General features: G+C 51.7%; 2 protein-coding genes across 2 annotated transcripts; one reads left to right on the top strand and one right to left on the bottom strand.

Moving 5' to 3' along the window:
• Window positions 1–5716: 5716 nt before the first annotated feature.
• LOC133105154 (cytochrome c oxidase subunit 5B, mitochondrial) lies at window positions 5717–7541 on the bottom strand. Its single transcript, XM_061211096.1, has 4 exons — window positions 7397–7541; window positions 6754–6827; window positions 6486–6585; window positions 5717–5914 (listed from the first exon to the last, which is right to left on the bottom strand). Exons 1-4 carry the CDS (start codon window positions 7497–7499, stop codon window positions 5802–5804), a joined length of 390 nt encoding a protein of 129 aa, XP_061067079.1. The 5' UTR covers window positions 7500–7541; the 3' UTR covers window positions 5717–5801.
• Window positions 7542–15897: 8356 nt separating this feature from the next.
• On the top strand, window positions 15898–113326 carry FAM178B (family with sequence similarity 178 member B). Its single transcript, XM_061210911.1, is given in 18 exon segments — window positions 15898–16167; window positions 16263–16364; window positions 29672–29741; window positions 29941–30359; window positions 31381–31442; window positions 34122–34226; window positions 38970–39122; window positions 45350–45455; window positions 49016–49100; window positions 68595–68713; window positions 73589–73678; window positions 73957–74133; window positions 74376–74473; window positions 89433–89520; window positions 97287–97412; window positions 111033–111110; window positions 111431–111583; window positions 112933–113326. Coding segments are annotated over 18 exon segments (2334 nt in total). The 3' UTR covers window positions 112966–113326.
• The last annotated feature ends 1864 nt before the right edge of the window (window positions 113327–115190 follow it).

Here is a 115190-nt window from a genome sequence, read left to right as displayed (position 1 = left end):
AAGTGACAGATTATAAAGACAAAGACTGAGGAACTGTCACAGGTTTGAGGAGACCAAGGAGGTATGACAATGAAATGCAACATGAGATTCTGATCAGAAAAGGACCTTACTGAAAAAGCCGGCAAAATCAGTTAATAGTACTGTATCAATGTGAATTTCCTGGTTTCAGTCACTGTACTATGTGTTAATGTCATAGGTTAATGTTAGCAGAAACTGGTGAAAGGTAAACAGGAACTCTGTACTATTTTTGCAACTTTTCTGTAGGTCTAAAATTATTTCAAAATAAAAAGTTAGAGGGGAAAAGCTCAGGCTTGAGCTAAATGGTCTGGATTCACAATCCTGCCACCACAACTAACTAGCTGTGTAATCTGGAGCTGTTCCTAGGTTTCCGCATCTCTAATATGGGGGTGATAATAATAGCACCTACCTCACGGGTTTAACAGCCTGCAACATTTTGTGCCAGAGTATAAAAGAAGTGATACAAGAATGATAGGGACATGTCAAAAGGCCACAGGAGCCTGCTTGAAGAAGCTTCCACTGGTCAAATTTGGAACAAATTAAACATCAAAAAATAATGACAGTTATGAATTATAATTCACTGAATACAATGTGAAAGCATAAGTCTATACTGATATAAATTAATAAGTTGAAAGTTCGATGAGGAACAGGGTATTGACATCTCAAAGTATTGCCCTGTAAGATACTTATTAATAATTAAGGGGTGGTGGGGACTTCCCTGGTGGCGCAGTGGTTAAGAATCCGCCTGCCAATGCAGGAGACACGGGCTCGAGCCCTGGTCCAGGAAGATCCCACATGCCGCGAAGCAACTAAGCCCATGTGCCATAGCTACTGAGCCCTCACGCCTAGAGCCCGTGCTCCCAAGAGAAGCCACCGCAATGAGAAGCCCGCGCACCGCAACAAAGAGTAGCCCCCGCTCGCCGCAACTAGAGAAAGCCCGTGTGCAGCGACGAAGACCCAACGCAGACAAAAATAAATAAATAAATAATTTTTTTAAAAAAATTAAGAGGTGGGAATTCCCTGGTGGTCCAGTAGTTAGGACTCTGCGCTTTCACTGCTGAGGGCGAGGGTTCAATCCCTGGTCAGGGAACTAAGATCCTGCAAGCTGCATGGCACAGCCAAAAAACTAAAATTAAATTTAAAATAATAATAATTAAGGGGCAACTATACAGTGAAGAAACCTGGCAGACGTTACTTTAATCAAGTGACCAAAGTGAACACCTCATCAGCAATGGGATAAATCGACGTCATGTGCCCACTGAGAAGCGTCCAGCATCACCTCTGTTACTCCTGCCCAAGATGCATAACCTGAATCCAATCATGAGGAAACATCAGACAAACCTAAGTTCTTGTTGTAATTTTCAAAGGTGTCAATGTCACAGGAATCAAGGAAAGGCTGAAGAACTGTTCCAGAATGGAGAAGGCTAAAGGGACATAACAACTAAAGGTAACAGGAACTGGATTCTTTGCTATAAAGGACGTTATTGGAACATTTAGCAAAACTTGAATAGGGTCTGAGGAGTAAATGGTAGAAATGTACAAGTTGTAATTTCCTGATTTTGATAGTCATATTGCAGGTATAGGAGAGAATGTCTTTATAGGAAATGCACACTAACCTGTGATGGGGCATCAGATAGCAACTTACTCAAGTGGTTCCAGAAAAAAAGATCTTTGTACTTTCAGGTTGTTTAATAAATAACATTAGAGAGATACCTGTATTCTTGCCTAGTGAGGAGAGACAGGATCCAATTTCTAAGCTGCTAAATGGCTAGATGGAGCCCATTTCTACCCACAAGCAAAGGTTTGGTGCTCCTAGTGAAGGGTGTTACATTTCCTCTTTGCCCCTAGGGCTCCCAGTTACCAACAGGCAAGAAAAAGAGCTCTTCATGCTTTTGTGCTTTTGTGGTTAGCCTGAGGTAGAGGTTCTCTGCCTTGGCGGCATGTTGAAAGCACCTGGGGAACTTTGAAGTAATAATGCCTGGGTCTCACCCCCAGAGACTCTGCTTCAGTGGTCTGGGTGTGAGCCGGGTATGGGGAACAAAAATATACCCAGGTGATTCTAATGTGCAGCGAAATTTGAGACCCACTAACCCAGGAGACAGGACTTGAATTTACTGATCTATTGATGCCATTAAAGCATTACAGTTCTATAGAAGTCTGACATGGGTCTCACTGCACTGAAATCTGAAATCAATGTGGTAGGAGGGCTGTGTTTCTTTCTGGAGACTGGGGGAGAATCATTTCCTTGCTTTTCCCAGCTTCTAGAGGTTAATTGCATTCCTTGGCCTGTGATCCCCTTTTTCCATCTTTAAACCAGTAACATTGCATCTCTCTGACCATTCTTCCACAGTCACATCCCCCTGACTCTCATTCTTCTGCCGCCCTTGTGATTATTGGGCCTACCTGGATAATCCAGGCTACTCTCCCTATTTTAAGGTCAGCTGATTAGCAACCTTAATTCTGTCTGCAATCTTAATAACCTTTTACTGTTCGACCTAACATATTCACAGGTTCTGGGATTAGGACATGGGACATCTTTGGGGGACCATTATTCTGCCACCACAGTCTGGAAATATATGGAGATTTTTCTTTCTTAGGGGAAAACTGGTTAAAATTTTTAAAAGAGAAAAGAAGCAAGGGGGTATCTAAGGCAATCTACAGATTCAATGCAATCCCTATCAAAATACCAGTGGCATTTTCCACAGAACTAGAAGAAATAATTCCAGAGTTTGTATGGAACCACAAAAGACCCTGATAGCCAAAGCAATCTTGAGAAAGAACAAAGATGGACGTATCATGCTCCCTGATTTTAATCTATACTTCAAAGCTACAGCAATCAATACAGTATGGTACTGGCACAAAAACAGACACATAGGTCAATGAAACAGATTTGTATCAAAAAAACAAAAAGTCTGCCTACTGAATGGGAGAAGATATTTACAAATAATATATCCAATAAGGGTTAATATCCAAAATATATGAAGAACTCATACAACTCAACATCAAAAAAACAAACAACTTAATTTAAAAATGGGCAGAGGACCTGAATATTTTCCCAAACACGTATAGATGGCCAACAGACTCATGAAAAGATACTCAACATCACTAATCATCAGGGAAGTGCAAATCAAAACCACATTGAGATAACATCTCACACCTATCAGAATGGCTATCAGCAAAAAGGCAACAAATAACTAATTTGGCAAGGATGTGGAGAAAAGGAAACCCTTGTGCACTATTGGTGAGAATGTATATTGGTGCAGCCACTATGGAAAACAGTATGGAATTTTCTCATAAAATTAAAAATAGAACTGCTATATGATCCAGGAATTTCACTTCTGGGTATTTACCCAAAGAAAAAAACTAATTCAAAAAGATATGTGCATACCAATGTTCATTTCAGCATTATTTATAATAGCTAAGATATAGAAGCAACCTAAGTGTCCAGCAATAGATGAATGAATATATACATGCAATGGAATATTACTCCACCATAAAGAATGAAATATTGCCATTTGTGACAACATGGGTGGACCCAGAGGGTATTATGCTCAGTGAAATAAGTCAAACAGAGAAAAACAAAAACTGTATGATCTCACTTACATGTGGAATCTAAAAAACAAAATGAAAATAGACTCATAGATACAGAGAACAGGGGAGGGGGGTAGGAGCAAAATACGTGAAGGGAATTAAGAGGTACAAACCTCCAGTTGTAAAATAAATAAGCCATGCGGATGTAATATATAGCATAAAGAATACGGTCAATAGTAGTTTAATAACTTTGTATGGGGACAGATGGCTACTAGACTTATCATGGTGATCATTTCATAATGTAGTACAACTGAAACATAATATTGTAATATATTTCAATTTTAAAAGTTAAAAAATAATAAAGATGCAAGGTGGGCTTGGAGATGAGGGAGGAAGCAGACAGAATAATGATGTGAGGAGTCAAAAGTCCACTCTAAGTAGAGTTTTGACTGGAAAGGGAGACGGTGAAAAAGGAAAGAGGATGCAGGAGGTGGGCCAGACAAGAGGGCTTGAGGGTAGCACTAAAGCAGTCTTCCTGACTGGGAAACTCTTCTTTATAACAGCATTTAAGGTGGGAGTGGTAGGTGGCTATTTAGGTGTCCCCTTCCCAGAGAATGGCCCTGAATGGCAGATAAATGCTTGGACATTTCCTGGAAATGAGATGAGTGACAGCCAGGAAAGGAAGCAGTAGCTTTGTACCTTTAAGAGGAGGTAAGGCAAGATGAAGGAAAGAGGCTTCCCTGGTGGCACAGTGGTTGAAAATCCACCTGCCAATGCAGGGGACACAGGTTCGAGCCCTGGCCCAGGAAGATCCCACATGCCGCGGGGCTACTAAGCCCATGCGCCACTGCTGAGCCTGTGCTCTAGAAACCGCGAGCCACAACTACTGAGCCTGCGTGCCTAGAGCCCGTGTTCCACAAGAGAAGTCACTGTAGTGAGAAGCCCGCGCACCGCAACGAAGAGTAGCCCCCACTCGCCACAACTAGAGAAAGCCCATGCGCAGTTAACGAAGACCCAATGCAGCCAAAAGTAAATAAATAAATAATTTTAAATTAAAAAAAAAAGATGAAGGAAAGGGCTTTTCTCTCCCATCATCAATTCAACTTACAGATCTAGTTTGGATCAATTTTGTGGCAAAAGTACCCAAAGCCACCTCTATGGTAAATCCCAAAACAAAATATGTACTATTTCCATTTTACAGATAAAATAGCTTTTGAGAAATTAATTGTCCAAGGTGTCACAGGTATAAAGGGACTGAATCAGTCTTCTGTTTCTCTCAACTTTTCTTTTTTTTTTTTGGTTTATTATTATGATAAAGTTCAAACATACACAAAAGTAGAAAAACGACAACCCCTCTTGTACCTGGCTACAATGGATCAGTCATACCCCAAACTACTCTCTTTCTTCTTCTCACTGTTTTAAAGCTAATCTCAGACATATTTCACCCCTAAGTACCTCAGTATATATCGCTAAAGCATAAAAAAAAAAACTAATTCCTTTAACATGTCTAAAATTTAGTAAGTCCCTAAATACCAAATATCCCTATTTGATTTTTTTCTTTACAGTTGATATTTTCAACTCAAGATCCAAACAAGGTCCACGCACTGCTCTTGGTTGGTATCATCCTCATGTTTCACTTGATAAGTACTCATACCTGTTTTTTTTCTCCTTGCAATTTATTTGAAGAAACTGGCTGCTGGTTTCTGGAACTGTCCCATATTCTATATTTTGCTGATGGCATCCCCATGAACTATGCTTTGAACCTGGTTCCCTTAAGACTTCAAAGCCAAAACTCTCCCCACAAGGCCACTCTGTCTTTACAATAATGTGAGGACTTACTATCTGCCAGGCTCTTTTTATATATTGTTATTCCTAACACCTCACAAGGTATTTATTTGTTTATTTATATTTAAGATGTAACCCACCCTCAGAGAGCAGGCCCCCAGTGACAAAGCTAGATGATGGAGCCAGTATTACAAGTCCAGTCAGCCTGACTCCACAGCCCATTTTCCCCATGCCAGGTGGTAGCTATCACTGCATTAGGGAACTGGCAATCTCGGTGTACAAAAGCAAGTGGATGGCAAGCTAGTATTAACAGATAGATATTCCCGACATAATCATCCATTCCTTCTGAAAAAACAACAGGAAAGAAATTAGACCAGCCAACTATGGGAGGAGGAGCCAATGTAATGGCTAGTCTTTATTGAAAGAAGAAACTTTACATCACATTTTCAGTGAGTTAGTGCAGGGGATCAGTGGGCCAGCTGGTGGGGCACCAGCTTGTAATGGGTTCCACAGCTAGGGCATCGCTGGGCCTCGCCTTTGTGCAGCCAGAACCAGATGACAGCACTGTTGTCTTCTTCACCTGAAATAAAAAAGGTGGCTGAAGGCCATCCAGCCTAGAAGAGGGGACTTTCAACGTTAACCTCTTTTCCTCAGACACCTCTGAGACACAGAGTTATGGCTGACACCTTAAGGGATCAGTTCAAGCTCTCTCCCCATTTTTCAGATGAAGCAACTGAGGCCAAGTTTACCTGTGAGTAAGCTGATCTCTTATCAGAGTCACCATAGGTTCTCACAGTTCCCTGCCTACGTAGAACCCCAAAGCTGGGTCCATCCTGGTATGTACCCCTAGTGCCTAACATGGTGTGTGGCAAAGAGAAAGTACAATAAATATTTTCTAGATGAATACTCCTTCATGCTGCCTCTCCAATGAGCCAGTATTACTGATGTTCCAGGCCTCTTTACGGTTAAGGATGACCTACTCGGGCAGAGAGGCCTGATGGCCAAGACCCTTAGAACAACTTATTTACACACACATCTTCTTTATACACCTACACTCACACACAACAACAGATGTGAAGCAACTGATAGACATCCTGTATATTAAACAAATATTAAACAAATGGGTAAGAAAATAGTGGTGAGGTACTTACAGATGCAGCCCACTATCCGCTTATTGGTGATGGAAGGGACTAAATTAGGGTCTTCCTTGGTACCTGAGGCTGCCTTTGGGGCGAGCATATTGTACGGGTCCTGAAAAACAAATGAAGGGTCCATTATGCCAAATGACCCCTACCCTCTAGGGGCTAGCAGTACTGTTCCCACAAGCCAGGTTTCCTGGTTGGAAAGCTCCCAGAGAGGAGGCCGCTCTGACTCCACCCAAGGCCATGAGCTCCCGAGAAGACACAAGATTCTCCTCACCAGTCCCTTGCGTGCAGCCAGCATGACCTCCCTCTCCAGCCCAGTGGCCTGCTCATCATCAGTAGGAACACCGCCTAAAGGAAAATACGTGAATTACGATGTCGCCTGAAATGATCAAGAAGGAAAATGCACATATGGGCATCTTTGCATACTTTTAGTGGGTCCACAGGCTCCTAGAGGCTACCCATACCCACTGTCCCCTAAGGACCAGAGTCACGATACCCAAAAGTGGTACACGGGGTGATCCTTTCTTCCTTCGACCATGGAAGCCCATTTTTCGGCACATTTTTTCTAAAACCAGATCAACCAGAGTCCCAGTGGAGTGCATCGGCCTTGAGGCGGGCGCGGGCCTCAAGGGCGGCTTAGCCCCTCCACGTCCCGGATGCAACCCCTGCCCACCAAGGTCACCCGGCGTCTCCGTTTAGGATTTTTTCGCAGAAGGGTCAGTATGGTGGTCAGTAGCAGCAGCGGCGGCCGAGAACAACGGGGAGACGCCCGCGGAGTCTGAGGTTCTCAGGTCCGTTGGGGCGGTCACTGGGGCCCGGAGGAGCTGAACGGCCTCAACCCCCCGCTCCTTGCTGCCTTAACACCACCCCGGGAGGGCAACGGCGCGGGTTCCCGGCGCTCCCGGCAGGCCAAGTACCTCCAGACGCCATAGAGCGCACCACGGAGACTCCACTGGGACCGCGGGCCCTCAGGGCCTGCGCAGCCAGGGCTCCAGCTCCGCGGAGTAACCTTGAAGCCATCACGCCAGCTACAAACACCAGCACTTCCGGGAGCAGGCTCCGGAGGCAGAAGGGACTTCCGGGGGAGGGCTTCTTTCCCCTCCGGGTCCACCTTCCACTTCCTTCCGGCCTGGAGCCCGCCCCACTCACCTGACTCTGCCGGGGGGGCGGGGCCGCGGGAAAGGCTGCGCATGCGTAGTTCTGCTTCATTGCGTCCACCGTGCAGCCGGGGAGGCGTGGAGGCGGTCAGGGTCTCGACTGTAGGCTTCTGGCGGCCCTGCCGTTTACTAACGCTGGGATTGGGTGCAACTCGTTTTGCGTCTGTGGGTCTCAGGGTCCTCGTCCGTGGAACGGGTCAACCACACTGGAGTTCCTGTGCTTCTTGCATGATAGTTGTGCTCAGGCAGCGTTGAGGCAGCTGATGGAAGACGTGAAGCCAGTGCCTGTCAGGATACTTGCTGCACACCAAACTGTCCAGATTTACGAGTGGACTCCCAAAGGCCACCGTGTTGATTGTGATGCATGCTGTTCTCCTTGCAGTGTGTGAGCCACTGCAAACTTGTGGCCCAGCTTACAAGAACTTGGGCAGGACCTGCCTGCAGTCCTAGCATCAGTTTCCTGTTACAGTGGCTTTGAGGTGATGAGGTCCAGACCTGAGGCGAGGCTGGGGAGGGGGAGGAAGGTAGGGCCAGATTGTGGGCCCCTCCCAGGACCAAAGACCTTGGTGATGTGGTAAAGGGGTGGCTACTGGGAGGCTGTTAACTCAGAAGAGGTGAAGGGAGGGGAAGCAGGAAGCGGAGTTGATAATGGAAAATGGAGTTCCAGAACGTACTGGGACCGGAGTTCTGCGTTTAAAACTGAAAACATCTTCCGTAGCTCCCCCATTGCTCACAAGCTAAGATGTGCAAATTTCTTAGAGTGGGCTTTGTAAACACTGCCTGCCATGGGCTCCTAGGCCCTAGTTCCCATTGTCAGTATAGCCCTGTCACAGTCTGGCTGCATGCAGTATCGGTTTCCCTACCGGATAGAAAACCCATTCAGAGCAGGAATTATGCTCTATTCACCTTTGAATTCTCAGTGCCTTGCAGAGGCCCGGCATATAATAGGATAAAGTAAATTTTAGTAAATTTATTTTTTGGAGAGAGTATACAGAATCAGTTTTGTAGGGCTTCTCCTGGCCCAGTGAGGTCAATTTGAGGTCAATTGGGGAGGGTTGAAGTCCCAGGTGTTCCCACCTGTCCCGTGGGGGTTATATTTTCAAAAAGACCTGGTGGAGCATTTCTTCACATGAGCACAGCTGGTCTTCGTGGGTGCCCCTCCATCAAGAAAAAAAAAAAAATCATCTCTAAGGCCAAAGATGTCTTTATCCTCTTTAAAGGTGTGTTTTGCTTTGAATGGCTTCCGCTGTTATTCCCTTCTTCCTTACCTCCACTGCACCCCTTCCAAATTAAATTGGAAAAAGGTTCCCTTAAGTCCTAGAAATGTTCCCCAAGAATCTATAGTTGATTTGTACCTATGGTTAGATGTTTAATGCTGGGGGGAAAAAAAGCATTGGTCTGGAAAATAGGTGTTCTGGGATGGAACCCCACCAGCCAACTCAGCAAGTCACTTTTTGTTTTGGCCACCATTTCCTCATCAGTAAAACTATGATTAGACTAGATTAGTATCTCCCAAAGTATATCGCATGGACTCCTGGTCTCCGGTTATGCTCTCAGTAAAAACGACTTGGTCAAGATAGGGAAGTTCTGCATTTGATAACCACCCTTTTGGAGATGAAGACGCTAGCATGTTAAAGACTGATGAGGACTGCAGCAGAGAATGCTGTTTAATTTTCCCATCATAATTGAGCACTGTTTGCCAAGAAACACCTGCTAACCCAACTCTCAGCGGACCAGGGAGAAATTCTGTTCTGATGTGTTATGGTTGCCTGCTGCCTGACCATTAGATGGTTTATTCCAGGCTATAAAATGGAAATAGAGTTGAGGCTTGTTTCTCCCTCTCACAGTAGGCTTGCCTAATCATAGGATGTTTTTTGCAGGTCTTTGTTCAGCTCACAAAAGCCCTAGGATTATTCAGTCCAAGCTGGTGAGCTCCAATGTCGGGGCCAGGCTCCAGGGCATCCCCACAGGTCCCGTCCCTGGCTTCCTCGAGCTCTCACCACCCTCCGCTTACACCCCTGCCCTCAGATGTCTCCTTGAGAAACAGATTGGCTTGGGGAACGGCCTCCCACTCCTTCCTACTCCATCGTCTTTGCCAAAACAATAAACTTTTATTGAGTATTATTTTTTACTTTTATAGGATAATTCCTATAGTGGTCAAAATAAACACTCATTGTAATAAGTCAAACAACATGTATGTTTAAAGAAAAAGTTGATTGTTGACAGTTTCATGTTTATCCTTTTTTTTCCTTTTTTCTATGCCGGGGTTTCTCAAGTTTAGTGCTATTGACATTTTGGACTGGAAAATTACTTGCAGGGTGTTGGGGGGGGAGGTGCTTTCCTGTGTGCATTGTAGGATGTTCAGCATCTGTGCCATTAGCACTCCCCAGTGGTGACAACCAAAAATGTCTTCAGCCATTACCATATGTCCCCTGGAGGGCAAAATTGCCCCTGATTGAGGATCACTACTCCATTCTCCTACAGTCATATTCAAACAAATACACATATTGTGATGTTTCTTAAAAATATACAGAAATGTAAATGAATAGAAAATAGAAAAATATATCACTATTATACAAATCATGAGTAAATTTCTTTTTTCACTTAAAAATATGTTGTGGGCATCACAAATCGATACATAGAGATCTGACTCATTTTATGTAATTGCTGCATAATATTCCCTACTATGAAAGTACTACCTATGAATTTACCCAACCATTTTCCTCTTGATGAATATTCAGATGGTTTCTAGTTTTTTGCCTCTCAATGCTGCGATGCACATCTGCAGTACATATAGCCTTATATTCTGGAGTCTTCATTTATGAGGAATAGGGTCAAAGGATGCGTACATCAAATATAACAATAAATTCTGCCCAAAAAAACAAAAAAAATTTTTATTGCAATATATAATATAAAAATTAGTGCAAAAATTTCTGTACAGGATAAGAACAAATCTATGAGCCTTCCAACCGGGTCAAGAGAGCTTTTTTTTTTTTCGTGGCCACACCGTGTGGTATGTGGTGCGCCCCCTGCAATGGAAGAGTGGAGTCTTAACCACTGGACTGCCAGGGAAGTCCCCAAGAGTCAAGAGAGTTTTGATAGTGTCTGTAAAGCTTTTTTTATTTTAAAGAAAGCTCTGAAGAAAATACGGCAAAATATTAATAATTTAAAAATCTACATCGTCATTAAAAAAAAAAATTCTGCCAGACTGTTTTCCCAAAAGTTTGAAGCAGTTCATTCTCCCACCAGCAGGGCACATGAGTGCCGGTTCCCACCTCCACATGTGAGTGTTACCCACCTTTTGCCAAGTCTGCCCACTGATGGATGGAAAATGAGATGCTGTTGGAGTCTGTATTTAAGTTCCCTGAACTCTAAGGCAGCTGAACTTCATTTCATAAGTTTATTGATTATTTGCATTTCCTCGGCTGTGAACTGCTGGACTCAGTTTCATTTCTTTAAAATGGGCATACCACCTACCTCTGGAGCTGTTTTGAGAACTAAACGAGTTAACACGAAGTTCTCAGAACCATGCCTAACACATTGTAAGCGCTCAGTTAATGCTGCCTTCAAAACTATCTATTCAAAACTACCATATGACCCAGCAATTCCACTCCTGGGTATATATCAGAAAACAACAAAAACACTAATTTGAAAAGATACATGCACCGCAATGTTCATAGCAGCATTATTTATAATTGCCAAAATATGGAAGCAGCCTAAGTGTCCATCAACAGATGAATGGATAGAGAAGATGTGATATATATATAGATAGATAGATAGATAGATAGATACACACACACATACATACAACGGAATATGACTCAGCCATAAAAATGAAGGAAATTTTGCCACTTGCAGCAACATGGATGGACTTGGAGGGCATTATGCTAAGTGAAACAAGTCAGACAGACTGTATGATATCACTTACATGTGGAATCTAAAAAATACAACAAACTAGTGAATATAACAAAAAAGAAGCAGACTCACAGATATAGAGAACAAACTAGTGCTTACCAGTGGGGTGGGGGAAGGAGGGAGGGGCAAGATAGGGGGAGGGGATTAAGAGGTACAAACTATTATGTTTTTATATAATAACATGTAAGGATATATTGTACAACATGGGGACTATAGCCAATATTTTATAATAACTATAAATGGAGTATAACCTTTAAAAATTGTGAATCACTATATTCTACACCTGTAACATAAAATATTGTACAGCAACTATACTTAATAAAAAAAATTTAAATCATTAATATCATTAATGAATTTTTTTTTAAAACTGTCTATTCAGTACATTCATAGTTGCTTGTATTTACCTAAAGGAACTCTGGAAGGATACACAGGAAACCAGTACAAGTAGTTACCTCTGTGTCCATGTTGGGTGGGGGAGGGAACTGGGCCCCTGAGGACGGGGTGGAGAGAGACTGTTCCCTGCAGGCCTCTTATACCATTTGGGGGTCTTGTTTTAACTGTGTGAATGTATTATCTATTCAGAAATGAAATAAACATTTTTAAAATTGGCTATTCATATTATTTTGGGAGATTGTTTAATTGATTTGCAGAGACTCAATGTTACGGAAGTTATATCAATTCCTTTCCATGGGCCAAGGCTGGTCACTATTCAAGAGTGAATCAAATGTGGCTTCTGCCTTGAATCTATCATGAGAAATTGGAAGGGGGGAGGTTGTTCTTCACTTGGGCCAAGTTCACACAAGCTTGAAGGAATGGGGTCAAAAAAAGGACTTAATCTGCATTTTTGTTGCCAGAAAGAGCAGCTCTGACTGGATCACAGAGGCCCCACCTCTTACAAAAGCAGATGTAGGACCAGTTTTTAATTATAACAAGGGGTGAGGGAGACAGTTGCCGCGTGAGGCCTGGCCCCACCCGGCAGCATTCAGGGACAGCTCGGAGCCCCGGCGCCCCCTAGTGGGGGCTGAGGATCATGTGACACAGGGGCTGAACCTCTGGCAGGCTGCTGGGGGCCAGGACCCTTCTGGTGGAAAAGCCAGGTCAGAACAAACTGAATGTTTTTGTGCAGATGCTGCAAATCCAAAATGGGTCACCTGATGCCGTGTCAGCATGGGGCCTGGCCGGGGCTGGGGCTCAGAGGGATCCGAGGGTGCTTCTTATTTACAGTGTGTGTGTGTGTGTGTGTGTGTGTGTGTGAAATGAAAGCAGTCTGGTGAACCAGGGGGCAGTACAGGACGCCTCACACGGGAGAAAGGTGAATTGCCGCCCTTCCTCCTCCTCCCAGGACCTGTCTCTCGCCCACTGATCCCCCTGCCCAGCCCCGTAGAGCTCTGTTTATTCTTTCAGGGAGGAACCTGAGCCCCACCTGGGAAGTCCTAGTATTCCTCTCTTCCTCTACATCCACCTCTTCTTGCCTCTCCTTCCCCCTCCTTCCCCCTCCCTCTGGGCCAAGATCTGTTGTTCCCAAGTCAGTTGGGGCCCCACTGCACTGCATGAAAGAGGTTAGAAGAGGACTGTTTGCAGAGGGTGCACAGGGTTTAGGGAGCCCCAGGGGATGGTGAGGACCAGGGACGGCCATGGTGGGATGCTCTGACCACCTGGGCCAGGTGGTGTTGGCACTTGGTGACCACTGTAGCAGCAGGAGGCGCTGTGCCGGGGCCAGAGCCTGGCAGGGGCGGGGAGGGCCCCTGCTTCCCCAACCTCTCTCTCCTCCCACCCTCCTCTCTGCCTGGCTGGCAACCAGAGGGCAAGGGAGTCCCTGGATGTGGGCCATGGAGGTTAGTGCCCCCCAAGCAGAGAAAGCGGGGAGAGGGGTGGAGGGTGGACCTGGGGGACCAGGCAGGGAGTGACCAGCATGATTCTCCGCCTGGGACAATCCCTGCTCAGATGGCTCAACCACACTGTCACCGACATTTTCAGCTCCTTGCTCCCTTGCCCACTGATCTCAACACTAAGTTTACCCAACCATGTTTTTTCTGCTTTCCTGCTTCCAAGGTGGCTAGCACTGCTGGAGACCGTCACACACTATGACAGGCTCGTGACTGTTGCCCTTGGCTGAGCCATTGTTATTGGGAGCTTGGCAGTTCTTTTGCTCACTGTTCTTTCTTTCTTTCTTTTTATTTATTTATTTTTGGCTGTGTTGGGTCTTTGTTGCTGCGCACGGGCTTTCTCTAGTTGCGGCGCGCAGGCTTCTCATTGCCATGGCTTCTTTTGCCGTGGAGCACGGTGCTCTAGGCACGCGGGCTTCAGTAGTTGTGGCATGTGCGCTCAGTAGTTGTGGCTCGCAGGCTCTAGAGGGCAGGCTCAGTAGTTGTGGCGCACAGGCTTAGTTGCTCCGTGGCATGTGGGATCTTCCCGGACTGGGGCTCGAACCCGTGTCCCCTGCATTGGCAGGCGGATTCTTAACCACTGCACCACCAGGGAAGCCCTTGCTCACTGTTCCTAAGCCCTAGCCCTACCCACTTGTATTTTACTCAGCCTCCCTTCCCTCCTCTTCCTCTTTGACCCTCCTCTTCCCCTCCCTTCCTTCCTTCTCTCTGGTCTTGGAGGAACTGGGTCGCCCCTCCCCAGGGCTGCTCCTTCACCTGCCGGGCTCTTCCTCCTCTCCCTGCATCAGGCACCTTCTCTTGGCCTTCAAGCATGCTGAGACATGAGTCTTTCCTCCGCACAGCACCTCTCTGTCCTCAATCTGTCTTCTCGTTCCAGACTTCTTGCAAGAGTTGCTCCCTCCCTGAGTCTACATCTTCAGCAACCACTTACACGTGGTCTCACCCAGCCGGCCTTCTGACCACACTGTGCCCTGAAATTCTGTCCTCCTATTTGCCAATCCCCAGACTCCTTTTACAACCTCGTTTTCTTAGATACCTTCCCAATGTTAACCGCCTCCTCCTTGCCTCCCCCAAACTAAACTTCATCGACCTTGCCTTTCAGCCTCTCTTCTTGGGTCTTCTCCCTCTGCTGGAGGCTGGATCTCAGCTGCCATTTCCTTCACTCAAGCCCCACCAGAGCCCTCTTCCCACTCCCAGCCCACTCTCTCCAACTAAGCTGCCCAACCCCGTCTGCACCTCGTGGTTCTTTAGGGACTGCAGAATCAAGTTATCCAAACTCACCATCTTTCCCCTCCAAGCGTCCTCCACCTCTTTCCTGCTTACAAACCTTCTGTGACTCCCCCTCTCCTAGAGAATGAAGGCCAAATACACTGACAAGTCTTTAAATCCTGCCTCTGCTGCCCTTGCCCTTGGCTTTCCAACCACAACTTATTCTTTGCTGTTTTACCAAAGGCCTCTCTGCTTTTTCCCTTTAGGGATTTTAGGACCAGTCCTGACACCTGCCTCCCAGGGTGGAGAGTTCTTTGTTCCCCCATTGTGTTTTCTCATAGCATTTTAGACAAATCTAAGGAGCTGGGTTTGAATCCAGTGTCTTCTTTATTAGCTCTGTGACCTTGGCCAAGTAGCTTAATCTCTCTGAACCTCTGTAAAATGGTAACCTGTAACCTCAGTCCAGAAATAACCCTACACATTAATGGTCAATTGATTTTCAACAAGGGTGCAAGGACAATGGGGGAAAGAATAGTTTTTTCCACAAATAGGAAATGTCCAGAATAGGCAAATTCATAGAGACAGAAAGTAGATTAGTGGTTGCCAGGAGCTGGGGGAAAAGGGGAATGGGAGTGATTGCTAATGGGTACTGATTTTTCTTTTGAGAATGTTCTGGAATTAGTGATAATGATTGCCAAACCTAGTGCATATACTAGAAACCACTGAATTGTACACTTTAAAAGGATGACTTATACCTCAATTTTTAGAAATCAAGCACAAAAAAAAAAGAAAGAAAGGTCCACTTCACAGGGTAGTTGTGAGGGTCAAATGAGGCAACATATGGGAAATGGCTGTGTTGCCTTTGATGCTGAGAGAGTGGCTGTGTATCCACCTTTCTCTCCCACTAGAGTATGAGCTCCCCCGGGGCAGGACCTGCTGGACCACATTCATCTTGTTCCTCTCCTTATCCAAGTACCTAGCATGGAGTCCAGCATGTAGTAAGTATTCAACAAAACCCAGTTGTCTCCATAAAAGACAGCTATACTGTTTTGTTTTTTAAATTTTTAAATTTTATTTATTTATTTATTTTGCGGGGTGTTGTGGTGTGCGGCTTGCGGGATTTTAATTCCCTGACCAGGTCTGGAATCGAATCTTGACACTGCCCCCTTCTGTCCGTGTGCCTTTGGCAAGTGGCCCTTTCCCCCGGGGCCTTGGTGTCCTCATCTGTAAAATGGACACCATCGTGCCCAGATGAGGATTCAGCGATTTACTGAATTTACTGAGGGTCAGCGTGGGGACGCAAACCGTTGCTGGCTGCAGCCAGGGCTGGGGCGGGGAGCGCGCCTGCAAGGCCGCCTGCACCCTCGCGGGGGCGCGCACGTGGTGCGCACGTGGACGGAGCTGCGCATGCGGCCCGGAGGCTGGGCGGGCAGGGAGCAGCGGTCCCGGAAGCTGTTACTAGAGGTCAGTGGCCTGCTGAGGTCGACCATGAGGCGCGGACGGGCCCCCGCGGTCCAGGAGGTAGGGACCCGCGCCTGTCCCCGGCCGGCCCGCCAGTCCCCCGTCCTCCACCCCCACCATCCTGGAGGCCTGTGCCCGCTCCCTTTCCCCGCTAGCCGGCCCTGTCCCCTGCCACCTTCCCGGGCCTCCTGAGCCCTGCCCTGTCCGCCCTTAGTGGCGAGGGCTGCCTGTGCCGGCCTCCTCCCGAAACTCAGGGGGTAGGCTGGCCAGCTCCGTTTTACAGGTGAGGAAACTGAGGCTGAAGATCCTCGAGAGGCGCATGGTGGCCACACAGTAACTTCCCCCCTGGGACTCTGGTCGGTCCCAAGCCCCGTGTCGGTCAGCTCTCCTCCCGTCTTGCACTTTTCATGGATTTCTTTGTTCCACGTGTGCATTTGCGTTTGACTCTGATCTGAGCACAGGGATGGCCCCGAAGAAGACCGGCCAGGCCCTCCTCTCCCCGGGTGGCACAGTCACCAAGGCATGGTTCGCTTTGTTGGAGTGGAGATTTCTTCAAGCTAATTTGGAATTGGTTTGTGTTTTGATTGATTTGGTGGTTTGTTGTTGTTGTTTGCGCGTTTGTTTTTCATGTTCCCCAGGGCACAAAGGGTCGCTGTCGTTTTCCTTTCCAGAAAGGCTGTCTGTTCCCAGCCCCTGCCCAGTCTGATGGATGTGTGGTTTATGATACTGGAGACTGTTTGGCTTTTCTTTGTGGATAAAACTCATCTCATTTCATCTTCCAAATTGTGAGCTGAGTCCTTGCTGACCAGAGCCTCTGCCCTCACTAACATTCCTAAGCTATTAAATATTTGTTTAAAGGGACAGACATAAAGCATGGTGTTAGGAATAAGGCATCTTGAAGAAATGGTCTTCATAAAAGCACAATAGTTGTAATATTCTGAGTTAATCTTGGATCTTAATGTACCAAGGCTCAAAGCACTATGGAGTCCATAATTATTTGGCCTGGTGGTCACACTTTAAGACAGATTATTTTATTTTTCTTGTAGCCTGGAAAGTAGAAAAACAAAAAAGTGAAGTGATGTGTTGAAATCAAATGTGAGACTGTGATGAAGAATGGGAGAGGCTGGGGACGGAGGCTGAACATTAAAGGCTTTGGACTTGGGTTTGCAGGACTTGGGGTCCTGCAGTGGGGTACGTTTGACGGATGGAGCCCCAGTCCCTGGGCTGCACTGGGGAGGTGGGAACATGGCTGGACCAGGGAGCCGTGCTCTAAGATGGTCTCCTTAATGTGGAAAGAACTGAGTGAGATTGAGGAGGAACAGGCCCTGGATGGTTGGGTGTTGCGGGCTTGCGGGGGAGACAGCGGAAGGAGAAGTAAAGTTTAGACAATAAATGTGTCTCCCCATTTGACTGCAGCAGGGCCTTGACATCATCGCTTTTGTCCCCTCCTGTGTTCCCGTCTCGACACCTAGCACACAGTGCTCGGAGCCTGTCAGACTAACCAGAATTATCGTTTTTAATTGATTCTAGGATGCATCTTTGTTCACATTTTAACAGCTCGATGTTGAGCTGGGTCCCACAGTGGATGGTGTCTTCCTTTGTGCCGTCGTTCATTCGGCAGCTTTTTGTCTTAGTTGCACAGAAAGTCACAGTGCTCTTAAAATCTTAGCTCTGATGAATTGCAGGTTTCAGAGTTGGAGACTCAGGCAGAAAAGATGACCTGTTATCAGACTGTGTTCTTCTACTGTGGTTCATTTCTTCTTCTTTGAAAATGCTAATGTTTTCAAGGAATTCGAGGGAGAGGGTGGGTAAAAGCCAAGAACAACAGGTACAAGTAAGAAAAATGTATTACTTTGTGGGTTGGAGAGGGAAGAAACAGCTGGTGGATGTGTCTCCTTTGCAGGGAAAATTGGACTGCTGTATAACCACTGGCAGAGCAATACCTTTGAGGGACACGTGCTTTACGGCAGCCCTAGCCCATAAGCCTGCTCATGACCAGCCGATCTGAACACACCTTTTGGTACAGTGGGGCCCAGGCTCCATCATCCACTGGAGTCTTGGTGACCCCGGGTCTGTCTCTTAGCAGACACCTCCCACTGCTGCAAGTTCAAGGGCAGAGGCCCTATCTTCCCCTTCCTTGGTATCCCAGGGCTCAGCACAAGGCCTGACACATCAGAGATGCTAAATTGGGTTTTGCTGAGCAGAACTGTACTGGACAAGTTGGGGCAAGTTGTCTTCCTGGTGCCTAGGTCAGTCTTCATCTCGTAGGAATCGTGTTCTGGGTCAAGGTTCCGTTCACGGCCCTCAATCCTCCCTGCAACTGCTTCGTGAGTTACTGGTTTTGTGAGCTAACCTGGAGACTTTCTCTCTAGCCCCCATCTCTCTTATTTCTAACTCTTGGCTTTCAGAATGAGCTTTTGGGACTTAGTCCTCTTATAAATTAGAACGTGTTTCTGTGTCAGCTCACTTGGTGACATTGCTCCCAGGGAGCCTGACTGGTTAAGCTGCAACATAGCAGGATCCCAGCTGGTGCAGCAGGTTGTCTGTGCTGGGTTTGGTGTTTAAACAGGTGAGCAGGTCGCAGCCTGGGGAGAGCTACAGAGGTGAGAATCTCCTAGAAACGCAGTCTGAAGTTAGCCTTCTGCTTTGTCTCCAGAGAAGACATGAGCTGGACCCTGGGGACCTCAGGATCAGCCAGCCTTGACGCCTGCTCCCCATCCCTGCCCTGGCTGACCTTATATGCTCCTTCTAGAATGAGATGCTTTGAGCATGCAAAACGTCTTTTCTCAGCCTGCATCAAGATTGTCTGCGGGTGGTTTGTACAGAATCGGAGACTTTTAGGAGAGTTGTTCTCTCTCTTCTTTGGCTGCCTCTCAGGCCTTCAGGGGAGGGTTACACTTTGCCTGAGAACGCAGCCACTGCCGGTGCCACCACCAGTTTGCCAGCTTTATTCTTTTAATCTTTGAAGGTGACTCTGGGGATGTTTTTGTGGTAAAAGTCTAATGATCTTCCAGGCTTCCATTTGATTTGTGAGAAGTACTGGTTATTACTGTAAGATTTTTGCAAAATTTGAAGTTATTAAAAACAAAAACTAGTTTTCAACCATTCCCATAAAAATTGTTTCAGGCAAGAATCATCAGTGGATGCTAAAACTAGGAAATGAAAGTATGATGAGAAACAGGATGTTTACATGGTCTCAAAGCATCTTCCCATAAGATGTTAATTAATTACAAAGGGAAAATTGTAGTATTATGGTGGAGAAACCTGGCAGATACCACCTTCGCCAAGTGATGAAAGTTAGCAACGTCAGTAATGGGACAAATTGACATCTGTGCCTTCGAATATGAGGCTCTGAGAAGGACTCAGCATCACATCTGTATGTTCCTGCCCAAAACATATAACCTGAACCCAATTGTGAGGAAACATCACACAAACCCAAATGTATAGAATCTACCAAGTAACTAGCCAATACTCTTCAACAGTGTCAAGATCACATATTTACACACACACACACACACACATGCACATACATATTAGAGAGAGGTAATGATAAAGCAAGTATAATGAAATGTTAACATTTGAGAAATTTGGATGAAGGGCATGTGGAATTCTTTGTGTTATTTTTGTAATGTTTGGTAAGTCTGAAATTATTTCAAAATAAAAAATAGAGAAGACTGGTTTTCACAGTTCTTTCCAAAAAGAATTATAGATGTGGGAACTATAGATGTATTATAGATAAAATATGCTGTATGTTTTTGGCAGGGAGAGCTTGACAAATCTAAATGTTTTTCATAGTGTGGTAGCATCAAAGTGTTTATGTCCTTCAAAAGCATGTACAAGAATATTCATAGCAACTTTATTATTCATAATACCTTGAAATAAGAAACAACCCAATCATCTATCAAAAGGAGAGTGGGTAAAGAAGTTGTGATGGGGACTTCCCTGATGGTCCAGTGGGTAAGACTCTGCACTCCCAATGCAGGGGGGCGCAGGTTTGATCCCTGGTCAGGGAACTAGATCCCGCATGCATGCTGCAACTAAGAGTCTGCCTGCCGCAACTAAGAAGCCCACATGCCACAACGAAGATCCCATGTGCCGCAACTAACACCCGGTGCCGCCAAGATAAATAATAAATAAATAAATAAATATTAAAAAAAGAAGTTGTGATGTATTTATATGATGGAATACTATACAATAATGAAAATGAATGAACAGCTGCAACATGCAACAACATGGATGAATCTCAATGTTAATCAACATTAATGTTGAGCAAAATATAATCAGACGCAGAAGAGTACAAAATGTATGATTCTGTGTATCTAAAGTTCCAAAACAGGCAAAATAATTGATGGTGATAGAGGCATAGAGGCAACGTATTGTTATCTTTGGGGTTATTGACTGAAGGAGGTATGAGAGATCCTTCTAGGGTGTGAGAAATGTTCAATATTTTGATCTGGGTGGTAGTTACATATATGTATATAAATTCATCAAGCTCAATACTTAAGATTTGTGCACCTTATCTAAGTTATACACCAATAACAATTTAAATGTATCTTGTGTGGATTATAGATCCAAATATGAATTGTAAATACCAGAAATTCTACAAGTTGACATATGAGGATATGTTTGTGACTTTGAGATAGGGGAAAACTTCTTAAGCAGGATGCAGAATGTGCTAATTATAGAAGACACTGTTGATAAATTAGTCTACATTAAACTTACAAACTTCTTTTAAACACACCATTAAGAGAGTGAAAAGACAAGCCATCTAGTGGGAGAAAATATTTGCAGCACATACAACTGACAGAGGGTTCGCCTTGAGAATATATGAAGAATGCCTCCAGATGAAGAAATTTTGAAAAGGACAACTCAGTAGAAAAATGGACAACAGGCACTTTATAAAAGAAGATATCTGGAGGACAATGCAATAGGAAAATTTGCTCAATCTCATTATAATTGGGGAAGTACAAATTGAACAACGCAATGAGAAACTAGTACATACCTCCTAGGATGGTAAACGTTGAAAAGACTGACATTCTCAAGTGTTAGCAAGGGTAGAATGAGGGGAACTGATAAATGGCTGATAGGAGGGTAAATTCATTCTACCACTTTGAAATCGTTTGGCCTTTGCTACCACAAATGGACATAACTATTTCGTGACTCACCAATTCGACCCCTAGGTGCGTTCCCAACAGAAATGCATGTGACTGGGTGTGTGGGTACGTGGCTGTGTGTGTACAAAAGGCAAGTATAACAATGTTCATGGAAGCATTATTCATAGTCAGAAACTGGAAGCAACAAAGATATCCATCAATAGTAGAAGAGCTGAGCCTGTATTCGTACAAGAGAACACTACAGAGCAATGAAAGTGAACATGCACAAACATGACACTGAACAAAGAAGCCAGACACAGAAGAATCCGCACTGTGTGATTCATTTACGCATTATTCAAAAAACAGGTGAAACGAATCTATGGTATTAAGTCTTACCTTTTGAGCAGAGGGTAGGGGTCCTGACTGGGAAGGAGTGTGAGGAGGGCTCTGGGGTGCTGGTATATGCTATTTTTTGGACTTAGGTCATGGTTGCCTGGGTGTGTTCACTTGGTGAAAATTCATCAAGCTGTATTCTTACCCTGGTCCCCTTTTCTGCATGTATATTGTCCTTTAAAGTTGATTAATTTGATTTGTACCTGGTGTAGTGATGTTTGGTATATTGCACGTCACAATGGTCTGAACTGTGTCTCCCCCACAGATTCTTGCGTTGAATCCCTTACCCTCAATGTGATGGTATTTGGAGATGGGGCCTTGGGAGGTAATTAAGGTTAGGTTAGGTCGTGAGGGTGGGGCCCATGCCGGGATTAACATCCTTAGAAGAGGAAGAGACCAGAGCGCACACACAGGCTTGCTTTCTACCCACCCCCATCCTGTGAGTGCACAAAAGAAAGATCGAGAGAGATGGCAGCCTCCCGTGAGGCACAAGAAAAGGCCTCAGAATATAACCTACCAGCCAGCACCTGGATCTGGGACTTCCAGCCTTCAGAGCTGTGAGAAACAAACCTGTGGTTTAAGCACCCCCCAGCCTATGGTATTTTGTTAAGGCAGCCCAAGCCGACATGTAAGTGTACAATAGCATCGACTAGTTTTCGGAGCTTCCTTCTGGGCTAGGCCCTGGGGTAGGGAGATAAGACTCCGTCTGTGCACTCAGGTGACGCAGGGAGAGCTGGGACTCCCCAGTGTGGTGATGAGGGTGCAGAGGAGGGGCTGAGAGACTGTGCAGCTTCCTCACTCAGCAAGGACAGCCACCCCTCTAGCCCGCCTCACCATGCTCCCGCCCTGCGCCCTGCGCTCCATCTGAGCCCTGAACTGCTGAGCTGTCAGGGACCAGAGCGTGCCGCTTGTCGTGATCTTGAAATTGGAACAGCAAAAGCCATCGACTCTGGACTGGAACAAAGGCTGTGCTGTTTTTCCTAAACGTAGTGGGCTCCGCATTGTTAGGAAGACACAGAAAGCACTTGTGCTCAGAAAAGAAACCGATTTAAAAAGGAGAACATAGCCTCTCCTCCCACCCCCTCACCCCTCCCACCCCGTTGCACGCAGCTTTTTCTGCATGGATTTGGTCTCATTATATCAGCGGTTTCTGATTCTTTTTATATTTTATCATCTCCGTGGACTTCTGCTCACCAAAGCATTTGCTTGGTTTAGGCAAATGTTCTAGACTCAGCTTTGCACTAAGAACCTCAAATAAAAGTGTTTTTAAAAAGAGTAGCTGTAATCGCCCCCAAAATTCCCAGAAGGCGTTGTCATTCACATAGAATATTTCTTGAAGATTTTAGTGATACTTTTTATTCTTTGGTTTTCTTTTCCTTCTTGCTTCTTGATCAGCATCTACAGTGTGAACAGCTTTGACCTTGTTTCCCAGCTTCCTGTTACTGAAGTCCTCTGCCCTCTCAGAATCTTCAACTTCATCGACAGCGGTGACCTTTAGTTTTACTCTCCTTGTACTTACTTTCTTTTTAAAAGAGGTTTTATTGAGATAAAATTCACATACCACACAACTCACCCATTTAAAGAGTATAGTTCATAGAGCTGTGCAGCCATCGCCAAAGTCAATTTTAGAAGCTTTCATCACCCCAAAAGAAACCCAGCATCCCTGAGCTCTCACCCCGACTTCCCTCCTCTCTCTCAGCCCTAAGCAACTATGAATCTGCTTTGTGTCTCTATGGCTTGGCTATTCTGGACACTTCATATAAATGGAACCCGCAATATGTGCTCTTATGAGTCTGGCTTCTTTGCTTGGTATAATGTTTTTGAGGTTCATCCATGTCATAGCACATCTCAGTACTTCATTCCTTTTTATGGCTAACAATATCCATGATATGGATATTGCACGTTTTGTTTATCCACTCAATGACTGATGGACACTTTGGTTGTTTCCACTTTTTGGCTGTTGTGAATAATGCTGCTGTGGACATTCGTGTGCAAGATGTTGTGTGGACAAATGTTTTCATTTCTCTCGTGTACATACCTAGGGTTGCTTTTTTTGGGTCATATGGTACCTCTGTGTTTAATCATTTGGGGAACTTCCAGGCTCTTTTCCAAAGCCCTTTTCTGTGTATTACCAGTAAGCAAAGGGAATATTTTATTGCTCTTTGACTTTTGCAGAATTTTGAAATTTTACTCCTGACCAACTTTGCAGTTTGTCTGTTAAAATGCTTCCATGAAAAAGCTGGAGGTGTCATCAGCATGCTTAGACCTTCGCTCCACATATGTCTCATCCTCTGCGAGCACTGCTGGGGGGATCTGGGTCTTAGTCCCCAGTTTTCTCAGGAATGGAGACATTTTCCACCAGATGCATTGTTATTTGTGGACCAAACAGCTTTTCAGATATTCTGGCTATAAGAGGTTTTTTTTTTTTTTTTGCTGGTGTTTACCTGTCATCTCACATATTAAACCATTGAGAGTTCAGATAGAAGATTGCTCACAATTTTTGTTTGCCTGAGCTGATGTCTGGGTTGTCCACTGTGATCATGCTGATGTCATGGCCATATTGGCAGTAAAATGACGTCCGAATCAAGAACGTGGGAAAGACCTGGGACTTTCGGTATCATCCTTTCTGATACACATCAAGAATTTTCAGCATTTTTAGAGGCCTCTACTACCAGCTTCCACCTTCCACAGAGCTCAAATGCACATAATAATGTGCTGCCAAATGCACATAATAATGGGCTAAATTGTGATGCCCTAAAATTCATATGTTGAAGTCCTAACCCCCAGCACCTCACAATGTAACTGTATTTGGAGATAAGGTCTTTAAAGAGGTCATTAAGGTTAAATGAGGTCATTGAGAGTGGGCCCTAATCCAATATGACTGGGGTTCTTAGAAGAAGAGGAGCTTAGGACACAGGCATACAGAGGAGAAACCATGTGGATGACACAGGGAGGAGAGAGCCATGTGCAAGCCAAGGAGACAGGTTAAGAAGAAACCAACCCTGCTGACACCTTGATCTTTGACAGAATTGTGAAATAAATGTCTTTTATTTGAGGCCCCCAGTCTGTGATACTTGTCACAGTAGCCCAAGCTGACTAATACATGCACCTTGATGCTCCTTCACCCTGACACCCTGTCTGCTCTCCTGTCCTGCGGGCCTGATGGACAACTGCTCTCCTACCTCCCAGACTGTATCCTCTGCTTGGCTCATCCTGGAGCCTCCATTCTGGCTCCCTTTCCACTGGGCCCCACCCTGGTCCTTCTTGTTTCCCCAGGGCCAACGGGGCCTGCTAGGTAGAAGGCACAGCATGGCCCAAGTACCACCCCACAGCGGGAGGAAAAAATGCCACCGGGGGGCTCCTATCAAGACTTGAACCCCCGCTGCTCCCACTTCTCCTTTACAAGGGGAAGTTCAGTGATTTCTTAGCACTTGCCAGGGTCCCCATTGAGGGCAGAACTGGGAAGGCCAACAGTGGACACTTTATATACAGAGATGGCTTAGATTATCCCAGAAGCATTTTCATTTCATTTAACAGAATTTGTATGTTGTGTTTTCCTCCAGATGATTTCTAATGTGGAAATAATTTTATACGTTGAAAAGTTTCAATATTTGCTAAGTGGAAGCTGGTGTTATTTGTTAAGTTAGGTTTATGGAGGTATAATTTACATCCAGTAAAATTTACCCTTTCTAGATGTGCAGGTCAGTGAGCTTTGACAATGGTATGTAGTTTTTGAGGAACCACCACCACCACCGCAGTCAAGAGAGAGAATATTTTCATCACCTAAAGATGCCTCACGTGTGTGCCTTTGCCCAGCAATGGCTTCTGAGCAGAGGAGGTTACACGATTGAGTTGATGCTTAGGAAGGTTGAATCAGAAGCAATTTTCAGGAAGGACTGGAAGGAAGAGTGATTATTTTTTAAGGCAGAAAAACTAGAAAAAAATCCCACTGGCAAGTGGGAGGATGGGCAATCCTGGGCAACACCTCCTGAAGGCCCAAAGGAGGGCAGGATGTCAGAACCAGGACAGGATGATTTTTAGTGCCATCCTATCTCACTGGTCCCCTAAAGGCTTCTGATGCTGCCCTCCAGTGCTTAGATAGGCACAAATTTAGAACATTTTATTATTTAAACAATTTTGCAAAAATTACAACCATAACTCCTTCACTTAATATGGTTATTTCATATTTCTTTTTTTTATAAGTATTTTTTTTTTTAATTTATTTTTAGCTGCATTGGGTCTTCATTGCTGCGCGCGGGCTTTCTCTGGTTGCAGCGAGTGGGGGCTACTCTTCTTTGTGGTGCGCAGGCTTCTCATTGCGGTGGCTTCTCTTGTTGCAGAGCACGGGCTCTAGGCTCACGGGCTTCAGTAGTTGTGGCACGTGGGGTCAGTAGTTGTGGCTCGCGGGCTCTAGAGTGCAGGCTCAGTAGTTGTGGTGCACGGGCTTAGTTGCTCCGTGGCATGTGGGATCTTCCCGCATGTGGGAATCTTCCCAGACCAGGGCTCGAACCTGTGTCCCCTGCATTGGCAGGGGGATTCTTAACCACTGTGCCACCAGGGAAGTTCTATTTTTTTTCTTTTTAATTCATGATTTCTACCAAGTTGTGTTGACCTCTACTTACTTGACATTATTTTGCATACACTTTTCCCCCATGTATAATTTATATATTTATTTATCTTTTATTGTGGTAAAATATACATAAGACTTACAGCATTTTAAAGTGTATAATACAGTGGCATTTGGTACATTCACGGTGTTGTGCAAGCGTTAGCGCTGTCTAGTTCTAGAGCATTTTCATCATCCAAAGAGGAAAGCTTACGCATTAAGCAGTCACTCCTCATTCCTCCTCCCCTCCCCCCACCTCCCACAGCACCTGGCAACCACTAGTCTACTTTCTGTCTCTGTGGATTTGCCTACTCTGGGCATTTCATATATAGAGAACTATATATATGATTCTTTTGTGTCTGGTTTCTTTCACTTAGCATAACGTTTTTGAGGTTTATCCATTGTTATAGCGTGTATCAGTGCTTCATTCCTTGTTGTGGCTCAATAATATTCCATTGTGTGGATATACCACATTTTGTTTATCCATTCAGTAGTTGATAAACATTTGCATTATTTCCACCTTTTGGCTATGTGAGGAGTGCTACTGGGAACATTCATGTGCAAGGATTTGTCTGAGAACCTATTTTCACTTCTTTCGAGTATATACTTAGGAGTGGAATTCCTGCGTCATTTGGTAATTCATATGGTAATTCTATCGTTAACTAACTGAGGAACTGCCAACCCGTCTTCCACAGTGGCTGTATCATTTTACGTTCACAACAGCAATGTATGAGGGTTCCAATTTCTCCAGTCCTCACCAACACTAGTTATTTTTTGTTGTTGTTTTTGTTTTTGATGATAGACATCCTGGTGGGTGTGAAGTAGCATTTCATTGTGGTTGTGATTCGCACTTCCCTAATAAAGTGACTGTTAACATTGAGCATCTTCTCATGTGCTGGTTGGCCCTTTGTGTATCCTCTTTTGAAAATGCCTATTCAAGTCTTTTGCTTATTTTTTAATTGGATTTTTTACCTTTTTGTTGCTAAGTTGTAAGAGTTCTTGGTATATTCTGGATCCTAGACCCTAATCAAATAAATGATTTGCAAATATTTTGTCACATTCTGTAGGTTGTCCTTTTATTTTCTTGACAATATCCTTTGAAGTGCAAAATTTTAAATTTTGATGAAATCCTGTTTATCTATTTTTTCTTTCTTTGCCTGTGCTGTTGGTGTCATATCTTAAGAAACCATTGCCAAATCTGAAGCCATGAAGATTTACCCCTATGTTTTCCTCTGAGTCATACGGTTTTAGTGCTTCTGTTTAGGTTTTTCATCTATTTTGAATTAATTATTGTGTATAGTGTCTGGTGAGACAAGGGTCCAGTGTCATTCTTTTGCATGTGGATGTCCAGTTGCCTAGCACCATTTGTTGAAAAGACTCTTCTTTCTCCATTGAATGTTCTTGGCATCTTTATTGAAAATCAGTTGACCATAGATGTATGTGTTTATTTCTGGAACTCAGTTTTATTCCTTTGGTAAATATATATATATATATAGTTTAAGAGTTTGTTTTATTTCTATGTATTTGTGAAATTCCTTCTGTCATTTATTTCTAGTTTCTATTGTGATAGGGAAAGATACTTTATATGAATTCAGTATTTTAAAATTTATTGAGACTTGTTTTCTGGCCTAACATATAATTTATCCTGAAGAAATTCTACGTGTATTTGCAAAGAATGCATATTGTGCTGTTGCAGGGTGAAGGGTTCTGTGTATGTCTGGTTATGTTTAGTTGGTTTATAGTGTTGCTCAAGTCCTCTATTTTCTTTTGATCTTCCATATAATTTCATTGTTGAAAGTAGGATATTGAAGCCTTCAGCTATTATTTTATAATTATTTCTCCCTTCGGCTCTGTCATTTTGCGTCACATAGTTTGGAGCTCTGTTTTTAGGTGCATATATGTTTATAATTGTTATATATTCTTGATGACTGACCCTTATATCAATGTATAATGGCTTGCTTTGTCTCATAGTAATTTTTGACTTAACATCTATTTTTTCTGATGCTAATATAGCTACTCCAGGTCTCTTTGGGTTTCTATTTACATGGAGTATCTTTTTCATCCTTTCACTTTCAATCTATTTGTATCTTTAGATGTAAAGTGAATCTCTTGTAGACGGCATATAGTTGGATCATGTTTTTTTAGTCCATTTTGCCAGTTATCTCCCTTTTGATTTGAGAATTAACTCCATTTATGTTTAAACTAATTACTGATAAGAAAGAATTTCTGCCATTTTACTATTTGTTTCTTATGTATCTTACATCTTTTTTTGTTTCTCAGTTCGTCCATTACTGCCTTCTTTTTTGTTTAACTGATTTTTTGTAGTGTGTGATTTTGATCCCCTCCTCATTTCCTTTTCTGTATATTTTGAAGTTATTTTGTTAGTAGTGACACTGGAGATTATAATTTATGTCTTAAATTTATTACAAACTTGTTTGAATTAATTTTGTGTTTAACTGATTTTTTTTAATGTGTGATTTTGATTCCCTCCTCATTTCCTTTTCTGTATATTTTAAAGTTATTTTGTTAGTAGTGACACTGGAGATTATAATTTATATCTTAAATTTATTACAGACTTGTTTGAATTAATACCAGCCTAGCTTCAATAGTATACAAAAACTCTGCTCCTATACAACTCCATCCCTTCTCTTTATTTTTATTTTTATTTTTTTTTTTTAAGATTTGGAGTTTTCCATACTCTAGTCCTTTTTATTTATTTATTTATTTATTTATTTATGGCTGTGTTGGATCTTCGTTTCTGTGCAAGGGCTTTCTCTAGTTGCGGCAAGTGGGGGCCACTCTTCATTGCGGTGCGTGGGCCTCTCACTATCGCAGCCTCTCTTGTTGTGGAGCACAGGCTGCAGACGCGCAGGCTCAGTAGTTGTGGCTCACGGGCCTAGTTGCTCCGCGGCATGTGGGATCTTCCCAGACCAGGGCTCGAACCCGTGTCCCCTGCATTGGCAGGCAGATTCTCAACCACTGCGCCACCAGGGAAGCCCCTCTTTATGTTTTTATTGGCACAAATTACATGTTTAAACATTGTGTGTTCATTAACATATATGTATGATATTTCTTTTTTCTTTTTTAAATGTTTTTCTTTTTTTACAATTGTATTAATATATAATTGATATATACCATTTTATAAGTCTAAAGTGTACAGAATAATGATTTGACTTACATACATCATGAAATGATTACCACAATAGGTTTGTATAATATTGTTTTATGCAGTATTTCGTACAGGTTTAAAAAATGTTGATGTCTTTACACTTGCCCATCATGTCCTTGAAATGAGAGGTCAGATCAAGCCTCCTTCACCTCAGCAACTTGATCTTTGTGGTACATGTGCTGAGTCCTTGGGGTGGAGCTGGAGGGAGAGTTCCTTCCTGGGCACCCAGGGGCCCAGGACCTCCTCTAGAGCACTTAGCTCTCTTCTGGAGGCTTGCCTCACCTGACAGGTGGTTCCTTCCAGGATAAAATGCCCAGTGGTGTGCAGATGGCCAGGCCCGAGAAGGCTGTGCTAGCCCGTCCTTGGAGAGAAGGTAGGTGTAGCTCCCCTGTGCAGGTAGAGCCTTTCTGAGGTTTGGGGCCACGAGGGAGTGGAAAACCCACAGTTGAGGGACTCCCTTTGCATGCTGCCCACAGCAATCCCAAGCCACCCCTCTCCTCAGCCAGTGTGGCGCCGTGGCTGGGATGGTGGCAGGCAGGTGGGGACACTGCAGGAATCTGTCCCGTCCACAGGGGTTCAGGCAGCCGCCGCCAGGCCCATCCTCTTGCCCAACCTGAAGGGCAGCTGCCTCGACCACCCCCTGCACCAGGGGCTCCTGCACCCCTCGCGGCGCCTTTGCAGCCCCTCCTCTGCTCCAGCTCCCAAGTCGAAGAAGCCCAAGATGCAGGCCGCCGGAGACATGTTCCCCAGCGACTGGAGCCCGCCGCCCGTGGAGTTCCTGAAGCGGAGGGCCGTGCCGGCTGACAGCGGGGCCCCAGCCCAGAGGCTGGCAGGCACGGCAGGGCCTCGGGGCCTGAGGAGACTGGCCCACCAGTTGCCCGAGGAGTCAAAGCAGGAGCCCCAGGACCCAGACCCCGTGGGGGGTCTGGCCTCACTGGAGGAGCCGTTCTGGAGCACGGCAGGCACCAGCCCAAAGGTTGCAGCGCCATGGGTGGACGCCCGCACCTCGGTAAGCCAGGAACTGCCGCTTGGCCTCCTCTCCTTGCCGCCCCTCTTCAGCCACCTCTCCTTAGTCACCCCCAAGCCACCCCTTTTTGGCCACTCCTCCTCAGCCACACCCCAACTGCCCTCCTTCGGCCACTTCGCCTTGACTGTCCCTCCTTGGCCACACACACCCCGCCACCTCTCCCCAGACCCTGGGCCCTCGTGGCTGGGAGTTTGGGCCCCCAAGGCTGGGCTGCATCTCTCCCTTTATTTCTGCTCCTAACTCCTGCTAATAAAAATGCTTGGGGTGGTGCCGTATTTGATGCCGCCCCTGTGTGGGCCCTTCAAGGCTTTTGCAGCTGTGGTTGGGATTATGGGTCTGGGCGAGGTCAGGCACAAAGCCTCAGGCTAACTGTGGTCCAGCGACCTGGGATTCCTAAGTGGAAACTTCAGTGATGAACTTTAAGCCAGGAATAAACTGGTTGCTGGGAAGACTGTGGGGACATTTGAGCCCATAGATCTGGGAAATTTATTCTAAGAATAGGATTTATTTATTTGTAATAGCTCAAGATTGCCAATAACCAAAATGCCAATCACTAGGGAACTAATAAATTATGTTCTAATCATAAATCAGAATACCATGGAAGTGGTTTTTTTAAAAAAAGAAACTATCTCTTCAGTATTGATATGGAATGACCCTGAAGACATATTGTTAACTGAAAATCAGCAAAGTGCAGAATAGGGGGTGTAGCGTGCTACCACCTGTGTTGAAGGAGAGAGTCTATGATGTATTACTGTTTGCTTGTCTGTGCGTACAGTATCTCGGAAAGCACGGCCAGCAGTAAACACCTGTGGTCACCTGTGGGGAGGGACCTGGGCGGCTGGGGATGGAGGTGAGCGAGTGAATGTATTGCCTATTCAGAAAAGTAAACAAAATAAGTAAAGGGCTTAACATAGCTTCAGTTTTATTCTTTTTCCCTCCGTCTTTGTCTTTCTCTTTCTTGCCCATTCCCGTGTGGCTTCTCCAGCTCGCCTCTGGGGACTCCGAGTGCTATGTTAACAGCTTGGATTACTTACTGCAGGAGAAGAGGTGAGTGGGGAGGGTCCATCATGGGGCTCTTCATTTCTGTGGGGTTGGCAGTAATTTCATGGGTTTGTCCTCAGAGACTCAGAGCAAATTCCTCTCAGGATAAAGCAGCCTACCCCCGCCATCAGCATGCCTCCTGAGTGCCCTGTGTGCCCTGGTGAATAAGGAGTGTGCAGAACAGTAGCGGGTCAAAGGGCAGCATCTCTGAGGCAGAGAGCCCCGGACCCTCACCATGCACAGAGCCCTCGTTCCGGTTCTCTCTCCACCTCGGTGCTGTTCTGCCCAGTTCATGCCAGTTTAGGGCTTGCTCAGCTCCCACTGAGCGAAGCGGAAGAAGCACACTGCTTTGATACTGAGGCGCACAGCCTGACGATCGACTCGACGGTGACGGAGGTGGAGTGGGAGGGGTGGGGGCTAAGGTGCCAGCTTTTCCTGCGCCCTGCCCCACACCACCACCTGAGCACGCTTTGCTCGTTATTCCGTAGCGCTTGGTCTAGTTCACCTGCCCTCCCCCCGGGATTACGGTGAGCGTGTCTCACGTGGAAGTTGGTTTCTAAAGGCAAAAGTCACATCCCGTCAGAACTGGAAATCCCTTAGGGAGGCGGAGGTGGGGATGGAAACCAACCCCCGTGCTCTTTCTTTACTGGAAAGCAGGTGCCATGGTTGGCTTGCACTGAGGGCCCATTTAGTGGTGAAGACACCATTCTAGTGATGAAGACACTAGAATCCTGCTCCTCCACTGCCCGCGAGGACTGGGGCGGCTGGGGTGCGGTGGACTTCACCCCTGGGCTTGCGCTTTGACACACGGGAGCACGTTGCCCACGGACTTATTCTGTGTTCTCATCCCTTCTCTGGTGTTGTTTGCTCAGTGTGTGCACACTCTCTTTGCGGAAGTTAAGAGGCGGGGCTGTTGTCTGATACTTGGGTTCTTGTCGGAATGACATCTCACTGGTCTCTGTTTTTCCCAATTCCCAGCCCATGTTCTTGCCCGCAGGAGGGGGTTAAACACACGTGTGGGATGAATGATTGTTTTCTCTCCTGTGTCTATTCCTGACCCCACCCCAGAGTCATCTCCCTCCTCTGGGCTCTTAATAGCCCATGACTTTTGTTGTTTAACTCCTTTACCTGAGTATATTTTTTCCTAACCAGAGGGTAAGTTAGGGAAGGGGCTGTGTCTATATGTTTGTACGGTATCCAGCTGTAAATATATTAGATACTCAGAAGTGTCAGCAGGAAAGTAAACACGCGTGGGGAACTACCCACTCCTCAGTGCCTGGCATGGGAAGGTTCCTGCTCTGCGCTGCACCCTGTGCCAGGCACCGGATATACAGATATGATGGTGAGCCCCACTCACCTGGAATTGAACGCAGTGATTCTACTATTTCCCGTGCTGTAAAGCTGCTATGGAGGGGCCTGGAATAATGGCATCTAACTTAGCCTGGGAGTTAGGACAGGCTCCCCAGGAGGGGGATCCTTGTCCTTGGACCTTGGAGGATAAGAGTTGGGAGGGCAGCAGGAGTGACCTCACATATAAAGGCAGGAAGGACAGACCGTGCCTCTCCTGGCTGGCTAGGACTGGTATTCTCGGTGCCAGAGTGTGGGGAGTGGACAGAGCAGAAGATGCAGCCGAGATGTGAACGGGAGCCTCATGAACACAGGGTCGAGTCGTGGGCAAATTTTAAGCAGGTCCTGATGTGTTTTGCCACGTGTTTAAGAGAGAGCGCTCAGGCTGCGTTACGGAGAATGGTTGGGAAGCGTGAGGGGGAAATAGGGTGAATGGTGATGAGACGGGGCCTCGGGGAGCTCCCGTGGGACCTGCTGCCCTGGGTGGCTGGGGCCTGTGTAGGGAAGAGTAATTGAGAATTGGGTGTGCAATGTCGGGAGGACCGGCCGCATTTGGCTGGAAATCATCCATCTAGTGGCTGGCTCAAAGGATCTGAACCCAAGACAGGCTGGGCTGGAGGCGAAGCCTTTGAGAACCGAGGACCAGTGGGCAAAGCCAGGGTGAGCACCCGGAGGGCAGGGTGAGGGCCGGGGGGCTCCCAGGGCTCCCTCAACAGCCGGAGGGAACAAGGATGCAGAAGGCCAAGCGGGGACCGGTGCCCCCTTGGGGTTTGTGCGTGGTCAGGGCAGGAGGTGAGGGAGCCGGGCTCCGGCAAGATGATGGTTGGCACGCAGGGCCTCTGGTGGGGCCGATTGAAAAAGGAAGTGAGGCGCTCAGGCCTGGAGGGAGAAAACGGACTCAGGGGCAGGGCAGGCGCCGTAGGGAAGGAGCAGGCCCTGGGGGGCTGCCACTTGGGGCCGGAGAGGCAGGCCTGGGGGAGCCATGGCCACAGGGGCTGCTCCTGGTCAGTGTGGCTGGACCCGGGAGGAGCAGAAGGGCTAGGCCCTGTCCCTGGTGTGTTAAAAAGCGAGCAAATGCCAGAACAAAGTACACAAAGGTGCGTTTGAAGTTGTGTAGAGTAAATTGTCTTCTTTCAGGCAGCACAGCTGATGCAGTGCAGTCCCTCCCCCGCCCCAGGAATCTAAGTTTGAGAGCTTTGTGCAGGGAGACAGGGCCCCGGGCTCCCTGGTCCCCATGCCGAGGCCTTGCTGTGCCCTGGGAGGCCCCTGCGGCCCAGTGACGGGGCTGGATGAGCAGGCACTGCACTGACCCTGTTGTCATCTCTCACCTTCTGGCAGGGAACAGGCCCTGGAGCAGGAGCGAGAGAAGCTGCTTCTGCAGGACTGTCTTGACCTCAATTCCTTGGATCCTGATGAAGAGGTGCCGCTCACACCAGAGCACAGGTGCGGGGAGTGGGCACAGGTGGGAGGGGAGGCGTGTGCCCACTCAGGGCCAAGTCCCTGCACCCACCTCTCCAGGCAGAGGGTTTAAGTGCTCACCTGCCCTTGGTTTTGGACGGTTTCAACCGTGATTTGTGTGCTGTTGATGAGTTCTCAAGCTGCATCCTTCTCTTAATTCCACATCTGTTCATTGATTCGAGAAGGATTTATTCACTTACTGTGTGTCAGGGTCTAGTGTGGGCCTTTGAAGACAGAGAGGTATAAAATACGGCCTGCTCTTCCCCAGTTGTCTGCCCAATCGTGTGGAACCAGGTCTCAAACTACAGTCTGAATGAACACTGACTTTAAATGGGAAAATACAGCCACGGGACATTTTCTGTCTTCCCCTGTGTGGGGAAGGAAGGCGGCTTCTGTCAGAGCTGTCGTCTGGGCTGGAGTCTGCTGGCCCATTGTCTGGAGGGAGGGCTGGAGTCATCTGTACCATGGAGTCTCAGAGATACCTGAGGACCACAGTTGAATTCATCTTCAGGGTACCCTGTTATCCATCCATCCATTTGTCCGTCCGTCTGTCCATCCGTCTGTCCACCCATCCGTTAAACATCTGTTATGTGCCAACTTTGTGCTGGGCTCTGTGCATATTCTGGGGATACAGCAGGAAGAGAACCAGACAGAGGTCTCTGCCCCCGTGTTGCTCGCCGTCAGGGCGGGGATACCACCAGTGCACACGGTGAATGAAGGAAGCTGTGTGACAAGTGCTCCTGAGAAAGGAGAGAGTGGGGAGGGGGTGTCAGCAGTGCTGGGAGGGCTGGAAGGTTAGGAGGAGGGGTCAGGGAAGGCCTCTGTGAGTGGCTGACTTTTCAGCAGAGCCCTGAAGATGGTGAGAGGCGGCCCTGGGAGGGCCTCGCGGCGGCGGCAGCAGTGAGGGGAGAGGAGGTTAGGGAGGCTGCAGGAAGCTGGCTGCCGCTCATCTGAACAGGGTGGAGGGTAGACTGGGGGGCGCGGGGGGGAGGTGGGGGCGGAGGGCGCCGTGGTAGTAATCCGGGAGAAGTCAGGGCCGGGTGGTGAGGAGGAGGCAAACTCTGGGTACGTTTTCAGGGTAGAACCGACAGGGTTTGCTGACGAGCTGGAAGGAGGCTCTGGGAGAAAGAGAGGAATCGGAGGGACCCCGGAGTTTTTGGCCTGAGCAGCTGGGAGGTCGGAGTTGTCTTCATTTAATGGAGGAGGGCTGAGTGACGTACGCTGGGGGCTGGCAGGCACGGGAACAAGAGTTCACTTGGGGGACCCCCGGGGTGAGACCAAGACAAGGACCCCCTTGTCTAGAGAGGCCAGCTTGGGAATCACCATGTATAGGTGACATTTAGAGCTGCAAAACCAGATGAGATCAGCTGGGAGCCGGCATAGAGAGAAGAGCAGGGGCCGGAGGGCACAGCGTAGAGGTCACAGTGACCTTGACAGGAGCAGCCCTGGGGGGCGACTGGGGGCGAGCCTGCCTGGAATAGGTTCAGAGGAGAACGAGAGGAGATGGCAAAAGAGAAGACTGGGCAGCAGCCGAGGGGGAAAATGGAGCCAGGACAGATCTGTCTGTCTGTCTGTCTGCCTTCCTTTCCTTTCTCCCCTCCCTCCCTCAGGCCCCACGTGCCCCCATGTGACTGAGGGCAGGCTGGTCCACACACCCTGGATCGCCTGCCTGTCCGGGCTTTGCTTTTTCTGTGCGTCCGGGTGACGTTATTCAGGTCCCAGCCATGATGGTCTGGTTTGGGTGCTGATGCCGAGTCAGCATTCTGCATCCACTCACCGAGGGACGTGAGCGATGACACGCAGACACCTGGGGGCCCCCACTCTCAGGACCCCCAAATGGTTCCCACCGTCACTGATGCCCAGAGAGGATCCCAAGCAACACCTTGGCTGCCCGTGTGCTTTTTTTCTCAGGTCTTTCTGCTAATTGTCTTTGGACTTGATCGGGGATCAGCAGACTTTCTGTAAAGCCTGTGAATAGTAAATATTTCAGGCTTTGAGGACCACACAGCCTGTCGGCGGCTGCGTGGCTGTGCTGCCGTGGCGGGAAAGCACCCGTCAACCATGTCAGCCATCCGTAACCGGCGAGCCTCCTTGTGTTGCACTGAGACCTCGTTTGCAGAAACAGGCAGGCGAGAGGAGGCCACAGCCTGTGTGCAGTTGCTGGCCCCTGGCCCGGATTAGGGGACGCCTGTCTCTTAACTGGTCCCCGTTTCCACACACTGCCCAGGGGCAGGGAGAGGGTGCCTTGCGGTCTCACGATGGCTCCCTGCAGAGCATGAGGACTGAATGGAATCAGTGGGTTTGGGCCAAAGGCCTTGGTGGCATCATGAGTGATGAAGCAGTTTTCTATGTCGGGGGCCGTGGATTCGCTTTCCAGGTTCCCCGCTCACTGGATGGATAGCCTTGGAAGTAAACATTTTGAGACATCTCTGTAGCCAGAATAATCTTTCTAGCTCTTTGCCTTTCTCCTGAGTGCATCCAGGATTCTGGAAATCATTGCCTGGATGTTTTGAAAATTCCCCACAGAAAGGGAGTTATCTGGGCATACAGTGTTCCAGGCTATGAAATTGCTGATAATTTTCTGGGCACGTGACATTTTCAAGTAGTACTTTGAGAAAGTCTTTTTTGACAGCAGCCACTGAGGTGGTTGTTTTGATGTGGGATCATTTTGATGGGACAGTTCAGTTCTCTGCTTCAAAGAAAATTACTCACTGATGTACAAAGCCAGCAGCCTCTTCCATCCCTGAATGGGGCCGGGGGTGGGATGGGGGGTGCCAAGGGGTGTGGGTCTGGAACGGGTGAGGCCGAGGCTGGGGGCTGGCTACCATCTGGCGGGCAGGTCGCCTGTGACCAGGAGTCACGTGACCACCACAATTACGCATCATAGAAAGACCCCCAATCATCCTGAGCAGATCATCTGCTCCTACTCCGAGGATTGCTTGCGTCTTGAATAGACAATGTCCTATATTCTCTGTTCCTTAAAGTTAAAAGACCTTATGTGTGTGCTGGGGCAGGGGAGGGGAGGATATTTATACCACAGCATCATCCTTTATCCTCAGTTCTGGGCTGCACAGGAAATCCTCAATTAGATGCGAGAGAGTCATCTCAGAGTTCTTAATAATGCACATACATTATATTTAACATCACAAAAGTCCCTTTGAACGATGGTGTGGGGGACAGGAGCTGAGACCTTTTTACAGATGAGCCTCGTTCTTACAGACTTCTAATAACTTGTACCTTTCTTAAAATTATAAAAACAACATAGGGAACCGTAGATAGCCAAAAACTCAAAGAGCAAAGAAATTAACAGAACAGAAAATTGTTTCACCATTTGTGTGGTGGTTTGTCAAGGCTACTTCCAAAGGCTGCGGGATCAGAATCTCCCCAGTTTTCCGACGTCATTCCCATTCATTGTGCCATTTCATCCTTAGGATGACCCTCCTTACCTTGGGTCACTTGGCCAGAGAGTGACAGGTTTCCTCTGGCCAGCTGGTGGGCCACCAGCTCTGCACCTCCACTTCCAGTGCCGGCCACTCGGTCCCAGATCCTCACGGGAGTCCCTGGCAGCGTCCCCTCCGAGTTCACTGCCTCAGGTCTGGCTGAGGACCTGGGTATGGGCCTTCCTTTAGTGGGAGGAGGGGGTGCAGTGCCTGTGGCTCGTTTTATTTTGTTATTTTTATTGTTAAGTGTATGTTACGTTACTGCAAAATCAAGCAGAACACAGTTGCGTGAAATAAACAGGAAATGTCTCTTCTTCCTTCCCCTCCCCCATCCCGTTCCCTAGGGACGACCCCAGACCTTGGTTGGGCACATCAGATGTGTGTGGGTGTTGCGTGTGTCTAAGAACGTGCGTGTGCATGTCTGTGTGTTGACCTGCACGTGCGCGCACACACACACACACACACACACACACACACATGCACTTCCTATTCTGCAACTTGCTATTTTCACCCACTGCGTACTGTGCTCAGGGGATCGTTCCATCCTGTGTGGTGCAGAGATCTGCCTCATTCTTAGGAATCCTCTTCACCGCCTCCCTTAGATGCGTGCCCATCGAGTCGGAACGTATCCCCTCTCTTTCTCCCTGTTTCTAACCTGTCCGTGGGGCCCAGCTCTGATCCACTACATGAGCCTCTCGGGGCAGCGTGGGCCTGGGTGTCTGCATTTAGCAGGCTCCCTGGAGAGTCCTGCTCACGGGAGCTTGAGGACGCTGCTCAGAGGGAGAGTCCGAGCAGGGACCCTCCCCGACCTGCTGCGCCCGCCCAGCGCTTCTCTCCTCTGCCCCTCGAGGCACCGTGTGGCAGCTCTGAGGCTGGTCCCCTTGCTGGAGGGCATTGCCGTGATCCCGTCACACTTTTCCTGGCCGTGCAAGGGCAACCCACGCCTGACTCATCCTTCAGCGCCTGACACCCGCAGTCGTGGGCACTCAGTGAAAGTTTGAACAGAGCCCATGGGTGGGGCAGGATTTGGGACCAGGATTCTGGCTCCTGGACTAAGGCCCTGAGGGAGGGGTTGGGGTCTGACAGAGAGTGGGAGGGGGAAGGGCTCCTCAGTCTGCATCTCTCGGGCTCCCCCTCCGTCAGCAGGTGGCGCCGTGTCCCTGGTCTGGTCTCCACCAGGCGGGGGCTGCAGGGCGGGGGCAGCCATCTGGTCCTCCCTGGCCTCCCTCCAGGCTGCAGACCAGGTGTGCCTGCTGACGCCCGGCTCTCCTGCCCCTTCCTTTGCCAGGAAGCTGGTGGAGAGGTTCTCCGTGTCACTGCAGGTCATCCCAGCAGTACATCCAGGCGAGACTGTGTTTCTACCCCGGCATCACCCTCTGCCCTGCATCCTGGACTGTTCACACCTGAAGCCACGGAGCCGCCTGGAAGAGCTGTTCCTCAGGTAAACACCGGCGTGGCATTACCAGGCCCCTCCCTCAGGGAACTCCGTGGTAAGGACCACCCCAAATGAGGCAATCCAAAGCTGTGTTTTGCCAACTTGGATATGTCAGCTTTTAGGGAAACAGATGAAATAGCACACATCTACTTATAATATTTCATTTACTAATTTAGATGTACACACTTTAAAAAATCTTACATTACAGCAGATATTAGGCATCTGTTCTGTGATTGTGTTGCCTCTTCCTCCCCCATGCCCCAGTTTCATGGAACGGCTCTGGTCACACCCATCATACATGCCTTTGGGGTTATGTCTCCATCAACACTGGAGCCACTTTCCCGGCCATCCAGCAGTTCTCCAGAGCCTGTCATGGCCACTTCCTCCTCCTCCTTGGGTCTGTGTGTGATGCTGACCCTGAAAAGTTTGTCCCCAGCCCCAGGTACACTCTGTATAACGTTGGGACAGCCACCCTGGTCCTCCTCTCGTTAGAAGGTGTTCATGGTCATTATCACATAGCCCCTGACTATGTTGATTTTTTAGGGGATTTTTGAAAACTTTACCACAATACCATGCAATGCTTGCAACTGTGAGTTCACATGTCTAAGAATAAGAGAGAGAAAGCGCGCAGGATACAGTGCAGCGGCCCTCCAGGGGGCTGGTGCCCTGCTGGGCCTTGGCAGCGAGGGGATGGAGGAGAGGCCGCCAGCCCCCCCCCAACCCCTGCCGCAGCCTGTAAGGCACGTGGAGGTTGGGGCCACATTAGCACTGGAATGCAGGAATCTTGTTCTGTTTTCCCGCTAGTCCATCTTATTTTATAATAGAAAGATAACAATGTTTTGATGTGTTTCCTTTAAAACTCTTTATCATGGGAAGTTTCAAACATACATGTACCTCCATGTACCCATCACTCAACATCAGTTACCAACTCAAAGCCAATCTTGGTTCATCTCTACCCCTGCCCACTAATGTTGTCCCCTCGGGATTATTTTTAAGCAAATCCCAGACACATACAATTTAATTCTGTAAGTACTTCAGTCTGTGTCTCTAAAAGACTCTATCTTTAGACAAAACTTCAATACATTATTACACCTAAAAAATATAGGAATTTCTTAATAGCATTAATATCAGTCAGCATTCAGATTTCCTTGATTGTCTTTTAAGTGTTTTTTTAATATGTTGTTGAAATCAGGATCCAAACAAGGCCCAAATGTTGCAATTAGACAAAGAAATATTAATGGTGAAACTATATCCCATGGCATTGATGCCCGAACATATTTAACCATTTTCCTCATTTTTCTCAACATACAGGTTGTTTCCAATTATTCCCCCCATTGTAAACAATGTGGTAGAGAGTATCCTTATACAGAAATATTTTGCCTGCAGTTCTGGAATAGATCCCTGGATGTGATGTGAGGTGATTGGGTATGAGGGTATGAATATTGGTAGAAGTTCCCATTGCCAAATTGAAAATATTTCTAATAAAGAGATGATGAAAAGGGGGGGGAAAGGAATGAAGGGAAAGAAGAAAGATAGTGGAGCTGGAGGAAGGAGAGGGACAGAGCACGGCTCCACGGCAGTGGAAGAGATAAGAGGGGAAAGGCAGGCGGCTTCCTGAGCTGCTGCTCCTCGGGCTTTGTGCCAACAGCAGGTTTTCTGTCCCAGGCTGGACGGCCAGCAGGAAGTGTTTGACAGATGAGATGGCCCGTGGTGCGGTGGCCTGGGATCCGAGCGGCCATGCCAAATGGGGCCAGGTGGCCAGCCAGCTTCCCTGGAGCGGGGAATCCAGACCCTGCGCCCTCAGGTTTGCTCACGAAGCAGAGCAGAGATGGGGCTGCAGGACCTGGCTCGCAGGGCTTCCTGGAGGAATGCCCGCGCCCTGCCCGTGGCCAGGTCAGGGGGCGCCTGCCATGCGCTGGGGAAGGGCCACTTCCTGAAGGTCACCCTTTAGCCTGGGGAGGGGGGTGGGTCATCCTTTATTTCCTGTTTGTGCCAAGGACTTCAAGCCCAGACACAAGAGTGAGGATTACTTGCTAGCCGTTCAATAATTATCCCGTTGTGCGCAGCCGGAAGCATGAAGATGGAGGAAGAAGAAAATGTTACTTGATCTCTCAAAGAACAGTATGGTTCAATTTCTCACTGGAGAAAAAGTGAACACTTTGTGAGATTGCAGGTGACTTTTATTCTCCTCATTAGACTCCTCTGTATTTTCCACACTTTCTGTGATAAACATGTATCGTTTTTATCATTAGAGGTTTGGGGGGAGAAGTGAAGGAGATTTTTAAAAATCACTTCTTGAAGTAGATTCGCTTCTTCTTGCTGTTCGGTGAAGAGGGATATTGTCTTTCTTTCCACTGCACAAAGTGGGAAATCTTGGCACAGATTAAGCCAGCAGTTTGTCTCAGATTGCGGAGCGAGCGAGGGTGCAGGGCCTGGTCCTCCCGGCTCGGACCTACACAGGTTTACATGCAAGAAATCTCCTCCCAGAACCCACAGCTGTGGGACTGGAGGTGGCCCGGGCCATCCTCTCTCGTTTGTCACCTGGCTGGACGTGTGACCTCAGGTCGGTTCCTGGGACCAAAGTCACATGCTGTGACAGACGCTGGTACCAGGGGCTGAACTTTTTCCTCCTCCTCTAATCCCCCCCCAGCCCCGAGTGGAAAAGCTGTAGGACCCGCGCCCACAGGCAGCTCCAAGGCAGGAGCCAGTGCCATGGGGGCCGGCGGGGGGTGCATGGAGATTGCCCGCTGAAGTACCCTGGGCCCCCACCTCGGGCCCCCGCAGTGTGTGCGGGAGCGTCAGGACCCATGTCTGTCATCTGGGTGCACCGGCTGCTCTCCCCGTGAGGTGTTTGCAGTTTGTTCTCGGGGTACCTGATAAGCCAGCAGGGACCTCCCTCCGCGATGGCTTCAGTGGGCAGGGAAGGGGGTGGGTCGGAGCTTCACGGTGTGAATGATGCACATGCACTGGACCTCCCCGAGGCCCAGGCCCCAGCTCCTGTTTTGCCAGGGGGAAGCCCGGGTGAAATAAATCCAGCAGTTACAGAGTGTGGATGGGGCTGAGCTGCCCAACTGGCTGCGCCTGCCCCCAAAATCCAGAGCCAGCAGAAGTGGCCAGCCGGGTTGTTGCTGGGATCCCTGGGCTGCTAACCAGCGTGGCGCTCACTGATGTTTAAACAAAGGAAGGAAAACGAAGAGGAGCAGGGATGAGCGCTTGGACCGCTATCTGTTGCTGTTCTTTTCCTCGGCATTTCACTTAAGCTAACATTTGAGTAGCCTGGCAAAGGCGCGGAAACTGATACTGTATAAATAACGGCACTCGCTGTTTAGCCTTCTGCCATCACTTGGGATTCCCGAGGCATTTAGAGACTTCGCCCTCTGGGACGGCTGCCCATAAAATAAACGAGAGATGGGGGCTGGAGGGGTCCTGACGTGGGCCTTATCAGGAACCCACAGTCCAAGCAGAAGGTCGGAGCTCCGCCAGGAGCCCAACCTGCTGACCCAGGCTAGGGCCTTTGTGTGATTCCCCTTTTGGGCTGATCACCCCCACCCCCCGCGACCTTCCTTCCTTCTGTTCCTGTGGCCCCGTGTCCTTGCCGCGGTGGCTGGGGATTAGCGCATTCTGACTGTGGCCGCTCCTTGTCCGGGTGGGGACCTCCCCCCGCCGGGATCCTCAGGGTGGCAGCTGGGGCTTCGCGCTCAGCTGGGCCTGCCTGGCATCTGCTGCCCAACAGGAGGCTCTGCTCCTCCCCTTCTTGCTCCACGACATGCTGACATTCTCAGGATAACTTCTGACCTTGGCCTTGGCTTTGCCACAAGCAGAGGCACTCAGCTGGACCCGGTGTCAGCATTCTTGGCTTGTGGACACGCCGTGGATTTGTGTAAATCTGACAACAGTTGATTCTGTAACCTGCGGTGTTTGAGTTTGCAGCGCACACACCTGCCACCCGCTTCCCTGCTCCTCCAGGCCTCCCCACGTGCTGCTGTTCAGACTCTCCTCCTGCCTCAGATCAGGGCAGTGTCTGCACGCCAGGCCCATCCCCACCCTTCCACCAAGCAGGAGGTTACTTCTGCCGCCGGCCTGTCCTTCCACTGAGTGGTGACGGGACTCGTGGTGCAGCGAGGCAAGGCAGCACTGCCCTCGCACCGAGCTCACTCGGGAGATTGCTCGCGTCTCATCTGGCTGTCGGCACAGAATTCCTTGAAAGCCATTTGCTTTGAGGCACAGCCGGACCGTGCCGTTTCGGCGTATCTCCAGCTCCTGGTCTTACAGACTAAGCCTAGCTCAACAGCAGTGAACTCCGAGGCAGACTGATCATTTCTCTGGCAGAAACTGCACTGCAGAGTGGTGTAGCAGAAGGGAGACATTGTCGCCCAAGGGGTATCTCTCCCTCTGAGCAGCAGTCGGAAATGTGTTTATCTGAGCCTACAGGGGCTTGTACGATCAATTCCCCTACTGAGAAGCTGGCGGGTGCCCCCCGAGCAGAATGCCAGAGCCAGAGTCTCCTAGAGTCCCCGGAGCGCCAGCCTCCTTACCACATGGCCCCTGGCCAGGTCCTGCCAATTTGTGAGGCCCTCCAGGCACGGTGTGCTTGGGTATTGTCCGTGTTCGGGGTGCTGTGCTTGAACCACGCATGCATCGCGGGGGTCAGTCCATGGAAGTATCCGCGTGACTGAGCACGAGGAGCGGAGTGGTGTGTGCCAGCGGCCCTGGAGTGCACACGTGTCTGTATGTACAAATAAAGGGCTGTTTTAGAACGGCCAGCTTCACAAGCACAGGAACAAAGCTGCTTTCTCCTCTGAACCTAAATGATTTGAAAAAAAAAAAGACATATACAATTTGTACATTGCCTGGATATACTCAAGCAGACAGCAGCTTGGCTCTGGGGAGAATCTTTGTTTTGAAGCATTCTGTTCCTGGCAGATTAAGGAGGAGGTTGGGCCGACCGAGGAAATTTCTCTCTAGAGTCATGACTTTAAATGCTGTCTGAAATGTTCTTTGCCTGGATTTGGCCATTAAAAAAGAAGAACAAACATGAAGTTACTTTTTCATTTTCTGGAATCCTTATTAATTGCCTTTAGGACGTTATCTAGAAAGAGAGCAAAGAGGCATTCACCAAACACGGACCGAGTAGGAGAATCCTACCCCACACCCAGCCTCCACGGGATGCCCAGGACTACAAGAGGGTGATGAAGTCTAGCCAGCCCCTCTGAAATGAAGCACCTTCCACCAGAGGCCCTAAAACCACACAAAATATATCAACTCCTCGTTGTACAGGGACCTGGGATCCTGTGGGTCCAGATGATCTGTCGGGGCAACAGTGTACTCAAAGCAGGGCTCCTCTCCATGCCAGCAGCTCCTGGCGGGAGGGAAAGGCCCCACTGGATCCAGTCGGGAATGGAATCACAGGTTAGGGCCCCAGGAGCATAGAGAGTCTGAGCGCCCTTCCCCCTTGACCCTGGGACCGTCGCTGCTCACGTGGTTTCCAAAGAATCCCACGTGGCACCCTTGGTGGTTATTTCCTTCCCAAAACTTCCCTGTCTTGGGCCCCTTTCTGTTACTTTCCCATCTTCTCAGGTGTCCCCTTTGTTTCGGAAAAACACAAGACAGGGCAGACACACTCTGTGTAACCAGACCCCGGATGCTGGCTCCACGTGGGCCCCACGGGTAATTCTGTCCGCCCGCTGCAGCCTGGAGCCCTTGGCTAAGAGGTGCGGCTCCCAGGCCCTCTCCTCATTGCAACGTAAGTCCTTTTCACAACCCTGGTAAATACCTCAGTTTCCTCCCACCCCCGTCAAACGGGAAGGACAAACTGTATTCCTCAGTCGTGTGTTTAAAACACTGTGAAGGGAGTTCCCTGGCAGTCCAGTGGTTGGGACTTAGTACTTTCACTTCCGTGGCCCGGGTTCGATCCCTGGTCGGGGAACTAATATCCCGCATGCCGCACGGCATGGCCAAAGAAAAACCAAAACCAACCAAAGAAAAAAAAACCCCACTGTGACGTGTTTGTGGACAGCAGATGATTCTCATGGTGCCGTGGGTTGTTTTACCTTCCAGCGGATGCTTGCACCAGGGCTCCACCAGCAGTTTTGTGCAGAGCAGTGACTGACGCGCTTCTAGCATCCTGGTGAAGCGGAAATCTGAACCATCCCCCCCAACCCAGCCTCGCGGAGACAGGCGTGTTGAGAAGGCTACCTCCCTGACCTCGCCCCTCTGTCCCTTCGCTCCCACAGCTCCCCGCTGGCCCAGCAGCTCTCCTTCCTGCGCAGCGGCCTCCTGAGCAGCCTCTACCTGCCCTCGGGCCACCACCCCGTGCCACTGCTCCAGTGGCTGTTCCAGGTGAGGACCGCGGCCTGCCGCCAGGTGGCGGGAGCGTGCCGGCACAACAGCCTGGGCAGGGCTGCTGGCAGGAGGGGCTGGGCACCCACCCTCTTCTGGCCTTGGGTGCTGCTGGGTTTGTCCCAGCTGAGGCTGGAGGAGGGAGGGAGGCTTGTGATGACGGAGTCAGGGAGGTGCAGGGACCGGCCTGTGGTCTCACTCCGGTCCCCCCAGAGCGTGTGCCTCACAGGGTGTTGCTTTGCCCCCAGAGGCCCTCTGTGTGATTCGGCCGGGCCACTCAGCAGGTGCTCGCATTGTGTCCAGGCTCATCTCCAAGTCACAGGTCCTGGCCCTTGTCCCACGGGCAGCGGGAGCACAGCCCTGCAGCAGCCTTGCAGGCGTGAGGGCCCTGGTGAATTTTGAGCTGGGGTGCTCGGGTGTTTGCCTCCCGCTGTGGAGTTGTAGGTCGGCTGGAAAAGCCTAGAACAGCTGCTCTGTCTTCCCCTCCCTTCCCTTCTGGTTGCTGCCAGGGGGACATGCATTCTGCCTGGGGCTCAGAACCTTTGCACTGAGAAAGACAGTGAGAAGCCAGCAGGGAAAGCCCGGGAACCAGCTGCTGGGATCTGAATGCAGGGCACGGGGATGCAGCCTTGGCCCCCACCCAGGACCTTCCCTTGCCCGGGGACCGGCAGGTCCCAAGTTCCTGCTGGTCCCATTCCTGCCAGTCGGAGCCTGGACCCCAGCCGTAAATTAGAGCCACCATGCGGGGTGGATTGTTCTCGGAACTCCTCGGCCTCGGCAGACTGGCTGCCTTCCAGAAGGAGCCCTCTGGCTCTCTCTTCTTCCCTCTGGGGTCCTTCCCATCCACCCTTCGCTGCCCCTCCCCCAGGCCCAGGCCACACAGGGAACAGAGCGGCCATTATTCTCTGTCCACAGTCAGTGCAGCTTCTTTCTCCTTGCACAGTGCTCGACAGACGCAAAGTCGGGCGTCGGAGGCACAAAGAGCCGGTCTGAGATGTCGCCCACAGAGGGTCCTTGTGTGACCCTGACACGGCGTGGAGGCGTGAGCGAGCCCCGCCCTGTCTCTTCCCCCACCTCTGTCACCTGGCGGGGGGGTCGCCTAGAGCAGAGGACCCCTGCTCCTCCACATACTACTGTGTGACTTGGGGAGTTATTTAACATCAGCTCCATGCCTCAGTTTCTACTCTGTAAACTGGGGCTGGTAGTCCCACGTGAAGGCTGAGTAAGGAAATCCTGTGACCTGCCTTGTCCTTAGAGTCCCCCGAGGTTCTGCCCAGGGTCTGGGCATCATCTGGAAGAAATGAAGTTAGCACAGAGGTCAGGTTCTCCATCTTCAGCAAGGAGAAACAAAGCTCCTCCTCTCCCTGCCCACGGCTGAAGTCAGATCAGTGAAAGGGGTGCACTTGGCCTTGGGGGCCTCTTCTGGGGGAGACCCTGCCCAACATCTTTGTCTCCGGAGGGGAAGGAGGAGCAGGGCAGCTGCTGTCTGCCACTCACATGATCACACTACAGGCTTTAGGATGGGTTCTGATGTTTCACTTCCGAGGTTTTGGTTTTCTTGTCACTTGGAACATTTTCCCACAGCAACAGTAGCATTGGTTCCTTTGCAGACCTTGGTTCAGGACAGGCTACATGCTGAGCTCTAGGGACAGAAAGGTTCTGGAAATGGTGTCCCAGCTAGATGCGTAGAACGTGGCCGTGGGGCTTCGCGTACTTCAGAACCGCACGCTGTTAGTGAGAGGCACAAATCCACGGGGGCTGCCTGAAGCTGCTGGGGTGGGTGGCGCTCCGATGAAGGTGCAGGGGTGGTTCGTGGGATCCAAGGACAGGGATACAGCTGGGCCTCAGGACAAGCTGGAACCAAGTTGGACAAGGGTCGGGATGCTAGGACAGGCTTTCGGCTTCTCTCTGTACCCCAGGCTCCATGGTTAAGTAAATTCCCAGGAAAGAGAGTCTGATTGGCCTAAGAGGGGTTCAGTGACCACCCCCAATCAAAGGCAGCTAGGGGAGCAGGCTCACAGGGCTGCTGGGGTCCCACATGCATACCCGGGGTTGATTCTGAGAGCTAGGGGGTGGGGGAGTTGGGCAGACCGCTCCAACCCTGCTCCTTCAACTGTCTCTTTGGAAAGGCCATCCTGCGTCCCCATGGGGACTAGTTCCTGCTGCCCGCCTCCCTCCCTGAAGCCAGGGGCTTCAGTGGGGTGAACAGTGGGCGCTGGGTGAGTAGGCTTCAGCCTTAGTGCTCATGAATTATGTGAGCTCGTCACTGGAGCCCTAGTGTATGCTTCCCAGGTGAGCCTTGCTGGGGAGGGTGGACAAAAGCAGGAAGCTTATGCTGTCAGTGAATTTATATTCTTGTTGGGGAACGATCACGTGTTCAACTATGAAAAAGTTAGGAAAGGAAGAGGGAGGCAGGGTTCTGGTGTCTTAGGTCAGATCCTTGGGAAGCAGGAAGCCACCCCTGTGAGGGAGGGAGGGCAGCAGGGCCGGGGCAGAAGGAGAAGCTGAGTAGCAAAGCAAATGCAAGACAGGCCACGGCCAGTCCTGGGGGACTCTGGAACTGGGATTACCCTTTAGAGTTGTCCCATTTGAGGCAAGGGGTCCTGGCCTTTGGACCCCAGCATCGGCTAGTTATCAGACGAAGGCTGCACTTGGAGAGGGGGTTGTGACCTTGGGTGAGGGACTCCCTCTGTCCGAGGTCAATGCCCAGAGCAGCACTCAGCTCAGGGCCCTCGGCCAGCAGCAGTGCCAAGCCCGTGGGGGTGGGAGCCTCAGTCCTGAAGGGGCAGTGCCCGGAGCACCCACTGCAGCGGGCTTTTCTCAGCACTCTCCAGAGGGAGGATGGTGTGCTGCACGGCGTGGCCTGGCCTCGCCTGTGTGTCCCCAGACTGGATGGCGCTGGTGGGGAGGGTGCACGTCTCCATGTCACACTCTGTTCACATTCCAAATCCCCAGCTATGACCACAGACTCAAGGAGTGTTCGAATAAGAATCCCAGTGAGTTTGAGTCAGGTGGGTGCCCTGCCCACCCTCCCCCCACCAGCTTGTTGAGGATCCGCACTCAGTACCAAGGACCTCCCAGAGCCAGTGGTCTCCCGAGGCTCAGATGTTCGGAGCTAAGGCACTGACCTGGAAGTGATGTGAGGGTCACGAAGAGGGGCCGCACTTTACCTTGTACAGCTGACGGTAGTCAGTGCTTCTGAGCTCTTTCTCTTCCCTACACCGGTTCCTGCCCTGGAGGGGCATGGCTGTGACCACAGGGAGTGAGGGGCAGAAGGACCAAGACTCCCACACAGGGAGGTGGACAGAGTAGGAGATTTCAAGTCACATAGACCTGGGATTGAATCCTGGCTTTTCTGCTTCGTTGCTGTGTGATCCTAGGGAAGTTGCTTGACCTCTCTGAGCTTGGTTTCCTCGTCTGTAAAGTAGCAATAATGACAATATCCTTCTACCGTGTGGATTTGTGAGGATTAAATGGGACTTATTTAATATGGCGTAATAAAGGTTTCTGCTATTACTCCATAGGAATGACCCAGCTAACCTGTTTTTTTCTCCTCCTAGCTGCTGACATGGCCTCCAGAAACTTCTCTGGGAGCCTTTGTTCTCCTGTGGGACCTCAGCATGGATGGGCTCTTCCGTCAGTCTGGTCAGTACCTCGGGTGCAGGGTGGCAGCTTGCATGCTGGGTACCCAAGCTCGAGAGCCTACGTAGTACTCAGCTCTCAGCCCCGCACCGCCCCAGCCCAGTGTGTGGGCGAGGTGCTAGTGGGGATGTTGCATCACCGGGACACGGAGACATCAGGCCATCTTTGGTTCTGGCTCCTGCATTAGTAAAAAGCTGAGCCAACAGGCTCCCCAGCACCTTATCTGGCCTCAGATCCATGTCACCAGGGCCAAGTCCAGGCTGACTTCACAGACTTAGGATCCCGGAACAGTCTGGAAGGTGGGTTCTCTGGATTTACGAGGACAGCTTGCCTCCAACTTCTTCCTGAGAGCCCCAGTTTGCTTGGGTGGGTTCCAGGAACATCTGCATCAAATCAGGGAAGCTCTTTGGGTTGGAGTCACCAAGGGGGAGGGCCCTGAAGCTGTGCCCCTACCCGCAGCCCTCCTCAGCTCCTAGGGCATCAGAGGAGCCCCTAAGTTTGGACTGGGCTGGAGTGAGAGCCTTGAGTCTGTACCTTGGTCCTGACGTGTAAGGGATACACTTAAGTTATTTTTATTTGTTTTATTTTTTTAGTTTATTTACTTATTTTTGGCCGCATTGGGTCTTCGGTGCTGCACGCGGGCTTTCTCTAGTTGCGGCGAGCGGGAGCTACTTTTCGTTGCGGTGCACGGGCTTCTCATTGCGGTGGCTTCTCTTGTTGCGGAGCACGGGCTCTAGGCGCGTGGGCTTCAGTAGTTGTGGCACGTGGGCTCAGTAGTTGTGGCTCGCGGGCTCTAGAGCGCAGGCTCAGTAGTTGTGGCGCATGGGCTTAGTTGCTCCGAGGCATGTGGGATCTTCCCGGACCAGGGCTCGAACCCGTGTCCCCTGCATTGGCAGGCAGATTCTTAACCACTGCGCCACCAGTACCTGAGTCATTTTTATCCTTTCAGATGTTCAGAGTTCCACAGAAGCAATTAGTTTCCCCTTTTGTGGCTGCACCCTTCCTGGGCTGTCATCATTTGATGCCTGAACCTAGACACTTTGGCACCAAAAAATATCATGTAACCTATTGAAAGCTGCTTAGGGCAGACAGTGAGAGGGATCCACAGGTGTCCAGACCGCACCCTTGCCCACCAGCTGCAGTCTGCCCACTCTCCCGCTAAAACACAGAAGCACGTAGCTCTGAAGGCCAAGGTTATAGACCCATGATGCACCATTAACGCCCCCCCCACCACCGGCAACCAGCCCTTTGAATTTCTGCTTTTGTGCCTCCCCTCCTTCAGGCGTTGGCTGAGCTGGGGGCCATCTGTCACATTAGAGCATTCCAGACTCCTCCAGCTCCCCCCTCCCCGGCCCCTGCCCCTACGCCTGGGACCCTCTAACTGAGGTCCCCTGAATAGCGCCAGTCTCGGCCTCCTCTCCCTTTGCATAACCTCTGCCCCTGCAGCCTGGGCTGCCCTTTCGCGCCCCTGTGGCCGCCTCTGCGGCAGGCCTGCCCTTTGGGGAACAGAGGCTCCCTTGTCCCACTCTTGTCCTGCGCGAGGTGGTCTGTGTCTCCTCCCGCAGAGGCAGAGGGGACGTCCCACTCTTCTTTGCTTCTTGCCACATTGTCCCTGATTCGCCCTCCACTAGGAGGGGGTGGGGCCGGGAACGGGCCCCTGAGTTCAGCTCTGGTAGCTCATTCCACTGCAGAGCGGTTCTCCGGCATCATGGGGGGGCAGGGCGGGGGAGGATGTCTCTTCCCTCCCGTTGGAATAGAGACTGGGCCACAGAATGCCGTGCCCAAGGTCAGGATCGTGATTGGTTTGGGCAAAGGCAAAGGCCTGGTTCGCAAAAGAAGGGAAAGCAGGGACTATTTGTACCCCCCGTGTTCACAGCAGCGTTACTCACAGCAGCCAAATGGCGGAAGGGACCCAAATCCCAATCGTCCACTGACGCCTGAATGGATAAGCAAAATGTGGTCTATACAGGCAGTGGAGTATTATTCAGCCTTAAAAAGGAAGGAAATTCTGGGACTTCCCTGGTGGTCCAGTGATTAAGACTTCGCCTTCCAATGCAGGGCGTGTGGGTTCCATCCCTGGTCAGGGAGCCAGGATCCCACATGCTTCGCAGACAAAAAACCAAAACATAAAACAGAAGCAACATTGTAACAAATTCAATGAAACATTTAAAAATGGTCCACATCAAAAAAATCTTTAAAAAAAAAAAGGAAGGAAATTCTGTCACATGCTACAACGTGGATGAACCTTGAGGACGTTATGCTAAGTGAAAAAAGCCAGCCACAAAAGGACAAATACTGTAGGATTTCTCTTATGTGAAGTACCTAGAGTAGTCAAATTCATAGAGACAGAAAGTAGAATGGTGGTTGCCAGGGGCTGGGGGAGGGGGAATGGGAGGTTAGTTGTTCATGGGTACAGAGTTTCAGTTTGGGATGATGAAAAAGTTCTGGAAATGGGTAGTGGTGATGGTGAACAATGTGAATGTACTTAACACTGCTGAACTGTACACTTAAAAATGGTTAAGATGAAAAAAAATGGTTAAGATGGCAACTTTTACGTTATGTGTTTTTTACATAATTTTAAAAAAGTAAAGGCCAAGTCCAGAGTCAAGAGCCAGGTGCCAGGAGAGAATCTACCAAAAGCTGGAACTGGAAATCAACTGCCAGTTCAGGGAGCATTTGTATGGTTAAATTAGATCCAGGATTGATGCAAAAGGAAGTCATGTTTCTCAGATTTGTCAACGACTTGAGGTGCTCTGAGTGTCCTTGTCCTCTGTGGGGCACTGCCCTCTGGGGCAGAACTGTGGGGCTTTGGATCTGAGATTGGTATGTGAGTTTTCTAGTTGCCTGGCCTTTCTCTTTTGTAAAATGGGGGAGACTTGCAGGTGTGTAAATTTCCATCTTTTTCTGGAATATGTAGCTGACCAGAAGTTCTTCCCAGATTATCCCGGGAAAGGTCTTACACAATCGCCTTCATCACAGCATGCTTCCTGAGTAAGGGGAGAGCCCTGGTGGGTCCGGGTCTCTGGCAGGGCCTGGGATCCAGGCTTCAGAGTTGACCGTCATGGGTGTGCTCCGGGTGACTGGGGCTAAGGTCTGAGAGCCCAGCGTTCGCTGGAGGATTGGAGTAAGGTGGGAATTGTTTTCCTGGTTTAAGAAGCAACACACGTCACCTGTTAAAAGCTCCTTGATGAGCTTGGAGAATGGGATATTCTGGAACACCGACATTCTTTATTGTAAGAGTATTTACTCATGTATTCAGCAAACAGACATTGAGTGCCTCCTGTGTTCATGTACCTCACTAGATGGCAGAGGGAGATACAGGGATGAATAAGGCATGGTTCCTGCCCTCAGGGGGCTGATGGTCAGGTGGGAGGGGATTAAGTGTCCAATTACAATAGGAGATAGAGAGGAGGCAGAGGCAGAACTGCAGGGAAACTACTTCTAGTTAGATGGGGGAGGCAGGAATCGGGGAAGTGCTTTGTAGAAGAGGGAGCGGTTGATTCATCTCTCAAAAGATGTGTAGGGCAGGGATTGCAAACTCGGTTGCAGTGGGGACCTAGTGAGATAAGTGACTAGAGAGCTCCTGGCCTGTCTAAAGAGGCTGGCTGGTTCCGTGTTGCCAGATCTGTCCATTTTCAAGAGATGCTGTGTTTTAGTTGGGATGTACTTGGACTCTAAGTAACAGATGTCCAATTAAGAACAGTTTATCATCTCACATGGCAAGAAATCCAGAAGCAGGTTGTTCCATGGTATGTTCAACAGATTTGCATCACCAGGGCTCTGGCTTAGCTTGTGTCTCCCTTTCCACTACTCCCCCTCAAGGCTGCAAAATGGCTGCTGTAGCTCCAAGCATCATCATGTTCTCACAAGACAGCAGTGTTCAAGGCAGAAAGGATATGGGTGAGGGATAAGAGATCATTGCTTCTTATATTTTTTTCTCTCTTTTTATCAGGACATTCTTTCCATTTTGTTTCATTAGACAGAACTGGATCACAGGCTCTAGAAGACCCCTTCTAACTGCGGGTACCCTTTGAACACTGTGGCTTTGTCTAAAGAATTTTCAGCCTCATGAATCCTATACCTCCAGGGTAGAATCCAGGAGACTCTTTTTTTTCCATCCTCCTTTCAAATATTTGAATTTTTAGTTTTGGAATTTCCATTTAGTCCTTTATTGTTCTTTTATAGTTTCTGTTTCTCTATTGGGATTTCTTATTTGTTCATTCAATATGAGCAAATTTTCATTTACCGTCTTGAGCATAGTCATAATAGCTGCTTTAAATCTTTGTAATTCTAACATCTGGAGCATCTAATTCACTACATGGAAAATTAAGTATGAAAGTGAACATTTACTGAGAATGAGTCAAGAAATCATAACAAGTAAATACCAGGGCTCTTTGTCCTAGATCTCTTTAGGATATTTTCCAGAACTGTTCATGTAGAATTGCCTGCTGATTGCAGCCTGGCTTCCCTACCTAACCTAGAACACTCGCAGGGCCGTGCAGGTGAGGTGTCCTGGAGCTTAAGCTTCATGAACTTTAAGGTCAACTGGTTTTTGACGTATAATAAAACTGTTTTCTGCTCAAACAGCCAGAGCCTGTTTCTGTTGCTGTGGCTCACCACCATGGGATGACGTCGTTCCTCCACTGGGGTGGACCCACTTTCCCTGAGCAGAACCAGGACGAAACCAGCGTTCCCTTCCTAGGGAAGAAGGGGAGCATGGCTCTTGGATAGGCAGCCAGCAGAATCTCTTGTAGCCAGAATACGGATGTTTATGTGAAATCTCCTGTTGGTAACTAATTCTGTTAAAAAACAAAACCCAAAAAACCCCCACTGTGAACCCATCTGCAGACTATTTGACTGTAGATAGAATATAGTTCTACTGGTTTGCAGCCCTGGGCATAGCCCTGGCTGTGGAGAGATTCCGGGGAAGCCAGGAGCAGCGAGAGTGGGGCTTCCTTTAAGGGGCTGAGTAGGAGATAAGACTGGACGTTTCGGGCCAGATCTTGGAGGACAATGGGGGCCATTACAGGTGTAGTGAAGCTTCATTAATATTTGGCAAGACCAGGACAGATTGTTGTTGTCGTTGTTATTTAGATATAATTCATGTACCATATAATTCACCCTTTTAAAGTGTATGATTCAGTATGATTCACAGAGCTGTTCAACCATCACCACTATCTAATTCTGGAACATTTTCATCACCCCCCAAAAGAAACCTCAGACCTCAGCAGTCACTGCCCACTCCCCACTCCTCCCAGCCCCTGGCAACCTCTAATCTACCTTCTGTCTCAGTGGACTTGCTTATTCTGGACATTTCATGTAAATGAAATGAGACAATATGTGACCTTTTGTGCCTGCTTCTTTTACTTAGCATAATGTTTTCAAGGTTCATGCATGTTGTAGCATTCCTTTTTACGGCCGAATAATATTGCATTTTATGGCTGTACCACATTATATCCATTCATCAGTTGATGGACACTTGGGTCGTTTCCACTTTCTGGCCCTTGTGAGTAACACTCCTGTGAACATTCGCACACAAGTGTTCATGGGGACATATGTTTTTAGTTCTCCCTGGTATATGCTTAGGAGTGGAATTGCTGGGTAATACGGTGGCTCTATGTTTAACCTTTTGAAGGACTGCCAAACTATTTCCTGAAGTGGCTGCGTCATTTTACATTCCCACCAGCCGTGTCTGAGGGTTCCAGTTTCTCCACATCCTTGCCAACATCTGTTACTGTCCGTCTCTTGATAATAGTCATACTAGTGGGTGTGAAGTGATATCTCCTTGTGGGTTTGGGTTTGCATTTCTCTGATGACTAAGCATGTTGAGTACCTGCTCCTGTACTTGTTGGCCATTTGTATATCTTCTTTGAGGAAATATCTCTTCAAATGCTTTGCTCGTTTTTTGATTGGATTGTTTGTATTTTTTTGTTGAGTTGCAGTTCTTTATATACTCTGGATATTAGACCCTTACCAGATGTGTGATTTGCAAATGTTTTCTCCCATTTTGTGGGTTATCTTTCCATTCTCTTGACGGTGGCCTTTGATGCGCAGAAGCTTTTAATTTTGATAACGTCTAATTTAGCTGTTTTTTTCTATTGTTGCCTATACTTTGATGTTAAACAAGACACCACTGCCTAGTCCAAGGTCATGAAGATGTTCCCTTATGTTTGTTTGTTTAAATTTAGTTTATTTATTTATTTATTTTTGGCTGCATTGGGTCTTTGTTGCTGCGCGCGGGCTTTCTCTAGTTGCGGCGAGCGGGGGCTACTCTTCGTTGTGGTGCGCATGCTTCTCATTGCGGTGGCCACGGGCTCTAGGCGCGCGGGCTTCAGTAGTTTTGGCTCACGGGCTCTAGAGCGCAGGCTCAGTAGTTGTGGCGCACGGGCTTAGTTGCTCCGTGGCATGTGGGATCTTCCCGGGCCAGTGCTTAAACCCATGTCCCCTGCATTGGCAGGCGGATTCTTAACCACTGCACCACCAGGGAAGTCCCTCCCTTATGTTTTATTCTGAGAATTCTATAGTTTTAGCGTTTCCATTTAGGTCTTTGATCCTTTTTGAGTTGATTTTTGTATATGGTGTGAGATAGGGGTACAGCTTCAGTCTTTTGCATGTGGATATCCACTTGTCCCAGGACCATTTGTTGAAAGACTGTTCTTTCCCACAGTGAGTTATCTTGGCACCCTTGTTGAAAATCAGTTGACCATGGATGTACGAGTTTATTTCTGGACTCTCAGTTCTATTCCATTGAGATATATGTGTGTGCATGTGTGTGTGTGTGTGTGTGTTTGTGTGTGTGTGTACGTACACACACATATTTGTTTTTATGCCAGTACTGCAAATTCTTGATTACGGTAGCTTGTAGTAAGTTTTGAAATTGGGAAGTGTGAGTTCTCCAACTTTGGTCTTTTCAAAATTGTTTTTGCTATCCTGGGTCTCCTGTATTTCCATATTAATTTTAGGATTGGCTTATTAGTCTCTGCAAAAATGACAGCTGGGCTTTCGATAGTGATTGTGTTGAATTTGTAAATGACTTTGAGTGTTACTGCCATCTTAATAATATTGAGTCTTCTAATCCATGAGCAGGAGATATCTGTCCATTTATTTAGATCTTCTTTAATTTCTTTCAAGAATGTTTTGTAGTTTTCAGTGTACAAGTCTTACACTTCTTTTGTTAAATTTATTCCTAATTATTTTATTCTTTTTGATACTATCGTAAGTGGAGTTCTTTTCTTTGTTTCCTTTTCAGATCATTCCTTGCTAGTGTGTAGGCATACAACAGATTTTTGTGTATTGACCGTGTATCCTGCAATCTTGCTGAACTTGTTTATTAGCTCTAATAGTTTGGTTTGTTTTTTTTTTTATGGCAGAGTTTGGTTTTGAAAGCAAACATATTCTTGTGCAACTAATTGCTTGCGAGAAATGACCTCATGTTTCTCTAACAAACATGTTTTGGCTGTGCTAGTGTAGGACTGGCCAGTAACCCAGTGCCAATCATACTGACTAGGCAGCAGTGCCTGGAGAAGAGCAGCTCCGTCAGTGAGATCAAAACACTTTGGAAGAGAAGTAAAACAGGTGTAGCTGCTTTCCCGCTAGTTTCCAAGACAGTGTTGTTCCTTCTGACCTACTCATTCCATTCCCTGCCAGCTTCTGTGATAGTTGTGTGGGAGGGGGACAATATAACAAAATAAAAAGACCCTGGCCAGTACATTCTTTGGATGTTTTTTAAGTGGGCGAGAAATTTAGCTCTCAGAACAAATTCCTTTTGTTTTCATGAGCAGTGTCTTTGGACACTTTGTCCTTCCTCACTTGGTCACCATGCTTTTCCCTTTGTCCCCAGAGCTCCAGGGTCGTAATTTCTCTTGGGCGAGCCCCGTTTTGCGGGTGGCTTTCCTTTCTGTCATTGCTTGCTTGCATCCTCTCTCCTCCTCTTTCTCAACCTTCCTTCCTTCCTCCCTCCCAGATAATATCTATAAGATAGCTTCTTGTAAAAAGAATAACACAAACCAAAAGATGACCAATAAACTCACTAGCCAATGGAACCCGATTTTATTTTTTCAAAAGTACCGTAGGTACCAAGTGCTGAAAATTCAAATACAAGAGAAAGGTGCAAAGTGAGAAGCGAACGCCTGCCTCCCTGCCCACTCCCCACGGCCCCTTCCTCTCCCCAGGTGCTCATTATTAACAGTTTCTCGTGATGATTTCCAGGAACAGAATTAATGCACAATCCGCATAATGTATGTTTTTATATTTACAGGTTGTATTTACACCATCTTTCTTCCGTCGTTTCGGTATTCATCTGAAATTGCCTCCAGTGGAGAGTTTCTCTTCTAAGAGTTTCCCAGCTCTCTCCCTGGGTGTCAGGAGAGGCCGCAGCCCACATAGCACAAGTTGGACAGGGTTTTCTCCAGAGTTGGGAGGGGGGGGGTCCTGGAGGTAGATGAGCCCCCAGGGTGTGAAAAGAAAACATTAACACTTACATTTACATTTTAACTCATCTTTTAAAAAAAACAGTTTTGTTGAGGCATAATCGACATACGTTAGCCTATACACATTTAACGTGTACAACTTATACACGAAACACAGGTATATACCCATAAAACTGTCACCACAATCAAAAAATAATATCCGTTGTCCTCTGCCCTCCAAGTTTTCTTGTGCCTCTTTGTAATTAATTCATCTCTCTCCCCTTTTGTCCCTAGGAAACCACCGATCTACTTTTTGTCACTGCAGATTAGTTTGCATTTTCTGTAATTTTATATAAATGGAGCCATGCAGTAGGTACTCTTTTTTTTTTCTTTGGTCTGGCTCCTTTCAATTACTTTGAAATTCACGCAGGCTATTGTGTGTATCAATAGTTTATCCCTTTCAATAGCCGGGTGGTATTCTGTTATGGGGCAGTACCACAGTTTGTTCATCCAGTCACCTCTTGGTGGACGTTTCGGTTGTTTTCAGTTTGGGGGCTATTAAAATAAAGCTGCTATAAACATTGTTATGCAAGTCTTTGTGGGGAGGTCCCTTAGGGTAAACATCTACAAGTGGATAGGCTGGGTCATACGATAAATGTGTGTTTACGTTGTTAAGACATTGCCAAACTATTTTTCTGTAAGTGGTCATACCATCTCCACCAACGGTGTGGGGGAGTTCCAGTTGCTCCACATCTTCCCTACCACTTGGTATAGTCAGTCTTTTTAAGAAGTATGTAGCGATAGCTCATTGTGTTTTAATTTGCATTTCCCTAAAACCTGATGATCTTTGCATAGGCTTATTTGCCATCTGTATATCTTCTTTTTTTTTAAATAAATTTATTTTATTTATTTACTTATTTATTTATGGCTGCGCTGGGTCTTTGTTGCTGCACGTGGGCTTTAGTTGCAGCTAGCGGGGGCTACTTTTTGTTGCGGTGCACGGGCTTCTCATTGCAGTGGCTTTTCTTGTTGTGGAGCACGGGGCTCTAGGTGCGCGGGCTTCAGTAGCTGTGGCTCGCGGGCTCTAGAGCACAGGCTCAGCAGTTGTGGTGCACAGGCTCAGTTGCTCCGCGGCAACTCCGGGATCCTTCCGGACCAGGGCTCGAACCCATGTCCCCTGCATCGGCAGGTGGATTCTTAACCACTGTGCCAGCAGGGAAGCCCCATATAGTTTGTGCATCATATTTAAGAAATATTTGTGAAATGTGTGTTACTGAGATCTTTTCCTATTTTCTTCTAAAAGTTTTATAATTTGGTTTTATAATTTATAATTAAAATAAGTTTTATAACTTATAATTAGCCTTTCATTTAGGTCAGTGATCCATTTCCAGTTAATTATGTTTATGGTGTAATTTAAGGTTAATTTTTTTACATATGGCTATCCAATTGTTCCAACACCATTTGCTGAAAAGATTATCCTTTCTGAATTGAATTACCTTGGCACCTTTATCAGAAGTCAGTTGATCATGTGTGTGTGGGTCTGTTTCTGAACTCTATTCTGTTTCATTGATTTTTATGTCTTGATTACTGTAGCTTTATAAGTGTTGAAATCAGATAGTTTGAATTCTTCAACTTTGTTCTTTTTCGAAGTCGTTTTGGTTCTTCTAGGTCCTTTGCATTCTCATATAAATTTTAGAATGAACTTGTCATTTTCTATAAAACAAAACAAAACAAATACCACTGCAATCTTTATTGGGATTGCACTGAGTCTATAGAACAATTTGGGGGAAATTGACAGTATTAAGTCCTCCAATCCATGAACATGGGATATCCTCCCATTTATTTGAATCTTCTTTAGTTTCTTTCAACATTTCAGTATACAAGTCTTGCAATTCTTCTGCTAAATTTATTCCTAAATATTGTATTTTTTGATGCTATTGTAAATGGAATTGTTTTCTTAATTTCATATTCAAATTATTCATTTCTAGTGTACTGATACACACTTGATTTTTGCAGATTGGCCTTGTATCCTACAATCTTAATAAACTTGTACTTTGCTGATAATTTTTATCAGGAATGTATATTGGATTTTGAGATAATTATATGGTTTTTCTTCTTTAGTCTCTTAATATGGGGAATTACACTGACTGATTTTTGAATGTTTATTCCTTCATCCTTGCATTCTGGAATAAATCCTATTTGGTCATGATATATTAATTTTTTATGTATTGTTGGATTCAACTTGGTAAATTTTTGCTGAGAACTCTTACATTTATGTGCATGAAGGATATTTATCTGTACTTTTCTCTTTCTGGTTCTGGTATCAGAGTAATGCTGGTTTCATAGAATATGTTAAGAAGTATTCCCTCCTCCTCAATTTTCTGTAAGAGTTTGTGTAGAACTGGTATTATTTCTTCCTTAAATGTTTGGTAAAATTAGCCAGTGAAGCCATCTGAGCTTTGCTTCATTGTGGGAAGATTTTAAACTACAAATCTGATTTTTAAAAATATATATATGGTTATTTATGATATCTTTCTTCTTAAGTAAGCTTTGTTAGTTTGTGTGCATTCATCTTAATTGTCAAATTTATTGATATAGACTTTTTCATAATATTCTCATTATCCTTTTTTAAAATTTATTTATTTATATTTTATTTTTGGCTGCATTAGGTGCGTGGGCTTCAGTAGTTGTGGCTCATGGGCTCTAGAGCGCAGGCTCCGTAGTTGTGGCACGTGCGCTTAGTTGCTCCGAGACATGTGGGATCTTCCCGAACCAGGGCTTGAACCTGTGTCCCCTGCACTGGCAGACGGATTCTTAACCACTGAGCCACCAGGGAAGTCCTTATTATCCTTTTAATGTCCGTTGAATCAATGATGATGGTCTCTTTCTCATTCTGATATTGGTAATTTGTGTTTCTCTCTACTTTCTGATCAGTCAGGTCACAGGTTTATCAACTTTATTGATCTTCTCAAAGAACTAGCTTTTGGTTTCATTTATTTTCCTTACAGTTTTTTGTTTCTATTTCACTGATTTCTGCTCTTACCTTTATTTCCTTTCTTCTGCTTGTTCTGGGTTTGATTTGCTTCCCTCCCCACCGCCGCCCCCCAGTTTCTTAAGGTGGAAACTTAGATCACTGTAGCTCATGTTAAGTTCTCTTTTTAATATGTTATATCACATACATATTAGTATCACTGTGCAATTACATAGCTTATAAATGTGTATTTGTTGGAGGTATAACTTAAAAAATTTTAATGACAGATATGTACCATCAAAAAAGTTTGAAGACCAGCAGACCTAAATGAGAAGGAAATCCAAAAAAGAGGGGATATATGTATATGTAGAGCTGATTCACTTTGCTGTACAGTATAAACTAACACAATATTGTAAAGCAACTATACTCCAGTTAAAAAAAAAAAAAAAAAGTTTGGAGACCAGCAAAAGCATTCTTTGATTGGAGCTCTGGGCAGACTCATTATTGGATATTTTGAGCAGCGACATATCATGGGAACACAGGGATGCATGATTGGTGATGGCGTGTAGGATGGGGTGGATGGAGTGGAGACAGGGTGTCCGACAGTCACTCCCTTGGCAAAACCCTGCAGCAGCGTTGGAGTGGCATCAGGACACAGGTGGAACTGGGCAGTCAGATGCCCAGTTCTCACCTGAGGGGCCAGCACTGAGCACCAAGGATTGTTTTCAGAGTTAGCAGCAATTATGTATGTGAAACACCTCGTGTACAGGGGACACTCAAAATGATAGCTGTTATCAAAACAAAAATGTACTTCTTTATAAATCAGAGATCATTAGATAAACTGAAGGAACTAAGCAGCACAAATGTTCTGAATACTGTCTGTACCTCTTCTTAATTTTTGTAGTTCTGTTTTGGCCATTTATCTCTCAGCCTATTCTCAGCTGGTTGGTTTTTGGTTTTTCTTTTTGTTTCCTCACATGGTTTTCAAGCAGTCAAAAACCCCTTAGTCTATAAGATCCGGTTGACGCTTTCTACTCTTCGCGGTCTTACGAGGAGTTGTCCTCCCTTCACCTCATCTGTCTCCCATGGTGGGCGGGGCAGTCTCCAGCTGGAGTGGCAGGAAGCAATCCATCCAGAGCCCCTGGAGCCTCCCGGACTGGAGGCCCAGCCTGTGGACAGTGGCCCCTCAGGGTTCCACACGGCCTTGTTATTCGTGGATCACACACGTGCAAGGAGCACTTACATGCCAGGCACAGGGCCCACTCTGTGCTCATGTGTGGGTGCCCTTCACTTCTGAACTTCACAGGGCAGGTGCCTCTATCCCCAGGCCCCGACAGTCAGCCCGGGATCCAGGTCTGCCGCCCCAGCACCCTGGTGCTGCGAGAGTGTTGTGTAGACCCACATGGGCAGGAAGACACGTTGAGGACCACCCGGGAGATCCCCACCCGGCACCAGCTCCCTCGGAACTGTGAACTATCGTTGGCTCAGCACGGCCCCTCCAGAGCCCTCAACTGGAACATGACAGTAACAGTAATTCAGCTTCATAATTGATCCTCATTTTTGAAACATGTTATTGTCTGTGGTGATGATAAAAGTAGTTTCATTAAGGATAATAGCTAACATTTCTAGAGAGCTCGTGCCAGGCACTGAGCCCAGGGCTTTGCCAGTCTCATTCAGTCACCACAACCATCCAACAAGTAGATACTATTATTTTCCCATTTTACAGATAATTAGGGGGCTGGAAAGCCTGAGCTTCATACTCTCTGTATGGAGTGCACAGTTTCCTATGTGGTCAGCCTGACCCCCCAGTCCAGCTCATTTTATCTTTTTCTCTGTCTTGCTCTCTGTGCTCCGGCCTCAGTGACCTTCTTTCCCCCACCCCCGATCTGTCCTCCTGCTGCAGGGCCTTTGCATGTGCCGGTCTCTCCACCCAGGATCTCTCTTCCCTCCTCCCAGCAGCTCCCTGGCTTTTGCCTTCTTCACTCCACCTCTTCCTTGGGCTCACACGGCCTCTCTAGCATTGCCTCCTGAGGGAGGTCTGCACTGCCCCCCCTCCCACCCCCCATCCAGCCCCGCCTTCCTCTACTCCCACTATCCCTTTCCCATTCTTTGTGGCTCTGGTTATAGCTGATGTGTGGATTCTTTGATTCATATTGTCTCTCCCGATGGGCTGTGAGCCCCAGAGCTCAGGGACCATGTCTTTGCTCGTTTTTGTTGTACCCTTCACTTGCGTTCCTGGCAGCTCCATGAGCTGAGTACGCAGTAGGACGCGGACTATATCCGTTGAATGAGTGGCCACGTCTCCGGGACTGTGTGTGTTGCCCACAGCAGACGTCAGCATCTCTCCCCACCAGGTCCTCTGAAACCGTGCGGTCAGTCGGCTGGGGAGCTGCCTGTCTGCTCCTCCAAGGTCAGGACACGGGGTCCGCAAGCCCCGTGGGGACCAGCATGCGTGCTTTACCCCAGCTCAGCGGGCATCTCCCTGCTCCCTGGACCTTTGACTCCGACCCACCACCTGTACAGCCGGGTCACGGGGTGCCGCTCCATGAGCTGCTGGGCTCAGGTAGCTTTGCTCTCCCAGAACACACATAGAATAGTACCTGGCACAGGATTTTTTTCAACTCCCAGGTGGTCGTGACGTGCAGCCAGGCTGAGAAAGGCTGGGAGTGAGGCTATGAGCCCTGAGAGTGATGGGGAACTGGGGCTGCCTTCCTTTCATTCCTCCCTCTCCCCCGCCCGCATTATCAGCCAGAGCAAGTGAGGATGGGCCCCAGGGTGCCGCTCTGGAGTGAGGGCCACGGCTTTCCTTAGCTCAGTGGTTTCCGAACTTGGCTGGTATTAGAATCACTTGGGAATTCTTAAAAATTCCAGAACCCAAGCCACACCCACGCTAATTAAACCACAGTCACTGGGGGGTGGGACACAGGTGGCAGCAATTTTTGAAGCTGCTCCCTAAGTGATTCCAAACTGTGCAGACAAGTCGGAGAACCACTGCATTAGGTTCTTAGCTGGGCCCCCGATCCAGAACATACAGCAGACACCACCTTCCCTTAGACTGTCTGCTGCCCAAGGTGCTGTGTGTGGAGACCTTTTCTTCTGTTGTTGTTGTTGTTGTTTTTTGGCGTTTTTTTTTTTTTTTTTGGCTGCGTTGGGTCTTCGTTGCTGTGCACGGGCTTTCTCTAGTTGTGGTGAGCGGGGGCTACTCTTTGTTGCGGTGCGTGGGCTTCTCATTGCGGTGGCTTCTCTTGTTGTGGAGCATAGGCTCCAGGCGCGTGGGCTTCAGTAGTTGTGGCATGCGGGCTCAGTAGTTGTGGCTTGTGGGCTCTAATACGCAGGCTCAGTAGTTGTGGCGCACGGGCTTAGTTGCTCCACGGCATGTGGGATCTTCCCGGACCAGGACTCGAACCCTTGTCCCCTGCATTGGCAGGAGGATTCTTAACCACTGGGCCACCAGGGAAGTCCCTGGTGTCTTCTGTTTCATTTTATTCCAGAGGTCAGGACCAGTCCCAAAACTGCAGGTTCAGAAATCCAAAGTGAGAGAGAACCGGTGGGCCATGGAGTCAGGGACGTTACTGGGACGTCTTTGGTTGAGTCTGAATCAGTCTCAAATTCTTGCTTTTGAAACTTGAGAGGGTAGTTTGCTGCTGCCTTCCTGAGTCACACTGAAGGGGCCTTGCATCCTTAAAAACAACCCAAGAATGTGTACTAAAGTAGCAAAGTGAGGAAGTAGCTGCCTGGAGGTGAGACATAATAGCTGAGCCTCTAGCAACCACCCTGGGCTGCCAGGTGGTCTTGAGAAGGCGAGGCACCTGCTGAGAATGGTGGAGCCGCAGCGTCACCCAGGCTCCCGCAGATCAGTCAGCTCCCCACTGTGTGGCGCCCACTCCAGGCTGCTTTGTCATCAGAGAGAAATAAAACTCTAGCTTATTAAGCCCAGGTGGGTTTTTATTTTGTTTGGGGGCTTTTTGTTATTTGCAGCTGAATCTAATTCTAGCAGATGCCATGGATTCAGTGGTTTGGCTCAATGCAGGTCTGTCCTACACTCAGGGCCTGGAATGCTCAACGGTGTTAGGTGACACAGGGCAGTGGTGTGAGTTTCGGAGGGCAGGGCAGAGGAGAGGTGGCCTGGGGACGGCATCACCTGCCCTGCACACACCCTCAGCTCGTGGATCAACGGACCAGGGGCTGACAGAGCCTCTGTGTGTGTGTGTGTGTGTGTGTGTGTGGGTGGGTGGTGTGTGCACGTGTCTGTGTGGTGGGGCGTGTCGGTACGTGTGTGGGGATGTGAGTAGCGTGGTGTGTATGTGTGGCTGTGGCGGGCGGGTGGATGGGTGTATATGTGTGTGGTGAGGCGGGGGTGTGGAGGGGTGGGTGCCCGCTGCGTTACATGCAGCGAGGTAGGCAGGGAGGCTGTAGGGCCCCGTGGGGAGGGCCTGAGCTCCGGGGAAATGGCAAGAAAAGGGAAAACAAGGGGCCAGCAGGGTGGGTTGCCCAGCAGAGAAGGAACAAGAAGGAGATTAGGAAGAAAGCAGGCAGCGCAGGTCTGGAGGGGGAGCCAGGGGGCGTGAGAGGCCAGAGTAGCAGCGAGTGGGTCTGGGTCGGGGCCCATGAGGGTCCCGCCGCCAGGGCGGTGCTTCGTGGGGAAGCCGTGAGGGGCTCTGTCCCGTGCTCATGCTGTAGCTGGGGCAGCGAAATGTGCGTGTTCTTGAAATGTGGGCTGGGTAGGATTTTGTGTTTCTACCACACACTCGTATCATCCCTCTGATAACGTCTCCTTCGCCCTTCGTCCTACCCCACAGACGGGTGGGTCTGTGGGCCGGACCCCTCCCCTCCCCTCCCAGGCCTCTCTGGCCCTGTCCCCGTCCCCTCCCGCCGTCCCCCACCCCTGGGCCTGGCACCAGCTCCAACACGCCGGGCTCCTGGCTGGACCCAGGTCTCTGCAGGGCTCTTCCGCCCGCCCGTAGCATCGCCCTGCGTCACCCTGACCCCTTTCCTTCCCCGCCACTTACATACCCTGGCACGGCATGTTTATTTTTCGTGAGCGTTGTCTGTTTCCTCACGAAACCTTCAGCTCCATGACACCAGAACTTTAATCGCCTGCTGTTCACTTGCTGTTTGTTGACTGAATAACAGTTTTAAATGACTAGGGCTAGAGCTGATTGACTAAAGCCCGTGATGTAGAACAAGTTTAAGTCTAAATACAAGAGTGCTGAGGGGAGTTAAGTAATCAGAGTTGGGAGGATAAGAAACCATACAATTTTAAGCCTCCCCTAAATGTTATGAGCCCCACCCACACTCAGGTGTGTGATGGGTCAATAGCTTGCGTTCCTTTGGGAACCAGCACCCCCGTTACAGCTGACGGGGAGTCCGCCTGCTGTGGCACTGAGGGGTCTCAGATGGTGTCAGAGAATCAGGACCCAGTCAGATGGCGCCTGCAACACCCAGAATGCTCCTTAGCAACTCAATTTGGGGGCGGGGAGGGGGAGGACAAGGACAGATGTCTGAAGACTCCGCTCCCCTAAGGCCCAGGATGGGACCTGGTGGGTGTGAAGAAGGGGTGAGGAGGCCCGGGCAGGGGTGCTGGCATGGCCAGTGCTGGGGAGGTTCTCGGGATGTGTGTGGTTTTCCCATTCTGTGCAAATGGTGCCAGGAGAGTGGGTTACGTGAAGCAAAGCGGCTTCGGAGTCGCAGATGGAAAAGTCACTTTTATTTCAGACCTGATGCCTTTCTTCCCCTGACTTCCCCCGAAGCCTCAGTTCCATCCCAGGAGAGCTTTCAGGCTCACAGTTAATAAACAGAGCCCAGATGCACGGGGCCGTTGGCGCTGGCATTGGACACGGCCCAGGGCCCTGGTGCTCCCCCGGGGGATCACCTCAGATGACTGTGCTGTGGGCGTAGAGGAGCTGAGTTCGCGAGACTTTTCTTCTGTGTCAGCTCTCCAGAAAACCCTCCTTCGGGGCAAACCGTGCTCGGGAAAAGCTGAGCGCATGGCCTACTTACGGGCAGCGTTAATTACGGGCTCTCGGGTGCCTGTCCTCACTTAACCAACTTCCCGGGCTGTCAGATGGGGACTGATTTACCCCGAGGTGACCCAGGCCCCTTTCTCTGACCGCTCCTGACACCTCAGCCCGGGTGGAGCGGGGGTGTGGAGTAATCGCCGGGGAGGCGCAGGGAGAGGGGCCAAGGCCAGGCTGGGCCTCTGGCCGGCGGGGTCCGCACTGTTGCTGTCATGGGGCTTCAGAGCAACAGAGGCACCTGCGGGGGCTGCCGCGGGGAGCCGGGTCCAAGGCTGCGGGCAGGATGTCGCCGCCCAGCTGGGCCTCTGGGGCCTTGCCCTCGGTTGATTGTCTTGCCACACCGTCTTCCCCTCCCTGGCAAGGTCACCGGCCACCCGCACCGTCCCCCATGGCTCAGGCTCAGGGAAACAGTCCTCTCTCATTGTGTTTTGCAGCCTTCATTCTTCCCAGCTCGTTTGTGAAGCGGGCAAGGGGTAGCATTACCTTTCTCGGACTTGTTAAGCTGCCCAAGAGGAAAAAAATAAACAAGAAGGTTTTTCCTCCTCCCAGAGTCTCATTACTTGTTGGGTGAGCCTCGACCCGTATACGTTTCCAGAGAGAGACACTCGATGCCGACCGGCCGAAGGCTCGTCCCGGGACGGGACTCAGACCCTCTGCCGGCCGCTCCACCGTCTGCTGGCTCTGCAGCCACGCGGGACCGTGGCCGAGACATCTCAGCTCATTTAGGATGCCCTGTTTCTTGCCTTGGGTCGCTGGATGTGCCATGCTCTTCCATGCTCTTTGTCATTTCTGTCCCTTTGCCGGGCGTGTGCTTCCCACCTGCCGTTCCGCCCCCCCAGCCCCCAGTTAATTTCCTCTCCCCTGAGTAGGCTCCACACCTTTCACCGGCTTAGATTTTTGCAGGAACACACTCTCTTGTATTTGTTTATCTGCCTGACTCCTCTCCCTCCTAGACTTGAGCTCCCTGAGGTCAGGGGTTCTACTGGGTTGCCTTTTTGTCTTTGGTGACATGGTGGGGTCCATCGAGGGGGGCCCTCAGGTGGGAAGGTTCAAGCCTGAGCTGCTCATGTGCTCCTGGCCCAGCTTCCACACTCTTGATTCCCACAACTCACCGGCTGTCAGATCCCTCATTTGCATTCTCAGCACTGCCAGCTTGTGACTTTTTTCCAGTTTCCCTCTCAGTCATGTACTGCTTGGTCAGGTTTGTGTAGGATGCTCTCCGTTCATGTGTTCATTCATTCATCATTCATTCATCCATCCATCCATCCATCCACACGCTGGCCACTCCTCTAGGCTCTGGGTGTGCAGGGATGAACAGCACAGACCTAGTCCCTGTCCTTGTGGGATTTACATTCTAATGGGGAAAGACAAACAAGAATCAATCAAATCAATACATAAGATGATGTGGAGGAGTGAGAGGGTGGAGACGTGGGCTCTGCCTCTTGATGAGGCTGTGGACGCCGCAGTGCAGAAGAGCGGGATGCAGAGGTGCAGCCGTCTCTGGGAAGTACGCTCCACCGCGTTGCCTAAGGTTTTTCCCCTTTGTTGATGTGGTCAGATTATCGTTCATGTCTTGTTAAGAGAGAATGTCCTCGAAGCTCGAGCTTGCTGAGAAGTTGCGTCCCGGGCTGCAAAGAGGGCCCCTGGCAGGGACGGTGGACCTGGGAGTGCCCAGACATTGCCGCCAAGGCGCTGTTGAGTCCGCAGTAGGTGCAGAGCTGGCCTCAGCCCTTGGTGGCAGAGAGCCCAGGGCCGCGGAGCCTGGTGTCTCCTGAGTCTTGCTGTCTTGAGGCCTCTGGTTCAGGACTTGGCATCTGGCTCAGCTCGGGGCAGCTCAGTGCCCCAACGGCTGCCTGGTGGAGATGGTCAGTGTGCCGTCCTCCCCGGTCCCTTGCACGTCAAGGTGGCCATAGCTTGAAGACAGCAGAATGAATGTCCAGGTTCCCAAAGCGCCAGCAAGTATCTGAAACCACTGGTGGCTTCACCGCTCCGGATAACACCCGTGCTGCCCGAGGATGGGGCTACCAGCCCCGCTTGTGGGCGCAGTGCGGCCTGTCCTGCTGCGCCCGCCCTAACCTCCCGCCCTTCCTTGGCCTGACAGATGCGGACACGAGCTTGTGGTGCCCCTCGCTGCAAGAGGTCACGGCCGCGTTCCACAGCCTGGGTGCCCACAGCCCTGCTTTGCAGCCCCCGGGTCCCCTCCAGCACGGTGGGAGGTGAGTACCACCCCCTCCTCAGTGTCCTTCCTCATGCGGTCCACAGCCACTGAACGCAGTTCAAACCTATCCAATCGTGTACATTAAATGTGTGTAGTACCAATTACACCTCAGGAAAAATGTAAAAAACAAAACAAAACAAAATATTACCCACAAAATAGACTCTTCTAAACATGTATCCATGCTAGGAAACACTAAAGTATTTCCTTTTCTGTAAATGTGATACGCCTGGCCGTTCATTGTACAAAGCTCCATTTTCATTATTGTTGGTGGTATCCAGCCTTGGCTCAATAAGCATTTTATGAGTTAGAGAAAGGAAAGATTTCCTCTGATGATTATTTTAAATTATGTGCTTTTTTTTTTTTTTTTTTTTTTTTTTGGCCATGCTGTGCGGCTTGTGGGATCTCAGTTCCCCGACCAGGGATTGAACCCGGGCCACAGCAGTGAAAGCCCGGAATCCTAACCACTAGGCCACCAGGGAACTCCCAAGTTATGTGCATTTTTTGAGGTTAAAAAAAAAAGTTACCAAGCTCAGGCTCTAGCCCAAACGGTGAAGCACAGAGTCTGAGGGAATCGCAGCACACAGGTACCCCTGAATATAGTTTCGCACCACGAATGAACGGCATGTGATACAGCCTCGAGGCGATGCGAAGAGCCAGGCACAGCTGAGTCTTGCTGCTCTGACTGGCATTTGTTCCCGCCCCTTCTTGACTCAGCTCTCGCCACCCCTCCTCTCCTAATATGTGTCCCAATCTCTTTGGTCTGTCTCCAAGCCCCTCCTGGCACATTACCTAGTATCAACTCATGGCCAGCAAGGCACAATTTTACACGTAATTTCCACAGTGCTCCACTTTGTGTCGTGGGTGCCCCCTTTGTGCCCTGGGCAGCGATGCTAATTTGTCCCCACCCTCTAGGGACAGAGCCGTACGATACATAGACGACTCGTGTTGGGTGGATGGGTTGTAAAGGTGTCAGTTATGGCACCTCCAAACTCTCTGTTGAGAGTTCTTTGAGCAGTTGGTTTGAGAACCCCAGACAGGCTGCTGCGTGGGAGCCCTCTCCCTCCTGCCGACAAGCCCTCAGGGCACTGTGGTGGGCGGATGTTTCTCTAGGGGAAGGCCAAAGCTTTCTTAAGAACCTGTTCCACGACTGTGTTTGGTAATTGTCTGCCAAACCAAACCAGACCAAACCACACTTGCTCTGCTGTAAATACCCTGCCCATGTGCCAGCCTGCCGTGAGCGATGGGGAGGGGGATGAAGCTCCGCCCGCTTGCCTGCTGCCCACCTCCTGCTGTGCGGCCCAGTTCCTGACAGGCCTCGGACCTGTACCGGCCCGGGGGTTGGGGACCCCTGCTCTAGAATATTCAGGGAACACCAAGAACATTCTGGTGTCTCTTCCACCAAGAGTGTGGCGTCCTTCACGGTTACATGGGCCACAAGAGAATCTTCAGGGCAGGCAGTCTTCTCTCTATCGTCCTCCTCGGAGGCTCATCCCGTGTCAGTTGGTTCCACGTCAGGTGCTTCTCCGTTGACCTCTAGGGTTGTCACCATCTAAGGCTCTGCTGGCCGAACAGATGCCCTGGGGCTCCTCTGGGGTACCCACAAGCCTTGCAGTGGCCAAGACTGGAAATGAGGGCACATGTGGGCGCACGGCTTGGCTGTCTTGCTCGTTGCTATGAGAAAGACAGGTCTTTCACCAATTGTTCCTAATCTCAGATTTCCTTAAAACTCATCACCGTCTCATTGAATGCTTCAAGATTTCCTTCCAGAAGGAAACAGCCCTGCTGCTGCTGGACCGTGCACATCGTCTGATGTCTGCCTTGTTGCAAATAGAGTAGCCCTCTGCCCAGTGATAAGGCTGGGGAGGGAGAAGTCAGGAGGATATTTGGGGAAGAAAGGCCAGCAGAGGAGGGACCAGAATGTGAACACCGGATAGGAAGCAGGCGAGAGCCTCGGCATCCTCAGAGGGGGCTCGTGCCACTCGGCTATTCAGACACTCTTCGTCAGGTACCTCCGGTCTCACCTGGGAAGAGAGGGGGCAGTGGCTGGTCTTCCAAGGCTGCTCCCTGATTACAAAGCCCAGGTGAAGAGCCCTGGTCAGACCACAAGGCTGGCCGCTAAAGACCAGCAGCCTGCTGCTGTTGCCTGGTGCCAGAAGCCTTCATCCATTTGGTTCTCCAAGAGGGCAGCCTGATGCAGAGGCCAAAGGGGTCAATAAATGGCAGCTAATCCACTGAAAGGGCATCCGGTCACGAGTGGGAGTGTTTGGTAACTGCCGCCTCGGGGCAGGGTAATTCGATCCAGGTAAAATTTGCTCCTCCCTCCCTCTCCGTTAGCTCAGCATCTATTCCTCTTCCTTGCATTGAGCTCGGTCACTCAGAGCCCAGATGACGGGTCTGGTTTGGTTTGGCGGTGCAGGCCTGAGGAGAGCACCCTACCTGCAGCCCCCGTGGTGGGGTGCCCGACCCACTGCTGGGCTCTCAGTCATGGTGGCGGCAGTGCTCGTAGCTTCCCTTACAATCTTCTCTCAGAGAAGGTGCAGAGGGTCACTTTATTATTTTTTTCAAACAATAATAGGGGAAAACAAATAGAGAAGCTGCCATACTTCTCTTAAGAGTGCAGAACAACGTCATTGCAGCCCAAACTCCAGCTCCTGGCTGCTGGCCAAGGGCCGAGAGCCCTAACTCCGCCAAACCTGTGTTGAGGCTGGGAGGCAGGGGTGGGATGAAGCTGCTTTGCAGGTGGAGTCTGATGGTGGGACCCTCAACTTGCCCTTCACCTGCTGAGTCCTCTGGGAGAGGAGTGGGCTTATTAGGCTGTGACTTCCTCTTCTCCGAGGTGGAGGCCTGGGGATGAGCTGATGCCGCGTCCCAGAACAGCAGTCACGATGCCGACGTCCCAGTCGAGCCTCAGAAAGGCAGGCCAGGGACGAGGACCCCGATTTGTTTCCTGCTGCTCCCAGCAGAGGCGGCACAGGGGGTGCTGTTCCCCTGTCCACTTGGGAAGGCTGGCCTTCCTTCCCAGCGAGGAGAGGCCTCTCGTCATAGCCACACTTCCCCTGCCCAGCTCGGAGAAGACGCATCACCAGCGCACATTTTCTACACTTCTCCTCCCACTGGCAGCACCAAACTCTCTGAAAGCCCACTCTTCTCGGGCAGAGTCACAAAGTCGGCTCTGAGGCTGCCCCCACCCTTCGGGAGATCTGAAAACATTCCCACCCACGCTTGCATGGCCCCGTGCGTGCTCACGGGCTGGTACAAACCAGAACTCCCCTGCACCCACTGACGCAGGCCCAGCGTGTGCCCAGATGCGTGAGCGCCAGCCTCACCCGTTCGTACTCGGGCCCTAATAAATGCTAAAGCTCTGCTCCCGGTCCTGTCGCGCACCCCCTCCCAGCTCTGGTTTGTTGACACCAATTTCCCGGGTGCCTAGAGATGGGTTTTCTTTTTTTCCCCTCTGAGAAGCAGCACCAAGGAGTAAAGAAGAGCGGAGCCTTTTCACTGGAGCATCCGGGAACTGTGGCCGGGGTGGCTGCACAGGAGGCTGTTATTGTTGACAGTGTTGTTGTCATCATCGGTGTCTTCATTTATAGAGAGTGCGCTGTTATCAGGAACTCCAGGCCAGTTAGTAAGAGTGGAGGGGTGGAAGAGACAGCAAAGGGAGCCTTGTCATAAAGTCACCTTATTTGAAACCAACAATATACACTTGCCCAGAGGAGCATCATTTAGTGAGGGTGCCCCTGGTCAGTGTCTCCTCCAGGGAGCATGTGCCTGGGAGGCTTGTGCAGAGGGTGGTGTGGCTCTGCTGTCGGCTAGTGCCTCTCTCCCTGTAGGACTCTCACCGCCCTGAGTGTGACTCTGGTCTTTAAAGAGGGTGTTTTCAATACGACCCTGGCCTCTAACTTCATCCAGGCTGTTTCCTCTCTAGGGGAAAACTGGCCATGCCGGGCTTGTCCGTGGACAGCATGGTAGTGGGACATCTTTGGAGGGGTTCTCGAGGACCACTTATACTCTAATTTCACCTTACTTGCAGATACTTTGGAGTCTAACCTGACGGAAGCTACAAAATAGTGTCCTTTTCAGTGCATGAGCAGACTCACCATAACTGTGTGGACAAAGAGTGCTTTTAAGGAAGACTTTTGGGGGGCAGTGGAGAATGATTTTCTGGTTTCCAAGTCCCAGAAAACTAAAGCTGGAGGCCTTGCTGGAGTGGCAGCGTTGGGGAGCCAGCCCCCAAGAGGCCCCGGTGACCCCCCACCTCCTGGCATTCATCCCCTTGTGCAGCTGTCTGTCACCCCAAGTCAGGCTGGCCTGTGTGGCCCGGAGAAATCAGCAGAAGCGATGTCACCTCCACGGTTAGGTTATGAAAGGCTGCAACCTCCGTCTCAGGTGGGCATCTCTCTCTCAGGTCCCTCGCTTCAGGGGAAGCCGGGGCAAGTTGCAGAGCCCTGTGGCGAGGCCTGCACGGCAAGGACTGAGGCCAGTGACCCCTGAGTGAGCTGGGAAGCAGCTCCTCCCGCCCAGTCAAGCCTAAGCTGACAGCGGTGCCCCCACCCACGTCTTGGGGGCAGCCTCCCAAGAGACCCAGAGCCAGACGCGCCCCCCCCTTCCCCGCCCCTCCACGCTGCTCCTGGATTCTTGACCCTCAGAAACTGCACAGAATAGTACATATTTGTTGTTTTTAAGCCTCTACATTTGGGGGTCATTTGTTACGCAGCAGTGGGTGACCAGCACACACAGGGCATCAGGGTCCCAGGCTGAATGGATCATCCACAGGCTCTCTGTTCTCCAGCAAGTGCGGCCTCCCTCTCTGCCTCACTTCTCCCCTTGCGCGTGTCTCCTCCTGTTTCCTTTCCTTTTTTTTGTCTTACCTCAGCGAGCTTACAAGTGAGGCTAGCCTGAGCCGGAGTGAGCAGCAGGGCGCCCCCCAGGAGCCGGCCGTGGACAGCAGCCTGAGCTGCATCTGTAAGGTGAGCCCCACCCCTCCCTCTGCTCGAGGTGCAGGCCTCTTCAGCCTCTCATTCAGCGAATACCGCTGAGCATCGTCGCAGGCACCGCGCTGACTGCCAGGAGGGATGCCACAGGAGCCCGTGCCCTCCACGCCTGCGCCTGCCCCTGCGCCTGCCCCTGATGACCCCAGGGGCCTCGACTCCAGACCTCACTGTTTTTCTCAGTTCCTTCCCAGCGAGGCCCAGGGCTCACAGTGCCAGGGAGGCACCCCTGCCCTAGCGCTCTCTCTGCTCTCCAGTTCCTGACGCTGTGTGCGCTGGCCAAGCCAGGGGCCTACGCCGATGGGAGCCTCTTGGGCCTGATTGAGCTGCTGTGCCGAGCCGGCTTAGACGTGGGGCTCCGCCTGCTGCCCAAGACCGACCTCCAGCAGCTCCTGCTCCTGCTCCTGGACAACATCCAGGAGTGGCCGGGGAAGGTACGGCGAACGCCTGAGCCAAAGTCCAAGCCCCCAGCCTCACCGCGAATGCTCTCTCATGGCCCCTAGAGCGCCCCAGGTGGGGACAGCGCTGCTCCCTCCCTTACCTGGCCTCCACGACCCACCCTCTTACTCTCCAGACTTCCCCAACCCACCCCCCCGCCTGAGTGGGCTGGTAGGGAGGGCAGGGTGGAAGGCGGGCCACGCCCCCCAGCCCACCTTGATGCCCGCTGTCCCCGCAGCTCCGGCCGCTGTGCTGTGCCCTGAGCCGGGCATCTGATCACCACCACAACCTGCTGGCGCTCGTGCAGCTCTTCCTGGACGTGACGCCCCGGAGCAGGTGGGTGCTTCTCCACCTCTGTCTCCCCACGTCTGAGGCTTATCCCCGCCCCTGTGCTCACCCGCCTGTGGGCCGTCCACAGGCCGCCCCATCAGTCCCCACAAACCTCCCCCTCCTGCCCAATGTCAAAAACCCAGGAGAAAGAACTAAAACTACAACTCACTAATGAGTTCATTACAAGGGGAAAAAAGCCTCATTTTCTTAACATGGTCTTAGCAAAACCATCGCCTTGTACAATTAGCCTCAGACCTGCAGCATCCCCACCCGCCCTTCTTTGCGGCTCCCTCCCCGGTCCTCAGTGGAGGGAGGGTTCCTTCCGTCATTCAGACCTCAGCTGTGTGTTGTCTCTTGATCACTCCCCGCTCCCACCCCCCTCTCAAACTCTCCATTCATCATTCTGTTTTATTTTCTGGACAGTATTGATCTCTGCCAGAAATTATCTTACTATTTGTTCCTGGTTCATGGCTGCCTCTCCTCCTTGTCACCTCCAGGAGAGCAGGTCCCTTACTGGGGTCACTGCCCTATCACCCCACATCCAGAACAGTGCCTGGCATGCTGTTGGCGCTTTGTAAATTCTTTTCAAATGAACGAACGAGGTGAACAAACAAACTCAGCCCACAGGGAGATAAGACCCATTCGCTGGACCTGCCCCAGTCTCTCCCCTCTCCCCTCCTTCCTTCTCCCACTTGAGGCCACAGCTGCAGGGAGTCCCTTGCCCTTCCCTGTGCAGACCACTCCCCAGGTCCCCTCCTCTCCTCTCCAGCCCTCTGCCTGCAGCTCCTCCCACCTAGAATGACACCCCTTCTCACCCTTCCAACCAGGCCTGTCCTGGGCCCCCTCCAGGAAGACCCTTCACAGGCACCCACACAGTCACTCTCCACTGGGGCCACCCCCCTGCAACTCCCTCCCCAGGGGAAGCTTCTGGGAGCAGGCTTGGAATTCTGCTCAGACTCCTGTCCTCAGCAAACATCCCGAGCTCAACTTCAAGCCTAAGATGGGAAGCTCGATCTCTTTCCTGTGAATCTGGCTGGAAGAGAGGAGGCCTTTCCACAGTCCTGAAAGGAAAGCTTTTGCTGTGTATTTGAAAGAACTGGGCTTCTCGAAGCTCTGCCTAAGACCTTTAGGTGATGCATGCGTCAGAAATGGCAGTCCTAGAGGGCTTTCCCGTCCCCACCTCGTTATCCCTGTTCATCCCGAAATCCTGTCCATTCTGCCTTCCACATCCTAAATCCTTGCTTCTAGTTGCCTCTCTATGTCAGCTCCACAAAAGCAGGGACCTCGTCTGGGTCACTTTAAATCAGCTACCTCCTTCCCGCCCCCTCCTGCTTTCATTTCACCATCTCTCACCTGGATGGTGGCAGTGTCATTCTGTCCCTGCCTCCTCCTTCAAAGGCTGTTTGCTCTGCAGGTACATGTGATTATCGTGTCCCTGCCTTGCCTTGCTTGCTGTCACCTGCACGGCCAAGTGCAAACACCTTAGCTTGGTCTCCAAGACCCCATGTGGTCCAGCCCCAGTTTCCCATTTGCTCCAACCAGGCCATGTGATTTGTATTTGTTCTACGTACTTTTATATGTATATATATTTACATGTATGTAAATGTTTATAAATACAGGCCGACCACATTTCACTGTGCTGCTTCGCTTTATTGCACTTCACAAATATTGTGGGTTTTTTTACAAATGAAGCTTTGTGGCAACCCTGCATCGAGCAAGTCTGTCAGTGCCGTTTTTCCAGCAGCATTTGCTTACTTCGTGTCTCTGTGTCACATTTTGGTAATTCTCAGAATATTGCAGACTTTTTCGTTATTAGGTTTGTGATGGTGGTCTGTGATCAGTGATCTTTGATGTTACTATTGTGAAAAGATTAGGACTCACTGAAGACTCAGATGATGGTTAGCATTTTTTAACGAGGTGTTTTTTAATTAAGGTATATACACTGTTATTTCAGACATAATGCTATTGCATACTTAATAGACTACAGTATAGTGTAAACATAACTTCATAAAAAATTTTTATTGAAGTATAGTTTATTTACAATGTTGTGGTTAATTTCTGCTGTACAGCAAAGTGATTCAGTTATACACATATATTTTCTTTTTCATAATCTTTTCTATTATGGTTTATCACAGGATATTGAATATAGTTCCCTGTGTAGTAGTACCTTGTTGTTTATCCATTCTATATATAATAGTTTACATCTGCTAATCCCAAACTCCCAATCCTTCCCTTTCCCACCCCTCCCCTTTGTCAACCACAAGTCTGTTCTCTATGTCTGTGAGTCAGGTTTTTTTGTAGATATGTTTATTTGTCGTATTTTAGATTTCACATGTAAGTGATATCATATGGTATTTGTTTTTCTCTTTCTGACCTACTTCACTTAGTATGATAATCTTTAGGTCCATCCATGTTGCTGCAAATGGCATTATTTTATTATTTTTTTAACGGCTGAGTAATATTCTGTTGTATATATGTACCATATCTTCTTTACCGATTCATCTGTTGATGGACATTTACATTGCTTCCATGTCTTGGCTATTGTAAATAGTGCTACTATGAACATAGGGGTGCATGTATCTTTTCAAATTATAGTTTTGTCTGGGTATATGCCCAGGAGTGGGATTGCTGGATCATATGGCAACTCTATTTTTAGTTTTTTGAGGAGCCTCCATACTCTTTTCCATAGTGGCTGGACCAACTTACATTCCCACCAACAGTGTAGGAGGGTTCCCTTTTCTCCACACCCTCTCCAGCATTTATTATTTGTAGACTTTTTAACGATGGCCGTTCTGACCAGTGTGAGGTGGTACCTCATTGTAGTTCTGATTTGCATTTCTCTAGTAATTAGCGATGATGGGCATCTTTGCATGTGCCTATTGGCCATCTGTATGTCTTCTTTGGAGATTCTTTGGAGAAATCTCTATTTACGCCTTCTGCCCATTTTTCGATTGGGTTGTTTGTTATTTTTGTTACTGCTAAACAGTAGGAGCTGTTTGTATATTTTGGAAATTAGGCCCTTGTCAGTCGCATCGCTTGCAAATATTTTCTCCTGGTCTGTAGGTTTAAACACAACTTTTACATGCACTGGGAAATCAAAAAATTCATGTGACTTGCTTTATTGTAATACTTGCTTTATTGTGGTGGTCTGGAACCAAACTTGTAATATCTCCGAGGCGTGCCTGCACATATGTGTGTGTGTGTGAGATGAGCCTCATTCTTTTCCATAGCTGCATAGTATTCCCTAGTGTGCATGCAACCAGTCCCCTGTTCTGGATATTTGTCCAATATACAAGCTTTGTGCATCTATCCAAATATTTCTATAGGATAAGTTCTTTGAAATTGCAGTCCTAAAGTATGTATATATAAAATTTGGCCTCCACAAAAGAAGCTGTACTAATCAGTAACAGACATGAAAATGCTTGTTTCTCCACATTCTCATTAACACCATGTAGTCTCAGTTTTGTTTTTAAGTTTTAATTAATCTGGTAAGTGAAAAATCTCTTCCTGTGGTTCTAATTTTCATTTCCCTGATTGCCAGTGAAATTGAGAATCTTTTCCGATGTTTATTGGCCTTTTTGTGTTTCTCTTGGTGTAAATTACCTCTTGATATCTCGCCCATTTTTCTATCAGGTAATTTATCTTCTTCTTAATTATATTGATTTATAAGTTGCTTATTACATATATTTTGGACACCGTGTTTTCTCCTAAGTCTGTAAATTGTCCTTTTTAAACCTTTGTGTATATCCTTCTGTGAACTGATATTTTTTCCCTTTTTCAATAAACTTTTTTTTTTTTTTAATTTATATTTGGCTGTGTTGGGTCTTCGTTGCCGCATGCAGGCTTTCTCTAGTTGCGGCGAGCGGGGGCACTCTTCGTTGCAGTGCACGGGCTTCACATTGCGGTGGCTTCTCTTGTTGTGGAGCACAGGCTCCAGGCGCGTGGGCTTCAGTAGTTGTGGCATGCGGGCTCAGTAGTTGTGGCTTGCGGGCTCTAGAGCGCGGGCTCAGTAGTTGTGGCGCACAGGCTCAGTTGCTCCGCGGCATGTGGGATCTTCCCAGACCAGGGCTCGAACCCGTGTCCCCTGCATTGGCAGGAGGATTCTTAACCAGTGAGCCACTAGGGAAGTCCCTTCAATAAACTTTTAATTTCAGAATAGATTTAGATTCACAGAAAAGGTACATGGATAGTACAGAGAGTTGATTGTAATTGAATCTTTCTATCTTGAAAAGGAAGGCCTTCCCCACCCCAAGAGCATAAAAATATTGTGTTCTATTTTCTTTCAGTACTTACATAACTTTGTTTCTCTTGGCTCTTAATCCCATCTGGAATCTATTTTTTGTAGGTATGAGACAGAGATCTAACTTGATTTTTTCCACCCCCAAAGAGCCAGTGACCCAACACCTATTTTTTTCTGTCGTAGTAATCCATCATTTCCCAACAGATTTGAAACTACCTGTGTCATATCCTAAATTTATGACATCGTTCGTCTGTTAGCCAAACTGTGATATCAGGAATCAGTGTCTTTCCGAGGGTATCTTTTTTATAGCTCCAGGGCCCTCGGTAGATGCTCCTTAAATGCTCATAGTGAGTATAATGGAACGGCCTCACCTGCTTTCAGACTGACACACCAACTAGGGTAAAACGTCCTGCCGAGACCTGTTGCTGGGAAAGAGGGCTCGTCATAGGGATGGATGGTATGTATTCAGTTACTTAGAAATTTTATTTCTTTTTCCAAATAGATAAAGCACTCAGAACAAAATTCAAAAGGCACCAAGGAGTACCTCTTGAACACCTGCCCCTCCCCCTCCCCCGTGCCTGTACCACCCAGCCTTGTCCCCATTTCTCATCTGTCCTTATGGCTTGTCCTCCCTGCCCTTCTGTCCACTTCGGCGTAGGTTTTGGCAGCTGTTCCAAACTGGATCAGAAAGAGCTTCTAATTCTTTTTCACAACTGCACCGTACGTATTCACTGTGCTCTTTAGTTAGCCGCCCCCTCCACAGCGTCCCCGTGGTGGTGGCCTTGTTCTCCCCTCGCTGGTGGCTGCCCCACTGGGCTCAGTGCCCAGACTGACCCCAGGAAGGAGGGCGTGTTGTTGGACGATGGGCTGCCACTTTCTTCGTCTGCCTGCCTGCCGACTGGTTAAGCACAGAGCGAGAACCCCCGCCAACACAGGTGTGATGCCCCCCTCCCCACCTGGCTGACCAAGACTTCAAGGGATGCGCTGTAAGGCAGAGTTGAGCGTAACCGTGAGAAATGAAAGTACAGACTAGAGCGAAGCACCTGAAATGGGGCCAATGGGAAGAGGGGGCTCCCGGAGGAAAGTCTGTCTTGGGACTCTGCCCCTCTGGGGTGGCTCCAGGAGCTGCTGGGCAGAGCGCATGTCTGCGCAGGCCTCTGCGGCAGCTCCCACGGGCCCCGTCGGGAGGGAGCTGCCGCTGAAAGCCGATGTTCCCAGGCTCGGGACCCTCCTTCACCACCTGCGAAAGTTTATTGAAGGTCCCACGGGTGCTGCCTCACCGTGGCCCTGGAAGTAGAGGGGAAGTGACACCAGCTTAAGCAGATTCCTGGTCACGAGGGAGGAGCAGGCAGCCCTGGGAGAAAGCAGCCTTCAGAGTCACCAGGTGTTTGCCCCAGGGATGAGAGTAGTGACAGGTGCGGGCGCACCAGAGCTCCCCGGAGCCCTCCTCGCTTCCCTCTGGGTTCCACGCTGCCTCCCCGGGTGGGCAGAGGGTCCGTGCAAGGCCCCGGACCGGTTCATCTTCTCCCAGCCCATCAGCCTCTCCCGGCTTCGTTTCCTGGGTCCCTCGCTCCACTGTTAACTCCCTTCCTGCGTGTTCTTCAGATCTGCCCACCCTGAAAACTGCATGGCCACGTGGCGTGGTGCTACCACATTCCCTGGTTCCCCCTCTCGGCCCCTGACCCCTTCAGGCTGCCCAGGAGCCGCTCTGAGTTGCCAGCCAGCCTCCTGGGGGCCCTCAGCAGATTCCAGGCTCCACCAGGCTTCCTGCTGGAGACACCTCTGCCCTCCCAGCAAACAGCGGGGCCCCTTCTCTCTCCACAGGATGACTGCTGCCCCCGCACACACACCCAGTGGACCCACAGCTCTCACCCCTGCCTTTCCTCCTGATCCCTCCTCCACATTCAGGATCTCAACAGTCCTGCCTTTTCCAGACCTTCCTTCTGCATCAGCCTTGCTCGTCCTTATACCTTCAGCTTTTTATTCTCTACTGGCTCTTTCTGTCAGCAAAGAAATGTGCTCTGTGTTTCTCCTACCTTCGAACGGCAGTTCCATCTCCACCCACCCCTCCCTGCAGCTCTTGCTGCCGTCCACACTCTCCACCCCCAGGTCTCTCCTTCTCCTTGTCCGAACCCTGCCCACCCTGGACACGGGGGTTCTTCAGAGCTCAGAGTGTCTCAGAGGGAGTTCTCACCTGAGAAAAGAGACATTCGGGCCTCTGGAGGCGGACAAGTCCAGAACATTCTAGAAGGAATCCACCAAGGCCCCATACCCTCAAGATTTCAGAAGGATTCAAAATCTGGAGGAACAAGAGGCAAGAGGAAAGTCATGTCCAGGGGTCAAGGGACCATGGCTGGAGCTGGGAGGACGGCCGAGGGTCCCCATGAAGCCAGGAGCGTGTGGGGTGGTGGCTGAGCAGAAGCTCGCTCCCCTTTATGAGTGGCTGTGTGTGGGGGGGTGGGCAGTGGGAGTAGAGGCGCCACCCCAGTCCACCGAAAGCGCTCTGTCACCAGTGACCTAATGGCCTGTCCTCGTGCGCAAGCTTCCCATTTTCGCCTTGGCTGGCTGCACGGTGTGGTTTTCCTGGTACCCTCCCCTCCTCAGGCCCCTCCCACTCAGGCGCCATCCTCGGTGGCCCCCCCGCCCCCCCCCCCCCGCCCCCTGAGCCTTGGTTGGCCTCAGGGTCCTGCTCCAGCCCCTCCTCTCTGGTCCCTTGGCATAGCCTCGGGGGGCTTTCTGGGCGGGGCTCTGTGGGGCTCTGTCCACACTGCCCCCTTGCAGGACTCGGGCGCCTCTCCCCAGCTGCTGGGAGCATCGAGCTGCCTCTGCGGGAGGTTGGCTGGGCCCCTTCCTTGGGAGCAGCCCGGGGCTGGGGGTACAAAGGGCTGCCGCTGCCTCAACCCTGCATGTCTCTGAGAGACGGGGACCCTGCCGGCTCCAGAGCCCCTTGCAGGGTCGGCTGAGGGCTTTGCGGTGACTGCATCGCAGCCTGGCTTGCCCCCTGACCCAGACCTGCTTCCTTCACCCCCCGATAGGAGTAATGCCAAGAGCACCCTTATACCCCACTCCTGCCATAAATTCCATGCACACTCATTTCCGTTTCAGAGTCCAGCTCCTTGGGACTCCACCCAGGACCCCATCTCAGCCACTTCCATGGCTTCATCGCCAACTTTGCGCCAGGGGCTCCCGAGTCAATACCTCTGGCCAGACTTTTATGCTCAGCACCAGATCCGAGTGGGAAGTATTTCAAATTCAGCACATGTGAAACAGAAGTCACTGTCTTCCAAGGGGGACCACCTCCTCCTGTCTTCCATGGTCCTGTGATGGCATCTGCCCATGGCCTGAAGCCTGGGGTGTCTGTGGGCACCTTCTGTCCCTTCAGGCGTCCCCATCTCCCACGACAGTTACCTCTCCACATCACCCTCCGGTGCCACGGCAGCTCAGGCTCTCAGGACAGCACCCCTGGACGTCTGCCAGGGAGCCGGAGCTGGCTCCTTCCAGGCTCTCTCCCGTGTGACCTATCCCCACTCTGTCCAGCGGTGGCCTCTTCCTTCTAATGCACATCTGGCCCTGTCACTCCTCTGCTTAAAATCCTTCAGGCTTCAATGCTCAGGATGAAATTCAAACAGCCCAGCCTGGTGTACGAGGGCTTTCGTGCCTACTTTCCCAAGCCTGCCTTCTCCCCGCCACGTCCCCTCACAGGCTTCCACCCTCCAGCCATATCCTGAAAATGTGCGGCTACCCAAACCCATGATGAGCATTTGTCTTGAACTTTTCAACATCTGTTCCCTCTTCCTAGAGAAGCCTCTTTTCCTGTCTTCTTCCTCCTCTTTGCCTGGTTGACATTTCCTCACCCCCAAGACTAGGCTCAGATGAGGCATCTCCTCTTCGGCGAAACCTCCGGATGCAGAGCCCTGGTTGTTGGTGCCCCTTGCTGACCCCTTGGGCTGTGAGCGTCGTGAGGACAAGAGCTGTGACTTTGTTCTCCGGGTCCTTGGACCCTGGCACAGAGGAGGGGCTTGGGGAGCGTGCTTGTGGAGTGCTTGCTTCTGGAGAGCAGATTTCAAAAAGAGTAGAGAGAGAGCTTTTTAGTAGCAGATTCCAAAAAGAAAAATGGTTCGGGGGGCTAGAGAGAGCCTGCAATAAAACTTTGAACATGGTTTGCAGATGGACCCAATGAGGAAAAATGCAGGAAGTATCTAGAGGTGCAGGGGCTGCACTCAGAGCTCATGCATGATCTCTGATCTTGAAAGATATGGAAGAGGGAAAGAAAGGGACATGAGCAAGGCAAATGGAGAGACAGCACAGACCAGTGACAGTATTGGTGGGAAAAGCTAAGGCCCGTAGAAGGGGCTTCTGTGTAATTTTTGCTTTTTTTTTTTTTTTTCTTTTGGCCACACCACGAGGCATGTGGGATCTTAGTTCCCCGACCAGGGATGGAACCGATGCTCCCTGCAGTGGAAGCGTGGAGTCCTAACCACTGGACTGCCAGGGAAGTCCCCTGTGTAGTTATTTTTGAAGTGAGGAGTGCTGGGCTGATGGGGAAACGTTAACACTGATGAAGAGAGAACAATACCACGTAATTCCTATTTTGCTTCTGTCTTCCTTGTCGAGGAGCATAATTTTTCATCTGGACTCAAATATTGATCAAAGGGGATTGCAGCCTAAGATATCGGGGGAGACGGTATGACAGCATCCAGCTGTGTGAAATGAGTTGAGGTCCCCTCCAGCAAAAGGATGTCTCAAGTCTGTCCTGGGCGACGTGCAGGTGGGGTGCCCTCACTCTGCAGAGACCTCGGTGGGGGGGAGGGGGTGCGGGAGCTCCTGGGGCATGGGGAGGGAGGGTGCAGAAGGTGCTTTCTTCACTCAGTGCTGCGGGCTTGATGTGTCCTTCAACAGAACTCCCCAGGGGATAGCTTGTGAGCACATACATAGAAAAGGAAGCACCGCTTTCTAGGATTCCTAAGAATAAATCATATCAGACTAGCCTCATTTCGTTTTTGACAGGCTAACCAGAAGAGTACTCTGGAGAGGGCTGTCTGGGTTTTGTAGGGCCTTTGATGGAAATGATCGTCGTATCTTGTGACAACATAAAGAAATGGGGGCTGAGCGATGTCAAATTAGATGGGCTCGTCATCCAAAAGTGCTGCTAGCCGTCAGAATTGGCCTGGAGGGAAGGCCCAGGCGGCCACCCAGAGTTCCGTCTTCACTGACAGGTTGGCCAGCGCAGACCCTGGGTCTTGGATGAGGCCATTAATAGAACAATGGTCAGGTTCACACATAACATGAATGTAACTGACAGCAAATTGAAGATCCCGGAACATCTCAGCAGACCATAATGATGGGCTGAGTGGGAAAGAGAGACCCAGCTGCACAATTAAGAACAGGATCCGGGAAATGGGATTTGACAGCCAGACGTGTGAACTAACTTTGGGCCCAATCTGTCAACGGTGTAGCATCTCGAGGCTGCCCCTAAAATGAGTGGCAGCCTCAGCTCTGAGCGCCTCACTTGATGGGAATGTCAACAACGCTGAGGAACTTCATAAGAACCAACCCAGAATGGCAAAAAGATTCCAAAGGTTAGAAAAGAGTAGCTGTTGCACCGGGGAAGGGGTAGCCATGGGAAGTTCGGCCACTTCCTTCAAGTACGCGAAGGCCCTAGTTAAACGGACGGATATGTGGGTACCAGGACATGAGACGGGGTGACTTTTAAGGTATTTTAAGCGTAGTGGTCTGTGGGTTTCCTCATAATACCAGAAAGAGAGAGAGGGAGGGAGGAAGGGAGATAGGAGGATGGAAGTTGGGTTGTGATTGTCCACATGAACTTTATTTACTAAGCGGTAGTAACCTTTTTATTTGGTTGTACTATGCATGCAGGAGAGGACACATCAGAGGTGGACACTGTACACTTTGCCAGGCGTCTGTGCAACCACCACTGCATCACAGGCCAGAAGGTCACCTGCTCCCCAGAAGGCCCCTGGGCCACCCCCCAGGCATTCCCTCTGCAAAGAAAACCGCTTCCCCAACTTCCCTCCCGTAGGTGTGTTGTGCCGGGTTTTGAACATGGGTACCGGTGGGACCAGTAGATGGCTCCTTCACGTTGCCTGGTGGGACCCCACTGTGTGGATCTGAGGCTGTCTGAATCCCACCGTCTCTTCCTGTCTGCACTGTGTGTGCCCACACTTGTGAGTGTGGGGATGACCGGGCAGACGGCCGAAGAGTTTACCCTGACCTCTGAGCCCAGGTCCTTGTTCTTCCTGCCCAGGTGGCACATGCTCACGTGCAAGATAGGAGCCTCCAGGGAAGGAGTGAGGGGCGGGTGGCATGAGAGGCGGCGTGGACAGCCCGGGAGCGGCGAGCCGGGCAGACGCCCCAGGGCAGCGTGTTGGGCGGCATTTCCAGGCGGAACAGGCCGCTGCAGTCGCTTCCGGAGCTGCCCTAGAGACGTGGAAAAGGCCGTTCACGCCTTTGGCCAGAGGCCTAGTGGCCTCTTACGGTAGTTCAACCCCAGCAGAGCCTAGTTCCCCTCCAGGGGGGCTGCGGTGACCTGTGTGGTTGTCCTGACACCCTAATGGCCCGAGCTGGCAGGTGCCTTTGCGGTCCTCAGGGCACCCACAGGCTGCCCCTTGCAGGAGCTGGAGGCTGGAGGCTGGGGAGTAGAGCGCCTGCGCTCCACTTCCCGGCTCTGCTGTTGGTTTGGAAAAGTCATTTCCCAATTTCCCAGCGCCTTAGGCCCTCTGAGTGCTGATCCGGTGTCCTGGTCTTACAGCGGCCTGTCAGGGTGGTGGGGCAGGACTGAGGCAGGGGCCTGGCCTGGTGTGATTTCAGAGGGCTGGAGCCTGTTGCCTTATGTGACACTGGCTGGCATGGGTCCAGTGGCTTCTGCATCCTCCTGTGTTCGCCTGGTTTGAGTTCCGGGGAGGCCTCGCCGGGTGGGGTTGGGCAGCTTCTGGGGGAGGACGGCCCGGGGCCAACCTCAGCCAGGCCACGGGCCCCCCTGCTCGCCCCCTGCACAGTGTGGGTGGTGTTTGGGGTGAGTCTTTGCTCTTTCCCCTCTGTAGAGTGAGTTCTCAGTGTGGAATTAAAAAGTGGTCCTGTTCCCTCTCCCTGTGTCCCAGTGGGAACTGAGAGGGCAGGGGACTGTGTGTAGAAGGCAGGGAGGGCCGTCAGGATGAAAGGCAGTGGGCCGGCGCACCGCCCTCAGATGTGGGTTTCTTTTCATCCATTCACGCCCCCCCCCGCGGGGCTCATGCTTGTCTTCTATTTCTTTCTGGACAGCAGCTCTGTCCTGACCCACCCGGCCCACCTCTTCCCTTCTGGAACCACCCCCGGCTCTGCTTTGCCGGCCTGCCAGCACCCCACCCCCGGGTCGGCCCCTCCCCACCCGCTGCGGGTAACAGCGCTCCCCAAGGCCCGGGTTTGGATTAATGAAGCCCAGATGCCGGACTGGGGACTCCGGCTGCACGTTCTCGCGTTGGAGCAGCAGCTCGGCTCGGAGGGGCCGTCTACCTCCCCCCCTTCCCCCCTCCCCCCACCCCGTGCTCCTGGCCCAGCTGCTGCTGGGGCTCCCGGGGAACAGCTGGAGAGCAGGTTCCGGCGGCTGGTGCTGGGCGGGCGCCGTGGCGGGAGCCCAGGGAGAGATGCGGGTGGGGCTCCGGGTGAGGGGTCTGGTGTGGGGGGCGCCGGGTGAGGGCTCCCGTGTTCTGTCCCGTGACGCAGTCCAGATGGGGCTGCCTCTCCCCAGGACTCGGAGGGTGGGTGGGAAAGCTGGGGCGCTCTGCAGAAAGGGAACCGGGGTCACCGGTCCAGAATGGAAGGGGATGGCCGGCCCCTCCCAGGGTGGCCAGATAAAATACAAAGATCACATGGGAGAAACTCACGCTAAAAAAAATTGTTCTTTATCTATAGGAAGTTCAGATTTAACTGGCATCCTATATTTTTATTGGCTAAGTCAGGCAATCCTTACCACCCCCCAGCTGAACTTCTTCTTTGAGTAATAGTTTTATTGGACTGCAACATACGAACAGAACACAGACCGTAAGTGTGTGCTCAGTGGGTTTCCACAAGTCGAACACATGTAAAACCAGCACCCAGATCAAGAAATGAGGGAGTTCCCTGGCGGTCCAGTGGTTAGGACGCGGCGCTTTCACTGCCAGGGCCCAGGTTCAGTGCCTGGTTGGTGAACTAAGGTTCCCGCGAGCCACATGGTGCGGCCGAATGAAAAGAAAAAAAAGAAGAAGAAATGAGACGTGAGCAGAGCCTGCCCGCCACCCCACCCCTGCCAAGTATCCCCGTTTTTGTACTTAATGTAAGTGAAATCATACACATGTATTCTGTTGGAACTGGCTTCTTTCACACAGCCCTGTGAGGCTCACCCGTGCTGCCGGATGGAGTCGTGGCTCATCCACATTCGTTCCGCGTGGGCTTGAGATGCGTGGGTGGAGCCCCGTCCCTCTGTCCATTCTAGTGGCGGATCGGTGCTGCTCGTCCGCCTCTCTTTTGTCATACGTCGTATGTGTGTGCCCAGGAGTAGGACTGCCGGGCCGTGGGGTGGGCACACGAATATCTTTATCTTTAGTAGGTCTCGCCAGGCAGTTGGCCGAGGTAGGTGTACGCATTCATGTCCCCGCCAGCTGTGTGGGAGCGTCTCCCCTCTTTCCCATGTTTGCCCTTCTAGTATGTGATGCTGCTGCCTGATGTTGCTTTTTTCCCTTTTTTTTAAATCAAGAGCCTCTTGCCTTGTTGATTCCTCTGATTTTCTTGAATAAGAAGATCAACAAGGCCCCTGCTTCAGGTACCACCTACCCTCCTGGCTTGGAGGAGGCCATTCCCACCTCTGTTCCCCACCAACTGGGAGCCCCCCCTGCACCCACGTGAGGCCACGGCAGCCGCAGGCCCTGGGGAAGTTGCAGGGGCGCCTTCAGCACCGCTCAGGCGGGGCTCAGTCCTGCTTCCCCCAGGTACTTCCTTAGGGAAACATCATTTCCGAGGGCTGCCTGTCCCCGATGTCCTGTCCTTCGTTTCCCCGTGAGGTCCTCCCAAGGATGGGGGTAGGGGCGCCCGTGGGGACCCTCCAGCAGTGTTGTTACCAGAGGGCATTTCTCCTCCACGGAGCCGCTTCCAGCCCACGTGTTTTCCTTCGTGTTCCTTCAGTTTCCGCCGGCTTCAGGACCTCTCCTTTGCTTCCCCTGGTGGTGGCTTTCCACGGGAAATCGGGACTGTGGGCCACATCTGAGTCCATGCCAGGGGCTGCCTTCTGCTGTCCACGGGGGCAAAAAGTGTGTGAAGCCTCGAGGAAGATGTAACCCTCCACCCCTTCTCCCATCGCCCCTCTCCAGCCTCTCCTGGCCACTGCCACCCCTAGCCCTGTCCTCTAGTCTCTACTTCCCTCCTCTCTTCTTTTTACTTACTCCAGCCCTCAAGGACCCATGAAAATCAGAGCCCCAAACATTAGCGTCTGAAATCCCCATTAGAGGTCTTCACTCCTGAGGAGTGGAGACACCAGCTCCATCCTGAGTGAATCAGTTAGGACTGTTTGGTGCTAGACTTAGGAGCCCAGCTCAGACTGACTGAAGAAGCCAAAGGGACTTTATCGGCTGAGCCGACCAACCCACTGACCGCACGGGTCCAGGGGCCAGAGGCTTCAGGCAGTGCGGGCTCTGGGTGTTGTCAGGGCGCTATCTCTGCTTGCTTCATCCTCCAGGCTGCCCCACAAAGAGGCAGGATGGCCACCAGCGACAGTGGGGTCACCTTCCACCTGATCAGTGGTCCTGCTGGAAAGGCAAACGCTCTACTGGTAGATCCAGCCAAGACCCAGAGGCCACCTCTCAGTGGCTCAAACACAGGGACTGATGGGCCAGGCCTGGCTCATGTGCCCACCCTGGGAGCCGGGATTTGGGCCGGGTGTGGTGGGTGAGGGTTTCTCCAAAGGAAAGTCACTGGATGCTGGCTGAAAAAAAAAAACAACAAAACTTGGCCTCACCAAGCCCCGGTCACCCGCCTTCCACCACCCTACATGGGCTGAAAGATCATAATGCTGCAAAGGAAGGAAAAGGCGACGGTCTGTGCAAAAGAGGTTGAACAGTCCCTATCTCTGTGTAGCACAAATATATAGAGGAAAAAACTAAGACGATAAATACTACTACGCTAGCCTCTGAAGTTACCACTTTTTTTAAAAAAAATTTATTTATTTATTTGTTTATTTATGGCTGTGTTGGGTCTTCGTTTCTGTGCGAGGGCTTTCTCTAGTTGCGGCAAGCGGGGGCCACTCTTCATCGTGGTGCGCGGGCCTCTCACTATCACGGCCTCTCTTGTTGCGGAGCACAGGCTCCAGACGCACAGGCTCAGTAGTTGTGGCATGCGGGCCTAGTTGCTCCGCGGCATGTGGGATCTTCCCAGACCAGGGCTCGAACCCGTGTCCCCTGCATTAGCAGGCAGATTCTCAACCACTGTGCCACCAGGGAAGCCTCAACACTTTTTTTAAAAAATAATTTTTTCTTTTTGCTTATTTTTAAACTTTCCCATCTTGCATGTTTTATTACTTCTAAAATAAATAATAAATGCTATAAACCAAAGGAGAAAGCCAAAGTTCCCCACGTGGCTCTCCCCTGTTCACGTCTCGGTGTGTGTCCTGCCCCTCCCTGCGCCCACCCTGGGGACTTCAATCCCCCCGCCCCGGCCCAGGGTGGTACACCCCCTCAGTCTCTCTCGCCCCTTCTCTCACAGGCAGCTTCGACGCCAGCTCAGCCTCGTGATCATTGCCCGGCTGCTGGACCAGCAAGAGACGCTCCCTCTCTGGCAAGAGAAGGCCCAGGTGAGTCTCTGCCTCAGCATCCGCTGGGGAAGCCCGACCGGCTCCTCCCGCTGCTTTTCCCAAAGGTTGGGAGCCTCAGGCCGGCGGAGTCAAGGTGAGTGTGAATTTTCTGCTCACATCCTTGCATTCGACAGTTACTTTTTGCACGCCTACTATGTGCTCGGCACTGAGGATAGAGCAGTCAGCTGGGAGCAGATATTACTTTTTCAAAAAATTATGGTAAAATATACATAACATAAAATTTACCATTTTAACTTTTTTTTTACCATCTTAACAATTCTAAGGGCAGAGTTCTAACCGTTTTGAAGTGTGCAGTTCCACAGTCTCGTGCACCCACTGCCACCGCCCACCTCCAGAACTTCTTCATCCTCCCAAAGAGAAACTGCACCCGCTGAACACTGACTCCCATTCCCTCTTCCCCAGCCCCTGCTTATATAACTTTTTATAGGTGGAAAAACAATAAAGGTGAAAACGAACACTACTAAATTAACACTGCTCGCTCCCAGTGACCCTTCTGCCCCATGTCAGGCATTCTTGGGGCAGCAGGGGAGGAAGTGCCTTCTTTCCTCCGCCCTCTGCTCTCCAAAAAGCTCTGACTGCAACCTCCTTGCAGCTCAGAGAGCAGTAGTTCAGGGGCCCTGGGGGCAGCATGGGTCACAGCCAGCCCAAGGGCGGGTGGCAGGGGGGTTGAGAATGCTCTCACCGGCCTCCCACCCCCCCCAAGGGCCTCCCTGGAACCCCAGAAGAGCTGCTGGGTGCAGCTGAGCCGTCTAGGTCTGCAGCACAAGACAGGCAAGGCAGTCCCGGCAAAAGGCTGCGTCTCTAGTCACTGGAGGTGCACCAGGCAAGCCCGCGGCCAGAGTGCTGAGAGAATGTTCTGGACCCTCCTGGGGCGGGTGGACCATATATGGCTGAGTCTAAGAGGCCACGATCGCAGGGTGGGAGCTCAGAAAGGTGACCGCTTGGGTTGGCTCATCCAAGCAGGCCCGGCCTGGCTTTGCCCCGACTGCCCCCTCTGCCTTCCATGCTTTCCCCAAGACTTAGGATGGCGTGAGCGTCTTCTCACCCCAGTTCCAGCTGAAGTGTCACCTTCTCCAGGAGGCCTTTGCTGATCACCCAATCCAAAAAGTGCCCTGGCACCATCACACTCTTTGAAAGTATTTGTGGTGCTCACCTCCTGATATTTTTTCTTTGTTCAGGGTCTGTGTACACACACACACACACACACACACACACACAGCATCCGCAGCTCCTTGAGTGCAGGGACCAAACGGTTCCTGCTCACCACTGCCCGTCAGCTCCTAGCACAGTACCTGACACACACAGGACCTCAGCACACACGTGTGGGCTGAAGGAACCCGAGGCTGAGTTCCTGGGTGTGCAAAGGAAGGTTCCCCAGGCAGAGACCTTGGGAGGGCAGGAGGGGAGGGTGGCCTGCTCAGGGGTCACTTCACAAAGGTGAGAGCCTGATGACAGAACATCTCTGCGAGAAAGAGAACAGAGGGGCCAAACAGTTAGGGGCGGGGCAGGCAGAGATGCAGCAGCGAGGACAAGACAGAGTGATCCCAGGAGGCTCCGGCGGGGGGTGGGGGCAGTCTGGTAGAGAGGCTTTGGCGTTGACCGGAGTGTGGCCACCGAGCTCCTTGGAGAACCAAACACGTGTCAGCAGAGCGGAGGTGAGAGGCCAGAGTGTTGAGATCAGGAAAGGCAGGACTGGCTGCACGTGGTGGGTGGGAGTAGCCACCGTCCGTCCGGCAGCACTTGGCAGCGATCAGGAAAACACAGGCTGGCTCGAGCATGAGGGTCAGTTCAAGGCTTGGGGTTTTGTTTTGATTTGTTTTTTTATTAGCCAGAGCCTACGCAGGGGAGAGTGCGGGGAGCGTGATGAGGGCCAGAGAGTGGCGAGGGGAGTGGCGCGGGGGAAGAGCTGGGTGGTCTGGCCTGGCGGGGACCTGGAGGGAAGGCGAGTGAGCGGGGCTGGTGGGGGGGGGAGGGCCGGGGGGATGCCTCCCCCAGGGAGAGCTGGCCTGGGAGATCCCAGCCTGTCTGGGGCGAGTCCAGCCGTGCCCCTGTGGGTCCCAGCTCCAGGGCTGTCCCACCACACCTGTCACCCACCTGCCCGCGTGCCCGCCGTGCGTTCGTGAGACCCCAGCCGAGCGCCTCCTGTGTGCCAGGCTCTGCACCAGGAGACGACCTCGGAGGAGAGGGTGTGAGCGAGGCAGGCCGAGGGTCCGGTGACTAACTCTGCCCGGGGGCAGCGAAATGGCTTCCACAGCCGTCCTGAGCCAGGTCTCGAAGGGTGCGTCAGTGCTCGTGCCGCAGGAAGGAGCGGGGCGGCAGGCGGGCCGAGCAGCCCAGGCAAAGCTGTGCCAGACCCGCGGCGGCTCGAGGGGCAGACGAGCGGCTCGGGCCTGCCCGCTGTCCTCCTGATGTGCTTCCCCGTCCCTACTGCAAGCCCGTGGCTGCTGCACGACCTCCTGCCAGGCCTCTGGGCCGCAGGCGCTCCCCTTTCCAGTCAGGCCTGCCAGGCGGCTCCTTAGGAGACACGCCTTCAGAGGGCCACCTTGGCCCTGCAGCCGCCCACATCAATCCCCCACGCCCCGCTTTCCCCACTCCTCCTCGACCACGTGGCTGCCAGGGCTGCCTGGGCCCTCCTCGCGGGCCAGCCCAGCCACCCTCTGCACGTGGCTTTGTGCCTGGGGCACTTCTTCCTTTCCACCCATTACATCCCAACCGAAGTGGTGGCTCTAACATGCTGCAGAGCATGGCTGAGGCCCGGTGCGGTACAGATGGGGAAACGGAGGCAGGCACGGTTAGGAGACTTCTCAGGGTCACGCAGTGGGAAAGCCGTGGAGCCAGGATGCAAACCCAGGTGCCCTGACTGCGGAGTCCGTGCCTGGGACCCCTGCAGTGTGCCATCTCTGCTTCTCCAGCCCCTTCCTTGGATCCTGTTGTGGTGACAGCCTGGACCACACGTGCTGCTTCAGCTGAGGTGCCCGGCTGGTCCCTTGAGCTTTGGTCCTGGCTGGCAGATAGGAGGACAAGGGCCGACCCTTCCTTCATCCATGCATAAGTGCTTGATAAACCTTAGCAATTGATTCACCGTGAAGGGGACTTCAATGGTTGAGAACTAGCTCGTAGAAGGAGAGGATCTGGGGTGAGTGTCCAGGCAGGGGGTTCTCAGGGCACCGCTGGGCAGGAGGAGTCCCCGATGCCTGGATTGCTTGGCTCTCCATCTCGGGCTGCAGGCTGAGGCCCCAGGAGCAGGAGCAGGTGCTGAAGAACTGAATTTGAGGGGCAGGACTTCTGTAGGTGGTCGGGATGCAACAACCCCAAGGCTTGCATCTTCCAGGAGAGTCTCAGGGTCAAACTGCTTCCTTCCTGTTGTTCCTGCGAATCATGGGAATATCCCAGAAACAGCAGGGTTTTGGCCCCAGGCACCAGTGTGCTCCAGACACGGCTCAGGGCACTGAAGATACAGCCCTGAAGAGCATTCAGTCTCCTTCCCTCATGAAACTCAGCAGGAGACAGACACAGGCACCAAGAGAGAAGTAAATCTTTGGCATTCCAGATGGTGATAAGTGCTATGGAGAAAAATAATGCCAGATAAAGAGGAGGGGGAGTGTTGGGGGGATGCTGTTTTATAGGGGTGAACAGAGAAGGGGACATTTGAGCACCGACCTGAAGGAGTCACGCAGGTTTCTTGGGGAAAAGCATTCCGGGCAGAGGGAACAGCCAGTGCAAAGGCACTGGGGCAGGCGAAGGCCTCTTAGGTTGGAGGCAAAAGGAGAGGCCGGTGTGGCTGAAGCAGAGGGCTGAGGGTGGAGTAGGAGGAGCTGAGGTCAGAGAGGTAAGTGGGGACTCAGGTGGGGGCTTGACTTTCATGCCAAAGTGGAGAGCCACTGGAAGGTTTTGATAAGAGGAGGGACATAATCTGATTTATAAAATTTTTTACAATTACACTGGCTGCTGTGTTGAGACTAGACTGTTGCGGGTGGAAGGAGGCAATTGCAGTAATCCTGGCAACAGCTGATGGTGGTTTGGCCTGGGGAGATGGCGGCGCACGCAGGTGGCGAGCAGTGGTGAGATTCTAGGTGTATTTCCCAAGTACAGCCAGCTGGATGCGGAATGGGAGAGAAAGGAGGCGAGGAGGCCTCCAAGACCTATGCAGCTGGCAGGATGGAGAAGCCCTTTACCGAGACAGGCAAGACACAGGTGGAACAGGTTTGGAGAGAAATCGGGAGTTTGTTTCTTATCCCAGGCCACCTCTTACAACACAGCAAGACTGCTTTGTCAAGCCATGCCTTCCAGTTTGGAGTTTGGAAAACACGGGCTTCGAATGGCCAAAATCAAGGGAGGCAAAGTCTTGCATCTACTATGGAAAGGCCAGCTGCAGACCTGACCTGCCATTCATTCATTTGTTCATTTAACAAATGCTTATTAAGCATATACAGTAGTCCCTGCTATCCGCGGGGGATACAATCCAAGATGTCTAGTGGGTGCCTGAAATGGTGGATAGTACTGAAACCTATATATGCTATGTTTTTTTTCCTATACATACCTACCAATGATAAAGTTTAATTTATAAATTAGGCACAGTAAAAGATAAATAACAATAACTAATAATGAAATAGAACAATTATAACAATATACTGCAATAAAAGCTATGTGAGTGTGGTCTCTCCCCATCAAAATATCTTATTGTATAAATTTGATGCCTTTTTCATCATAACTAAGCCCTTATCATGCACTGTGGCCATAACTTTTACATTTTGAGATGCAATAGCAAAACCAGCATGGGTTTCTTTTTCCTTCTTCACAATTTCACGGGTAGGAGATTTGTTCTTACTGTAGATCTTAGCAACCTCAGCATATGATTTTTCTCCCTTCCTTCTAAAGTCAAGAACTTTCACCTTGTCACTTAAAGGAAGCACTTTAAGCCTTCTCTTTGGCACATCTGAATTGCCAGCATCACTGCCCTTGTGCGTTGGGACCATTATTAAGTAAAATAAGGGTCACTTGAGCACAAGAACACAAGCACTGCAATACTGCGCCAGTCAATCTGGTAACTGAGACGACCACCAGGTGACTAACGGGGTAGGATCCGCTGGGCACAGAGACATTCACATCCAGGGAGGAACGGAGCAGGACTGCGCGAGATTTCATCACGCTACTCAGAAGGGCGTGCGCGATTGAAAACTTACAAACTGTTTATTTCTGGAATTTTCCGCTTCATATTTTCGGATCTCGGTTGACCACGGGTATCTGAAACCGTGGAAAGTGAAACTTCGGATAAGGGGGGCGCAACTGTGCCATGTGCCACGTGCTGTGCAAGACTCTGCAGTGACCAAAACTGCCCTCACGGAGCTTACGTTCTAGTGAGGGGCAGGGGACAGATAATAATAAACATAACAAACAAGAAAATTACATAGCATGTCAGGAGGTGGTAAGTGCTTGGGAAACAAAAGTCATGCAGGGAAGGGGATTAGCAAGAGCAGGTGCTTGCTGCTGGGTAGATGGGTGGGCGGGGGGGGGGGGCGCCTCACTAGGAAGGTGGGCCTGGAGGAAGGCTGGAAGGCGGAGGGGGCAGCTGTGCAGTGTCCGGTCAGAAGGCCCAGGCAGGGCACAGGCTCCAGGGAACAACAGGGGCCACCCGGGGCCTCACAGACATTTAAGATGCTGGCCTTCTCCGCTGGGCCAATAGAAGCAGCTGCCGGGGTCTGAGCACAGGAGGGACCGCTGTGTGGACAGTTGCCTCGCTGGAACTGTCTGCCGCCTCTTGCCGGACAAACCGACAAGGCCAGCGGAGGCCTGCCTTTTTGGGTGATCATTTGCTTCTTGCCTGGGGATGTCTGTCCTAACAGGCTGAGTGTTTGCAGAGACGGCTCCCAGCGGTGGGGGTAAAGTGGGGAGGCATGCTGGTCAGAGCCTGGCCCTGCTGGGACCCACGCAGCCCAAATAAGTCCTGACCGCGGAGAAGGGTGTGTCTCCCGGGGAGGGGATGACTGCGGCTGCCAGAGCTGGGAACAAAAGAGAAAAAGCAATCAGAAGGCGGCAGCTTGCTGTGCTGAGCAGAGTGAAGCTGTTTTCACGGAGTGAGAGGAAAACCGTGGGAGCAGCCAGCCGCTGCTGTGTGCTCCCCGGCCCAGCCCGGCCCGCCCAAGGCTCCTAGCAGGGAGGGTCCCAGCTGGGGCGGGGCTGCCTGCCGAAGGGCTGCTTCTGGGGGCGTGGGCTGCAGAGCCCGCTCCTGTGCTTGCACAGCTGTGAGCCCCGAGCAGGCAGGGCTGTTTTGGAAACTATCACCAGACTTGGAAGGCCTGAGCGAGGCAGCACAGCTCTGGTTTGGGTGAAGCTCCAGATGGTGCCTCTCTTCGCCCAGAACCTTCCCCCCTCTCTCTCCCTGCCTCCTGCCCTCCCTCTCTGCGATCAGACGCTAGGCCAAGAAGCCCTGGCCCCCTTCCAGGAGCCGAGGCCCCGGGCCTGACTCCTAGCCCTCACTCAGCCCAGCTGCTCTTGTGGGCTTTCTAAGCCTGTGGCTGGCGGAGGTGCTGAGCAGGTGTCTGCGGGCGAGTCAGGGGGAAGAAGCCAGGTGTGCCAGGCAGGGCTGGGCTCGGGCAGGGAGCTGGCCCAGAGGCTTAGCCCTCGCCCTTTGGGCCAGCCTCCACCTGCTACATCTAAAGACATGGTGCCTCTGTGAACTCCCCTGGCCCAGCTCTTTCCTTCTGCATCCTCCCTCCCCAGGGTTACAGGTGGCCTCAGAGGGGCCCAGGGCTCAGAGACTGACCCCCGGCCGTGAGTTAGCTCTGGGGCAGCTGGTGGGCCTTGCTGGGGCTCAGCCGAGGCTGCCCAAACCAGGTGCAGGGGCTGGGTGGGAAGGAGTGGCTGGATGCAGACACCTGGACTTAGGCAGGCCACGTGCCCCCATTTGTTCAGAGGTGGGGGGTAGGGCAGCTAGCAGATTGAGTGATATAATACATTAACCAAAGGGCAACGTGTGCACCTCGCGGGGAATCCCATTCCAACAAAGCAACTGGATGAGGACATTTTTGAGACAATCAGAGAAAAGTGAACACAGGTGTTTGATCGTGTAAGGAATTCTTGGTAATTTTGTTGGGCAAGAGAATGATGTGATTATGTTGGGGAAAAAATCCTTATCCTTTTCTGTTTGAAGCTCTTTGTGGGTAAAATGATATGGTGTTCGGATTTGCTTTGAAATTCTCTGGAAGGAAAAAAGGCGGAGGGGGCCTGGGGGTGATGAGTGCAGTCATCATTCACGTTCACAGAGATGGGTATGGAGGTAGTTCTCAACCTCTCTTCTTCCAGGAGTGTTGAAAACGCCCGTGGTAACAAGTTAAATGACAAGAGAGGGCCAGCGGGCCTGAGCAGCAGCTCAGGGTGGGAAGGTCTTGTCCAGTGGCAGAGGAGACCCTCTTCTGGTCTTGGTTCTTCTAAGCCCTGAGTGTCTGCTCAGTCCCGGGATGTGGGTTAAGTCCTCCTCGTTCACTTGTCTAAAGGATGCATGCCCTGCGAACGTGAGAGCCTCTTCTCCCGGGAAGAAGGGGTGTGTTTGTCTCCATTTCACAGATGGGGACAGGCTCCGAGAGGCCACACGGCTCCCAAGGGAAAAGGTGCCCCCAGGTCGTGGAGCCAATGGTCTGGCTCCAGAGCCTAGGCTCTGACCCATGCCTGCCAGCCGGGGTGTCCCGGCCATGCGTCCCCAAAGTGCCCCAAGCACTCGTGAGTTATGGCCCCCCTTCTCTCCCCAGCTGTCCTCGCTCAGCCATCTCCTGAGCCTCATGAGGCCATCAACCCTGGGGCAGTACCTGGGCCCTGAGACCATGCCGCCCGGCCAGGAGCAGCAGCCAAAGGCCAGTGCCCAGCTAGACTACAAGGTGAGCACCCAGCCCCTGCCCACCTCTGCCAAGGCGCCACCCCAGGGTAGCAGGGAAGGCTGGGCTGTCCACAAGGCACAGCCTGGGGGCCTTTAAGGCTGCCAGTCCTGAAAGCCCGGGGCCTCGGAGCAGAGCCCAGCCAGCTACTCCTGCCCATCTCCACAGAGCCTATGCCCCTCATGGAGGCGCAGTGGGCACGGGCGTGCAGGCTTGTGAGTTTCGCTGTGTCCTTTGCGGCCTGGCGTGGCTTTGTCAGCTGCGTTAGAGAGGACGCAGGAGATGAAGTGCTGGCGAGGGGAGTGGCGTGGGAAGGGAGTGCCCTAAAGGAGAAGCACAGGGAATGTTCAGATGCAAGAGGCCCCTTGTTTGCTGCGAGTGGAGCTGGGTCCAGCTCCCTGTTCCTATTCCCTGTGGTCCTCACTGAGGCCGAGTCCTTGGCCTTCCCCCAGTTCTTTCTAATTGACTTTGCAGACGTCGCCCAGCTTTCCTGAAAGCTATGCTTTGGCGGGAGTCAGGGGCAACAAGGTACCCCAGAGCCTGCCGGTTGTGGGGCTTGGAATGGTCAGGCCTGTGGCCCCTGGGGTGAATGTCAAGCAGGGGTGGCGGTGTAGGGGCTTCAGCCTGGGAGTCCCAAGCCTGGCTCCCTGGGGAGTTGGGGGGTAGAGCTCAGTGAGCTCCCCCATCCCTGGGGACTCAGGGATGAAGGATGCAGATAGGCATCTTGCTAATTTAGGAAGGTGGTAGTTCCAAAAGCTCACCCAGGGGTTGGATGTTGACATCCAGAAGGCCAGCCTTTGGGCATCATTCTGCAAATCAGATAAGTGAATTAATTACTTAATGAATACAAATGAACTGTTAAGAAGATATGATAACCCCCAGGTGTACGCTCCTCTCCTGGAACTCGCAGCAAAGGTTATCTCTCAGTTGTGCCTCATGTCAGTGAGTTTACGTGAGCTGTCCCCGGGCCCTGTTCCCCTTTGCCGGCTATTTCCCGTGAAACTGGAGCTCGTTACAGAGGCTAAGCCTGGGTGTTCCGGGGGCTCTGGAACAGAGGTGGGGTCAGCCCCTGGGGGTGGTCTGTCTGAGCAGGACACAGGTGGGCAGGCCCCAGGTCTGGGCTGGGGGAAGGGAAAAAGAGAGGAGAAGAAGGGGAGGGGCAAGAGAGAAAAGAGGACACTTGTGTCTGGTCTGGCCAAGGAAGAGCTGCCCTCCAGGCCCCTGGGGCCACCCCTGGACCTCGCCTCACAGTCTGGTAGCACATGTGCCTTCAACAGCCTGGGGAGAGAGGGGAGTAAGCGGGCTGAGGGTATCCTTTTATATTTGAGGACTGTTCTCATGCATGTAAAGGAGGCTGTGAAGTGTCAACCCCCGTCGGCTGCATATTGGAAATGACCCATTTGGCCTGGAAACACGAGGGGCCGGCGTGTCTTGGCCGGGTGCTGGTCCAGGGCAGCAAAAGAGGCAAGTGAGGCCCAGGCAGCTCTTAGATGCCTTTGCTGCAGCTCGAGCCCACTGGGATTGATGCTGGTCTGAGGTAGCCAAGAGCAGAGAAGGGACGGGGAGGGGTGGGGCTGGTGCGGGCACACGGGCAGCAGTCTGCACAGCAACGTGGAACATCCTATCCCCCTGGGCCGCCTACTGTCCAGACCGGGAGGGGCCGGGTGGGGCAGACGACTGGACTCCCGCAGCCCAGCCCCACTCCCCGCTGAACCCACTGACTCCTCATTAGGGCCCAGGCGTGTTTCATCTTCAAAGATGATCGGGCTACTCACCAGCCAAAAAGAGCAGCGGCGTCATCTGCCCTGTTTTACAGGGAGTGGTGGTCTGGGCTGGCCGAGCCTTTTATCCCTAGAGCTCGCAGTCTTTGCCCTCTTTCTGCTTGGAGTGCAGCAGGGAAATTAAGGCCGGAGTGAGGTTGGCCTGAGGCGACCCAGCCTGGAGGAAATGGGGACAGGCCTTTCCCAGCGTTTGGGGCAGCCCTGCTGGACCCTATCCCTTGGGGCAGCCCTGCTGGGCCCCGCCCCCAGGCCCCTCACTCCTGTCTGGGAGATTTCCTGCCAAGACTGCTGGGTCGCAGCCCTCCTCCAGCTCTGCAGATAAACACTTCTGCCAGCCTCCGCTCCCCCCGCAACCCCCGCCTCCTGTCTCTGCCTGGGGCCTTGGCCCAGGCTCCTCCTTCCCCCGGGAAGCTCCCAGCCTTCTTCCCCTCCTGGTCCTGCCTTCCCCGGAGGCTGGGTGCTCCGTGCCCAGGGTGTGACTCTCTCTCCTCACTGATCCCATGGCTTTGCAGTTGTCCATCGACTTGTCTGTCTCCCCAGCTAGACTGTGGGCACAGCTGGTGTCTCAGCATCGCGTGATGTGCTGGGCGCTAGATGGTTGAATGAGGGCACAAATGAATGAATGCAACTGTAATTCTCCCGCTCTGAACTCTCTCCTTCCACCCCATTCTGGCCCTCCCACCCCTCTGCTGGAAAGCGCCCTCCCTCTGGATGCCCTCAGACCAGCCTCTGTGTATAGGCCCCCTTGTCTCTTAATGTCCTTGTTTCATTAAGGCTACAAGAGTTGATGGCCTGGGCTTCTCCTGTTGGAGGCCCTTGACTTCAGAAGTGTCACCTGCTTATGAGAGAACCAATCACAGCCATTGTTTGTAATTTTAAGCTAGTGAGATTCCTGCCTGAGAAAGCTAACCACCAAGTTCAACGAAAGAAGCAACTTGCTCCTTCCGCAACACTGCAGGGGGTGGGTGTGGGATGGGAGGTGGGAGGGGGCTGGGGGGGGCGGGTTCTGTCCTAGCTCAGAGTCACAAAGTGTCCTAGCAAATCAGGGCAGAGCTTGTATGGAAAATAGGAATCCTGCTTCTGAATGGGATGATTAGAGTACTTTGAGCATTTTAAAGTGCTTTCGGATAAAGAAGTTGCTCAGCCCCTGGGTGATTTTTGGCAGCCCTGCGCTTGCCTGGTTTGAGAGGGGTTCTCCCAGAGGAGAAGGAGCATTGAGGTCAGAGCGATGCCTGGGGGTCTGGGGCTGCCCTGCGAGGGGCTGCTGCCCCGCGTGTTTGAGAGAGGTGGGAGAGTTTGTCTTAATGCAGGCGTGTACTCTGAGAGTTGGCCTCCAGGTGCTTCCCTCTGGCCCATGGGTACCAATTCTGCAAGAGGCCAGCTCCTTCCCAGGCCTCCGTGTGTGTGTGAGGCTGTCCTTTCGGCCTCTGTGCAAACATCGTGTAACTGGACTCTGTTTTCCACTGTCTCCTCAAAACGACGAGCTCAGCCGTACAGCCCAGAACCAGGGGTGTCCTGGGGGCTTTCTGTTTTCTTTTAGCTGACTTGCCTAAACCATATTTGCCCAGACTTAACTCATTTTTATCGAGGTGACTGACGCTGTGGTCTTGTTAAACCTCCGCCGTGTGTGACGTTCCTGTTGACCACACTTCCCTGCCCTTCCTGACTTCTCCCTGGCCTTCTGCCACATGGATGCTACAGTGAAGGAATTTTTGGTTCTGTATTTCCCCTAGGGATTTGGAAGGTCTGTAGAACCAGGATCTTTATGGTAGGGTGGAACTTTTCCCCCAGTTTGGTTAAATTTGGGAACTTTGAGGAAGTTAACCATCTCTCATTGTGTGGAAAGAAAACTTAAGGTCACGGAGGGGGACGTCCCAGCACTGGGGCTGCCCTGAGGCACCAGCCGGTTCTGTCTCCTCCTCTGCCTCTTGGGCACACCCTCCTCATAGCCCGACAGTGTCCTCACAGGACAGACGGCCCGGGACCCACTGAGGGTCCTGCATCTGTGATGGGCGCTGTCCCCCCAGGGCCCAGCCGCAAGAAGCCACCCCGCCCAGACTGAGCCTGGCAGCTGCACGGGGCTCCCATCAGCTTCCTCACCACGCGCACGCCTCGCCACGCACATGGCCTGTGCTCCCGTCTCTGTGCTCGTGAGGCTTGTTTATAGGAGAAGTGCATGTGTGAACAGGGAAGGGGCGGGGTGTGCTCTGGGCTTGGCTGATGCTCGGGGTAAACCCCGCCCGGCCTCACAGATTCCTTTGAACTCACGCCTGGCGTCTCTGCACATCTGCAGAGGGCACGGGACTGCCGCGCATGTGTGTGTGCACGTGTCTTGTGCGTGCGTGTGTGTGTGTGTTGTGTGCATCTCCTGTATATCTTTATGGTGTGCCCATGTGTTAACAGAGTTGACAAACAAGTTTTACTGCTTTTACTCCTGCGCTGGCCTGTCCCTGTGTCGGGTGACCCTGCCAAGAGCTGCCTTACGTGACTGGGTGTGGCTGGGGAGTTTGGGGCTGCCCTCCAGCTCTCTGCACCCGCCTCTGCTCCCTGCACTCTCCCGCTGGCACTCGACACCAGCAGGGGGACGTGGACTCCCTCAGGCTTGGCTGGGGCACAGGCTCCTGGCCTTCGTGTCACCTAGGACAGGTGGAGCAGGAACCCCTCCCTCTCCCTCCACTCTGCCTTCTCCCCTGAACTGCCTGCCCCTTGCCCTGCACCTTAGGGAGAGCCACGCCCACAGGGCTGGGGACCTTGGTCAGGCCAAGATGAGGAGGACTGGGAGAAAACAGACTGGTTTTGAAGAATGGACAATGGCTATTCAGGACTCCTGAGTTCCTCCCCTGGCTAGTCTGTGTTGGGTTCCTCCTCACTTCCTCCAAAATGAGGAACAGCTGACATCTTTGGAAATAAACTTCGAAGAGGTGACCTCTGGGGAGGTGACCTCTGGGTAGCTGACCCTAAGGGGAGATCCGTACCCCAGATACACATCACAGCCACCTGAGTGGCCGCTGAGCCCCTTCACAGTGGGTACCTCTGAGCATCTGAAGGCACATGGGGCGGGGGGCCCAGGCCAGCTTTGACTGACTCCTAGGAATTTTGGCTTCTTTGCAGGTGTATGAGCAGGGCTTAAAGTGATGTTGTTGAGCTGGGGAGGAGAGGCTTAGATTCTGCAGACAGCTGTTGTTGAAGCCCAGCCAGCTCGAGTCCTCGGCAGCTCTGGCCTGCTCTCTGCCCTGCCCCACCCCAGGCTCAGTCCTCCTAAGGACCCTTCAAGGGTCCCTCCCGTAGGCACCGTCCTTGCCCCATGCGGGTGACTCACCTGCTTCTGCCCTAACACCCCCCTACCTCTGTCTCTCCACCCTTCAAGTCCTCCTGGACAACTCGTGATCGTCTTTCTCCCATTCCTTCGTAGGAATAAGCGAACCTGAGTGCCTGTCACATCATATTCAAACCCCCCCATCCAGGGCCTTTGTCAGCTGGCCCTACTTCATCCATGCGGTTTTTCTCCTGTGCATCAGACCACTCCATTTGATTCCAAGCAATGGGTGTCTTTCCCAGAAACCCTCCATTCTCAGGCCCATGTCTTTGCTCTTGCTGGTGCTCCTTCCTGGTGATGCCTGGCCTGTCTCTCCTGTCCTTGGATTCCGGTGGTCATTACAGTCTGTTCACGCAGCCAGTGGCTTGTCCACACATCGCTTCACCCACCTGAACAGAGTCGCCTTTGAGGGTTGGGTCCAGGGTCTATCTCAACCATATGCTTCCATTAAAATGCCTGCCCTGAGCAGGTACAGTCTGGTGAGGGACGCTTCTCCCCTCTCCCCTGCACCCAGCCCCGCGCAGCAGCCTTGGGCGTGTGGGCGGAGGAGCAGTGCCCGCTTGCGGGATCTTAGTTTCCCGACCAGGGATCGAGCCTGGGCCTCAGCAGTAAGAGGGCCGAGTCGCAACCACTGGACCACCAGGGAGTTCAGCAGTGCCTTCTAGGAGCCCTGTCTGAGCAGCTTGGGCTCAGCTCCCACTATCACGCACCTGAGCGGGGAGCAGGAAGGGTGTGTGAGGCCCCTCACTAGCTGTCCTCAGCCTGGAGGAGCAGTTGCCAGGCAGACCACGGCCCTCTCAGCTGCTCTTCTGCTCACCGCCTGTCCTGTCCCTTCTCACCCTGTCTTTGCCGGGACCCTGTAGTGACAGAAACACAAACACGCATCCCAGGAGGTCCTGGGACAGCTCATCAGGCTCAGCTGGACCAGGGCTGAGCAGTGTCGTGAAACCTCAGTGTTGCTCTCTGCATCTCTAGGCTCTGCCTTTTGGTGCGTTCCCAGGCAGCTTTCCCGCTGCTTCTGAGACACCCCGGACTTATTTCCTTCCCTCTGCAACCCTAGCCAGGGGGAAAGAAAGAGCTTCTGTCCTGGATCCTAACAGAGTCCCAGAGTTGAGTCTCATTGGCCTGGCTTGGGTCATGTGCTCACCTCTAAGCTAATCACATAGCCAGGCATGAAGTGATTGGCCAGCCCAGGTCACACATCTTTCCCTGGAGTCCGGGCTGAAGTCCCCACCGTGCGGCACCTTGGCCTGGGTGTATGGGACGGGAGGCTGGGACTCGACAAAGCAGTGGGCAGGATCCTGGGCACCAGGAAGCCTTAGTGTCCGTGGCATGCCTCTGGTCTTCAGCCGTGGGCAGAGGCCTTGTTCTCTAACACCCACGGGAAGTATTAGGAGGGCAGTGCTTCCCAGGCGCTGGCATGTTCCCATGCCAACACTCCAGGAGACAATACAGAGAGTGAGAAAGATAAGAAAGAGAAGGGAGGAAGCCATTGCTTTTGAGGAAATGGCTTTTGAGGAAGCCACCGCTCTGTGGGGCCTCTCCAGCCCCTGCCAACACCCTGGCTGGTTTCAGGGGCTCCCTCCGGCACTGGAATCCGCGTACTGATGTACACGTGCACACCCAGGCGTAGATTCTCAAACACAGGCACCGAGAATGTCGTCCCTCTCTGGGCAGCAGGCAGAGCTGGGTTTCCGTTCCAGATCCCCCTGGGGTCAGGGTCTCTAGTCCCAGCTGGAGGAGCAGGAAGGGCCAGCCAATCCCCGCCTGTCAAATCCCCACCCCCCCCCCCCCCGCCCCATGGCCAGCAGGAAGCCAGAAAGGAAGGGTGGGCTGGGTGGGAGCACTCCAGCAGGGGTTTGCCTGTAGCCCCTCGGTTCCTCCCACCCGCAGACATAGGAGGGGGGCAGATGCGCTGAGATAACCCCCTGCAGCAGGTCCACAGGAACAAAAAGCCCTCAGCCTTCCTGCTTTTGTCTCAACTGCATCTCTTCCCCACCTGGACCCGCTGTGCCACGGCCTCCTAGTTCCCTCCCCACCCTCACTACCAAGAGCAGGGGCCAGGGCTGCTCAAGGTCCAACTCCAAGTTCAGGATAGAGCTTAAAAAAAGAATACCTCTGTCCCTTTCAAGTGAGTTCAGGGTCTCAGGTCTCTGAACCCCCTTCCTCTGGGCAGCTAGAAGAGCAGGTGAGGGGCTCATCTTCTGAGGTACCTGTGGAGGGGGACCCATGCTGGGCCCCGAAGTCCTCTAGCAGCCTCAGCAGAGACGTCCCAACTCTCCGCCCCGCTGGGGCCTTGAGACAAACTTTCTAGGCAGTGGCCATTCCCAGCAGCTGAGCCGAAGTCCTGGTCCTGTCCAGATGCTGCCAGCCTGTCTCCCGTCAGCCTGCTGGCCTCATCCTGCTCCATGTCTAGGGCTCCACCCACCCCCACGCCTAAACAGACACTTTCATTTACAGAACTGAGTGGCCTTGCAAGCCCCCGGGGTGACTCTGGCAAGTCCTGCCTGTGACGTCTGTTCTCTGGCCTCTGTGCCCTGTGCTTCCACGGACCTGGGCTAGGAAGAGGTGCTATGTCACCATGTCATTTCCTAGTGATGGGTCATGCGTCCTTGTCATTTCCTTCTCTCTAGGACTTATGACTGATGACCTGTCCTGGTCAGAGTCACTTCCATACTCAGCTTTCCTGTGGGCACAGCCCTCTGCTTGCTGCTTTGGTGCTTGCCCAAGGCAAGGTCAGAGAGTGTAACCTTGGAGCAGGAGCAGCCTGGGCAAGGGGAATAAATCATGCAGTTAACTTGTGGGGCGGAAGAAGTTAGGAAGAAATAGCATCCTAGAGATGGTGGCAGGTGTCACACTCCAGAACAGGTCCAGACAGGGTTTGCCTAGAAAAACGCATCCCCTCTCATCCTGAGCTCTGGTGGACACACTAGCCAGACGAGCTTCAGTCTGTCACCAGTCTGAGGCTCTTGGCCTGGGGCCTGCAGGTAGCCCCACCTCAGGATTACTCATGACTGACTATTTTTGTTATTTGCCCAGCCGGTGTGTGATGGAGTACCTAGACCATGCCCTGGGGCTCAGGCCTGCTGCCCCGACTCTCCTCCCCAGGAGGTAGCCTCAGCCTCTCCCTGTCCGGCCTCTAGCAGGCCCTTGGGCCCTGGCTGTGCAATGCAGAAGGGCCTTGATCTCTCTCCAGGGTTAAATCCCCTTTAGGGAACAGGCGCACACGCGCACGCACACACACACACGCACAGCTTGTTCAGCTTAAGGGAGCACGTATAGACGTTTGCATCAGGCCTAACACTGAGTGGAGATGGTCATGCAGTCAGGGGACCTCTCCAGGCTCAGCTTCCACATCTACTGAAAGGGAAGGTCAGCAGGACCTCTGTGGGAACCCGCTGGGTCAGGGCACTGTGCAGTAGTGCTATAGGGTTCAATTTGGTAAAAGGAGAAAGAAAGGAAGGAAGGAAGGAAAGAAGGAAGGAAGGAAAGAAGGAAGGAAGGAAAAGAATTCATCAGGGTCCAGCTCTAGCCTTGGGTTTGAAATGGCCCAAGGCAGACCAGCACGGCTTCACTCTTTCCCAGACTTCATTGGTTCTAGAACTGACCTTCAGCGCGTGTGTTTGCAACGAAGTGTCTCTGAGGGAACAGAACCCCTGAGAAGACCCACACGTGGCAATGACAGGACCTATGGCAGAATTCTCCTCCTGGACCTCCAGGCCTTCCAAACGGGGCTGAGAGCAGCCCAGCCAGGCTGTGGCTGAATGCAGGTCCCCCAGGACAGCCCCCCCCACAACCCCAGAGCCTGTGAGCCTGGAGAGGTGAGACCAAGGGAGGCTGCTCTGGGGTCCTGGCATCCCGGGCAAGGAACTGGCCAGCAGTTGGCCTTGAGGGCCAGCTCGCTGAGCGGGAGCCGGGGACATCTGCAGTGTGAGCCCCTGGGCCCCCGCAGCCTGGCTGGAAGGCTGTGTCCTTTGAGTCAGTGTGTCCTCCCCAGCAGGTGTTCCTGGGTCAGCCTTAGTTCTCCCCCCACCCACCCCCCATGCCCCACAGCAGCTGCCCCAGAGCCTGGCTGGACCTGCTTCCCCAGGACCCTCCAGCCAAGAGCAAGATCTGCCATCACCCGCCTCCCTTGCACCCCCCCCACCCCCCACCGGGCTGGCAGCCTCCAGGGAGAGGGCTGGGTTCAAAGGGTTGCCTCGGGTGAGCCTGCACTCTTGGTCGGACCTGAGGTGGGAGAAACTATTATGTTCTGGCCAGAGCGAGTGGCTTCCTGGGAGATCCTCTCCCTCCCCCTCTCTGCCCTTTCTTAGCGTAAATAACCCACAGCCAGCTCCCTTGGCATTAGCTAGAGGGGAATTTTTCTAAAGGATGAAGTTCCTGGGAACCGTCCACCCTTTTTCCCTTTCGTCTCATGACGAAAGCTCTGCACACCAAGACTTGGCTGGCGGTTCCCGGGTCAGAACTAGCTGGACCAGAAAAGGAGACACTGGCCTTCCCCTCCCCTGGCCCCTTCGCAGGTGACAAGCCCAGTGGGCTGTCCCTTATCTCTCTGCCTTGTCATCCTTCCCCAGGGAGAGGACGGGGCCCCGCCTCCAGGCTCTAGAGCCAGGAGGGAGGCATCCTGCACAGAACTTCTCAGAAAAGTCTGCCTGTTAGACTCCAGGGAGAGACCCGGAAGATGGAGCTGCAGGCCCCGCTGGCAGCAGCGGGAGGGGACTGTCCTTTCCTGTCGGCACTGGGTTCGGGCACGTCCCAAGCCTCAGACTCTGCCTCTCCCCAAGTCGTTGACTGAGGTTTCCTGGCCCCATTTCCCCTGGGGGCTTCCCAGCCTCCACTCACGCCCCAGTCGGGAGGTGCTGGGTGACCTGAGCTGGGGAGGACCCGTTCTACAGACAAGATGCCCAAGCTTGGATGGATATAGCCCCCACTCAAGGTGTGCCCCTGCACTGCTCATTAACCCTGAAGCCACCCGGCACCCTCCCCTACACACATACATACCCCTGCCCGCCCGTAGGGACTTGGAAGGGGCCTCAGACAGGAGGAAGGGCAACCTTGCACTGGCCCCGCCGATGCCTGGCCTCTGCCCAGCCTCCCTTTCCAGTATCTTGAAAGAGAAGACAGAGCCCCACGTTTCTGTGGTGCCAGCAGGACAGGAACGGGCTTGCTGAGTTCAGGAACTGGTCACAGCACAACTGGAGCGGGAAGCGCAGCTCTCACACCTGGCTGTTGACTGAGCGTCCTACCCTGTCTCCCGCCCGCGCCTGCCGGGCTCCTGGGCCAGCCCCTGCCCTCCCCACCGGAGGAAGTTTCCAGAGGAAGGAGACCCAGGTTCAGCCTCCCCCAGCCTGCTAGAGCCCCAGTTTCTGCTCATGTTTTGCTTCTCTGACCTTCACAGAAACAGGGCCTGGGAGAGGAGGGTTGAGGTGCAGGAGAAGCCTGGCGTGTCCCCGGCGCCACGGTCTGTCCCTTTGTCTGGACGAGAGCCGAAGGACCCTCTCTCACCTCTCCTCATCCTCTCCTCAGGGCAGAGACCGCGGGGAGGAATGGTCTGGGCGACTCTGCTGATAACGAAGCCCTTTTCCCCAAAGCGGGGAGAATGCTCCCAGCCCTCCTTCCAGGTAGTGGGCACGGTTCCCCCGTACCCACACCCGCCCTTTGGACGATCGGCTTATACAATGTGGTTAACAGGGCTCTTCTTCAGAACTACCTCTTCCTTCTTGCTATTCTCCTCCCCCCCCCCAAAAAAAAACCCGTATTCAGAATAGTTTTCCTGGGATTTTCCCTCCAGATTCAATTACGGGAATCGGCATTAAGAATGAAGTTGTGAAAGCCGAACACACGTAGCCGCTCTTTTCTCTCAGTAAATCCCCACTGCACAGGCTTTCCTCCAGGGCGCTCCTCAGATCCCAGGCCCACCCTCACCATGCCTCCCTCCCAGGAAGACACATTCTGCAGGGGAGGGGGGATCAGGGGGCTGGGGGCCTGGCCAGGGCCTCCACCTGAGCCCGCGGCCCAGCGCCTCCGCGCCCTCTTCGGTTGGGGGAATGTTTACAGGTGAAAGGTCCTTCTCTCCCCTCTGCCACAGCCTTCCCAGGCTTTCACACCCACCCCACAGACAGGCCCCCCTCCCGGCCGCCACCCAATGGCTCCATCGCCCTTGGATATTTTCTTTGGCTTCTGCCACCTCTCACCATCAGCTTGCTCAATGCCCCTCTCTTGAAGAGGGTGCTTCCCAAGGTCACGTCCCTCTCCCCTGCCCCACACCTACCCCAGACACACCTGGGCTCAGTCGTTTATCATTGGCATTGTCTTGTTTAAAATTAACTAAAAATTTTTTCATTATATTCTGATTATATGAGTAAAGTACACACATTGTAAAGAAATAATCTTAAAGAGAAAAAAAAAAAAAAGATGAAGGAGGAAGTGTAATCCTTCTGAGAGCCGCGTTTTCACTTCGGTGGATTCCATCCCAACGGGTTCTATCCCCTGCTTCCCCCAAGTGCCCCCAGTCTGTCCTCCACAGCCCATGCTCCCTGCTCCAGAGCAGCGTTGAGTGGCCTCCACTGCCCACTGTCTGGTCCCTCTGCTGCCAGCCCAGTCCCCAGGGCGCCCCTCTTCCCTGCTCCAGCCCAGCTCGTGCCCCAGCGGCGGTCAGTCCCCCAGCGAGTCCTGCCTCTGTTTCTTGCATCAGCCCGGGATCTGTCTGGTGGTGTAATCTTGGCTGTGCCCCACCCGCACAGGGCCACCTTCACCTCAAATCCTACGGCTCCTTTGAGACCTGGTTTAGTCACTTCCTCCCTGAAGCCCTCTCAGCTGCACACCACCACCGCTCCCCCCCTCCCTAGAAAAGCCAGAAGGACCCTTTGTCCTCCTGGTCCACAGGAAAGCTGAGATTCAGTATTCAGTGTCAGTAACCAAATGATTGCCTTCCTGAAGCATCTTTTCCCCTCTGATGTCTGAGTGTGTGTGGCTGTGTCTTAGTCAAGGTACGCTGTCTAGCACACAGGCTTGAGCCTGCTTTAGGGGGTTGGGACGGCGGGAAAGAGCCGTTTGCCACAACTGCAGAGTTCAGGAGTTCCGAATGCAGTGGGCCTCCCGAGGGCAAGGCCAGGCTGGGGAAGGGGAACCCAGCGGGTGGACCCTGCTCACGGAGGCTGGATCTTCCGCAGCCTGGGGCAGTGCCGCCTGGAGGCACACCCAGTGGGCCCCCTGCTTTTCCCCACTGCCAGGTGCCGTGCCGCCCAACCCAGCCAGCCTGTGGGATCAGCCACCTGCGGGCCTCAGCTGCTGTGCTGAAGAACAGGCTGGCTCCTGGGCAGGGCAGGTGCCGCTGGAGGAGGGGGGCTGGTGGCCTGTGGCCTCGGGATTTTGCACGTGGTGTTTGAGCTGGAGAAGACTACACTCCAGAGTGTCTGATGCCCTCAAAAACGGTTCTAGCTTCTGCCCTAAGGAGGCTGCTGGGTCTGTGCAAAGAGGCTGTGACCGTTTCTGGGGCACCACCAGGTGCTCTAAAGGGGGAGGATGATAAGGGCAGGGGAAGTGGGGGGACAGGGGAGCCTTGGCTGGCTCTGAGCTCCAACCCCATTATCACCAAACTGGAGCCCTGCTGGCCATCTCTAGAGCCTGCCTCTCCCCTCCCAGCCCAGCCTCAGGGCTGGTTATCTGCCACAGGCATGATGGTGGGGTGCTTCCTGCCACCCTTCCTATCTTAGGAGGAGTCTGGAGGGGACAAAGCAGCAGGCACTTTGGGGGAGTGGGGGAGGGGTATGCCCACTGAGTGCCAGGAGCAGGCTGTCTTCACAGCAGAAGCCTCGCCTGTCTTTGGGGTGGGTGCTCCCCGTACTTCGTTTCCTCTGCACAGCAGGTGAATGTCTCATAAATGAATGGGCACCAACAGAGTCCAAGGGCACCCCGGGATCAAACTTAGCCTCTGATCACATAGAATCGGCCTTCGTCCTGTTTTCACCCCCTTGGTGTCCAGGGGGCAAGAGCGAGGGTATGAGTAGGTGGGTAAGGTGGGCAAATGCTCAACCAGACCTCCTGCCCTTTGCCCCCCTCCCCTCGCCAGCCTCCTCCGGTCAGCACGGTGGGAGTGTCTGGGCTGAGCTGCACATCTGTCTGTGCAGGGGTGTCCCCCCGGGCTGAGCTGGGCACCCATGGGGGACCCGTGTATGCATATAGTGGACAGTGGCATCCGGTCACAGTACGCACAGGCGTGGGTGCCACAGGGAGCAGAGCAGAGACCTCGGGGACCACAGGCACCAGGCAGAGTTCAGAGTGGACAGGCCCCTCTCGCCCACGAGCTTTCTCCTCTGGAGCCCCAGGACGGGGCTGGGTGACAGTGTGGATTTCTGGATGGCAGGGATTTCTTCTTTTTCTGAGGGGAGGGAGCACGGTCATTCCTCAGGGGCAGAGCTCTGAGTGAGCGGGGCCCTCCTTCCTTGAAGACACCTCCCCAGACACTGTCGCAGGGAGCCCAGGGCTGGGCTGGAGCTGCAGTCAGGGAAGCCTGTCTCTCCCCAGGTCTGCTACCTGTGCCACAGCCTCCTGATGCTGGCTGGGCTGGTGGTCAGCTGCCAGGACATTACTCCAGACCAATGGGTGAGTCTCCCAAGAGGCTGGGCTGGGGCCGCTGGGGGAGGAGCCCAGCCCGCTGCCAGGAACTGGAAGGGGTGGGAGGCTGAGAAAGAAGCAGGCCTAGGGGAGCCGGCCTCGTCCTCCTCCCAGCGTCCCACCAGGCCTTCCCAAGGGATACTGACCCGTGCCCCCAGTTACCCCGTGCCTCCCCTCCCTTTCCTGCCTGACTTCTGAGCAGTCACTCAGACCCGTCCTCCTCTTTCTCCGATTTTGTGCTCCCCTCCCCGACTGTGGCTGCCGGGCCTGTGCCCCGCCCTCCCCCCCTCCCCCCACGGCCTCTGCAGGGAGAGCTGCAGCTGCTGTGCATGCAGTTGGACGGCCACATCAGCACCCACATCCGGGAGAGCCCCCAGGACATGCACCGGACCAAACTCAAGGACCTGGCTGCCCAGACCTACATCCGCTGGCAGGAGCTGCTGGCCCACTGCCAGCCCCAGGTGGTGCCCACACCAGCCCCCAGGCTTGGGAGGGGAGGGAAGTGGTCAGGCGGCTGACCGGAGCCCTCAGTGTGTCCACCCCCTCTGCAGCTGCCGGGTCCTGGCTGGAAGATGGGGGCAGAGGGCAGTGCGGGGAGACACGTCCTCGGTGGGCCATCGCCATTCTTACCGAGAGTCAGAGGCCCCGTGTGGGAGTGCGGTGAGGGAGGCACAGAGCAGCCGACTCCTGGGTGAAGGCAAAGAAAAACTTCACCACGGAGAGGGAAGAGCCTGGGCCACAGGACCAGTCTGTCGTGAGCTGTGCCAGGAAGGGGCAGCAGAGGCACCAGCTGTCCACCCTCCGCCCAGTTGTCCTGTGGGCCTGAGGCTGGCCTCCCACTCTGCTGTGGGGAACGCGCCCAGGCTGCCCTGGTCCCTCCAGTTTTTGTAGCAACAGCCCTCACGCTCCCGACTCTCTCAGACTCCCTGGGTAATAAATATTCATAGCTAATGTTTATTGAATAAAGACCCTCTTCTACATGAATCCACGTAACCTCCATGAGGCAGGTATTGTTATGATCCCATTTTACAGATGAACAAGCTAGCCAGAGTCACTGAGAGGTTAAATAGCTTGCCCCATCATGCAGGCCGGGGCGTGCAAATATCAGAACCAGGGCGCAGAACCAGCCTGACTCGCAAGCCTGCACACTTACACACTGTCCAGCCCCTGCTCTGGCAGCCTCCCTCTGGCCTCTGTCCGTTCCTCCAACAAGCAGCCCTCCCACCGCCTCGCCCCCAGCCCTGGATGCAGATGAGCTGGGTCTCGTAAAAACTCTTTCTCCAACCCCCCTCCCAATGCTCCCGGGCTCCCAACTTGCCTTTCCTCTGACTCCCCTCTGCTTGTCCTTCCCCCGTAACCTCTGACTTGGGGCTGACACATCAGCCACAGGCTGTGGCTTGGGTCTCAGATTTCACAAGTCTCTGAGAAAGCTGGAGAGCAGACCTCACCCTCAACCCTTAAGGAACTAGATCACACTGGTCTCTGGTGAGAAGCAGTGTGTTTGTCATGAAAAGAAGGAAAAGTGGTTCGTGGCCTGGCCGAGCCAGGGGGCAGGTCCCACCTTCCTCTCACACCGCCCTGGGCCTGTGAACAGGGAGTAGAGAGAACCAAGGCAGAGCTGTGGTTGAGTGGCCTGTTGACCTGCCACGTCCTCACCTGGCCTGGGAGCCCCAGGAGCCTTGTGGCTCAGCACCTGGCACGGAGGAGGCCTTAGTGGAAATTCAAGGGATGCTGGAGCGCCAGGGAGCATCACATCGGTGGGCCCTACCTGGGCCCAGACCGTCACACCCTGCTTTTCTCTTTGCCACAGACCCGGTACTTCAGCCCCTGGGAAGACATCTAATGGAGCAGGGCAGGGGTGGCCCAGTGCTCCTGGCTCTGGCAAGAAGTGAACATGGCCCAGGTAACTGGAGGCGTGAAGAATGGAGGCCAGGGGAGGACCAGCCAGCTGAAGCAAGCACCTGCCTCCCCCGCTGCCCTGAGCCCCCTCCAGGCAAGGGTCCTGCCTCTCGCTGCCTGGCTCACCTCTCAGCTCTCCTTCCCTTCCCCACTGTCTCCTCTCCCCAAGACCTTTGTCTCCAAAGCTCTGGTTTCCCTGGGCCTCCTGGGTCCTCCGGCCACCATCCTCCCCACCCTCCTTCCCCTCTCTGTGTGTCCCTAATGTGAGGGTTCTTTGTGCACGCTAAAGTCTCACTTCAGCATCATTGGTTACGAGAGTTCCTTCAGTCCCTTACTGAGGGCCCGTGCTCAGCGTCCAGTTTCCTGACTTCTCGCTTACACTTTGCAGAATTCTCACCCCAGGCAGTCATGTGCCCCGCCCCACCCCCTGCAGCTGAGGGCTGTTTGTAAACCTTCAGGGAGGGGCAGTTCTGGCTGTGGCCTGAGAGCTGTCAGACACCCAGGGAGCAGGGATGGGGAACGTTTGTTTGGACCGGTCTGGGACCACTCCCCACGCCCCGCTGCCACTGGGGAAGATCCACGGAGTGAGATGGTAGCTCAGGGCTGTAATTACACTTAATTCAGTTTATTGTTGAGCTCTGAAATCAACTCCCAGACTTAGGAGTTGGGCATGGGGAGCAGTGCCGAAAGATAGTTCCCAATACTTTTTGTTTTCCCTCTGCCTTACCCAAGATCAGTTTTGTGGGCCCTGATCCCTAAACGGGTGCTGGACGTCTTTGACCTGCTCCCCTTGAGAAGTGAGTGAGCCTTCGGTACCCCCAGGAGATCCTTGGGTATCACTTTCTCTTTCTGCCCACACGTCCAACCCTGAGAATCCATTGCTAGTCCCTGACCCCTCCTGACTCCTTTCTGGGTTGGGATGGGGTTTTGCAGGGGCCACAGGAGGTAGATAGGAAGTAGCAGAGGATGAGCCCTGCCCACTGGGCCTGTGCCCATTCCTCAGCTCAACCCTAGCATCTGCCAGTGGAACTTCACCATGGCTGGTGCTTGTGACTTTCTCTGTTTATTTGTCCCTCTCCTTTGTTCTTTCACACCACCGGGGTCAGGGTAAGGCAGGTTAAGTAGGAAACTCCCCCAAAATAAAGGACCTTCAGGCCAAGTGCCTCAATTTGCAGCCCCAAAGTGTAGCCCATCGCTTCCTGGGCCTGTTTTGGAGGCTCTCGCTGGGTCCCCAGAATGCTGGGAGCCAAGGCAGATCTATAATTCAGAGGGCACGAGCACACGGCAGAGGGCCGGGTACCATGTCTCCCTGCCTCTCTGCCTTCGCCAGGTGAGAGGTGGAAGAAGCTCTCTGCCAGGGAAGCTTGGAGGCCCAGGCGGCTTGCCTGAGAGTTCTGGTTTCTGTTCCTGGCCACATCACAGGCCCCCTCGGCCAGGGCACCACTGAGGCCCCAGCGGCATCAGGTAGGCCTGAGATCCTCCGATAACAGAGCGGGGGCTGTGCTGAGCCACCTCCTTCACCCTCCCTCAGGGCTGCCCCTGCTCCTGACGCCGCACATCCTGACAGTTAATCCTCGGCTATTCAGTTTGCTCTGGAAACCTGGAAATCACCTTTGAAATTTCCTTTCTTCAGTTTGCTCTGGAAACCTGGAAATCACCTTTGAAATTTCCTTTCTTCAGTTTGCTCTGGAAACCTGGAAATCACCTTTGAAATTTCCTTTCTTCGTTCTCACCGCCAAGGGCGGAGAGGGAGTAGGGAGGCCTAAGAGTCTGAAGCGGGGAGTTTCCAATTCTCGAAGCTGCCCCTACTGGGCTCTGAGAAAGGGTTCGAGCTGTCCAGTGGTGCAGGCTTCTGGAGGCCTCCTGCCCAGGCCCGGTTCTCGTGCACTGCCCCCCTCCGCCCCTGCTCCCGAGCACACTCACCCCCAGGAGAGAAATAGATGCCAAGGAGAGAGGAGGTGTTGGTGACAGCTCAGGCCCTCCAGAGGCCTCCCTGTAACCTGAGCAGAGGTGTGCACTTTGAGGTCACCCAAGGGCGTACGGTGTCCCCCGGGACGTGTAATGGGCCCTCTCTGGAACTGGCTGGGAGCTGACCAGATCTAAAACCAGTCCGGGACCAGTTAGAGAGCCAGCCTCTAGGCCAAGAATTCCACAGTGATGCTGGCAACT

This window comes from Eubalaena glacialis, chromosome 14, assembly GCF_028564815.1.
Source record: "Eubalaena glacialis isolate mEubGla1 chromosome 14, mEubGla1.1.hap2.+ XY, whole genome shotgun sequence".
NCBI classification, from domain to species: domain Eukaryota; kingdom Metazoa; phylum Chordata; class Mammalia; order Artiodactyla; family Balaenidae; genus Eubalaena; species Eubalaena glacialis.
This window is presented reverse-complemented; position numbering and strand designations above follow the sequence as displayed.

Excerpts from the sequence above, each read along its gene's own strand:
- LOC133105154 (XM_061211096.1), bottom strand. The coding sequence starts at position 7,499 with ATGGCTTCAAGGTTACTCCGCGGAGCTGGAGCCCTGGCTGCGCAGGCC. Across the intron at positions 6,828-7,396 it reads GCGCTCTATGGCGTCTGGAG|GCGGTGTTCCTACTGATGAT; the intron begins GTACTTGGCCTG and ends ATTTTCCTTTAG. Across the intron at positions 6,586-6,753 it reads TGGCTGCACGCAAGGGACTG|GACCCGTACAATATGCTCGC; the intron begins GTGAGGAGAATC and ends TTTGTTTTTCAG.